Genomic DNA, 144,179 nt, shown 5'->3' with positions numbered 1-144,179 from the left:
AGAAAAAATAACAGCCTGTTCTTTATAGCTAAAAGACAAAGGGGGGGGGAATTCAGCCTTGTTAGAGAGAAAACTTTCAGATAATTGTTCTACCCCAACAAAAAACAGAAAGAACTGCGGTCTTACCCCATCCTTGCCAGAAAAGACTGTAGAGAGGACAGCCACCCCTCACAAGTCTGTGATGAGGTACACACCTTCTTCCTCTTTGCTGATATCATGCCAGAGAAAGCCAAGCAGAAAGCTTGGACTTTCAATCCTCCAGAAGAGTATCAGTAGAGACTACATAGGGAGCCTGTACTACATTAACCTCTCAGAAATGAGGTCCAGAGGTGTATCCAAAGTGATCTAGTGAAAAGCTGGGATTTTCACTACCTTCTAGTGATAATAGTAACAAGACGACCCTTCTTCCCATGTGGAGACCATGTAAGAAGCAGTAAAGGCATTCTTATCCTCCCAGCCAGGGAGGTATAAATGGAGTCACAGTGGGAAGCCATAAATCCCACCCTCCCATCCAGAAGTCCAAGGAGCAGCTCTCTCAGGTGTCAACAAAGGCTACATGGGTAATCTGGACTTCAAACCTACCTGGCACTAACACAGTGGCAATTACCTTTACCTGCCAGAGTAGTGTCAGGAAAAGCCATCTTTAAAAAAATGTTTGAAGGCCGGGTGTGGTGGTGCATGTCTGTAATCCCAGCAGCTCAGGAGGCTGAGGCAGGGGGATCATGAATTCAAAGCCATGCTCACCAAAAGTGAGGCACTAAGCAACTCAGGGAGACCTTGTCTCTAAATAAAATAGAAAATAGGGCTTGGGATGTGACTCAGTGGTCAAATGCCCCTGAGTTCAATCCCCAGTACCAACAAACAAAGAAACAAATAAATAAATGTTTGAATAAGCTCCACTGTCTCATAATTCCAACAGTGTCCATGTTTACAGCTAAAATTGCTTTTATCAACCAAGAAGCAGGAATGTCTCAAACTGAATGAAAAAAAGACAATCAACAGATGTCAATGTCAAAATGACAGGAATGTGAGAATTACTAGATAAAGATTTTAAAATAGTTATAAAAACTTCAATGACCAACTGCAAACATACTGATTCAAGAAACTGAGAAAATAGCAAATGGGGAAAAAAAACAAAGAAATTCATGCCAAGAAATATCAAAATCAAACTCTGAAAACTAAAGCAAAGGAAAGATGTTATTTATTTCAAAACTAACTCTGAAAACTAAAGACAAGAGCAATGAGAAAGAAATAACACCTTTACCAGTGGAGGATAAACAATTTGAATGCCAAGGATTTCTCATTAAAAAAAAAAAAAAACAATGGAGACCAGAAGGAAGTAGCACAACATAAAAACCATCAACCCAGAATCCTATATTCAGCTAAAGTATCATTTAAGAATGAAGGTGGAGGCAAAATATTCTCAGATGAAGGAGAACTCAGAATTTATACCAGCAGATGTACTCTAAAAGAATGGCTAAAGAAGATCTCCAAACAGAAAAGTAATAATAAAAGAAGGAAACTTGGAACATCAGGAAGGAATAAAGAAAAGTGGATAGAGCCCCAAATAGGTAAAGATAATAGTTTTATAACTATTTTAAAATCTTTGTCTGAGAATTACCTCTTTTTCCTCTTGAGTTTTCTAAATTACATTTGATGGATGAAGCAAAAATCATTGAGGTGGTTCCAAATGTATATAGAGAAAATATTTAAGATAATGATATAAATGGGGGTGTATGTGTGTAGGGGGTAAAAAGGACATCAATGAAGATAAGGGTTATATTTCACTTTTTAAAAATTATGTTTTTGTTGTATGTGGATACAATGTCTTTATTTATTTTTATGTGATGCTGAGGATTGAATCCAGTGCCTCACACATGCTAGGCAAGCACTCTACCACTGAGCTCCTGTATTCCAGCTCCCGTATTTCACTTTAAAAAGTACAATGAAGTCGAGCACAGTGGTGCATGCCTATAATCCCAGAGGCTCACGAGGCTGAGGCAAGAGGATCATAAGTTCAAAGACAGCCTCAGTACAAAGTGAGGCGTTAAGCAACCCAGTGAGACCCTGTCTCTAAATAAAATACAAAATAGGGCTGGGGATGTGGCTCAGTGATTGAGTGCCCCTGAGTTCAATTCCCAGTCCCCCCCTGCAAATAAATAAAAAATAAAAAGTAAAAGGACACCACCAGTGGACTGTGATAAGTTATGTGTGTATAATGTAGTACCTAAAGCAACCATTATAAATGCTTATAGCTATATAAGAGATATACCAAAAAATACTATAGACTGCATCATACAACAAGATAGTGAAATAAGCTAGTCACAGGATAAATATTTCATGATTCCAATTAATATGAAATTTCTAAAGCAATAAAACTTCTAGAAGCAGAAAGTAGTATAGTGATTACTAAGGGAAAGGGTACAGAAATTGGGAGGTTGCTGTTCAGGGGGTATAAAGTTTCACTTATGCAAGACAAGAAAGTCTAGAGATCTACTGTATAGTATGGTAGCTATAATCAACAATAATACTGTATACTTAAATATTGCTAAGAGGGCCAGGTGTGGTGGCACATGCCTGTAATCCCAGCTATTTAGGAAGCTGAAGCAGGAGGATCATAAGCTCAAAGCCAGTGTGCAACATAGCAAGATCCTATCTAAAAAAATGTTGCTAAGAGGGTACATATTTAGTTAAGTATTCTTATCACAAAAATGATAAACAGAGAAGTAAAAAATCAGGGTAGCAGGAAACCCTTGGAGGTATTAGTTATACTTAACAGCATAGACTGTAGCGGTAGTTTCCCAGGTGTATACTTGAAATATGTACAGCATTTTGGATGCCATTTATACCTCAAATAAAGTGGTCTACAAGTAACAGAGTACACATAAATGAAATGACTATACACATATTGTTCTAATACTTATTTTCTGGTTTTGATTTTATACTTAATTTATATAAGATATAACCATTTTGAGAAATTGGGTAGATGGTAGCTCTCTGTTCTCTAGCTACAACTTCCTTAGAATATAAATTATTTCAAAATAAAAAGTTGAAAAATATACCTTTTCTAATAGTATCAAAATATGAGCAATACAGGAATAATTTTTGTAAAAACTTGTATAAGACCAGTATATTAAAATATATAAAATATTGCTGAGATATTAGGAATAAATACATGGCAAGACATACTATATACATAGATCTGAAGACTTTGCAAGTCTTCCTTACCTTCACTCTCTAATTTCCTAGCACAACCTTTTAAATTACCTGAACCTCTCAGCTCCAGTCTGAGATTTTCAAAGCATTAATGTGGCAAATGTTCTTTATTAGCCACAAATACCCTGTGCTTGCTCAACATGACTTAAACCTAGGACTATGGAAGGGTAAAGTCTCAGGGAAGTGGAGAGATAATAGCAATAATGTTTAAACAACAGGAGCATAAAGCAAAACCCACTGAAAGTGACTGCAAGGAACTCTACAGCCTCTCACTTTCAAATCTGCCCACAACTTAACTATTTTCATTGGTTCATTAAGTATAATGGATTTTCCAATTAAAGAGTGAATTTTCAGTATAAAAATCTCCCAAGTTCTTATAGGTTTTATTTGGAAGGTGAGAGTATGGATAGTAAGGGAAACCCAGACTGTGTTAGTACACTCACCACTGGGATCTCTTGTTTATAGTCATCAATATGTGAATGGATCTACCTTTGCTTTAAAGGTATACCTTTACTATAAAAACCCTGGAGGACAGAAAAATGGCCATTTCATTGGTGCATCACCTCACAGAGCTTACAACATCACCCTGCATAAGATGGGCCACATAGTTACTTAATTTTACTCTGTTTCACTCAGGACTCCAGAATTCTGGTGCAGTAATCATTCTATTTTTCACAAGGAATAAGGATTTGGAATAATGGTGAGTTCAGAGGCACCCACCTCTAACAGGAGAAGGCTCAGGAGGGAAGGGCTCTCATTGCTGCTCTTTAGTTCCTAGGATCCTTGGCCTCTTAACCAAATGTAGGAAGAAAAAGAAAAGGTTGTAGGACTGATGAAGAAAAAATCCACAAACCCTGTGCATGAGTTGCAGGTACACAAAAGAAAGATAACTAGTAAAGATTTACTCTTTATCCAGGACCTAGCCATGATGCACTGTTGTCAGCCCCAACAGTTAGATTTAGGAACTCATAGAATGAGAGTAAAAGAAGATGTGTTAGTTAGCTTTTCATCACTGTGACCAAAAATGCCTGACAAACAACTTGGAGGAGGAAAGGTTTGTATTGGTTCATGGTTTTAGAGGTTTCAGTTCATGGTTGTCCTACTTCATTGCTCTGTGCCTGAAGTGAAGCAGAACATCATGGAAGATGTATGAAGCAGAGGAAACCTGCTTAGTTTATGGCAGCTACAAAGCAGAGCAGTGGGAAAGGGCCATGGACAAGATAAATTCCCCCCAAGAGAATGCCCCCAGTGATCTACTTCCTGTAACCATGCCCACCTTCCTACAGTTTTCACCTCCTCTCAGTAGACCATTAAAATTATTAACCTATCAAATGGATTACAGATAAGGTTAGAGCCCCAAACCCTCACCTCTGGACATTACTGCACTGGGTGCCAAACCTTTAAGTACATGGATCTTTGGGGAACATTCCAGATCCAAACTATAACAGATGACTTGAAGGACAAAAGTTGAGAACCCTTTATACACTTTTGTATCCAAACCACACAGCAGTGGGTTTTTACTCTCATCTTTGGGGGAAACAGAAGAACAACCACTTAGGTCTGGAACCTTGGTGAGAGGCTGAAAGTTAAACTTTAACTTAGTGTACTGTCCTGGGGTTAGCAGATACTAAATCATCCAATAATGGAATAAATAAAATTATCCTACTTTCTTTTGTGAATATAGCTCATCTGACAACCTCATGGGGAAGTAGAGGAACAGAGTAGGAATGTGAAAGCTCTGGGTCCTCAGTCATAATATCAACTAAGAACTTAAAATCCTGACCCATCCCATCTAACACACAGGTAGATACCTAAATGTTTTTAAAGTAGTTAATAGAAGGTACACTCAAGGAAGGAGAAGGAGAGCAGAACACAAAAACTGTGCTAAGGGGATAAAAGACTTAATAAATCAGAAGAGTTAAAAACATCCAGAACATCATGATAGTGTTAGACTAACTCTCATGGACATACAATAATCAAATCTAGAACAACCTCCCTCACTCCAGTCAGAAAAGCCTGCCCTAGGAAAGTCCATACCTTGTAAGACATGTGTTAAAGTCATAAAAAGTCCTCAAGAGTGAGACATATATAATTAATAATGAAAATGTTTTTAATACTTCAGGTTTATCATGAAATATTTTTAGGGGTACCAGGAATTGAACCCAGAGAAACTTAACCACTGTGCCACATCCTTAGCCTGGTATTTTTATTTTGTGACAGGGTCTTGCTAAGTTGCTTAGGGTCTTGCTAAATTGATAAGGCTGGCTTTGAACTTGCAATCCTCCTACCTCACCTCCTGAGCCATTGGGAATACAGGCGTGACTCACTGCATCTGGCATATCATAAAATATTTTTACAAGAAAAAGAGGCACTGAGGCTGTCCCTCATGAACTCTTATTGAGCAAACTTTGCCAATGTATTTCTTGAAGCTAGTTTTGATGATCACTTATTCTAAAACAGATAAAGAAGGAAAAATTGATACATTCATATGATCTTTATATAAAATGGATCTGCTCAACATGAGATTTCATGGACTCTACTTCTGAGGACTTTCTGGTTGTCTGCTGCACGAAGCATCTCCCACAGGGAGATCATAGACCTCTGTATACTTCTTCTTACCTCTGAGAAGTAACCTGTGCATGTTGTCAACTGGCTCTATTTCCTGACAGTGTCTATTTGGGAGGATACCACTCCCATAGAACACCTTCAGTCATATTTTATGAAACCCCAATTACATGATCTTCAGTAGAGACTAGAAGAGTAGTTTCTACTATGCAGACACTATGTGTAAGGTAGCCTAAATAGAGTTCCTGGATGGAAAATCCTCAGAGATTTATGGAAATTTCCTCTCAGTACCAAGTCCCTCTCTCTGTTAATGATCTAACCATCCCCTCATTCAGTCAGAAGATTCCCTTATGCACATATCCTTAAAAACATCAAAACTGTCAAATCCCATAAGCTCACACAACTACTGGGTTTCTATTTTAAAAATCTGGCCCTTCTTTTTTTTTTTTTTGTACCAGGAATTGAACCCAGGGGTGCTTAACCACTGAGCCACATCCCCAGCCCTTTTTAATATTTTATTTAGAGGCAAAGTCTTGCTGAGTTGCTTAGGGCTTCACTAAGTTGCTGAGGCTGGCTTTGAACTCACAGTTCTCCTGCCTCAGCCTCTCAAGCTGCTGGGATCATAGGCATGTACCACTGCACCCAGCTTGGCTCTTCTTATTTATTCCTGCCAGTATGGCCCACTTCATGTCCAAATCCTTCATACCTATCTATGGGTAGTTTTAACTATATGGATTAGGTACTAGGATATTAACCTCCTCTTGCTCTATCATCTCCCTCTCAGGTTAAGCCACATCAAACAAGCTCCTGAAATTATCTGCATAAAACCCTAGTGTATTTACCACCTAACTAACTCTGATTGCAGGGTCATGGCCTTATTGATTTTTGCAGTGTTCTGGAAACTTCAAACAGCTCTTGGGGACACAATAGGCACTGCATATGGATATAGAGAAAATGGAGGTAATAAGAAGGACTCTTTCCTGGTTGTGATTTTCCACAAGGGATGAATGCAAATAACATTCACTAGAAATGGACAATATTAAGGACATTATCCAGATGTTTTTCATCACCACACCTTACACCTAGCCCTGTGTATAGGTGCATATTCTCTTTTCCTTCCTTACCCTTCCTCTCCATTTACAAAGACTTAGCATCTTTGACCATTTACTTACATCATCATCACTTTAAAATTTCATAGTGTAGAGCTATGATTCCAGCTGGGCATGGTGGCACATGTCTATAATTCTAGCTATTTGGGAGCCTAAGATCAGAGGATCTCAAATTTGAAGCTATCCTGGGCAAATTGAATAAATAAAATTTAAAAAAATCAAAAGGGCTAGGGATAAATGCATAAGGCCCTGGGTTTAAGACCTAGTATAAAAAAGGTACTATAACTCCAAAGTTATTGGTCTGTTTTTGAAAACAAACATGTATATGCATTTATCATATATCAGACACTGTTTTAAGTACTTTTAAAAATATTAACTCTTCTAATCATCCTAACAACCCCACAGATATGTGCAATTATTTCCTCCATTTTACACATGATAAAACTAAAGTACAGGGATATTAATAAGATTGACCAAGGATATACAGCTATTAAATGATGAACTGGGAGTTTGGGTTCAGAGACTGAGTTGCCAATCCATCAGCTATTGTGTTAGTTTGTTTTCCATTCCTATAACAAAATACCTAAGTTAATAAACTCACCAATTTATTCATTTATTTATTTATTGTGTGTACAATTTGTCAGACCTTACATCTGACAATCTGAGAATACAATAGCTAATGAGATATTGTCATTGCTCTTAAGGTGCATTATAGAGATTAGAGTCACCAGGTTATTCAGGTACTTAATCTAAGTTCTATGATAAAAGTAGGCACAGAGGGTGACAGGAAGCAAATAAGAAACTCCAATGGCTTTGGAGAAAATCATCAGGGGTCTTATAGCCAGAGAAAAAGGTTAGAGAAAAGAAGCCATCTTTCTAAGAGCTTTGTCAGCCAATTTGATGTGTAGTGAATTCATTCATCCTCCACAAGGGTAATGGGAAGTCATTTCAAGAAAGACCATGATTCATGGCTATTTCTACACTTGGACAGGTCACTCTGGCTACAGAAAGATCTAGCAAGAGAAGTTACAGTAGAGTTCTTGGTTTGGGGGAACAGAAGCTTCTGCTTCTCTTCCTATGCCAGGCCTATTCAGGGATCACTAACCATCTCTTCACTGTATTTCGGGGAGCAAGTGCTGCTACTCACACAGGTCATGGCTAGATCAGTAACTCCTCATTAAGACAACTTCAACATTTTCTCTCTTTAGTACTTTCTGCCTTTCCTCCTTCTTGACTACCTGTGCTAAGCAGATCTGGGGAAGGTTCAACTTATCACTTGATTGCCACATCTCTTTTCTCTACCTTTGCCACCTTTGCAGATAGATGAATGAGTGACATGAAGACAGGGTTTGCCAAATAATCCAACCTCTTTTGCTTATTCACACTCCCACATCCTCACCCTTGGTCAGACTATTTCAATAATCTTTTATCAGATTAGAAAGAATTATCTCATCTTTTCTCTTTGTTCCACCTCTTACTTCAGTCCATCTCCAATACTGATTCAAGACTTTAAAATACACATTTGATCATCTGGCATTTCCCTTCATATAAATCTCTATTTACTCATGACATCCAATGTCTTACAGTGATGAGGTGCACAATATTCCTTCAGGAAACCTTACTCTTTCACCTGGATCATTCACAGAGAATGTGCCATGAATAACACATTAGTCTGTCAAAGAGACAGCTCTGCTCTTCTCCCAGAATACACTTCCACTCAAAGCTCTACTACCAGTCACGATTATGCAGAAGTCCTTAAAGCAGTAGTTTTCAAACTTTTATGCATATTTTAACCTGGGGAGAGCTGTAAAAAGCTCTCATATTCATGTCACACCACATATCTATTAAATCATAGTGTCTGAGGTAGAGGACAGACATTAGTATTTTCTGAAGATCTGTGGGTGAATTCCAACATACAGCAAAGTTAAGAACTACCTTAAAAGATAAACCATCATTGTATCTGTTACAATAAAAATGGGGAAAAATGGAAAATCAGGGTCTATCTAAGTAGTTACTATTAAGAAACAACTAGCTCAGAAAATCAGATTGACTGGTACTAGAAAAGCCTGAGTGGATTTCTCTGTGCACACCATCTATGGAATCAAACAGGGAGAGATGGTGGATTTCTGAATTTCATTGAGATGGGTTTACAGTAAGTCTACATGTCCTGTCCCTAGGCACAGTAAACCTGGAATTATAGTCAGGGGAAAGAGTCAGGATTACTGAAGAGTATATATACAAATAATGTGACCTCTATAGTTTTTATCTCTGTTATATCCGTGAGGTGAGTCTTTCTTTCTTTTAAATATTTTTTAGTTGTTGGATCTTTATTTTATTTATTTATATGTGGTGCTGAGAATTGAACCCAGTGCCTCACCCATATGAGGCAACCACTCTTCCACTGAGCCACAACTGCAGCCCCGTAAGCCCTTCTTTAATATTCATATGATCATTGTCCTAGTTAAGGCCTGAAACCCAGTGTTTGGGTCTATTGCAGCAACTTTATAGCAAATTTACCTGCTTTCAAATTCAGTCATACTCACCATTCACTCCTTCTGGTCTTGTTCTGTTCTTCAGGAAAAGTATCAAGTAGTTCAGGGAGGTCTGAGTTTTCCTGGAAGAAAAAAACACAATAGGCCTGGAGGTAACAACAGAGAGTGTAGTCCATTGCGGGGAAGTATAAGTGTTAAGTGTATCTAAAAAGAGGGATAAGGAAAAATGGTAAGAGACTGAAAATTGAGCAGATTAGGAAGAGCCATCCCATCCTATTAAGGAGATTGGCAGGCAAGGAGTTGACTATCTTATTTGGCTCTCAGAGAGATCACTCTAGCAGCAGTAAAATGAACTGATAGGAAGGCAAGGCTGTAGAAGAGAACATAACTGTCTTCACTTCTTACATGTGCAGAGAGTTAAAGAGAAGTGGAAGCATCTTACAGGTATTTAGAAAGCCAAATTCGAGAAATGGAATCTATAGTCTGTTGGGTTTCAGAGGAAAGACTTCCATGATGGCCTCTTGTTGACTTCTGTTTCCATGATCCCCAACAACCTCTAGATGTTACTTGTGGTCCCTACAAGGAGTCTTCAGGGTTCAAAGAGTCTGGGGGACTCCCATCACCAAGCAGTTATTTCAGCAGTCATACCTCTAACCATGTTCAAATAAATTTACATCCTACTTATAACAGATCTCCATGTAATTTCTCCAACTTGTTCAAGAAGAGAAAAATGTCCCAGTCACACCATTTCTTACCTGAAACTGTAGCCACCACAAGGGCCTGAAATATAAATATGTATAGTAATTTCACCCCCAGAGGTCTACAGATTGGATCATACATATCAGACATCTCCTTCCTGAAACTTCAACAAATATTTCTGGGTACAATTTGACCACAGAGACAGTGGATTAGGAGTTGCCTAATTTTTGGACTCAAATAATGTTCTGGAATTGGGCCCTAGTGGAGGGAGGGGTCCTTGCAAAGAAATATTACTGTAATATGCATTTATTTTTTCCCTGTTTTTCTCCCTGAGTTCTTTCTACTAATTGCTCCAGTACTCCACATTCACATAACCCCAGGTCTACACAAGCTCTATTAAAAAAAAGCTCCTCTCAAATAAATAACCACAGCTTGGCTGACCACAGTCTGATTGTATGATTCAATCAGACTAACCTTCTGTGACCTCCTGATGAACAATATCCTTGAGCTTTCTACATAAAATCCCAAATCCTCAAGTGTCCAGGCCACTAGTATCCCTCTGCCAAATACCATACCCAAAGTTCAGATTTTCCAATTCTCTCCATGCTTTTGTACACATGCCCATCACTCGGTCTTAAACACTATCTCTCATCCTATTAGCCTAGTATTTCCTCCTCACCCTTTAAATTACATTTCAAATTTAATTTTCTCCAGAATTCCTTCATTAAAAATGTAAACCCATCTAATAAGCTGACCTTGTGTGGCCCACTACACTAATCCAGTAAAATGATATGTGAATTTGGGTAGGTTACCTAACTTCTCAATGCCTCTATTTTATAACCTACGAAATAGGGATAATAACAATACTAAATGATAGGGTTTGTGATGAGTATAAAATGAGCAAATCTTTATAAAGTACTTAAAACAGTTCTTGGCACCATATATAGCATTTAGTAAATATTATTTAATATTATTAGAATTAGTAGGTCACTATATGCTGAATTTTTTTTAATTCTCTCTCCTCACAAGTTAGTATCCTTGAACTCAGAGACTCTTTCTTGCTTGTAAACAACACTATCTAAAAAAGCACTGCGGAATGAACAAATGACACAAACATACTAAATTATTAATAAATAGAGCCCTTCTTTGTAGACCACTATCTATTCCCACAATCTAGGCACTAGTGATCCTAAATTATTAGATATCTTAAAAAATAGCCTCTGCTCTTGCCTTGGCTCTAACTTTCCTCCTCATGTTGTGTATAACCTATGGGATGATCTTTCCCAGATTTCTCCAGGGTACACTGTCTAGGTTCCCCTTCTCCTCCAGTCTGCAGGCACAGTATATCCTTCTCATCCATTATTATTCAGGGCCCAGAGCATATACATGGAGAAGCCTGGAAGCCTGACATGAATGGGTGATGAGGGACGATAGCAATCCCATAAACAAATGTAGATTATACAGGTTAGAATGAAGAAATAAGCTTTGGGAGGAAATGAAAGGAAGAAAAATAACCTGTTACCTAATGTACACTCTAAAAACCTGGTCACAGAGGCTCTAGCCCCCACAAAAAGAATGGGGATGTTGTCACAGGCCAGAAAGTTTATAGACAATGGGAAACATAAAGAACTTCTCAGGGAAATAGTGAGAGAAGTCCTGAGGAAAATACAGGATAATTTAGATCATTTAAAGTCCTTTTGTATCTCCCATAAGGAAAAACATCTAGGTAGTGTTTTTAGGTCCATATTGTATAATGGTGAAACCAGGAGTAGATTCAATGTATCTTATCCTAGAAGTTCAAATTTTTCTCAACTGTTTCACTTACAGGAAAAGGTAAAAATGAGGAATTGTGAAGTTAAAAAAGTTGGCAATATGCCCTAACTCAGAGATTTTTGTACTCATGTACATATGTGAGTGGGAAGAAAATAATACAAAAGAAAGGCCCATTTTGGTGGGGGGAGTTACCAGGGATTGAACTCAGGGTCACTTAACCACTGAGCCACATCCCCAGCCCTTTTTTGTATTTTATTTAAAGACAGAATCTCACTGAGTTGCTTGGGGCCTCACTAAGTTGCTGATGCTGGCTTTGAACTCAAGATCCTCCCGCCTCAGCCTCCCAAGCCACTGGGATTGCAGGCATGTGCCATCAAACTTGGCAAAAGGCCTATTTTTAAAATTTTAAAAAATTTGTTCTTTTTAGTTATACATGACAGTGGAACATATTTTGACATACCATACATACATGGAGTATAACTTCCCATTTTTGTACTTGTACATGATGTGGAGTTATACTGGTCGTGTATTCATATAAGAACATGGAAAAGTTATGTCCAATTCATTCTACTGTCTTTACTATTCCTATCTCCCTCCATTCCCTTCATTCCCATTTGTCTTAATGAGCAAACTTCTATTCTTCCCTCCACCCCACGCCCTGGCTTATTGTGAGTTAGCATTCATATATCAGAGAGAACATTCAGCCTTTGGTTTTTTGAGATTGGCTTATTTCACTGAGCATGATAGTCTCTAGATCCACCCATTTACTGGCAAATGCCATAATTTCATTCTACTTTATGGCTAAGTAATATTCCATTGTGTATATATACCACATTTTCTTTATCCATTCATTTGTTGAAGGGAACCTAGGTGGGTTCCATAGTTTAGCTATTGTGAATTGAGCTGCTATAAATATTGATGTGGTTGTGTCATTATAGAATGCTATTATTAAAATAAGTCCTTTAGGTATATGCCAAGGAGGCAGATAACTGGGTCAAATGGTGGTTCCATTCCACATTTTCTGAGTAATCTATACTGCTTTCCAGAGTGGTTGCACCAATTTGCAGTCCCACCAGCAATGTATGAGTGTACCCGTTTCTTCATATCCTTGCCAATATTTATTGTTACTTATATTCTTGATAATTGGAAAGGCCTATTATTTTTTAAAACATTTTTTGTAGTTGTAGTTGAATACAATACCTTTATTTTATTTATTCATTTTTATGTAGTGCTGAGGATTGAACCCAGGGCCTCACACATGCTAGGCAAGTGCTCTACCAGTGAGCAACAACCCCAGGCCCCCTGGAAAGGCCTATTCTCAAAGGCATAAAGAGAACCACTAAGGCAAACTAATATGAGTTAAATTACACAGGTAAGTTTGAGGTGTAGTCTCCATGAAAATTTTTGTTGTAATTTGTATATAATTGTTACCTTGTGGCCTATTATACATATTGTCCTAGAAAAATGAATGGGAATAGTCTTCTCCCAATATTCTCAGCACACAAGTAGCTAGAGGACACTTGACTATGGGCCCAGATATAAAATAGCTATCATTTTTTTTGAGAGAGAGAGAGAGAGAGAGAGAGAGAGAGAGAATGAATTTTAATTTTTTTTTTAGTTTTTGGCGGATACAACATCTTTGTTTGTATGTGGTGCCAGGCAAGCGTGCTACCACTTGAGCCACATCCCCAGCCCTAAAATAGCTATCATTATCCTGAGAGTCTGTTTGTCAGCCTGCCCATGACTAGGCTCGCTCGCTCTCTCTCTGTCAGTAAGTATTCATAAAGGGTCTGCCCTCCATCTTTTTGCTTTAGCTCAAATATTATTGTGGCAATGCCATTTAACAAAATGAGTACATGGCTGGAAACAATGTAGAAAGTTCATGGAATAAACCTCAAATTTTTTCATGTTCAATAAAAGATTATTGTAAAATACAGTATGGCATCTCCTGCACTTGTCCTCCACCGTCCCCCTTCCTGTTAATGGCAACATCATCCTTCAGCATCAATCACCAAACCACTAGATCAACAACCCACAATCCAAAAAACAAATCATGTACATCAGAATTCTGTAATGTCTCACAAATATGTTCATATTTCCAATTATCATGAGTTGCCTAGAATGCTAAAAAGCACTCCACCTAAACAACACCTCTTATGCCCTCCAGCGCATCTTTTAAATTACATAGTTCTTGGACTGATATTTTAAAACCACAGATCTGGGGCATCTTTTGTTGTCTTCCCACAAGTCTTTGACCAGGTGATAAGCCAGAAAAAAAATCTCTTCTAAATATACATTGGCCACCAGGTCTGATTCCTACCTACTGTTTCCAGCACAAAACACAGCTCCACACCATACATCCAGAATGACTGCTATCTCTGTCTTTCAAAATCGCATGATAGAATATTGATCAAAATGTATTGTTATTTTGTGTGTGTGTAAGAACATATAATGAGGGGCTGGGGTTGTGGCTCAGTGGTAGAATGCTCACCTAGCATCTGTAAGGCATTGGGTTTGACTCTCAGCACCACATATAAATAAGTAAATAAAATAAAGGTCCATCAACAACTAATAAAAATATTTTAAAATATATGTAATGATTCCCACCATTATGTACAACTTTAGTGCACCTCTAAAAATATGAAAAAATAAATTAAAAAGTCACATGATGGATCCTCTGGTTGGAAAACTCCCACTAAACACCTACAATTGCTACGATTAACATGCCCTCTCTTTTACTATGATTTCAGAGATGATTCTTCTGAGCTTTAGTACTTTCTGTGACATTTGTATAGATTCTTACCTTTTTTCCTCCAGGCACTGGCACATAGAAGTTGTATATTTATCCAAGCAATGTGCAGGGGCTCACCTGACAGGTATCTAGCTGCCTCCAGGCCACCAACACATAACTCAAAGTGCAGTGCAGTATCTCTGACGCTAGAGACAGTGTTGCATAACAAATAATCACAAGGGCCAGAATTACTCAGGAAACATCTGAAATTAGGCTTTAACTCTAAGAGAGAATAAAAAGATTTCAAAACAATTTCTGGTGTGGAGTATTTGCCTCCCACCCCTCTGCATGTTGGGTTATTGCTTCTGTTAATGCCTTTAGAGATCAAAGATAAGAACGTGGAAAGCAGCAAAACTTGGATGACAGAGTAGGGGTTGCGCTAGATATTGCTAAGAATAAAGGAAGAAGAGAAAGCAGATCCCCTGCCTGACAGGAAGTTTCAGTCTTCCTGGAGATACAAGTTAGACACTCCTTTACAAACATAAGATTGAATGTGATACCTTTCCCTGGCTCCTGCCCCTTCCTAAACTTGGTGGTGGTCGGCAGGGAGGGGGGGAGTGCTACATTTCTAACACACATGGGAGATACATACTCCATTCCACTTTGTCTTACATTGAGGACACTGCTCCAGAAAAAAATGACAGTTCTGCACCTGAGAAGACCTTGTACATGGAAGAGTTCAGTATGAAAATTTACCTTCTTCCTCCATTCCTTATAGCATTCATGACAACAAATTAGAGGATAGTTACTATACCAGATAGCTTCACAACAGAAACTGCTTATGTCTATACATCTAATATCCAATATCTCATAATGCACTCCTCTCACGGATTCTGACATACAACCAGGACTGCTTACAAACCACAGCCTGATCAGCACCCCCAATAGTGGGGACTTTAATTATACTACCTGGGCTATATTACTACTATTCCCAGCTCCACTTCTGGTGCCCTCATGATTTGGGAGATAGAGAGAGCCCCCAAAATCTCCAACATGAAGACCCCTCAAAATCTTTCAAAACTGGGGCTGGGGTTGTGGCTCAGAGGTAGAGTGCTTGCCTAGCACAGGCAAGGCTCTGGGTTCGAGCTTCAGTACCACATGAAAATAAATAAATATAACAATGGTATTGTGTCCAACTTCAACTAAAAAATAAAATTAAAAAATCCTTCAAAACCCAGAACTGAAAATAGTTCTGCAGCTCTACCTCATTATTTAAAAGGGTCTCTGCAACAATTTTGAGTAGAGCCAGCTGTTTCCTGAACACCACAGCAGCCATGATGAGTCCAGAAATCTCATTCTTTGCATTTGTCGCAATTCAAAAGAAGATGTAGCTAGGCCTGAGGTGATCTGTTCCAGTCCTAGTCAGTCTGCACCTGGGCAGTATCTTGTTGCTGTCTCCAGGCCAACAACATGTAATTCAAGGTGCAGTATAACAATTCTGACATTAGTGGCAGTGTTGCCTAAAAAATAATCACAAGCAGACTTATTCAGGAAACATCTGAGATTGGGCTTAAAGAGAGAATGGAAAGATTTCTAATAAGTATTATAAATCTTGGCAGAGGGTTTTCCTCCCTGTATTCTGCATCCTGGGTTATTCCCTCCTAGTCATTGAAGATGCTCTCTCTTACACACACACACACACACACACACACACATACACACACACACACATGCACACTCACAGACACATTGAACACATGCATGCATGCCCACATATGTGCAGTCCACCTTTGAATATTCTACCTCTACCAGGCCACTCACAGAAAATAAAGAAGTCTCCTAACTAGCTTTCCCATTCCACTTTCTAGGTTTCTCAAAAGTCCATCTTCTTGGGACTGGGATTGTGGCTCAGTGATAGAGTGCTTGCCTCATGCCTGTGGGGCACTGGGTTTGATCCTCAGCATCACATAAAAATAAATAAATAAATTAAAATTATTATGTACATCTACAACATATATATGTATATATATATATATATATATATATATATATATATATATTTTCCATCTTCAACATTATAAAGAAGACTCATCAATCCATTAGCTCCTAACTAGAAATGTGTTGCAGGGCATTGGCAAAGTGGTATTTGGAAAAAAGAAGTAGTTAGCAGGGACTGTTACACATGTTTTAAATTAAAATTTGCAGTTTAATTAATTATTGTAACACACAGTTGTAAGATGCAATACAGAGATGTTCTGTATACCCTTTACCCAGTTTTATACCATGATAACAGCTTGCAAAAAAAACTATGGTATGATATCACAACCAGGATGTTGACACTGATACAGTGAAATGCAGAATATTTCCATCACTATAGGTATATTTCCTATTGTCCTTTTGTAGTAACACCCAATTCTCTCCTGTTTCCATTCCCTCCTTAATTCCTGGCAATAACTAATCTCTTCTCCATTTCCATAATTTTGTCACTTTAGGAATGCTATATAAATAGAATAATATACTGAGTAACTTTGAGATTTGGATCATTTCATTCAGCATAATTGTCTGGATATTCATCTAGGTGATGTATCAACCATTCATTCCTTTTTATATTGTGGTGTGGATGTACCACAGTTTAACCATACAACTTTTGAAGGTGATATGGATTGTTTTCAATTTGGGATTATAACAAATAAAGCTGGGACAAACATTCATGCCCAGGTTTTTGTGTGAACATAAGTTTTCTTTTCTCTGGGACAAATCCCCAAGATTATACTTACTGGGTCATACAGAAGTTTCATATTTAGTACTTTAAGAATTTTACAAACTGTTTGCATGTTGTATAAATCATTTTATATTCCCGTTAACAATATATGAGTGTTACAGAGTCTTCCCATCCTTGCTAGCATTTGGTGTTGTCATTTTTTTTAATTTTAGCTCTTCTGATACATGCATAGTGATATTCCATTATGGCTTCAATTTGCATTTACCAAATGACTAATGATGCTAAATCTTTTGACGTTTATTTGCCATTGTATACCCTCTTCTATAAAGTATCTCTTTGAGGTTTTTACCCATTTTTCATCAGTATTTTAAACTATTGAGTCCTGAGAGTTTGTTTATTGCAGGGTTGGGGATGGAACTTAAGGCCTTATGCATTCTAGGCATGTGCTCTGTCACTGAACCACATCCCCAGCCCATTGAAAATTTCTCATATAGTCTAGATATTATTCCTTTGTGAGACATGTATCTTTTTGTTCTTTCCATATGGTCTTTTGTTAAACACAGATTTTTATTTTTTTTCCAAATTTTTGTTTCTTTTAGTTATATTTGACAGTATATTTTGACATACATACATGGAGTTTAACTTATTCTAATTAGGATCCCATTCTTGTGGTTGTATATCAGGTGGAGTTTCACTGGTGGTGTATTCATATATGAACATAGGAAAGTTGTGTCTGATTCATTCCACTATATTTTCTATTCCTATCCATGCTCCCTTTCCTTTATTCCCCTTTGTCTAATCCACAGAACTTCTATTCCCCTCACCCTTGTTGTGGGTTAGCATCCATACTTTTGGTTTTGGGGGATTGCCTTATTTCACTTAGCATGATACTCTAGTCTCTAGATCCATCCATTTACCAGTGAATGTACAAAAATCATTCTACTTTATGGCTGAGTAATATTCCATTGTGTATATATACCACATTTTCTTTTTTTTTTTTTTTTTTTTTGAATTTTCAATATTTATTTTCTAGTTCTCGGCTGACACAACATTCTTTTTTTTTTTTTTTATTGGACGTTCATAACATTACATAGTTCTTAATACATCATATTACACGGTTGATTCACGTGGATTATGAACTCCCGCTTTTACCCCGTATACAAATTGCTGTATCACATCAGTTTCCCTTCCATTGATTGACATATTGCCTTTCTAGTTTCTGATGTATTCTGCTGTCTGTCCAATTCTCTACTATCCCCCCTCCCTTCCCCTCCCCTCCCCTCCCCTCCCCTTTTCTCTCTCTACCCCTTCTACTGTAAATCATTTCTTCCATTTGTATTATCTTGTCTTGCCCCTCCTTTCCTCTTATATGACATTTTGTATAACCCTGAGGATCGCCTTCCATTTCCATGCAATTTCCCTTCTCACTCCCTTTCCCTCCCACCTCTCATCCCTATTTAATGTAAATCTTATTCTCAAGCTCTTCGTCCCTACCCTGTCCTTGTTTACTCCCCTTATATCAAAGGAGTCATTTGGTATTTGTTTTTTAAAGATTGACTAGCTTCACTTAGCATAATCTGCTCTAATGCCATCCATTTCCCTCCAAATTCTATGATTTTGTCGTTTCTTAATGCAGAGTAATACTCCATAGTATATAAATGCCACATTTTTTTTATCCATTCATCTATTGAAGGGCATCTAGGCTGGTTCCACAGTCTTGCTATCGTGAATTGAGCTGCTATGAACATCGATGTAGCAGTGTCCCTGTAGCATGCTCTTGTTAGGGCTTTAGGGAATAGACCGAGAAGGGGAATAGCTGGGTCAAATGGTGGTTCCATTCCCAGCTTTCCAAGAAATCTCCATACTGCTTTCCAAATTGGCTGCACCAATTTGCAGTCCCACCAGCAATGAACAAGAGTGCCCTTTTCCCCGCATCCTCTCCAGCACTTATTGTTGTTTGACTTCCTAATGGCTGCCAGTCTTACTGGAGTGAGATGGTATCTTAGGGTAGTTTTGATTTGCATTTCTCTGACTGCTAGCGATGGTGAGCATTTTTTCATGTACTTATTGATTGATTGTATGTCCTCCTCTGAGAAGTGTCTGTTCAGGTCCTTTGCCCATTTATTGATTGGGTTATTTGTTATCTTATTGTCTAATTTTTTGAGTTCTTTGTATATTCTGGTTATTAGGGCTCTATCTGAAGTGTGTGGAGTAAAGATTTGTTCCCAGGATGTAGGCTCCCTGTTTATCTCTCTTATTGTTTCTTTTGCTGAGAAAAAACTTTTTAGTTTGAGTAAGTCCCATTTGTTGATTCTATTTGTTAACTCTAGCGCTATGGGTGTCCTATTGAGGAATTTGGAGCCCGATCCCACAGCATGTAGATCATAACCAACTTTTTCTTCTATCAGATGCCATGTCTCTGATTTAATATCAAGCTCCTTGATCCATTTTGAGTTAACTTTTGTGCACGGCGAGAGATAGGGATTCAGATTCATTTTGGTGCAAATGGATTTCCAGTTTTCCCAGCACCATTTGTTGAAGATGCTATCCTTCCTCCATTGCATGCTTTTAGCCCCTTTATCAAAAATAAGATAGTTGTAGTTTTGTATATACCACATTTTCTTTATGCATTCATCTGTTGAAGGGCACCTAGATTAGCTCCATATATTAGCTATTGTGAATTGAGCTGCTATAAACATTTGTGTGGCCTTATCACTATAGTATGCTGATTTAAAATTTTTTTAATTCTGATGAGGTCTAACATCCCTTGTGGACTGTGCTGTTGATGTCATTGCTTTCAACAATTTTTTATCTTTCATTTTCAGAAGTTTGACTGTGATGTGTTTTGGTGTGAACTGTTTTGTTTTATCCTGTTTAGGGTTCAACCTTTTGAACCTATATGTACCTTGATAAATTTGGAAAGTTTCCTACTCTTCTTAGAATACTTTTTCAGCCATACTTCTTGTCTCTTCTCCTGAGCCTTTGATGAAATGAATATTAGATATTTTGCCATAGTCCTGGAGGTTAATTTTTAAAATTTATTTTCTGCTTTTTCAAATTTATTAATTTCTATTGTTAAGTTTTCCAGTTCACTCATTCTTTCCTTTGTCCCTTTGGTTCTGCTGTTGAGTCCATCTTTTTAATTCTGGCTACTATATTTTTCAATTCTAAAATTTGCATTTTGTTCTTTCTTATATCTTTGATGTCATTGCTGATACTTTCTATTTTCCATGCCTGAAGAATGTTTACAATTACTTATTGAAACATTTTTATCATGTCTGCTTTAAAATCTTTGTCAGGTAATTTAAATATCTCTCATTTCAGTGTTGGGATCTATCTATTGTCTTTTTTTCCCTTTCAGTTTGAGATCTTCCTGGTTCTTGATATAATGAGTGATAATCAATCAAAACTTATACAGTTTGGATATTGTGTTATGAGGCTTTGGCTAGTATCCACACCTTCTATTTTAGCTTGTTTCCTCTGATACCACTTCTGCAGGAAAAAGGAGAATGGCAACTCTTGTTCCTTGCAGGTATGAGTAGAAATCCAGGCTCCCATTTGGACTCTGTTGACTTCTGTGGGGAGGGAATGGGAGTTATATCTCCTCACTTGGCCTCCTCTGAAGTCTTCTAGGCAGGAGGACATAATTGTGCCTTGTTACTGCCTCCAATCATAGCATCTAATAACACTGGGGGTGGCTCCTTATCACTGGGCTATAACTGAAGTTCTTATCCTCCAGTAATCCTATGACTTCACTCAGAGGGGAGAAGTAAGGGTAGAGGTGCCTTATTCTCTGCTTTTGCTTATTTTATACATTACATCTAGGGTAGTTGCTTTTGTTGTACTCAGCAGGAGGAATAGGGAAAAGTATGCCTACTTCATCTTCCCAGCAGCCGAAGTCTTTTATATATACTTTAACCCTATGAACACTCATCACGTGGGTAACTTTTCCCAAATAAAGTCCCACAAATCTCAGGCTATCAGCTCCAACTTGAAATTACATTCACTCACCTACATTTTTGTTATTCTAACTTGTGCTGAAATCTGAGCATACCTCCCAGGTTGCAAATCAGTTTACTAAACCCTATGTTCTCAATGGAAACTCCATTTTGATGATTAAAACTGTCACCTTCTTCCTTTAATAATGACCACCTAGATATACCTGCCTGAACTTTACAGCCCTAGAAGTTGGGTATTTCCCCCCTCATTGTTCCATACCTTTTCCTCTTCTTGTGAGCCTCCCCTGGTTAATGCCCCAGATTATACTCAAAATATGTCTTACCTCTTCCTGGAGAACATTACAAGCAACCAGCAGACAGATCCCAGAGATAACACCTTAGTTAACACCATCCAACAAAACCAATATTGTCTCATCTAGGCTTTTGCCTTGTTCTAGTCCACTCTCCAATCTATCTAGGTATAACCTTTAGCCAATGAATTCATCACCCTTCTGCTGTCTTAACTAGTTTATGAGGAAGTTATGCATAAGTTAGAGGTAATAAATGGAGGGATACTTGCCTAAATGGACATTCTGTATGTCCTTGAGTGAACTATAGAGCATATCTCCTAGTATATTCTGTAATCATCTTTGTGCTCAGCATATGCCTGGCTACCTATGGATCTATATCTCCATCATACCCTGTACCTGTGAGGATCACACTTTTCTTCATGCTGTCACTTCCATCTCTAAAGAGGGTCTTCAACAAGTCTACAGAGTTCAGCAAAGATATGACATACCTCCTACAACATTCACTTCATGGTAATTTGTGTTAAGTGGCATAATACCCTCTAGTGGAATACCTGAGTATAAAAATAAGATTTATTTCAAACATTGCTAAAAGCATGAAAAAAAAATAACAGGGACGGGTGATATTGAGTTTTACAGAGTGTGGGAAGGACACATTAGGGTAATTGACTTTAATAAGAAGGGTCAGATTGGGTCTCTAAGTGTATATCAATCAGGATGTGGAAGCTCAGGTTAAGAGGAAATCTTCAGAAAAACCTTTAAGGGAAGGGTGAAGAACAAATGAAAGACTTGGGGACAGAGACTTTTCTGGGATTAGGTGGTGATGGCTCACAGAAGACAGCATCCAGTAACAAGAGGTCCCTAGCACTATAAGCTGAAGCAGCAGGGTAGAGACTGCCTATATATATATATATATATATATATATATATATATATATATATATATACACACACACACACCACCACCACCACCACCACCACCACCACCACCACCACCATATCCAGCAAGGGATATGGTAGTATATCCCTTTCTCTAACCCAGGAAATGGACAAACTCTATGTTTACTTTCTCAAAAATCAGAGTCCTAATTCCAGGCATCCTTTCAACGATTCAGACTTTCTGGTCTATTGGCATCTCCTGATAACTGATCCCAGCCTTCATTCAACCCTTTATACTGCTACCCAGTGATATTTACAGAAACAGATCCATATCATTCAGGACTCAGAAGCTTTTAGTCAATATCTATTGACTATAGAATACACTCGAATCTCTGACGAACATTAGACTTTTTTCATGAGACAGAATAGCATTATTTGTACTTGCCAGTTCCCTACATGTCCCTCACTCATTCTAGCATTTGGCTTATGATTCTTTTCAGAAAGACCTGTTTCTGGAAAAACTTCTCCCCAAACTTCACATGAGTTCTCCTGTTCATGCTGAAATCCTTTTCTCAGATGAGATTTTCACGTATACCATAAAGTGGAATTTACTTTTATATAATTTCAAGGCTTAGTTTTTATTTTTCTTTGTAAACAAGGAAAACATTTAGTCTTTAGAAGAAACATTTAAATGAGTAACATTACCTGGGGAGAGGAGTTAAAAAACATAAGCTCTTGCTATTTTAATTTAAAATATATCTTGTAAAGACATCAAGTCTTGGCAAAGCTGATAGACATTTGAGTCAATGTTTTTATAAGGTGTATTTTTTACACTATAATAACAACCATTCATTAAGTGAGGAACTTTACTCATATTATTGTTTATTTTTCACCTTGTATACTTATTTGTTCCTCTTGTCTAAATGCAACTTTGTCTGTTAACATAGTTTGTCCATTTCCTGGGTTAGGGAAAGGAAAGCGGTACCCTTGCTGGGTATGGTGACAAACATCTTCCCATCCCCACCACCTTTCATTTCCTTCTTGGCTTCTACGAGTTTGATTACTTTAGATTTCACAAATAAATAAGAATGCATAGTATTTGTCTTTCTTTGCCTGACTTATTTAATTTAGCATAATGTTCTCCAGGTTCATTCACACTGTCACAGATGGCAAGATTTCCTTCTATCTTTAAGGCTAAATATCAAGTTTCATTTTTCGAAGCATGTATCTGACTCATCTTTCATTCCCAGGCCAAACATATCTGCTTACTCTGAATTATCTACGAGATAAGCCTGGAATCTGCTAGGTTGATAATTTAAGGACCATCAAGTTCTAGCTTCTTTCTACTTTTCAAAATCAGAATCTTAAATTGACCTGAACATAGAGTGGTGATTATAGAGATTAGGAAGGCAGAGAGGGAGAGTAGATTAAGGGAGGCTGGATTTGATCAGTGTGTGCTATACACAGGTATTGAAATATCATACAGAACCTCATTGGCATGCATAATTAATGCACTTAATAAAAAAATTTACAAAGGAAAACATTTCCTATCCATTGTACTACTGTGTCTCTAATATTAGACTTGTATTTCCTCAGATTGGCTCCATTAATCTGGTCTATTTGTCCTCCATAATTATGTTATTCAAGCCATAATTATGTGGCCTCACCAACATAAGGAAAACCTTTCATCACTTCTCTTTATCATTGAAAGCTATACTCTCACAGGGCTCTTGTCATTAGTATTATTATGTGACAGTTGGCTATATGTAGATGGATGTTTGAGATAACAAAGGGCAGGGCTGTGTCATTTTTTCAACTTGGCACCCTATAGATACAGTCAAATATTGCAGTGTACAAACTGGAGACTCAAGGCACATCTACCTTATTTATTTTGGAGAGAGAAAACAGGAAATCAGAGATGTTAAGGAATGTTTCATGAACATACAATTGTTTAATAGTAGCAAGAGAACCAGGATCCAGGACACTAGGCTTTCAGTGTAGCAGTCTTTCTAGTCTGTGCATGGATTCTTCATTATACCAGAGGCTGGGGATTTGAAGGAGAAGAAAACATTTCTACTAAACTGTTCCCCTGGAACCTTGGCCTCAAATGTAAGGAGACTAGGGGAATACACACTCTTTCCACTTAAGACCTTTTCTTCCACCCATTAGTACAGATTCATTGTGAATGAGCTTCCAGGTCACCAATTTCTCCCCTACTCATCTGATCTATCCCTTGTTTTTCAATGATTTTTCCTTATGGGAAGTTAAATCACTCAACACTATACCACAAATGTGATTTTTTTAATTAAGAAACTTTATGTACTACAGAACATACTAAACTTCTCTTGGATAAATATTCAAAATATTTTCAGAAAACAATATTATTACTAGTGCCTACACATATAACAGACATTCTAACATTTCTAACATCTAGTTATTGGCTCTTAATTAACCAGATTCTGAATAAATTCAGATCCAAGTTCAATTCTTATACATTTTGCACTATTAATAACAACTATATCAATTAACTTCCCTACTAACTTGGTTCCCCACTTCTCTGCTTCAAACCTTTAGAAAATAATTCCTATTCTATATACCATTTTCCTCACTCTTGAAAAGTGTTAGAAAATCTATATATTTTCTTTAACTTTGAAGAATTTCCATGTTTCTCTGACCTTTGCATATGTCAAGCCACACCGCCAAGAAAATTACCTCTCACTTCTCTTTGACTGTGCAATGGTCATTCATGCTTTAGGTTTCAGATTAGAAGTCACCTTCCAGAAGCCTATGTAGAAATAAAGTTCTGGTCAGGTGCTCTCTTATGAGTTTCCAGTAAGCCCAGTATAAACATTTTACTTTTTTCGAAACTGTGTTGTATTTTCCAATTTTCTATAGTTCTCACTGGAGTGTAAGTTCCCTGAAGGCAAGGAATCTAGCCAACATTTTGAATGTCTAATCTAGTCCTAGATGGAATTGTTAGGCTCTTACAGAATGAATGAATGAATGAATAAACAGACTAATAAATATGTGATGTCTATAGACCACAACATATCTCTACATACTCTTTAATTTCTTCCAATCATTGGCAAATTTACCCAGAGCAGAACCTTCCTATGCCTATGACCTCAGTTTTTGTCTGCATGCTGTCTATAGTATATGAGACTATCTTCCCCAACTTTTCTCACAGCACATGGTCTAGGATTTCTCTGCCAGCAGACATGGTATCTTTTTATCATTCATATTCCACATAACCTTAGAACACACAATACTCAAGGGCCTGGGAGCATGACATAAGGGTAAGTGCAGGAGAAGAGGATGATGGTCATCCAGGAATAATTGTGGGTCACTGAGGCTTGAACGCTAATGAAGAGCAAAGCAAGCCTCAGCAGAACTTCTAGATATGTATTATTCCTTGAGATTGCATCAATTTGAGCCCACCCCAATAGTGTGTTGTGGTTTCAGGCTAGAAGCTGTAGATGGTACAGAAGTTTGAAAATAGTTCTTTGAGGAATGGCGAAGACAGGAAAATGCAAAAGAATGGGCAGGTGAGGTTGAAGGACTCATGTTTTCATAATGGGGCAGATGAGAAAAGAGTTGAAAAAGATATCCAGGGAGTTTCCCCAGGTCATGCACACCTTAGTGGTTTGATCAGGAATAGAATCAGAATACCATGATGATGATGTCAGAAGGCTTGGTTCATTTCATGTTACCTACATAGGAAAATACACCCAGCTGACTATGGGTCAGTGTGGGCTATGTAAGTGAAGAAATTATAATTCAAAATTTATTGGAGAATATGGACAGTTTGCTAACAAGAGACCAGGTAGGCAGGAATATTTTGAGCTTAAAAGCTCCTCATTTTGTCTTTACTTATTTTCTTACAGTCATTCAGAGAATCAAAAGCTTATTATATATAGGCTAAAAACCTTATTGTATATAGGCTAAAAATAGAAAAGACAATCATGATACATGACTATTCCCATCACACTCCACTAGCTAAAACTTAATGTACACACCAATTAAATCATACTGGTGGTAGAAACAAGGGAATAAAGGGACTTCATGGGATCTTGAATTGCATTACAACAAATTCCTGAGTCTCTGTATGTTTGCAATTAAGGAAAAAATGCATATTGGCATCTTTTGTACAATGGTTTTGTTGATTATCATAAACAGAGATCAGCAAAAGGATCAGAAAAACATTAACTTTTGGATCCATTACTGAGTTCTCATGCTCATAGTCCCTGGATTCTAGTTCTTGGATCCTAATTAAAGGTAGTAGGAGGAAATCAAATTTGGATGAGATATCAGTGAATGATGCCAGGAATGCTGGCCTAAGTATCATGTTGGGGAAATGTACAGGGAAAAGCAGTTACATGCCTTGGAAGAACATCCAATCCAGGCTGAGGAATCAAAAAACTACTCATGTGTGACTAAACAATAGTTTGGAAGAAACCCAGCCTGACTCTGGGTCATTTGAAAATATTTGCATATAAAGCCATCTGACTTTGCAAAGTAAGGAAATTTGAGAAACATCCTGTTCCAGAGTGAAACACAAGGTATAATGACTTTTTCTTAAAATATTCCCTGTGACTTAATGCCAAAAGACTCCTTTAAGGAATCTCAAGTCCACTTGTGATTATGTGCAGTAAATACCTTCTTTTGCACATGATCTTTGGCTTTCTCAGTTTGGAGACTCTCTCTCCCCATTGTGAAGAGCAGAGGCAGTATGGCTTAACAATATGGAAACCCTGGAGGAGAAGTCCTGGAGGAGATTTCTGGAATAGTTCTCAAGGACAGGGGAGAGACTGGACCTTGGAAATAAATCTTAGAGCAAAAATGGGTGGTTTTGACTATACTTCTTCCCTTCTACTTATCTTCATCATCTTTTTTCTTCTCCCTCACACCAGTTTCTATTACTCTATGGTGTACATCCTCCCTAAAATTACTGAGGCTGGATGTCAGCCATCACATCTATTCCATGCCTACCCAATTCCGCACTTTTGATCTCTTGAAGGCCATTCCACCATGTTCACTCTTTGTTCACATCATCACTATTCTTGGGGTAAGCCCAGATCATGCCTCATCTAGACTCCTGGGAGAGCCTCCCAAATGACAGACTGTGTTGGTCAGGTTTTTTTTCTTTTTTTTTTCATTGTTGCTGCAACCAAAATATCTGACAAGAACAACTTAAAGAAGGAAAATTTTATTTTGGGCACATGGTTTCAGAGATTCAGGCCACGGTCAGCCAACTCCATTGCTCTAGGCCTGAGGTAAGGCAGAATATCATGGTGAAAGGACATGGTGAGGAAAGTTGATGAGCTCATGGCATCCAGAAACCAGACAAAGAGCTAAAGAGCAAGGAGCCACGGAGAAGACATAGTTCCCAAAGGCACGACCCCCATGACCTCATTCCTGGAGCCATGACCACCTGCTCACAGTTACCACCCAGTAGTACATTCAAATTATTAATTAATTATGGATTAATTCACTGATGAAGTTACAGCTCTCTTAATATGATCTTTTCACCTCTGAACATTATTATATTGCCTAACACATGAGATTTTCAGGGGATATTAAAAGTAGGAACTATAACACTGATGTATCAGTGGTCTCTTTTTCCTTAATTCATCAGCAAGATTTTATAATTACCAGAGTCATTTGTTTAGTAAACAAATATGAACACTATTTCATTCTACTGTTCCAAATATCATTCATGCAAGAAATATATATTTAGTGAATATATATTTAGTATCTACTATAAGCTAGGCACTCTTATGGGCTTTGGAGAAAACCATTACTTGTTCAACTTCTCCAACATAAACCTAAAAACCCCTTGATTAAAGATCCAAAGACCACCAAAGTCTGACTCTTGATTGCTTTCTACTCACATGACATATCTACAGCATGTGTTCCAGCTACAACTGACTCTTTGAAGCTCTAGCTTCCATCTTCAATAATACCTACAGAAACTCTGTCTATAGGAAAGTTTACCTAGTTTCCTAGCATTTCTCTATCCAGATACATGACTAGCCTCCACACAGTGTTCTATGATTTTTATATATGTTAACTCATTTAATTGAAACAAATTACTATTTTGTATCCATGGTACATATGATGAAACTGAAGCTCAAGAGACATTAAGTAGCATTTCCAAGATATAGCAGCTTCTAAATGGTAGAACTTGTAACTAAACCCAAGAAGCCTATCTCCAAAACTTGTTTCCTGAAAGATTCAAGATTCAAGGTCAAGCTTCTACTCTGAAATCGTCCCCTATGTTCAAATCATGCTGTTTTCACCTCCTCTTAAAAGTCCCCACAGATATCATGTCATGGATTAGAATCAACTCCTCTCTTTCCTGCTCTTTCTCACTGAATGATCTCTACATATCAGATCTCTCTCCCTCCCTCTCTTTCCTCTCTTATTGTGAACTCGTGAAGGATACCTCTATCCTTCCATAGAAACACTGGTAACTGCAAGAGATGTGTCCATGGATTTGGAAGTACTCAAATGGACTTCAGATATCCCTGAGACTACCTGGTTCTACCCCCTTAATAAAGATGAAAAAACTGAAGATCAGACATACTAAGCAATGTTCTACAGGGCATTCAGATACTTAATCATAAAATCACAACTTGTGTTATAGAAGGAGCCTTTCATAACTATAGTTCCGGAATTTTTCTACTACATGGTGGTTCTTGATTATGCCAATGAATATAACATTGTACCTACAGTCGATAATACTGTATTTTGCACTTAAAATTTTGTTAAAAGAGTATATCCCATGTTATGTTCTCATCACTATAAAATAAAAGTAACTAAGTAAAAAGAAATTGTACCACCAGTGATGATGTTAACAGACTGAGACAACTCAGATTCAGGAAAGATGGGGGAAAGGTAAGGAAATAATGAAAACAGAAAAAGGAAGTGGGGAGGGCAATCCCATTAGCTGTTCACCTATGTCCTAGAATTATGACCTCTTTAGGAAATTTCTAGGCAGGGAACAATGCCAGCAGCCTTTTGGGGAACAAGGCTATCAAATCTGTACATGAGCATGTTTAATCTGCAAGAAACATAATGATACTATTATAACTACTCAATATTTACTCTAATTGTTCCAAGCCAAAATAACAGGAGAGTGAGAGTAAAATAAAGGTCACAATAGATCTGCCCCATTACACTTTATCCACTTACATTTTCAATTTGGAGGTAATGGAGTACTGTGTCCTGAATTAAAACACTCAGCATATATTTGTTATTAGGAGTAAAAGCCTATGATTGAGAATCATGGCCATTCCCACATCTCTTGCAGTTACCAGTGTTTTTATGGAAAGATACAGAGGTATCCTTCATGAGTTCACAATAAGAGAGAAGAGAGTGGGAGGGAGGAGAAAGGGCAGTTCTGGACTAAGATATCCAGGCTTTTATATGATAGAGGTGGTGCTTTGCATCTTCTTTCTGATTTAATATCTTCACAGGGCTTCAAAAGGAAAGCAGCAATCCTGGCCTGGGAAATGGCAAAGAAGGGCAGTTTGTTTCAGTAGTTCCTGCACATGACAAGTGAATCTCAAAACTCATTAAAGTGTTATTCTTAGTCCATAGCCTTACAGATTTGGCAGAGCTAAAAGAAGTTTCTTGAGAGAGAATAATACTTTAGATTTAAATGAATTTTTTTTTACAAGGAAAAGCAAAAGGCACCAGATTCAATCTTACTAGACTCTTTTAATAAGCAGACTTTACCAGTGTATTTCTGATGAGAGCATATCTGGTCATCGATGTAAATTTTGACAAAGAAAAAAAAAGAGTAATGTGATCTTTGCAATTGGTCTATTCCATTGCTGCCCTGGTCAAGTAATGTTCTTCAGTCTGCCTATTAGAGTGTGATGCTGACATGCAGACGCTAGGGGCAATGTTGTCTAACAAATACAGGCCTTGGAAGACGAACTTTAAAAATTTCTGGAACTCTGCAATAAACAAAGTGGTCATTTAAAAAAAAATCAGGAAACAAGAAGGGTATTTTCCTCTACATTTATTTTGTACTATGTTCCTCTCTCTGTCTTCATATTTGCTCAGAAAAGAGATCCTCTAACATATAGTGTACACACACACACACACACACACACACCAGCCAAATCTTGGAGAACTTACCTCTCAACCAGCATCTTCAAAAGCTAATCCCTTTTATCTATTTACACTAAGTACTCTTTCTACCATATTTTGATAACGTCCTTTCTGGTCCTTAGATATAGATTCTTCCTCTTAGTGCTTTTAAACGTTTCCATCTAAAATAGAAATTTAATCTGTTAGCATTTCCCTGTGTAGAATCCTCTGATCATGTAGGATATTTCATCTCATACATCAAGGGTTGGCAAAAATTGTTTTGTAAAGGTTTAAATAGCAGATATCTTAGACTTTGTGGGTCCCATGATCTCTATCGCAACTACTCAGTTCTCTTGTACTAAAAAAAAAAAAAAAAAAAGCAGCCATGACTGAATAGAGTTTTATTTATAAAAACTGATAATGGGCTAGGTTTCACTTGCTGGCTGTAGTCAGCTGTGCAAGTAGGAAAATCTTGCTCCTTCCTCTTGAATTCCTGAAATCTGCCTAGGGTTAAGATAAGAATACCTCACTTCACATACCCATGAAGTGACTCAGAAGAAAGGCCTACTTAGTTTATACCAGAAACCTATCAGCCCCACTCAGTTTCTGACTCTAAAATAAACAACCATAGAGTTCTTTATTAGATAACCTAGGAGGAAGACTCACCAAAAGAGTCACCCAAGATTCCCACAATGGGACATGAGGACCACTATGAAGAGGTTGCCTACAAAGTGACTGAGGGAACTGATAACAGAACAGGAGTACTTAATATTAGGCAAAGGGTATAAAAGCAACAATAACAATAGGTAACACAAAAAGGAGAAATGATCAAAGGGAAATGGTCAAGGCAGAGAAAGCTGCTAGGAGTTGTCTCTTTCTACTTACCTGCTTTCAAGGCTCTTTGGCCTCTTATGAGGTAGCCCAGTGTAACATTCAAGAGCCTCGGCCATGGAGTCAGGCTGCTTAAGTTTTGAATATCAGCTCTGTTGAGAGCCACAGCCAAAGGGGCCCCAGCAAACTTCCAGCTGCCAGCAAACTTCCAGCTGCCGGCTGATGATTGGCTCACAGTGGCCCCAGCAACATCTAGCTGATTGGCTCCTCTGCGGTGATGTTCATTGGGCTGTTTCCCTGCCCTTCAAGCTGCCAGCTGATGATTGGCTCACAGTGGCCCCAGCAACATCTAGCTGATTGGCTCCTCTGCAGTCATGTTCATTGGGCTGTTTCCCTGCCCTTCAGACTGCCAGCTGATGATTGGCTCACAGTGGCCCCAGCAACATCTAGCTGATTGGCTCCTCTGCGGTCATGTTCATTGGGCTGTTTCCCTGCCCTTCAGACTACGGAACTGCTCATTGGGGGACTTCTTTGGCTCTGCCCACGCGACCTAGCCAATCGGCCTCAAGAGCAGGAGGATTGGGGGAGGTGGTGGTTGGTGTGTGGGGAGGCTTGTGGAAGCCGGTGGTGGCAGTTGGGCTCTGAGGGTTTTTCCTGAGGAGCTGTGTTGTTTGGCGTTTGTAGTTTTAAAAATAAAGTTTGTTTCTTTTGACAAGTGGCTCCTGAATTGTGCCCAGCCAGACTGCGGCACAGCTCAGTCTCTTAACTTTCAATGTGAACTGTAGGCGGGTCTATGTCTTAGTTTCTGCATCTCAAAATGGAATGATAACAGTACTATCTCTGGAACTTTTGATGTGATTAAATAAACAGTATACACAGGCTGGGAGCGGTGGCTCATGCCTGTGATCCCAGTGGCTTGGCAGGCACAGGCAGGAGGATCGTGAGTTCAAAGCCAGCCTCAGCAACAGCCAGATGCTAAGCATCTCAGTGAGACCCTGTCTCTAATAAAATACAAAACAGGGCTGGGGATGTGGCTCAGTGGTCAAGTGCCCCTGAGTTCAATCCCTGGTACAAAAAAAAAAAAGTATACACAAAGCACTTAAAACAGGGTCTGGCATAATGGTAAGCAGTAAGTGTCAACTATTATTACTAAGGAAATCTGGGGACAGAGCCAGCATTCACAGAATTATCAGGTGGTTACAAGTTTGGGACTTTGACATGGCTAGTTCTGCCTGAGGGCCTGCATTTCAGAACTTCCATTCTGACACAAGATAGAGTGTTGCTTATTAAATATACTCAAAGGCCTAATATTGTGGAGTTTTATGCAAATGACCTTTTAGCCAGAACACAGGAAGAAAGTGACCTTTCAAATAAGGACTTAGTAGCAAAACATTTTTCTTTTGCCAATCAAACCAGTGGCTAATTTCTGCAAAGTTGGTCATAATGTCTAACAAATCTAGGTCTTATCCAACCTTTTTTGTTTTTACTCTCCTTGACCCACTTTTAGTTATTTATTGTCTCTCATCTAGAATATCTCCTGTTTTCAGTTTCACTCCCTTATTAATTGTACTCTTTTTAGGGCGGTGTTTGTACAAATCAGACACAAATATACTTTTTACCACCCAATTTACAAGCTTTTGTTTCTTCCCCACTATTTGATAAATAAATCCCTAATTCCTCTTCTGTTTATTCAAGGTCCAGTCAAATATGTCTCCATTCCTTTATTTTAAAATGAATTAGGTTTATACTTTACTAGCAGCATGGTTAGTATTTTTTCTATTGAATTTCTTCTGTTTGTTTTTAAAATTAAAATAAAGCACGAATGATGTTTTTAGCATATCATTCTAAGAATTTCTACACAAGCATAGATTCATATACCCACTATTATAGTCATGATAAAGGACAGTTATATCACCCTTCCGCCAAAAAGAAACCTTCTTCATGATATTACATTTTAGTTACACTCTATCACTATCCTTAGCCTCTGGGAACCATTGATCTGTTCTTTGACACTTCAATTTTCTCTTGTCTAGAGTGACATATAAATGGAATGTACTCTACCCAACATTTTGAAACTGACTTTTTTTCACTTAGCATAATGCCTTTGAGAATTATCCAATTTGTTGTATCCAGAGTCAATTCCTATGTGTTGCTAAATAGTATTCTGTGGTATAAATGTATAAATGTACCACAGTTTGTTTAGCCATTCACCTATTAAAGGGCATCTGAATTCTCACTACTTTTTAGCTACTATGAATAAACTAGTATGAACATTAATATGCATTTTTTTATCTTGAATAAATGCCCAAGAATTCAATTGCTATGTCAAAAAGTCTCAGCACATTTTCTACTGCTAGAATGATAGGATTCTTTAAAATGAACAGAAATTTACTTGGCTCATGGTCCTGTATTCTGGGAAGTCCAGCATGGCACCAGCAGCTGCTGAGGGCTTTCATGTTGTGCCATAACATGGTGGAAGGGTAAGCAAGCACACACAAGACAGAAAGAAACATCAAGCCAAATTCATCTCTTTTTTTTCAGGAACTGCAATAACTAACCTATTCTTAGGAAAATGACATTAATAGATTCATGAGGACAGAGCCTCATGGCCTAATCACTTCTTAAAGGTCCCATCTTTCAACACTAAGAATAGCAATTAAATTTCAACATGAGTTTTGGAGGGTTGGTCAAATCATTGCATATGGTAATTGCATGTTTCATTTTTAAAGAAACTTCCAAACTGTCAAGAGAAAGGCAGCCAAAGGTGGTCAAAGGGCAGCCAAAAATAATAATGATAAGGTAGGCTCACTCCAAAAGGGAGAATAATTAGGATGCTGGACAAGGTCCTGACAGTGGCACAGATAAGAATGTAGCAAAACAAAAATCTTTATAACTTCTTTTCTTAAGCTGATCTATAGTCCAGGAAACAGAAGGGTGGAACTCCTTTACTGCCCTCCCCAAAAGGTGACTACCAAAGCAAGAAGTCTTGCTGTCCCCAAAGATAGGATTCTACCTTGACTTATTAGCATTGGGGACAGCCAGATTTCTCATCTGGGGCTGCAGAAAAATAAATAAATAAATAATAGAGTTTCAAAAAGGAAAACTTCCTAAACATTCTCTAAATAGGTTATCAAGCTGCTTTACTTACCTGCATTCTCCCCAAACTGGCAGAACTCCAGGGGAACATTGCTGTGAAATGTGGTCCTAGATCATGTACCTTAAGAGCCTACACTACATTTAAATAATTGTATGACAAGCATTTGAGCCATTTTCAATGATAAAGGTTGGAAAAGTGGTGTCTTCATGGGTAAAGTGTCAGAGCAGATAAGCAGTAGAGTGTAATGGTTAAGAGTGTGGATGCTGCTAGGCGAGGTGGTGCACATCTGTAATCCCAGTGGCTCAGGAAGCTGAGGCAGGAGGATCACAAGATCAAAACCAGCCTCAGCAAATTAGCAAGGCCCTAAGCAACTCAATGAGACCCTGTCTTTAAATAAAATACAAAATAGGGCTGGGGATGTGATGTGGCTCAGTGGTCGAGTGCTCCTGAGTTCAATCCCCTGTACCAAAAAAAGAAAAGGGTGTGGGTACTGACAGACAAGGGCTGATATCTTATATACAAAGAACTCTTAAGAATTGAGTGAATAAAATAAAAAGCCCAATGGAAAAATGAGGAAAAGAGATGAACAGATAACTTTCAGAAGATAAAAAAAATTATCCTCAAACATGAAAACATGTTCAAACTCATTCAAAATTTGGGAAATGCAAAGTAAAACTGCACTGAGACACCATTTCTCACCTATCAGACTGGCAAAAAGATATGACAACACATTCTGTTGGTGAGGCTGTGAGGAATTAGGCACTCTTATGCACTGATGGTGGGAAGGCAAACTGCTACAACTCTTCTGGCAGTAAATCCACAATATCTAATAAAATGACATGCATCCTTATTTTTAAATATAACAGCTTTCTTGAAATATAATCCACATACCATACAATTAACCCATTTAAAGCATACAGTTCAATGATTTCTTTAAAATTCAAAGTTGTGTAACCATCACCACAATGAATTTTAGAATATTTTATCATCCCCCAAAGAAACTCCATTCACATTAGCAGTTATTCCTCATTTCTCCTCACGATTCTCTCTGCTCCTAGCTTTATGTAATTATAATACCTACTTTCATCTATCAATAGCAAAGAGGCACAAGTGAAAATATAGGATTGAACATTCAAAGAAATCATGGAAAAGATGCTGGTTTGTGAAGACTGTGAGATTGAGGAGTCAAGTCACATTTACCTAAATTCCCAGGGAAAGGGAAGCTCTGGCATCTGAGTTAAAAATGAATGATGCCTTTATTTTAGGCTAAGTACAGCACTACCACCTCTAGGTCAATCTTAAGGATTTTACTTTCAATAGCCTGAAAGAACACTTCTAAGGCTATATTCATTAAACCAAGGCATCCATATGATTCCAGAGAAAATACCAGAAGTTCTATACTGAGAAGCCCTCCAGATAATCAAAGGAGTCTGGCAGTTCTAGAATTGTTGGATGTTACTGACAGCATCTTTGTCATCCTTTCCTAATGACCTTTCCACTAAATTAGTTGTTCAGAAATGGAAAGAGTTATATATAACAGTTATATATTTCAGGAGCTGAAACTATTTCTCCCATAATATTGGCTTACCCAGATCTAACCATTTACCTTGGGAAACTTCTCCTTTGTCTGTAATTCTCAAAAAAAAGACTGGTCATAGCTAAAGGTAACTATTAAATGTGAGAAAAGGAAATTGATGATTGAGGCTACCATCAAGACATGGATACACTGAAGGCACCCAAAACTTCAAGGAGGTCTAATAAAATCATGACCATCTAGAGCATCAGAGGTTAGAAAAATTCAGTCTATACCCAATGGGGTAGGACTTCCTTTTTAAAAACTTTTCTTTTTCCTATGATCCTAGATTTAAAACAGGCCCCAAATATCAGGAGGTATCAGAAGAATCCTACCCTAAGAAATTATCTGGCCTGGGAACATTATGATCATTGATTTCAGCGACAGTACAGCAGACAGATGGTTTAGGCAGCAGGCCTGAAACTGCTATCCTTAGAAGGTCCTGCTTATAAGGTTAGCCCTTTGTTTGCATCTGGGAACTTGGTTCTTGGAGTATTCCCAGTCAACAGTTAACTGATTAGAGTGGCACACTGTGCCTAGACTATTTGTGCAAGTGATACCGAACACCTGCCTTCCTTCTGGGAGTCTGGCATTTCAGTACGTGCTAGGCAGAGAGTGCTTATGTAATTAGTCACCAATAAAACCCCTGGGCACTGAGTCTCTAATGGGCTGCCATGGTAGAAAACATTTCACATGTGTTGCTGTGTTTTCCTTGTTGGGGGAGAGTGCACTCTATGTAACTCTTCATAAGGAAAAGAGAACGTACAAAGCCTGTACAAGGAGTTCTCCAGACTCCATCTGTGTCTTTTTCCATTATGTTCTAGCTATGTATCCTTCTGCATCATTATAATTACTCTTAACCATAAACAACATTATATACATGGTTCTGGAAGTCTCGCAGATCACCAAACCTGGGTACTCTTGAGGATCTCTGACATAGACACTTCTTCATCTAGCCCCTCACAGCTAAACCCAATGTTCAATGAATAGTCAATGTCCTGGAAGGAGTAGCCTAAACTTCAGGTGTGTGGTTCTGCCACAGTACCTTAAATAGCTACTAAAGCCTATTTGAAATTCTGAGCATGTCTAGTAAGTGAAAAATTCATCATGCACAAAGATTTATTGAGCACCTACTGTATGTCAGATACTGTGGTTTCAGTCTGAGGACAGGTGTGGAAAGCCCTAAGTATTACTCTATCCTATCCTAAGCACCAAATTCTCCATGAAATTCCATTTCATTGGATTTCTCAAAAAAGCACTTCACTGGATCTTTATCCTTCCTAAGGGCATGATATCATATTACAAGTGGCGGAACCCTTATTAAGATAATATACGTATCCCCTTTTTTCTGAACTCCAATTCACAACTACTAACTGACAATGTTTATCAAAGAAGTATCCATTTCCTTGAACCTCATTACCTGAAATTGACCAAGACCCTCATTTAAAATCCTTACTCTGGAAAGCAATATTCACAGCACTCCATATTCTGACTATATATGTGGACCAATAGGTAAACAAGAGGTATGTTTTAATCAAAGTTTTGGAAATATATCTGCACTGTAATACTTCTTCAAATAATATGTCTAGTTCTACTTTACCAGTCTAATTTGTCTTTGTTTATAACAACTCATTATAATATTTACCCAAATGCTGATTTACAATAATGGCTTTCACATTTGTAATTTCCCCATACCATAGGATAATACTGCAATCCTCACAGGTCACACAGTACCCAGGAAGCATACTAGCCAGTTAAGAAGATCTACAAGACAGAATACTGAACAGCCCCAGGGGAGATATAAAAGTGTGACATGCTATCTTTTCTTTTTCAAACACATCACCACTATCTAACCCTGCCAATATATTCTGTGGTCATTGAAGACCCCGGCAGCCTTTCAAGTTCCAATTGCTTCCCACTCAGTTTTTTTTAAGATATTTTTGGGGGCTGGGGTTGTGGCTCAGCAGTATAGTACTTGCCTAGTGCATACGAGGCCCTGGGTTCGATCCTCAGCACCACATAAAAATAAATAAATAAAACAAAGGTATTGTGTACAACTACAACTAAAAAATAGATATTAAAAAATATTTTCTAGGGGCTGGGGAATGTGGCTCAAGCGGTAGCGCGCTCGCCTGGCATGCGTGCGGCCCGGGTTCGATCCTCAGCACCACATACAAACAAAGATGTTGGGTCTGCCAAATACTAAAAAATAAATAAATAAATATATTTAAAAAAAAAAAATATATTTTCTAAAATGATGGACACAGTATCTTATTTTATTTATATTTATGTGGTGCTGAGGATCAAACCCAGTGCCTCACATGTGCTAGGCAAGCGCTCTACCACTGAGTTATAACCCCAGTGCCCCACTCAGTTTTAATATTCCTTCTACTACTCCTTGCTAGGTCATACCAATGTCAACCCATGACTCCCACCTGCCTGAGAAGCTTCATAATGGGAACCAGAATCCATGGTGAAACAAGTATCTGATTCCCCTCGGATACTAATCAGTTGTAATACTTGGTGTAATTGGATAGATATTAGCAAGAAGAGCAGTTATGGGAGCTTTTCTGCCACTACAAAACACTCAGAATATATCAGAATTTCCCTTCCAATTAAGAACAGTATGCCCCAACCCAGAAAATGGTAATGTCTGTTCTGCCATTGTTTCTTTAATGTAACTGACCCTCCTAAGTATTAAACATGGGTTGACTCATAAAACCAAGCTACAAATACTCACAAGCATTCTCATGATCACCTCAGACCTTCCTTACCATCTCTCTAAACACACTCATATTTCTCGTATTTCTTCCTCACTACTGCAACCACCTACTCCAATTGCAGCTGCCATGTTTTAAATTGATTTTTTAAAAAAAATACATGACAGCAGAATGCATTACAATTCTTATTACATGTATACAGCACAATTTTTCATATCTCTGGTTGTATATAAAGTATGTTCACACCAATTCATGTCTTCATTGATGTCCATCGTATTCCACCATCATCGCTAACCCCCCTTTCCCTCCCACCCCTCTGCCCTATCTAGAATTCATCTATTCTTTCCATGCTCCTCCTCCCTACCCAACTATGAAAGAAAACACTCAGCATTTGTTTTTTTGGGATTGGCTAACTTCACTTAGCATTATCTTCTCTACCACCATCCATTTACCTGCAAATGCCATGATTTTATTCTCTTTTATTGCTGAGTAATATTCCATTGTGTATATATGCCACATTTTTTATCCATTCATTCACTGAAGGGCATCTAGGTTGGCTCCACAATTTAGCTATTGTAAATTGTGCTGCTACAAACATTGATGTGGCTGTGTCCCTGTAGTATGCTGTTTTTAAGTCTTTTGGGTATAAACCAAGGAGAGGGATAGCTGGGTCAAATGGTGGTACCATTCCCAGATTTCCAAGCAATCTCCATACTGCTTTCCATATTGGCTGCACCAATTTGCAGTCCCACCATGCAGCTGCCATTAATTCCAACTCATTTACATTTATTCGTTCTCTCATCTTTTAATCTGCCTGCCTCTCAGTCTCAGGTTCAAATTCCTGCCTCTAAGCCTTCTTTGATTTGGTCACCTTTACTAGATTCCCCCTCCTTCTCTCTAATTTTTTTCAGCTCAGCTTGTTTTCTGGTTTAGGCATACCAAAATGTCTTAGGTGAATACTCTGCTCTCATTTGGAATGCAACATAATTAAGTGGTATTTATCCCCGGGATGCAAGAGTAGTTCTATATATATATATACAAATAAATAAATGTGACACATCATATTAACAGAATGAAGCCTAAAAAAATTAAGCACTAATTCATGATAAAAACACTCAAAAAATTAGGTATAGAGGAGATGTGTCTCAACATAATAAAGGCCATGCATGACAAGCCCACAGCTAACATACTCAACAGCTAAAGACTTTCCCTCTAAGACCAGAAATAAGACAAAGATGTCCACTCTCATCACTGCTGTTCAATGTAGTACTGTAAGTCTCAGCCAGATTATTCAGGAAGAAAAAATGTAACAGACATACAAATTGGAAAGAAAGAAGTAAAAATCTGTTTGCAGATTACATTTTATATGTAAAACCCCTAAAGAATGCACCCCCAAACAATGTTGAACAACACATGAATACAGTAAAGTTCCAGAATACAAATTCAACACAAAAAATCAGTTGCATATTCACACTCTTACAATGAACTATCTAAAAAAGAAATTAAGAAAATAATCTGATTTGCAATAGTATCAAAAAGAATAAAATACTTAAACATAACCTAACCAAGGAAGTGAAAGACTTGGGCATGGAAACTATGAAATATTGCAGAAAGAAATTAAAGAACACACAAAAGATAAGCTATCCTATGTCTATGAGTTGAAAGAAGCAATACTGTCAAAATGTCCATACTACCCTAGGAGATCTACAATCCCTATCAAAATTCCAATGACAAACCTGACATTAATATGGAAAGACAAGACTCAAATAGCCAAAGCAATTTTGAAGAAGCAATCAATCTTGAAGCTTCATACTTCCTGATTTCAAATTACATTACAAAAGCATAGTGAACAAATCAGTAGTATACAGGTATAAAATTAGACACATAGACTGATGGAACAAAATAGAGCCCAGAGATAAATTCATGCATACATAGTGAACTGATCTTCCAAAAGGTGTCAAGACTACAAAATGTGAAAAGGATAATCTATTCAATATAGTATGTTGGGAAAACTGGATGTCTACATGCAAAAGAATAAAATAGGACACAAACTATTCACAAAAATTGACTCAAATATATTGAAGATATTATATGAAAACTTGAAATTTCAGGAAAAGGCTGTTTGCAATCATTTTTGGATAGGACACCAAAAACATAGGGAATAAAAAGGAAAACAAGTGGGACTATATCACACTGAAAACCTTCTGCATCGCAAAGGAAACAATCAATACAATGAAAAAAACAATGTACAGGATGGAAGAAAATATTTGGAAACCATACATCTAATAAGGAAATGACATCCAGAATATATAACATGCCTGTAGTCACAACTACTCAGAAGGCTGAGATACGAGGTTCACTTGATCCCAGCGTTCCAAGCCCAGTATGGGCAACATAGTAAGACCTTCTGTCTTGGAAGAAAAAGAGAGAAGCAAAGAAAAAAATGATTAAATACATCAAATATGAAATTGCAAGGGAAATATTAAAATATTTTAAACCAAATGAAAATAGATCTCATCAAACTTTGTGAGATTCATTAAAGACAGTGCTTAAGTGGAAATTTATAGCACTGAATGCATGTATTAGAAAAGAAAAAAATGATCTAAAACCAATTACCTAACCTTCAACATTTGGAACCTAGGAAAAGTAGAGCATATTAAATACAAAGTAAGTAGAAGAAAAGACATAGAAAATTAGAGTAGAAATCAATGACAACAAAAAGAGGAAATAAACAGAAAAAGTCAACAAAACCAAAAGCCAGTCTAAGAAAATAAGAACACAAATTACTAATATCAGAAATGCAAAAAGGGATGTAAATACAGATCTCATGAAAATTAAAAGGACAACAAAGGAATATTATGAACAGCTCTATGCTCACAAATTTGATGACCTAGATGATACAGACCAATTTCTTGAAAGATGCCAGAACTCTCACAAGAAACAGACAATCTGAGAAGATCTATATCTATTAAATAAGTTGAATCAATAACTCAGGAGGATAGCAAGTGTGAGGCCAGCTTCAGCAATTTACTAAGACCTTGTTTCAGAAATAAAATAAAAAGTGCTAGAGATATATCTCAAAGGTTGAGCACCCCTGGGTTCAATGCTCAGTTGCCCAGTAATGAGAGAGGGGGGAGGAAGGGAGAGAGTAATTGAAAAAATTGAAAACAAACTGAATCAATAACCTTCCACATCAATATTCTACAAAACATTTAAGGAATAAATTGTGTCAATTCTCTCCAATTTCTTTCATAAAATAGAAGCAGAGAAAATTTTTCCTAGCTCATTTTATGAGGTCACCATCACCCTAACACTAAAATCAGGCAAAGATTTAAAAGCAGAAAAAGACAACTATAGGTAAATAATAAACAGATATGAAAATCCTCAATAAAATATTAGCAAATTGAACCCTATATGAAAACAATTATATACTTCAACAAGACAAAATTTATTCCAGGTATTCAATTGTGGTACAACATTTGAGTGTCAATTAAAGTATTTCGGGGCTGGGGATGTGGCTCAAGCGGTAGCGCGCTCACCTGGCATGTGCGCGGCGCTGGGTTCGATCCTCAGCACCACATACAAACAAAGATGTTATGTCCGCCAAATACTAAAAAAAAAAAAAAAAAAACATTAAAAAATTCTCTCTCTCTCAAAAAATCCATTTAAAGTAATTCAACAAATCAACAGGCTAAAGAAGAAAAATCACATGATGAAATCAGTAGATATGGAAAAATTATTTGGTACATACCCACATTTACAGCAGCCTAATTCACAACAGCCATATATAAAATGGAGTTTTACTCATCCATAAAGAAGAATGAAATTATGGCATTTTCTGATAAATGGATGAAATTGGAGAATATCATGCAAAGTGAAATAGGCCAGATTCAGAAAGTAAAGAGTTGAGTGTTTTCTCTCATATATGAAAGTTAGAGAAAAAAATGGGGGTTGTCTCATGAAAATAGAACAGAGACCACAAGCAGAGAGGAAGGGAACCAGGGGGAAGGAGGAGGGGAGGAAAAGAGGAGGTACTGGGGAATGAAATTGACAAAATTATGTTATATGCATATACAAATATGTTAAAATGAATCCTACTCTTACGTATAATTAGATGCACCAATAGAAATTAATTTAGAAAAGAAAAAGCATTTGACAATATCCAACATCCATTCAGATTTAATAATGAAAAAAAACTCAGGAAATAGGAATAGAAGGGAACCTTCTCAACATTCTAAGAATATCTAAAAGTAAAACAAAACCCCTATAGCTAACATCATGTAAGAAACTAGAATGTTTAGGCTGCGGTTGTGGCTCAGCAGTAGAGTGCTTGCCTAGCAGGTGCCAGACATTGGGTTCGATCCTCAGTACCACATACAAAAAAATAATAAAGGTATTGTGCCCAACTACAACTAAAACTATATATATATATATATATATATATATATATATATATATATATATATATATATATATGAATGAAAGAAACTAGAATCTTTCCCACTAAGATCAGGAACAAGGCAAGGACGTTCTTTTCTCACCATTCCTTTTCAACATTTATTGGAAGTCCTAAGTAATTCAATAAGATAAGTAAAGGAAAGAATGTATACTGTTTGGGAAGGAGGTAATAAAACTGTCCTTGTTCATAGATGACATGGTTGTCTATGCAGAAATTCTACAAGAATCAACAAGAAGTTAGAACTAATAAGCAATTATTACAAGACTGAAGGACATAAGGTTGATATACAAAAGTCAATTACTTTTCTATAAAACAGCAATGAAAAAATAAGTAGAATTTGAAATTTAAAACATAATACCATTTAAAATTAGTATCTCTCAAAATGAAATACTTAAGTAGAAATCTATTGGAATATATACGAGATATGTATGAGGAATACTGCAAAGCTCTGACAAAAAACTTGAAGAACTAAATAAAAGGAGAGATATTCCCTTTTCATGGATAGAAAGACTCAACGTTGTCAAGGTATCAGGCTTGCAACTTGATCTACAGAATCAATGGATCACAATAAAAACCCTAACAAGTTATTTGGTGGATATAATAAATTAGTTCTCAAGTTCATATGGAAAGGCAAAAGACTCAGAATAGCTAACACAATATCAGAGGAGAAGAACTACATTAAGAGGACTGATACTACTCAACTTCAAGTCTTACTATAAAACCTCAGTAATCAAGACAATGTGATTGTTGAGAATAGAAAAATAGATCAATAAAACATAACAGAGAGCCTATAAATTCATATGGCCAATGAATCTTTGAAAAAGGAATAAGCCTAACACAATGGAGAGGTGTCTGTTCAGGTTTTTGACCCATTTTTTAATGGGTCTTTTAAACAAATGCCACTTGAACAACTGAACAACATGAAGAAAAAATATTCTTGACACAAACCTTACACCCTTCATAAAAATTAACTCAAAATGGATCACAGACTTATATGCAAAACACAAAACTATAAAATTCCTACAAGGTAACATAGGTAAAAATCTAGATAATCTGGGTTTGGTGATGACTTAATACCACACCTAAGGTACAACTTATGAAAGAAATTTTATATTTTGTTAAAATTAAAATCTTCTGCTCTGCAAAAGATACAATCAAGATAATGAAAAAAGAAGCCACAGACTGGGAGAAAATATTTTAAGACATGTATGATAAAGGCCTGTTGTCCAAAGTTAACAAACAACTTTAAAACTCAACAGTGGGAAAATAAACATTCTGATTAAAAAACGGGTCAAACCTGAACAGACACCTCACCAAAGAATACATACAGATGGCATATAAACACATGAAAAGACATTCTACATTACATAGCATTAGGGATTTGCAAATTAAAACAACAAAGCTATATTACTACAGAATTTATAGAATGGCCAAAATTCAGAACACTGACCATGTCAAATACTGGCAAGGAAGTGGATGGAGCACAGGAACTCTCATTTATTATTGGTGGGAATACAAAATGATCTAGCCAGTTTGGCAGACACGTTGGCAATATCTTATAAAACTAAGCATACTCCTACCATATGACCCAATCATCCTACTCTTTGGTATTTATCGAAATGAACTGAAAACTTTATGTCCATACAAAAACCTTAACATCAGTGTTTATAGCATCTTTACTCATAACAAAACTTGGATGCAATCAAGATATCCCTTAGTAGGTGAGCAGATAAATAAACTGGTACATCTAGGCAATGTATTATTCAACACTGAAAAGAAAAGAGCTATCAAGCCATGAGAAGACATGAAGGAATATTAAATTCATATTATTAAACAAAAGAAGCCAATCTGGAAAGGCTATATACTATATGATTGCAATTCTGTGACATTCTGGAAAAGGCACAACTACACAGAAATAAAATAATCAGTAGTTTCCAGGGATTAGAAGAAGGAAGAGATAAAAGGTGGAGCACAGAGATTTTGAAGGCAGTGAAAATATTCTATATGATACTGTAACGGTGGATATATGTCATTATACATTTGTCCATCCAAGAGTGAATGTTATCAACTCTGGACTTTGGGTGATAATGATGTGTCAATGTAGATTCATAAATTGTAACAAATGTACCACCCTGGTGGAAGATTTTGATACAAGAGGAGGTTATGCATGCCTTTGTATAGGAGTTATATGGGAAATCTCTTAACTGTTTCAGTTTTGCTGTTAATCTAAAATTGCCCAAAAAAGGGGAAAGTCTTTAATTATTTTGAAATTTAGGCTTTGTATGCCAAATAATCTGTGTCACAACTATTTAATTCTGCTACTGCAGTGCAAAAGAGTCATAGATTATAGGTAAATGAGTGGACATGAATGTGTTCCTACACAACTTCATTCGGAAAAAGTCAGTGGGCTAGATTTGGTCCATAAGCATAGTTTGCCAAACCTTGTTGTACATGGTTTGTCTCTCTAGTTCTTAGCCTTCTGTGCTACTCTGCATATGAGCCATCCCTGTCATAAACCCTAAACCCAGACTAATTGATTGGTGCCTAGGCTAATTTCAGAAGATTCAGGCAAAACTCACCATGTCCAATAATGAAAGTTATCACCTACTCCTACAAAATCTGCTCTTCTCACCACAGCTTCTAGAGTGTTAATTAGCAAATTGCTCATTCAGGCATTGAGGTAAGAATTCTGGTAGTTAGCTATAATTTATCTCATATATCACTGCCAACTGGTCAACAATTTCTGATGATTCTTTCCCCCAAACACTGTTACATCTGTCCCCTTCTTTCTCTCCTCATCTCCTGTCATAGGCCCAGGCCCTTACAGTCTCTTGGTTAGACTATTCTAATACATTTAGGCAAGGCCAGATTATTTTCAACCACCAAATATTCTATGATGATCTATATAGCTTTGCCTTTTGCTTGGGGGGGGTCTTCTCCCCTGTAACTCCTACTCCCACCTTTTATCTCCTTGATGAACTCCTAGTCATTATTCAAAACCCAGTTCAGACTGTCCCTTTCACTCTTAATGCCTCCTGAAGGCTACTTAGCTTAATGAGAATACCCTTGACAATCCCAAAACATATGTCCTAAGAGTTGCCAAATTCATGACTAATTGGAAAATTTAAGTACCCACATCAGAACTATAGGGATGAAATAATTAATTGAGCTATTAAATACTGTAACTAAAATAAACTGCATTTCATTACATCATTACTTGAGTAACATCAACCTTTAACTTAATCTGAAAAGAAACAATAAAGATCTTATCATTTTAGGAAGTTTATTGCATATATAACCATAAATCAAGAACAGAGAGCAACTTTATAGAAACCCTTGCTCCCACACAGCTGTCATGCAGAATGTGAGTCAAACATTGATCACAGCAAAATTACAATGTCTTAATGTAACAGACCTTTGGAAATCATTAAAACAGTGAGTATCAAATCCATAAATGTCAAGAGGCTACCCATACTTCTATTTATTATTGTACTTGCATTAAAAAAACACCTATCACCCTGATGAGAACATGAGCTTCTTGGCAACAGGCCTCTTTTTATACCAAAGCTGACCTAACAGAAAGGAACCATTCCAAAAACATTTGTTGAATTAAATTACCCCCTAATTGGTCTCTCTGCTTCCAGGACATCTTCCTCTCCCAAATCCTGCCAGTTCTTTTGCAAAAACACACCTCTGATGTCACTTCATTGCCCCTAAAACCTTTCAGGCTGTTCATAATATTCATTACAGGACTATGTTCTCACACCCTGGAAGGCATGTAAGAACCTTCACATCCAGGCCTCAGCCTACATTCCCAGTTTAATTTTCCAGCCTCTCCTTTTTACATGCTAGTTCATGCCACACGATATGTTCCTGGAACACTTTTGGATTTTTCTTATTCCATGCCTTTTTAAAAGCTGTCTCCTCTGTCTGAAAGGTCCTCCTGCTTTCATCTGATTAAAAAATTCTTATTAATTAAGCTGAGTTCAAATATCACTGCCTTTGTAGCTTTCCCTGACCCCTCACAGAATCATTATCTCCCTCATTTGTTTCTCTGTACCACTGTGTTTATTCTGAAAATATACTAAATTAATTCTGCAGGAAGGGAAAGAGAGAGGAAAAAGAGGGAGTGCCCTGTCAAAGGACTTACCCCAGCATCGACTGCAGCACTACGTGTTAAGCATATTGTTCAAGCAGCAGTGGGAGGATGGGGCTGGATGACCTTTAAGTCATGAGATGCTACAGTGCGCATCTTTCACACAGTATGTGTCCTTGTATGAGTGCGTGGAGCGGGGGAGGGGGGAGTCAGGGAGAGGGCTAGGAAAAGGGGAAGGGAAAGGCAAGGATAGACAGAGGCAGAGAGAAATGAAATTGGAGAGAAGAGGGTGGACGCAGTGCAGCAGGAGCCGATGGGCGGACCCAAATTTCTTCCGCTTTACAGTTTTGCAGAGGTCTAGCTCTGCATCAACCGCTGAAGCAAAGGGGTGGGGGAGAGGGGGAGAGGCGGAAAGGGGAGGGACTGCGCTCCCTCTGAGCGTGCCCAGCCTCGACTGCCTGACTGATCACCTTCCGCTCCAACAGGACCAGTTCCTCCACGCCGTGACTCACGCCTATTGTGCCAGGCTGGGCGCACTCAGCAGTGCAGACCCACAGGTGGCATTGGCTAGGAGAGAGGGTTCCCGCCAGGCTAGGCAGTGGAGCGCCGCACAGCCCGCCTTCCCGCCTCCCAGCCGCCGCCCAAGCAGTTCCTACCCAGCGCCAGCAGGCCTGCTAGGTCGATCTTCGAGCCGAAGATGCGGCGGGGCTGGAAGATGGCTCTGTCTGGGGGGCTGCGGTGCTGCCGCCGAGTACTGTCCTGGGTGCCAGTGCTCGTTATTGTCCTCGTCGTGCTCTGGTCCTACTATGCCTACGTCTTTGAACTCTGCCTGGGTAAGTGGAGCTGGGCACCTAAGGTGGGGAAATTATGCTCCAGCATAATCGTCTGCCCTACCCTTCACACTGGTGTCCCCTGTGTTCCAAGCCCTCACTCTGCGGTTTTCCCTCGGCTCGCTGAAGAGCTCCCTGTCCCAACCTCTAGCTTCCCACAATATCTCCTGCACCCTCCCATGAGGGTCCCACCATGTCGCCATCGCTTCCCACCTAGGGTTTCTTATTTCTTTGCCCTACCCACAGTAATATCCTGGCTCTTACCACTGGGGCCCCCTTTACTCATGCAGGACAACCACTTGCGCCTTATGTTCTCCTTCTAAGGGCCTCCACCCTATCCAATTGAGGAAACAACAAATCCTGTGTCCTTAAACTGTCTGCTCACACTATGAATCCCACCCATGCATCCAACTACGAGCCCTACCATTTTCCCTCCTACTAGGATTCCATACTAGGGACTCCTAACTAAGAATCCATACGTATTTCCTGTACTTTCTCATTACCTCACCTTTTTCCCACATTGAGATCCATACTTTTCTTGAAATCTCACATTGCCTGAAGTGCTTTATATCTTTATCCACTTGCCATCCCACAGTACACTCTGTTCTGTCCCACTGAGGCCTCCCCTTCTCACATAGTAATGTAAGCCCTCCATTCTCTTTCCATGTGGACTCTCCCTGTTTTCTAGGCCCTTCTAATGGGACATGGGTTCTACACAAAAATCTCTCCCCTCAAACTGGAGCCCCTAATTTTATCACGCAACTGTTCCCTCCAGTTTCTTGCCTTCCTGCTTTGAGGAAAGTTTAACTCCTTTCCATTGGGGGTCCCATGTTATTTTCTGACACCTCCTACTACTGAATCTGCTTTTGTCATACTGAGATCTTGCCTTTTCTCCTATCTTCTCACACTACAGTGTTCTCTTTATCTTCCTCAAAGGGATCCCACAATCTCTATCATAACCCTTCAAAGGACAGGTTTAAATCATGATTCCAGAATCCTTGTTATCCTTTTTTTTTGGGGGGGGGACTCACTCCCCATCTCCTGCGGTTCTTTTCTACTGTTAACACCACATTCTGCCAACCTCTTCCTCTGGTGTTTAGAGTTAAGATTACATTTGTCCCCATCTTCTCAAACTGGGGAAGTCCCATCTTTTCCTATTGGAGTTACTAACATTTCCTAGTTCTCTCAATAGGAGCATTGTTTCTTGTTCCCTCTCATTAGAACAACACTTGTATGACTCTGTGGTATTCTCTTGTACCCTGTCCTGTCACAATAAGACTCACTTTGTCCCTTCCTTATTTGTTATATGGTTCTGTGCTTTCAGACCCCAAATTCCACAATATATCCCAGTACAAGTCCTTTCCTATGTGGATTGCCCCTAGTCCCTTGTCTTCTAGTTTTCTTATAAACTCATAATAGTTTTCAAATATTATATCTTGTCTCCTCAAAACAGAATCATTTCACAGTGAAATTTCGCCTTGCCTCTACAAGAATCCCCAACTCTTCTCAAAAGAGGTTCCACTAATATTTATCATTACTTTAACCCTAGAATCCCATTGCCAGTACCCTTATACTTGTGACCTGCAATGTTCCCTGTTCATTCAGTGTGAGGTTCTCTGTCCCATTGTATTAGAATTCCTACTTTATCCTCAGACATTCTCTCAAACCCAAGTCCTTCCAAGACTCCATTATTTTTTTCATACCAGAACTTCTCACCTTACAAATCATGGTTGGGGTACTGATTTTTCAATCCCTGGGCCCGAGTTAACTTATACACCTCTTCTCTTACTTATTTAATAAAGTAGTATTCTATCCTAGGTAGACTAAGATGTACTAAGGAGGCAAGAAATGACCCTATTTTCCAATATAGAACTTTCTTCTATATACAGCAGAGTTTGAATTCTCCTCACCTTCTTCATAGAGATAATATGGAAAATGCAAAGGTGCTTAAATATAAATTTCATTAGTTGCTTTCATGGATACATTTTTAAGCTGTTTTTCTTTTCTATCTCAATCTGGTATTGAGTTACATTAAGCAGACTATGCGATCAATAAGTGGGAAATTTTTCTATTCTCAGACCTCACCACTTTGGCTTTTTTGAATGATTGATTAAAGGTCAAAAGTTCAGCTCCACTATTATGGTATGGACATTGCTCCTAGGATCAGTGCCATATTGTAAGTACTATTAAACATATTTTGGAATTCTTTAATACTGACTCATATGAGCTTTGCCAAGAAATATTTTTTAAAAATCAGCTCTGATAATGCCTAACATTCATATAACACTAACTTTGTTCCAGAAAACGTTCTGAGTACAACAGATACATTAACTCTCTCCATATTACCTCTTTAATACTCACAAGCTTATGAAGCTGGCACTATTACTATCTCCATTTTGCAAACTTGTAAAAACTGAGGCACAGCTGAGCAAACTGAGGTAAAGGCAGGGTTAGAATCAGTGTAAATCAGGGTAAGTAAGTGTAAATCAGGGTTAGAATCAGTGTAAATAACTGATTTATAGCCTTATGAAATACATACTATTGTTATGCCCAGTTCACAGACAAGTAAACTGAGGAACAGACTAAGTAGCTTATCTAATGTCATGGAGCTAGTAAATGGCCAAGCTTGGATAGCAACTCCAGCAGTATGGCTCCACAGTCCATGTTCTTAAGCCCCATACTATTGAACATCCTTCTTCCTCTCAAGTAACACAGAGGTCAAAACTTGTGACTCACAGTCCAGATGTAACCTGTAGAGGTATTTTATTTGGCTTGCACACTGTTTTCTTAACATTTGACACCAGTTACCACTAATTAAAAATTAGGATAAGCTGGGTACTGTGGCACACATCTATAGTCCCAGCACTTAGGAGGTTGGGGCAGGAGAATTGCTTGAGCCCAGGAGTTCAAAACCAGTCTGGTCTTTACTCAAAAAAGTAAATAAATAAATTAGGAAAATAAGGCAATTCTGACTTCCAATTCCAGTTCCACCATTCCATCCTGCCATCTTCATTTTACAAATAAGCAACCTGAATTTCAAATTTTCTTAAAGTAACACTATTACTAAAGAATAAAGAATTGGAAGTCAAAGCTGTCTCCTACCAAGGCCATGCCTCTTTCAATGAAACCAAAGTACAGATTCAAATTTCAATACAACTCAAAACATAATTGTTATGGTTTGGATGTGAGGTGTTCCCCAAAAGCTCATGTGTGACACAATGCAAGAACATTCAGAGGTGAAATGATTGGGTTATGAGAGCCTTAACCCAATCCGTGAATTAATCCCCTGATTGGGATTAATCAAGTGGTAACTGAAGGCAGGTTGGGTATAACTGGAGGAGATGGGGCATTGGGAGCATGCCTTTGGGGTATTATATTTTGTATCTGGCAAGTGGAGTCTCTCTCTTTCTCTCTGCTTCCTGATAATCATGTGAGACACTTTCCTCTGCCACACTCTTCTGCCATGATGTTCTGCCTCACCTTGAGCCCCAAGGAATGGAGCCAGCTGTCTGTGGACTGAGACCTCTGAAACTGTGAGCCCCCAAATGAACTTTTCCTCCTCTAAAATTGTTTTTATCAGGTCTTTTTAGTTATGGCAGCGAAAAGGCTGACTCAAAGAGTAACATTAAAGAACTGACTTCTTTCTAGGGATAGAACCTGATGTCTTTCTCCACAATATCAAGTTACAGCTGAAACCCAAAGTGATGTTTTTGTACTATAATTCTTAGAGTTTGGATCCTGGTAGTTCCTAGCCAAGAGACCCAAGGCAAGTTACCTAATCTCTCTCAACCTCAGTTGCCTCACATATACCTTACCTATATAGTTGTTTCTACATACCACAATACTTGCTCAGTACCTACTATATGCCAAGCATTGCTGTTATTTGGTATAAATAATACGGTGCTTGAAAATCATGAATCACAGTTCACAGCATATTGTAAGAATTCATTAGATACCAACTTGTTTTTGTTAACAAGAATGTAAAGGGTTCTTCATGACTTGTGAAAATAAGAGGCTTAAACTTTTAGAGAAGGAGAAAAGTAACTGTATACATTTTGTTGGGGTAAAATTTATATAATTTATATAATATAAAATTAACCATTTTAAAGTATTCATTTCAGTGCCCATTTAGTATGTTCGTAGGGTTGTACAACCATTTCTTCTGTGTAGTTTCAAAAACATTGTCTTCACCCCAAAAGGAAACCTCATAGGCACTGAACAGTCACTCCCTGTTCCATACTCCCCCTGTCCCTGCTAACCTATTAATCTGCATTCTATATGTGTATTTACCCATTCTGGATATTTTGTATAAGTAGCATTATGCAATATGTGTCCTTTTGTGTCTGGCTTCTTTTAATTACCTTGATATTTTCACTATCCATCTACATTATAGTATGTAACAGTAATCCATTCCTTTTATGGTTGAATAATATGCTATTGTATGTAGATGCCACAATTTGTTTACCTATTCATCTGTTGATGGTGATTTCAGCTGTTTCTACTTTTGTATATTATGAATAGTGCTCACACAAACATTTGCATGCAAGTATTTGTTTAAATATCTGTCTTCAATTCTTTTGGGTATATATCAGGGAGAAGGGTGGACATTTTTAGGCTATATGGTAGTTTTATGTTTAACTTTTTGAGGAAACTCAAAAAAGTGTTCCACAGTGGCTGCACCATTTTACATTCCAACAAGCAATGTAGGAGGATTCCAATTTCTCCACATCCTTACCAACACTAGCTATTTTCCATTTTTTAAAAATTATAGCCATCTTAGTGGGCGTAAAGTGGCATCTTATTGTGGTTTGATTTGCATTTCCCTAATGTCGAAAGATGTTGAGTATCTTTTTATGTACTTGTTGGCCATTTGTGTATCTTTGGAAAAATATCTATTCAAGCCTTTGGCCATTTTTATATTGGGATTTTTATTGGATTGTCTTAGTTGTTGAGTTGTAATGTTTCTTTATATGTTCAGGATACTCAGTCTTTATCAGATAAATTATTTGCAAGTATTTTTCCCTTTCTATGAGTTGTCATTTTGATTTCTTGATGGTATCATTTAATACAAAACATTTTTTTATTTTGAAACATTGAATTAACTTATTTTTCTTCTGTTGTTCCTGCTTTTGGTGTCGTATCTAAGAATCTATTCCCAAATGCCAGGCAGTAAAGATTTACCCCTGTGATTTCTTATAAGAGTTCTTTACTTTTAGCTCTTACATTTAGGTATTTGCTCTATCCTGGAATCATTTTTGTATCTAGTAGGAGTCTAACTTCATTGTGTTTTGTTTGTGACTATATAGTTATCAGAGCACCCATTGTAGCAGAGACTATTCTTTTCTCCATTGAATGATCTTGACATAATTATCAAAAATCAATTGATACAAATGTATATATTTATTTCTGCGCTTACAATTCTGTTCCATTGATCTATTTGTCTGTCTTACCAGTACTGCACTCAGTTATTACTGTATCTTTGTGATAAATTTTTAAATCAAGAATTGGGCATTCTTCAACTTTATTTCTCTTCTTTGTTTTGGCTGTTTAGGATCACTTGTAATACCATATTAATTTTAGGTTCAGCTTTTGCACTTCTGCAAAAATGGCAGTTAAGATTTTGATAGGAATTGCACTAAATCTATATAGTACTTTGGAGAGAATTGCCACTTTATGACACACAAATTTGTGAAATGTCCCATATTTTTATAAGCAAGGCATCCACAGACTGAAGGTAAAAGAATGGGAAAAAATCATATCATTCATATGGATCTCATAAACTTGCAGGGGTTTCTATCCTCATATCAGATTAAGTGGACTTCAAACCAAACTCATAGAAAGATTTAAGAAAAGTTCTTCTCTTCAATGCTCTGTAAGACTTGATGTTAATTCTTTTTAAAATGTTTGATAGAATTGAATTCACCATGAAGCTATGTGGTTGTGGAGTTTGGTTTGTTGGGAGGTTTTTGATTACATATTCCATTTTTACTTCTTGATCTGTTCAGTTTTTATGTTGCTTACCTCCATGTTGGTAGTTTGTATATTTCTCAAAATTTATCCATTTCTCAAGGTTCTCCAATTGTTGGCATGAAATGTTTCAGAAGTACTCATTTATGATCCTTGTAGTTCAGTGGAGAAAAACAAAGAAAAATCAAATAATTAAAATTTAAGTGAAAGAGAAGCTATTTCTGATTTATTTCTTCTTTCTTCTTTATTATTTCCTTCTTTCTGCTAACTTTAAGTTTAGTTTGTTCTAATAATTCACTTGTGGTTTAATCTATAACCTGTTGACATTTTAAGAGTATATTGTTTAATTTCCCCATAATTTTTTACTGATTTCTAATTTCATTTCATTGTGATCGGAGAAAAATACTTTGTATGATTTTGTTCTTTTAAATTTATCAAGACTTGTTTTGTGGCCTAATGTATGGTTTGTAAAGTTCCATATGTACTTGAGAAAAATGTACATTCAGCTGTTTTTGGATTGAGAGTTCTCCATACGTTTGTTAGATGTAGTTGGTTTATAGTTTTGTTCAGGTCTTCTATCTTCTTATTGATCTTCTGTCTAGTTTTTCTATCCATAATTAAGAATGGGAATTAATGTCTCTAACTGTTGATGCAATACCATCTATATCTCTCTTCAATTCTGTCAGTGTTTTCTTTTTATATTTTGGGGCTTTGTTGTTGAGTATATATATGCTTATAATTGTTACATTTTCTTGACATATTAGCACCTTTATAAATATATGTCATTCATTGCTTCTTAATATAAATTTTTAGCTTAAATCTATTTTGTCTGATATTAGTATAGCAACCCTAGATCCCTTTTGGTTACTATTTGCATGGATATTTCTTTGTATATTTCCAATTTCAACCAATTTATATCTTTGGATATGAAGTGAGCCTTATGTTTTTATCAATTCTACCTATTTCTTCCTCTTGCCTAGAGAGTTTAATTCATAATCATTTAAAGTAATTAGTAAAAATTAAGGACTTACTTTCTGACATTTGACATTTGTTTTCTGTATATTTTATATCTTTTTTGTGTGTATGTGTTTCCATCCCTCTCTGCCTTTAAATTTTTAATTCACTTTATTTTTAGAGCAGTTTTAGGTTCATAACAAAACTGAGCAGAAAGCACAGAGTTCCTATCCAAAAAGTCCTGCCACACACTGCCTCCCCAACAATAAACATCCCACACCAGAGTGGTACAGATGGTACATTTGTTATAATCCAGGAACCTACACTGACATCACTATCACTCAAGTTCATAATTTACTTTAGTATTCATTCTTGATATTGTACATTCTGTGAGTTTTGACAAATGTATAACAATATGCATCTATCATTATGGTATTACATAGAATATTTTCACTTCCCTAAAAATATTCTGTACTCCACCTATTCATCCCTCCCTTACCCCAAACTCCTGAATATCATTGACTTTTTATCACCATAGCTGTATTTTTTCTACAATTTCATGTACTTGGAATCATAGTATTTAATCTTTTCAATTTTTTTTCAGTTAGTATTATGCATTTAAGATTCATCCATGTCTTTCATGTCTTGATAGCTCATTTATTTTAGCAGAGAATAATATTCCATTGCATGGATATACCATAGTTTGCTTATCTGTTCATCTGCTGAAGGATATCTTGGCTGCATCCATGTTTTGACCATTTTGAATAAAGCTGCTAAAACATCTTTGTGTGGGTTTTTGTGTAGACATAAGTTTTCAGCTCCTTTGTGTAAATACCAAGGAGTGTGATTGCTAGGCTGGATGGTAAGAATGTGTTTAGTTTTGTAAGAAACTACCAAAGTGTCTGCCAAAGTGGCTGAACCATTTTTGCATTCCCACCAGTAGAGAATGAGAGTTCTTGTTGCTCTCCATCCTTGACAGCATTTCGTGTGGTCAGTGTTTCTGGAATTCACCATTCTATAGGTATATAATAGTGTTGCATTCTTATTTTGCTGCTTTCTTTTTTCATTAATTTTTTTTTACTTTTTTCTTAGTGTTTACCATGAGTATTATTATTAATATGTTATCTTAATATTAATCAAGTTTGAATTAATTCCAATTTAGTTTTTTGCTTTATTTTAATTAAAGCATTAGAATTATACACAGTATTTGGTAGTTTAGTTTAATAGTATACAAATCTTTGCCCCATATAGCTATATTCCCCCTTTGTATTGTTATTGTCACAAATTACATATTTTTGTATCATGTGGCCCTTAACATAGAATTATCATTTTGTTTTATGCATTTGTCTTTTAAATAATATAGCAAATAAAAATAGTTAAAAAACAAAAAAATGCAGGGCTGGGGTTGTGGCTCAGCAGTAGAGCGCTCTCCTAGCATGTGCAAGGCCCTGGGTTTGATCCTCTGCACTACATAAAAATAAATAAATAAAATAAAGGTATTTTGTCCAACTACAATTGAAAAATAAATATTAAAAAAAACAAAAATGCAATACTACTGGTTTTTATAGTTATCTATGTAGTTGCCTTTACCAGTGTTCTTTTTTTTTTTTCTTTTTATAGCTTGAGTTACAGTTAGTACCCTTTTATTTTTCCTGGAAGTCTCTTTTTGGCTTTCCTTATAGGGCAGTTCTACTAATGATGAACTCCCTGTTTTTTTTTTTTTTTTAATCTGGGAATATCTCATTTCTCCACCATTTTTTGAAGCATAGTTTTGTTGGACATAGAAATATCAATTGACAGGTATTTCTCTCAGCACTTTAAATTAGGCATCTCCCTGCTTTCTGGCTTCTATAGGTTCTTAAGAGAAATCAGCCATTAGTCATACTGAGCATTTCTTCCATGTTATGAGTCACTTTTATTTTCTTGATTTCAAGATTTTCTCTTTATCTTTTACTTTTGACTTTTGACTATCAGTTTGAATATCCTTCATTTTATTTCATGTGAAGTTTAAGTTTCTTGTACTTTGTAAATGTTTGGACTCATGTCTTTTATCAAATTTGAAAAGTGTTATCATTTCTTAAAGTATTCTTTCTGCTGTTTCTCTTTCCTTTTTCTTTGGAAGTGTGTGTGTGTGTGTGTGTGTGTGTGTGTGTGTGTGTGTGTGTTTGTGTTTGTTTTACACTTAATGGTATCCTACAGGGCTTATAGGGTCTGTTCATTTTTATTCATTGTTTATCATCCTGCTACTCAGACTTTATAATTTCAATTGACCTGTTTTCATGATCACTGACTTTTTCTTCTACTTGCTCAAATCTGCAGTTGTACCTCTCCAGTGAATTTTTAATTTTACTGATTGCTCTTTTCAGCTCTAGAATTTCTATTTGGTTCCTCTAATTTCTTCATTTGCATTCTCTATTTGGTGAAACATGGTTTTCTTTAGTTCTTTTCCCTTGGTTTGATTTAAGTCTTTATATGGTAAATCATATGCCTATGCTTCCTCATGGATAGTTTTTAGACATTTTCTTTTTGGTTTTCCTGTTAATGGGACATACTATTTTATTTCTTTGCCTGCTTTGTAATTTTTTATTGAAAAGTGGACATTTTGAATGTTACAAAGTGGCAACTCTAGAAATGAGGTTCTCTTCTTTCTCTGGGGTTTGTTATGCTGTCAGTTGTGCATTGTTTGCTTGTTTAGTGACTTTTCTAACCTTTTTTTAAAAGACCATATTCTTTGCCATAAATATGTAGTTGGTTTGAGGTTTGACAGAGATTTCATGACCATCTGGAAAAAAAAATTAGAAAAGAAAAAAATACAATCTCTCAGTCTTTGCATATTCGCTCTGTATTGGAGTATTCCTTCAACTCTTAACTAGGCTATTTACAATTAATTGTGCCTTAGCCTTCACTTCTGCTGTGGAGTACCTGATGTCCCACGGTAAGTGTCTTCTCAGGCCTTTAAATTTTTTTTTTATTTTTTCTTTTTGTTCTCAGGCCTTTTTTGAACATGCATCTCATCCCGGGTATCTTCATGCCCTTCTTAGTTCTGTGGTACACATGACAATACTTAAATTCCCTTTTCCCCCTATGTATCTCCTTTGTGAATGTCTTCTTTACTGGGTTTTTTTTCGTCTGTTTATTGCCAAGTGATGTCCTTGTCCAAGGCTGCTGTGGTCATTATCTGTTCCTTTAAATGCTTCTGGCAAAAGCTGCTCAGGAAGCCATCCCAGCCCTGGGAATATTCTGAGTCAGACTAAACACAGGAAAACCTTTGCATTGGTCTTTGAGGGAGCCACCAGATGGACGAAGCTTACAACCACCAGATCCATATTGCTCCCTCTAGCATTAGAAACCTGTGCCAGGAATATGGGTTGTGATCTCATAATCTTTGCAGATCCTGGATGTGGAAGATGGTAGGCAGCCAATTTAAAAATGCCATAACATTCTCTTACTACAAAGCATTGACCCCTTCATCAAGTCTTCCCCTTGGCTGTTTTTTTTTTTTTTAAACTAGATTCCAGAGTTCTGCAAAAGTTGATTCTGACAGTTTTTGCTACCTCATTAGTTGCTATTAGGGAGGGATGGAATTCTGAAATTCCTTACTCTGCCCTTGTTGGTAAAAACAATATCCATTTTGAGATTAAAAAATAAAAAAGATCTAGGAACTAATTCTCCTCAAATGGTAGAAGACAAAAAAGGAGAAGGATCATTTTCAAGAAACCAAGTTTCTACAGAGGTAAAAGCTACGCATTCAAACTTATAGGAATCACTCTATTACCAGTAGTTTTATAAGTCATCCATATGTTAAACGATTAAATGTATCACACTTGATTGCCAAGATATCATATCAAAACTGTAAAATAACTCCAGTGGTTCTTAAACCTGTATGATAACCAGAATTATCTGCTAAATTTTTATAATGCAAATTCCTGTACCTCTACCCTGAGATTTATGTAAAAGGGGTCCTGGAATCTATATTTTTATCATGCTCCCTAAGTAATTGTTAAAATCATCCAGATTTGGGCTGGGGATGTGGCTCAAGCAGTAGTGCGCTCGCCTGGCATGCGCACGGCCCTGGGTTCGATCCTCAGCACCACGTACAAATAAAGATGTATCCACCAAAAACTAAAAAATAAATATTAAAAAAACTAACTCTCTCTCTCTCTCTCTCTCTCTCTCTCTCTCTCAAAAAAAAAAAAAAAACATCCAGATTTGAGAATAACTGCCTAAAAATAAATATATGGCTGGTAACTTTCAGAGGATCCAGACTGGTATGATTAGCTTGCCTTCAACAAGCAGAGAATAATCAGTAGAGTATTTCAGTTCCCTATTTCAAATTTATTCCTTCTCCTTACTGAGTATTTAATAAATATCTAAGGGGAAAAGTGGGAATCAAGTTATTCATTTTCACATTGAACGAATTACTTTAAAACCACCATGTGCAACATTGGTTATCCACAACATTTTTAATAATTACACCTATTTTATCCTAAATTTATTGTAAAACCTAACCTCATGGAACAATTCACCTTTCTCATGAAAATGATAATCAATAGCCAACAATAAGTAAGCCCTTATTCTGTGCCAGGCACTCAAATATTTTACACTTATTTTATAATTTAATCCTTATAACAACCTGATAAAGTAAATAATTTTATCCTCATTTTATAAATGAAAAAGTTTATGTACAGCATAATTAACTAACTTGCCTAAGGTCACACAAGTGTCAGAGCTACATTAAAAATATATACAAAGGTATACTGCACATCAATTCAATAAATTCCCTTCCTAATCATGTCATTAATTAAGAGAGAACTTTGTGTTGTAAATGAGTAGTCATTTCACTGTACTCACATATTTTCAAAATTCCAACTCCTCTTTCACAAGTCCTTTTTTTGTAAAGATGATTTTATTAGTATATTTTAGTTATACATAACAGTGGTGTTCATTTGGACATAACCATACATGAGTAGAATATAATTTGCTCCATTTTAGTGCCCAGTACTTGCTCTTTCCTTCTTCCCTTCCTCTGTTATACTTCTACTCTTATTTATTTATTGTTTTTTTTTAAATTGGTGCTTTATAGATATACATAAAGGTAGAATTCACTGTGATGTATTCGTGTGTGTGTGTATAGATAGATAGATAGCATAATTTGGTCAGTTTCATTCTGCAGTTCCTCCCTTTTCCCCTTCCTCCTTCCCACTGAATCCCTTCCCTCTTTTTCACTGATCTCCCTTCAATTTTCATATAATCCCCCACCCCTTTCCCCTTATTTTGCTCTAGTTTCCACCTATCAAAAGTCCTTCGGAACTGCATTAATTCAGTAACCATTAGCCACATGTGTTTATTAATTCTTCAAAGGTTGCCTCTGAATTGAGATATTCTAGAATTGTAAAATACACACTAGCTTTCAAAACCTTAATGCAAAAAATAATATAAAATATAGCATTAATGATTTTCATATGGATAACATGTTGAGAGTTTGTTTTGTTTTGTTTTGTTTTTGTTTTTTGTTTGTGGTACTGGGGATTGAACCCAGGGCCTTGTGCATGCAAGGCAAGGACTCTACCAACTGGGCTATATATCTCCAGCCCCCTAGGATAACATGTTGAAATGAAACTTTCATATATTGGACTAAATAAAATATATTATTATAATTAATTTTTCTTGGCACATTTTAGCACTTTAGAATCTTACTACTACAAAACCTAAACTACCTTACTTACATTATGTTTCTATTTGACAGCACTTCTACAGACCTGTTTCCATGTCATTTCTGTATTTGTTGACCATTCTCATTAAGCCACAAATTAGGCTTATTCTACACATATTCTTCTGTGAACCTATGATATGCTTCTACTTAAAGGAAGTCATGAGATATGTTTTCATTTTAACACCAGATGTCTGTGATGAAAAACCATTCCATATACTCTCCCTTTCCATAACTATTCTCCATACCTGGTTGCAAAGAATTAGTACATTGATGAGACAAAAGAGGAGAGACAGTGCAAAAAGCTATTTCATGATAACTTGAGTCATTTAACTTCCCAGTAGTGAACTGAAAGTTGAAGAAACAGAGCAGATGTAATTGCATGTATCACTATATCACTCTGTAATTATGCCTGGCAAGTTACCCATAGAATTGGCTAAATGTGTGCTTACCCACAAGATTCACAATAAAGGATTCATTTCATAAAAGTTTAGTACAAATCTTAGAACATTTCATTTTAAATGTGACTGAAGTATTTTAGTCTCTTCCTTTAATAGTACAAAAGTCAATATTGGGAAAATACAGGAAATGCAGAACTACCTAAATAAGTGCCACAATCTTTTAGAATAAGGCACAATTTTCCCTCTTCCAACAGGGAATTTCACAAGAAAACATTTTTCCCATAGACTTATTGGCTCCTTATAGAATTCTAGGAGTGAAAAGATGTTGAAAGTCAAGTCTAATGCCAAACTAATGTCTGAATTTCCTGTACAACATTTCCAAGTGTTTGTAATGGGAAGCTCCTTCTCTCCCAAGGCTGCTGGTAGTCTTTCTCCTTTTCTTTCTCCTCTTCATCCTCCTCATCATTATCATTTTTTTTCTTTTTCTTTTTCATTTTTATTGGTGCATTATGATTGTGCATAATAGTGGCATTGATTATACTATATGTGTACAAACACTTAAATTATTTGATCAATCTCATTCCCTAGTACCTTCCCTTTTCCTCCCTTTCTCCCATTTTTTCTTATATTGAGCTAAAATGTTCCAACCTTTATCCATTGATTTTATTTCTTCCCTCTGCTTTTAGCTCATATAAACCAATCGTATTAACACATCAGAGTCCTGTAATTACTTAAAGATAACTGTCCCCTACCTGGAGAATTCACTGGTTCTTATTTATTCTTCTGTAGGCACATTGTCTCATCTCAGTATCTAGTACACAATTTCTAGGTTATCTTTCCTCACCCACAGTGCTGTAGCAAATGGCCAAATAAATGGGAATTAGGAAACCCACTTCTTTTTTAAAAGTTAGTGTTCAACAGAGACAAACCCACAGAAATACAGTTACCTTGCACTAGACAAAGGTGCCAAAAACATACATTGGAGAAAAGATAGCATCTTCAACAAATGGTGCTGGGAAAACTGGAAATCCATACATAACAAAATGAAATTTTACCTGTATCTCTCACCATACACAAAACTCAAAGTAGACCCAAGACCTAGAAATGTAGGCCGACTATTCCAATGTATGAGCTCAGGAACTGACCTCCTTGACAAGACCTCTAAAGCACAAGAAGTAAAATCAATAATCAATATATGGGATGGCATCAAACTAAAAAGCTTCTTCACAAGAAAGGAAACAATCAGGAATGTGCAGAGAAAGGCTACAGAATGGGAGAAAATGTTTGCCACCAGCACCTCAGGTAGAGCATTAATTTCTATGATATATAAAGAATTAAAAAAAAAAACTTAGCACCAAAAACAAAAGCCCAATCATTAAATGAGCTAAGAAACTGAACAGACACTTCTCAGAAGAAGAAATACAAGTGGTTAACAAATATATGAAAAAATGTTTAACCTCTCTAGCAATTAGAGAAATGCAAACTAAAACTTCACTGAGATTCATCTCACTTCAGTTAGAAAGGCAATTGTCAAGAATACAAGGAACAATAGATGTTGGTGAAGGTTGGGGTTTTGCTGGTGGGACTATAAGTTGGTGTAACCACTCTGGAAAGCAGTATGGAGATTCCTCAAAAAACTAGGAATGGAACCACCATCTCACCCAGCCAACTCACTCCTCAGTGTGTGTGTGTGTGTGTGTGTGTGTGTGTGTGTGTGTGTGTGTGTATGTGTGTGTAAATAAAATCTCCAAAGGATTTAAAAGCATATTACAGTGATGCAGCCACATCAATGTTTGTAGCAGCTCAATTCATAACAGGGAAGCTATGGAGCCAACCTAGGGGCCCTTCAACAGATGAATGGATAAAGAAAATGTGGTATATATATATGCAATGGACTATTACTCAGCCATTAAGCAGAATGATTTTATGATATGTCAATAAATGGATGGATCTGGAGAGTATCATGCTAAGTGAAATAAGCCAGGCCCCAAAAGCCAAAGATCAAATGTTTTTGCTGATATGTGGAAGCTAACCCAAAATAAAGGGGGAGAGGGGAATAATAAATATTCAGTAGATTAGACAAAGGGGAATGAAGGGAAGGGAGGAGGATAGCAAAAGGAAACACAGTGGAATGAATCTGAAACAATTTTCCTATGTAATATATGAGTACAACATAATGAATCCCACCATCATGTACATTCATAAGAACGGGGTCCTAATTAGAGTAAGATATATTCCATGCTTATACAATTTTATAAAAATGAATTCTATCATATATAACTAAAAAGAACCAATAAAAATTAACATAAAAAAGTGAGTGTTCACAAAGAATTGATAAATTTTTGAGGAGATAAATATTTTTAATGTGGCTTAAACATTATGCAATATATACATGTATCAAACATTGCATGGTACCCATTTAATATGTACAATTTTCATGTTTCTTTGTAGCAGTTAAAATAAATTAATCAAGTGTTCAGCATGAGGTAGGAGGAGATATGCCAAAAAGCAACTTATCAGCTATTCTTTATTAAGATTGGTCTCCAAGCAACTCTGTTCTCTCTTACTCCATTTAAAAGAGATAAGTCCAATTCAAGGCCTAGTGGTACCAGTGCAGTTAGGTAAGATGTGTTTGAAAATTCAGGTAGTCCCAGGGTGACCCTCAGATCCATCAGATATTCTTATTTATTCTTGCATTTGTATTGTCAGAATATATACTTCGTTCATGCATTCTTTCTTTCTTTTTCTTTTTCTTTGTGTGTGTGTGTGTGTGTGGTGCTGGGGATTGAACCCAGGGCCTTGTGCATGCAAGGCAAATACTCTACCAACTGAGCTCTATCCCCAGCCCCATGCATTCCTTTTTTAAACTTTATTTATTTATTATATGTGGTGCTGAGGATTGAACCCATTGCCTCATAGGCAAGTGCTCTACCACTGAGCCACAACTCCAGCCTTCTTTCATGCATTCCTAAATCCGGATTCTTTAACTGGGGATAAAATCAAGAAATAAGGACTTGGTATTTTTATCCAAGAAAAAAGGAAAAAAAAAAACATCATCTGGTCAGATTTTTAGCACAGAGAAAATATAACAATTTTAATAAAGTCCATACAAATAATCATTAAAAGGAGAATTTTAAAAGACTCAATAAAAATAGACCTGCATGTGAAAAGAAAGTGTGACTGATGAAGGGCCTGAAGAAATGGCACCTCCAACAGTCTCATTCTCTATTTGGGTTTTTCCCCCATTTCTCTGACCCTTAACTGTTAATTATTATGTACAAAGATCATCTTAATTTAACAGCTTCTCAAGACTGAGAGCTTATAATTTCTGTTTACCTTAGCACCTAGTACAAGTACACACAGATGGCAGTGGTGAGTAAAGACAGGTAGGCCTCATTTTGTACAAATGGCATTCTAAACAAAAGTGATATATAACTCACAGTAAGCTAGCAAGGAAAGATTGGGAAAATACAAATGGGGTGTGGAAAAAGCTCTAGAGGCTAGAATCTACTCCCAATTCTACCACTAACTTGTTCTATGGCCTAGGCCAATTATTTGCTACTGCTTCAGTACATTTTCCATTCATTTGTAAAATGAGATAGATAAATCAGATAGCCACTATAAAGTTCATTCCAGTTGTGATATTCTCTGAAATCTTAGTTCAAAGATAATAATAATAAATATTCATTGAGTACTTACCTTGTGTTAGATATTCTGCTAAGTAGCATTTATGTACATGAACTCATTTAATTCTTAATAGTACCTACCTCACAAGGTTACTTGAGAATTAAGGAACTTGCTCAGGGTCACAAAATAGAACAACTGCACTTCTAACTCAGTCTGACATCAGAGCTGGCATGCAACTTCCACATGGTCTTACCTCCAAATAGATGAGAAGTTTTGTATTTCAAGACATCCTATAGAAAATAGCTATGAATCTAATACAGATAGTTCCCAGCTTAACAATGGTTCACCTTAAAATTTTTCAACTTTATGATCACATGAAAGCATACCCATGCAACCATTCTTCACTTTCAGTACAATATTAGGTAAATCATGAGATATTCAGCATTTGATTATAAAATGGGCTTTTTGTTGGATGATTTTACCTAATTGAAGGCTAATGTAGGTGTTCTCAGCCTGTTTAAGGCAGACTAAATTATATTGTTTAGTAAGTCAAGCATGTTAAAAGCATTTTCAATTTAATGATATTTTCAACCTAAATGATAGATTTATAAGGATATAACCTCATGTCAGTCAAGAGACATTTGTAATCATCTCCTAATTGATCAGCTTTTAAGTTCTTAATGCCATGTTATATAACTTGGGTGTTTCTATTCATTGGGTTTTTTTTAAAAAAACTCAAGTTATACCTGTGTTTGCTGAATGAGTGGAAATTCTTAATTACTAAAAGCTTAAGATGAAGGAAGATATCAAAGGAAGGAATTTAATCATCCTTCCCTTCTCTCATCCTAGGCTGGTGGTTTTCTGAAGTGCCATTATATAAATTGCTCAAAGATGATATTGTAAGAAAAAATGTTCTAAAATATTAATTTTGATATCTCTTCTCTTCTCTCCTCCTTCTCTCCCTCTCCCTTCCCCCACCCCTCTCCACAGTGACTGTTTTGAGCCCAGCAGAAAAAGGTAAGTGTATGTTGCAAATTGTATTAGGACTGTATTATTCTTTCTTTCTCAAAGATTTACATAAATTTGAGCGACTTTATCAGGAATGCACTTAGAGGATTTGAAAGTTTAGGACGATGTTTTTCAGGAAGCTTACCAGAAATAGGACACAGAATATTTTCAGTGGCCCCTTTGGCTATAAGACAGGGGTTAAAAGTTACCAGGATTTATGGTAGAGAAGGACAGAGGTAACCACTCTGTCTGTTATGTGATCTAGGCCTGCCTTTGGTTCATCACTGTTCCAGATACATGGGCTTTCTTTCCAATCCATTCCTTCTTTAGGGCATAAAATAAGAGACCCACAGGGAGCCACAAGGGCTAAATCCTTTACCATCACAATTCCTGTATATATTTACTGTGCTTTTCTCCACTCTTCACCACCACTTTGGCTTTACCTGCAATTTATACCTCCTTCTTAAGATGTTCAGGCATTTTCCATTAAAAAGTATAAGCTAAACATGAGTCTTAACAAACCTTTAGCTTTATATTATTTTGTCAATGATAGCCAGAGTATGTATGTAGCTACTTTATTTTGCCACTTTAATTCTAATTGCATGGGAATTAATTGTTACAACTCATTAACCTGCCGGCATTCATATTATGCTGTTTTAAAGCTTCAGTTTGCTATTACTCATTTAACAGAAGCATTTGTTATAGAGAGAACAGAGTGGTGTGATTGGGAGATAATAGACCATACTAGTAAAAAGTGTGTATTCTAGAGCTAGATATCTGAATGAAAATCCTGGCTCTGCTACTTCCTAATAAATTATTATACGTCCTTGTGCTCATTTTATTTGTGTATTATATAGAAATAATAATAATACCTAATTCTTAGAGTTGTTATGAAAACATAATGAATTAAGAACATTAAGCACTTAAAATAGAGATGAACAAAGCACATCCAGGTGACTCAATAAACATTTGCTATTATTGTTATAGCATTAAAGAGCAAGTCTTAAGTTGCTCTAGAATTTTATGCATGGTTCTTTTTTACCTTAAGGTCAGAAATCATCATAAACTTTCAAGACAAGTCAGGTGGGGGCTTAGATATGATGCTCAACAATAAGGGGAATAATGACAATAATATTGTTCTTATTAGTAGAAACTACAATTTATTGTGTGGAGTTCCCTGTTAAGTGTGAGATATATATATATATATATATATGAAATATCCTTCAATATTTATATCAACACAATGATGTAGATATTCTTATATGCATTTTATATAGAAGGAAACTGAAATTAGAGAAGTAACTCATCTCAGGCTATCTAACTAATAAGTGGTAGGATTCAAATTGTTAGACCTCAAAGCCTGTGTTCTTAAGCAAATCTGCATTTGTTTTACTTTTCACTCTGCAACTCCTAGTTTTGCTTAGTTGAGCTCCTTAATCAGAAACTTGATGTTCAATTGCTTTTTTTCCAGTGTACAAAGTAGTATATCTTCATTTTTGCATGTTATCAATGTACTTAACTACATAGGTATGAAGTATTATTTGTAAGCCCAACCTAGTTCAATATCTTCTGGGTAGCATCAATTCAGTTACCAGGATTTGGGTTCTCTAGGAGATTGTTACAAAAGTGTGTGACTTTTCTTCTGACTCTAAGATTCTGTGATTCCAAATTGCATCTCCTGACATTTCTTAAATTTATTAGCACAGTAACAAATAAGATTAGATTTTGCTTCTTAAAATTTAAATTGGAGTTCTAACTCTGTCATTTACTAGCTCTACGACCTTTTGAAAGTAACTCAACTTCTCTGAATCTCAATTTTTATAAAATGAGGCTAGTTTAATGACATTTTATGGATTTACTGTAAGCTAGTGAAATGTAGCAATAGTCTGCTTTATAAATGTTAAGTGTTAACAATCTTACTTGTTACTTTTGTTTATATGTCAGGATTTTCAAAAATAGTAGAACATATAAACCAACATTCAATTGTAACCAGAAAGTCAAAGGTTAACTTATAAAAAAAACTTCTGAACATAACACTAGGGCATATTACTAAGGAATGCTATGAAATTACATAATCAGGATGTATTAGATACCCAACTATCTGGCATAAATCAGTGAGCCTTGCCTAGAAACAGACTAGTAGTCTAATGATTATTTGAGGTCCTCACTAATCCTCTGAATCTGACTTGTTTCAAACAACACTGAACTATTAAAGTAGAATAAAATGTAGTATATGACTACCAGCAGGAACATTGTTTGGCATAGGCAAAGAAAATATAAGTCAAAGAAACGAAAGTCTCAAATTGCATAACTTTTCATTCATCTCCAAAGCTTAAGAAAGCCATAGTCAAACATACTGCAAAAGCTTTTCCATTTTTTAATAGGAAAGACAATAGAACAAATTTGACATAACTTTCTGATGTTCATATATGAATATGCCTCCAATGAAACTTCATATCATGTAAAACTACAGAACAGGATCCTAATCAGAATAAGCTATTGTCCATGTTTATATAATATGTCAAAATACACTCTACTGTCATGTATATCTAAAAAGAACAAATAAAAACAGGTTTTCCATTTTTTGTCTATTTAGGGCTCCTGAAGAGTGTTCCCCCAAAATTCATGTCTACCTGAAACTGAAACTGAGTTCATGTGTCCTTTTTTGGAAATAGGATCTTTGCAGATGCAATCAAGTTAAGAGGAGGTCATACCAGATTAGACTGAGTCTATATCTACTCATTGGTGTCCTTATGAGAAGAAATTTTGGATATACAGATACACACAGAGAAAAGACAGCCATGTGAAGATGGAGGCAGAGATTGGAGTGAGGGTGCCACAAACCAAGGAATACTAAGGACTATCAGCAGCCATCAGAAGCTAGGAAGAGGCAAAGAAAGATCCAACCCTGAAGCCTTCTGCAAGAGCATGACCCTACCTACATCTTAATTTCAGACGTCTAGTTTCCAGAACTGTGAGAATAAATTTCTCTTAAGCTACTCAGCTCGTGGTAATTTATTAATCTATTACCACAATCCTAAGAAACTAATACAGTGCCTGTTAAATTACATCTCTAATATACCGTTAAGAGCACTATAAAAGCCAGGTGTGGTGGCACATTCCAAAAGCCCAACTTCTCAGGAGGCAAGTTCGAGGCCAGCCTGGACAATTTAGTAAGTAAGACCCTGTCTCCAAATAAAAAAAATAAAAAGGGCTGGAGATGTAGCTCAGTGGTACAGCCTCCCTGGGTTCAGTCCCCAGTACCAGAAAAAAAAGCATTGTAACAAAGAAGCAGATAAGCAAAGACTTTGGTGTCAAAACTACCTGGAGTTAAGCCAACTTTACCACTTTCCATGTATATGACACTGGGGATATTTCAGTCAGCTTTTTTGCCACTTTGACCAAAATATCTGACAAGAACAATTTTAGAGGAGAAAAAGTTTTGCAGGTTTCAGTCCATAGATGGCTGACTCCCTGGGGCCTGTGGTGAGGCAGAATATTATGGTGGAAGGGCACAGGAAAGCAGTTCAGAACATGGCACCAGGAAGTAGAGACTAAACTTGACTTACCATGGACAAAATATATACCCCAAAGGCATGCCCCATCAACCCACCTCCTTCAGCCACACTTGACCTGCCTACCGTAATCCACCATGTTAATACCTACCAGGGGATTAAGGTATTGATTAGGTTAATGCTTTTTTAACCCAGTCATTTCACCTCTAAACTTTCTTGTATTGTCTCACACATGAGCTTTTGGGGGACACCTAATATCTAAACCATAACATGGGAACTTAATCTAAGTCTCACTTTCTTACTCTGTGAAATAGAGATGATACATACCTTTCCTGGTTATTTTGAACATGAATAAGATGATGTATGTTTCTTAGCATATTGCCTGGAATATGATAAGTACAAAAAAATAGTAGTGAACACTATTACTATATGATTGCTATTGGTATTGTTACTAACATTGGAGAGGACCTGAAAGGTCTTTCTTCTAAGAAACATTTTTCTCTATTATAATTCCTTATGATTCCTCTTATAAATAGATGGTCAATGGGGCTGGGGATGTGGCTCAAGCGGTAGCGCGCTCGCCTCACATGCCTGCGGCCCGGGTTCGATCCTCAGCACCACATACCAACAAGGATGTTGTGTCCGCCGAGAACTAGAAAAAAAAAATAGATGGTCAAAATCCATGCATTCATATTGTATAGGTATATCAATTGAGATCCAAAAAAAGTAAAATGTGTTTTCCTAGTCATGCTGACTCTAGTGCACACAAAAAAATAAATAAATAAAGTCCTGGTCATCTGGCCACAGCTCAGAATATTACATATTATATCAGCCTTATTTATACAGAACTCAGAAAATTTTAAAGATATCTCCACGTTCTTTCATAGAGCATACTAAAACCATGATAATGTATTTCTTTTGCTTTCATAAGTATATTGCAAAAATGATCTCATTTTAGCATGATACTATCTATATTTTGAAGATCTTAGCTGGATTTGGGATGCGGTGGAGTTTAGGAATCTAATAAGGCCAAAGGATGTGGAAAGGCTAAGAGAAAAACTTAAAAATGAAATGGACATCAGGCATGATCCATCACACAATTCATATATAATTAAGAGCAATGCATTTCCCATGGTTGCTGATCTTCAAGAAGGGCCTTTAAACAGAAGTTCAACTCAATTCTTTATAAATTCATTTGCATTTTCAAGGGTTTACATACTAAATTCTCAGGTTTCTCCCTTAAAGTTAAAATGCATAAGGGGCTGGGGCTGTATCTCAGTGGCTATGCTTCGCTAGCATTTGTGAGACACTGGGTTCAATCCTCAGCACCACATAAAAATAAATAAAATAAAGGCATTCTCAACAACTACAGAAAATTTAGGCCTCAGCTTACTTAGTAAGACTCCTTTGGCGCAAGAATTGAAATCAAGAACCAAAAAATGGGATGGACTCAAACTATAAAGCTTCTTCTCAGGGAAAGAAACAATCTGTGAGGTGAATAGAGAGCCTACATCTTGGGAGCAAATTTTTACCCCTCATAAATCAGATAGAGCACTAATCTCTAGGGTATATAAAGAACTCAAAAAGTTAAACACCAAAATGCTTATAATGATTTATCTTCTCAAAAATCAATGGACTTCCTTAATAATAAAACTATTATGGGCTGACTTGACTTCCCCCAAATTTACATGTGAATTCCTAACTCCCAGTACCTCAGAATATGACTGTATCTGGTGATAGGACCTTTAAAGAGGTCATTAAGTTAAAATAAGGTCACTGTGGTGGACCTTAATCCAATATGACTGATGCCCTTGTAAGAGAAGGAAATTTGGACACAGATATCAAAGGAAGACCATATGAAGTTATGAGGAGAAGATGGCCATCCATGTGCCAAGGTGAGAGACCACAGAAGGAAGCTAACTTGTCAGTACCTGAACTTAGACTTCTAGCCTTCAGTATTGTGAGGAAATAAATTTTTGTCATTTAAGACAGTCAGTGGATGGTGCTTTATTATGGCCTAAGCAAACCGATACAAGAGTTTAATCAGGTTTCCATTTGAAAATCCAGATCATGGAAATATTTTCTTTCTGTCCCCTTCTTGGTTATACTAACCTTAATATATTAGTGAAATATCTAACACCAAAAGGGTTAAAGAGTACAGGGAAGAACAAGTTGTGGCCACAACTTGATCTTATATATTCAGTTCCAGATTGTATAGGAAATCTTCTGTGTGGTTTTGAGCAGTAATCTCAGGGCTCTCAATAATATACTGATTTTGAAGAGGCAACCTGAATAATGCAAACTATTCATCTGACAAGGATTGCTGTCCAGAACATGTAAGTAATTCCAAAAATTCAACACCAAAAAATGCAATTAAAAATGGTTAAGAGATGTAAACAAAAGTAGACATACAAATAGCAAACAGGTACATGAAAAAAATGTTCAACATCACTAATGTTAAACCAAAACCACAATAAGATATTAATTCATTACAATAAGAATGATTATTATCAAGAACACAAAATATCAAAAAGAATTGCTGAGGATGTGGAGAAAAGGGAATCCTTATACATTGCTGGTATAAATTAATATAGCTATTACGGAAATCAGTATGGAGGATCTTCAAAAAATTAAAAATTGAGCTACCATATGATCCAGCAATCCCACTCCTCAGTAAATATCCAAAGGAAATGAAAAGCAGTATGTCAAAGGGACATCTTGTGCTCCCATGTTCATTGCAGTACTGGCCACAGTAGCTTAGACAACTGAAGTGTCTATCAAGTGATGAATGGATAAAGAAAATGTGATACATTTGCACAATGGAATATTATTCAACCATAAAAAGAGTGACATCCTGTCATTTCTGACAATATGGATGGAAATGCAGGTCATGTTAAGCAAAGTAGCCCGGGCACAGAAAACAAGTGCCACATGATATCATTCATATATGAAATCTACAAAAGTCAATCACATAGAAATTGACAATAGAATGGTAGTTAGTGAAGGCTAAGAGAAAGGTAGAGATGAGGGATGAGGTGCAGATGAGGAAGGGTTGATTAATGGGACTAAGTTGCAGGTAGATGGGAATAAGTAGTTCTTGTGTGCTTATTGCACGATAGAATAACTAGAGAGATAGTTTTCATGTGGTATATATATCAGAAAGCTAGAGGAAATGATATTGAATGTTTTCACCATAAAGAAGAGATAAATGTTTGAGGAATAGATTTACTCTGATTATACAATGTATACGTGTATTGAAACATCACATTAGTTAGTATGTACAATTTTTGTGTTTTCAATGTATTAGTTAACATAAGTTTAACTTTAAAATTATACAATTTTATATTTATTATTGTAAAATTGTTTGACAAAGAAGGATTGGGGACAAAATCCTCCTTTATAGGCTAACATGGTTCTAAAAGATCCTTTAATATTAATATTTTTAAATTGAATCAATACAGAAATATATAAGATAAAAATTCAAGTCTTCCTCGCATTACTTCCTCTCCTATTACTTTTTATAGACAACTACCATCTTTTGGTTAATTTGTATTCTTCTAGATATTTTTCTCTACATTTACATATGAACATAAATATGAACATGTATATTTGTATGGATTTGATTTTTTAAATCAGATGATACTGTGCCTATTATTCTATAACTTGATTTTTCATTTAATAATATATAATAGATGCATTTCCATATTAGCACATACAAATATATCTCATTTTTAGATTATCTTAGAGTATTGACATACTATGATTCATTCAACAATTCTCTAATAAAGAACTTAAAGATAAAACTTTATTGTTGTTCATGATTATAAAATATGAAGGGTGGGGTTGTAGCTCAGTGGTAGAGCACTTGCCTAGCATATGTGAGGCACAGGGTTCCATCCTCAGCATCACATATAATAAATAAATAAATAAATAAACAAGCAAATAAATAAAGGTATCATGTCCATCTACAACTAAACTTTTTTTAAAAAGTGATAGGACTTCATAAAATACAAATAATACAGAAATGAGTAGAGTAGAAAAATATAAGTCCTTTATAATGTTGGCAGGTTTAAAGATGGAGTAAGGTTTAGTGGTATCTATCCTATACATCTCTTGGTAAAAAAATTTTGAAAACTAAAATTATGCTTCTTTACATTTTCTTTCTTTTGTGGGGAGGGGTACCAGGGATTGAACTCAGGGGCATTTGACCACCGAGCCACATCCCTAGCCCAATTTTTTTGTTTTATTAGAGACGGTCTCACTGAGTTGCTTAGCGCCTTGCTAAATTGCTGAGTCTGGCTTTGAACTTGCGATCCTCCTGCCTCAGCCTCCGGAGCCTCTGGGATTATAGGCATTCGCCACTGCGCCCAGTGCTTCTTTACATTTTCACAAAATTCTTTTATAAATATACCATTTCAAAACTTTAACTTTGCTATGCTTCACCTCATCTCTCTCCATGGGCTGGGCTAGAACTTCCATGATCCTGTATCCTTCCCAGCATGGCCCCAGCAATCTCCAATTACATCAGCTTGCTGCTGGATGGGGGCATATATTGAGTTAAAATTACAAGATATCTATATGTTAGACTTGAGCCATAGTGAAATAAATGCTCAGTTTCAGAATCATGATTTTACTTCCCACTCTATTTGTGTATCTATTGACATTGCTTTCAATCCTACAGCCCATTATTCCTAAGATATTTGGACCTGGCCACCGAGGAAAATGAAAATATTTAGCTGGGAAGTCAGAATAAATAGTTGTCTTGCTGAATTTTAGAAAATCTAAGATGAGAAGATATCAAAGGAAAAGGCCCATGTATAGATTTCTTTTTTTTGTGGTGGTGGTTGTTGTTTTGGTCAGATATATTGAGATAAAATTTACAAGCTAGGTGCGGTGACACATGCCTGTAATCCCAGCAGCTCTAGAGACTGAGGCAGGAGGATTTCAAATTCAAATCCAGCCTCAGCAAAAGCGAGGCACTAAGCAACTCAGTGAGACTCTGTCCCTAAATAAAATACAAAATAGGGCTGGGGATGTGGCTCAGTGGTCAAGTGCCCTTGAGTTCAATCCCCAGTACCCCCTCCCAAAATTTACATACAGTAGGAGTTACCCTTCTTTTTTTTTTAGTAAACATTTTTAATGTGTTTTAACAAGGTTTTAAGCTTCATTTTTGTCTTTGGAGGTTTTTAAAAATTCTTTTTAGTTATAATCACCACCAAGATACACCTTGTCATAATTAAAAAAGCATGGAATACAACTTACTCTGATTTAAGTCCCCAGCACTTTCCCCTTCTCCCTGCTCCCTTCCACTCCACAATTCCTTTTCAATGCATTTACAGTTTACTTTATCTATCTATCTATCTATCTATCTATCTATCTATCTATCTATCTATTGGCACCCAACGCCAGAACTCACCATGCCATATCTATGCATGCACTTATGAAAATTCTGTCAGATTCATGCCACTGTTCTTCCCTTTTCCCATCCTGTTTTCTTCCTCATCAATCCCCTTCATCTACTCTACTGATTTTTCCTCAACTTTGATGAAATTTCCTCTCCACTCTCTTTTTCCTTTACTCTTTCTTCCTTGTTTTTTACCCCCCTCACCCCACCCCACCCATTATTTTGAATTATCTTCCATATATCATGAAGACATTTGACTTTTGGGGACTGACTTATTTCATTTAGCATCATAGTCTCCAGATCCACATATGTACCAGCAAATGCCATAATGTCATTCTTCTTTATGGCTGAGTAATACTCCATTGTGTATATAAACACCACATTTTTCTTTATCCATTCATATATTGAAGGGCACCCAGGTTGGTTCCATAGCTTGGCTATTGCGAATAGTGTTGCTACAGACATTGATGTGGCTGCATCACTATAGCAACCTGATTTTAAATCCTTTGGATATATACTGAGGAGTGGGATAGCTGTGTCATATGGTAGTTCCATTACTAGTTTTTTGAGAAATCTCCATACTGTATTAATTTGCAGTCTCACCAACAACCTTTTTCCCCACATCCTCACCAACATTTATTATTATTTGTATTCTTGATAATTGCCATCTGACTGGAGTGAGATAAAATCTCAATGTAGTTTTAATTTGTATTTTTTAATTGCTAGAGATGTTTACCTTTTTTATATTTGTTGACTGTTGACTGTATTTCTTCCTTTGAGAAGTATCCATATAGGCCTTTTGCCCACTTATTAATTGAGTATTTGTCTTTTTGGTATTAAGTTTTTTAAGTTCTTTGTATCATCTGGATATTATTGTCCTGAGGAACAGGTGGCAAAGATTTTCTCCCATTCTGTAGGCCCTTTCTTCACTCTGTTGATTGTTTTCTTTGCTGTAAAGAAGATTTTTAATTTATACAGTCCCACTTACTGATTTTTAAATTTTATTTCTTGCACCATAGGAGTCTTGTTAAGGAAGTCAGTTCCTGTGCTGACATGTTGAAGTGTTGGGCCTGCATTTTCTTCTAGCAGTTGCAGGGTTTCAGGTCTAATTCCTAGGTCTTTGATCCATTTTGAGACTTTTGTACAGGGTAAGAGATAGAAGTTAAATTTCATTCTTTTTAAAATTTTTTTTAGTTGTAGATGGACACAATACCTTTATTTTATTTATTTATTTTTATGTGGTGCTGACAATCAAACACAGTGCCTCACCAAACACTCCACCACTGAGCCACAACCCCAGCCCCAAATTTCATTCTTCTACATATGGATTTCTAATTTTCCTAATTGAACCCAGCATCTCACACATGCTAGGGGCACTTTAACACTAAGCTAACCGCAGCCCTTTTTTGTTTTCTTTTAATTTTTATTAAGACACCAAAGGTCTCACTAAATTGCTGAAGTTGTCCTCCAGTGGGAATCCTCCTGCCTGCCTCAGCCTCCCTAGACAGGCATGGGCCACAGTGCCTGACTTCTAGCTGACTTTCATTGTGCTTAGAAAAGAGCTGCTGTATGATTTTGTCCTTTAGAATTTGTTACAATTTGCTTTGTGTTCCCCTTCATGGTCAAGTTTGGTAAACATGTCATATTTTCTCAAGAAGAATCCACATTCTCTAGTTGTTGAATGCAGTGTTGTAAGTATGTCAATTAGGTGAGGGTTGTTAATAATTATGCTCAACTATTCTGTATTTCCACTGATTTTTTTAGTTTTAGGTGGACACAATATCTTTATTTTATTTATATGTGGTGCTGAGAATCAAACCCAGTGCCTCATATATCTAGGCAAGTGCTCTACCACTAAGCCACAACCCCAGTCCTTCACTGAAATTTTTTGCCTATTCCATCACTTACTAAGGAATGAGTCTTATAATATTCTACCATAAGTATAAGTTTATCCATTTTTTCATTTTAATTCTGATTTTCATTTACATATTTTGAGGTTATATTACTAGGTCCACACAAGTTTGTTTATGCTTCCTGAAAGATTTAACTGTTATCATTGTGTTTCATCCCTCTCTGCACCTGGCAATACACTGTATGTACCTCAAAGTTTATCTTCTTTGATATTAAAGTGGTTAAACCAACAAAGAAAGAAAGAAAGGCAGAATTGGTGCAGAGCACATCATTAAGTGGTCTTGATCAGACTGTGGTCTGGTTGACCTTGACCATCCCTTCAGTTCTGTGTCTGGGAATAGTTCCAGAGATGTGTGTGTCCCTCCCCCTCTCCCTCCCCCTCCCCCTCCCCCTCCCATATAATTCTGGAAGCCCATGATGACTATACCACTCTGGGCCTCTGAAACAGGATGTAGCAAATTTAGCCTCAGAGTTCAAGGAGGAGAGAGGTTAGATAAGTTTAGGGCTGACAAATCTTGTACTACTAGTTTTTAATGAACATTCCTTAAATGATTAACACTGTGTACATGCAGAACTGAGTAGTGTCACAAAGTTTTAAGTTTCATAAAGAGACAGGTAAAAATGAAGGCAGAGATGGCAAGATTTCTTCTGCTTTCAGTTACTCATAGCATTTGTATGGGTCTAGAGAAAGAGCCACTGCTTTTAGCAAAGGCAGACTCTCTTAGATCCCTGTTACAGTTTGTTATTACAAAGGACTGAAATATATTGGGTCTGTTAACAAATGCAAAATGATTTGTGGTTCAGTGAAATGCTTACTTCTTAAAAGCAAAAAACAAAAGTAGATAAGACCTTCAAACAAAATAGAACAAGATAAGGAAGGATCATAAGAGAATGTTAATCTACAAAAAATTGTCTAAAACATGGGAACCCACAGTCAGAAGACATACAAAGCCAAAGAATTTAAACCAATTTTTATATGTTTCTTTCCTGAGTCAAAAAAAATTTACCCCAGGAAATGGAGCTGGACTCAGAGGAAGGGAATTTTAAATCAGAGGCCTCTGAAGATCCAAAAGCTCTAATTAAAGTAAAAGGATTTTTAAATGAGGTCCAATCAGTTTCTGCCTTTTAAATGGTGAAAGGGCTCTTTTATTTAATAGGTACCAGCCAGAGAGCTGTTTATGATGAGGGGGATTGGGGAGAGAACTCTAAAGAATTTTTTTAAAATAGAAATCATTCTCATTCGAAAGATCCAGAGCTGGGGAGTGTAATTCAGCGGTAGAGTGCTTGTCCTGGCCATTAATATTAGGATATAAACAGGTGTGTTCACTGCAATCATGGATTAATCAAAAGTTGTATCAAATAAAGTCTAGGGGGTAAGTGGCATCCCACATGATCTAAAATTTTTATAGCCAACTAAGTAAGGTTGAAACAGCAAGGACAAACATGGAGGAAGAGAGGGAGAGAGAACACTAGTAAGAGTGAGTGCAGGAAGAGAGCTCAGCTAGAGTCACCCTTTTTACATGTGCAAGTCAATGAATTTTGACAAATACAATAATATAAACACCACCACAATCAATGTATAGAACATTTACATTACCCCAAATTTTTCTTTCTCCCCCATTTGCAAGTAATTCTTTCACTCTCTATCCCTCACTACCACTTAACTGGTTTTGTTTTTTGATTTTGTACCTTACATTTTACCTTTGTCTTAATATTATATAAATTGAATCATACAGTATGTAGCCTTTTGTATTTGACTTCTTTAACTTAGCAGCATACATTTTTAAGATTCATCTGTGTTGCTGCATATATGAATAGTTTGTTCCTTTTATTTTTCGCTGAGTAGTATTCTATACTACAGATGTATCACAGTTCACTTTTCCATTCACCAGTTTAGGAACATTTGGGTTGTTTCCAGTTTGGGGAATGGAGCTGATGAAAATATACATGTACAGACGTTTGTGGGAATATATGATTTTATTTCTCTTGGGTAAATACCTAGGAGTGAGATTTCTGAGTCATATGGTAAGTGTATGTTTATATATACTTTATATATTTTACAAGTAACTGCCAAAGTGTTTTCCAATGTGGTTCTACCATTGTGCTTCCCCACCAGTGATATATGAGAATCCCACTTTCTATAAATCTTTACCATTGCTTGATGTTATCATCTCATTGCTTCATTTTGTTTTGTTTTTTGGCACTGTTCTATTGGGTATGAAGTAGTATCTCCTTGTGGGTTTTAATTTGTACTTCTGTAATGACTAATGATGTTAAGCATCTCTTCATGTGATTGCCATCTGTATATCTTCTTTTGTGAAGTTGGCTGAATCTTTTGCCCATTTTTTTTATTGTTTGTCTATTAGTGAGTTGTTTTTTAAGCAAATCTGATTTCTTCCCATATTAGGATCAATGGGAGGGAATTTCCAGGGGACATGTTTCGCCATAATATAAAGAAAATGTGTTTAACAGAGTTTTCCAGCAATAGAATGTGCTTCCCAGGAATTGATAAGTTCCCCATTATTTCAAGTGTTACAATAAAAGCTGGGTAATTGATTATTAGGGATAATGTAAAGCAGATTTATGTGTATTCTAGACAACTATACCAAATAGCATCTGAGGTCATTTGAAACTCTTGACAGTTTATGATATTAAAATAAATCAAAGATGTAAGGATGTGGCTCGATAGTAGAACACTTGCTTACCATGTGCAAGACCCTGGGTTTGGACCCCATCATTGCAAAAAAAAAATGAAATGAAATAAATCAAGTCAACATCATGTTAATCAGGCAGAGGATTTATTGGTTGCATCAACAAAAGATAATACATTCTGAGGGAGCAAACCTGCGATTGGTAGAACCTCTCTCATTAACCTGGCCAATGAGAATTGATTCACAAGCTGGGTGTGCTGGCACATGCCTGTAATCCCAGGGGATCCGGGTGGGGGGACTGAGGCAGGAGGATGGCAAGTTCAAAGCCAGCCTTAGCAACTTAGCGAGGCAAATTGAGACCCTGTCTCCAAATAAAAAATAGAAAGGCCTGGGCATATGGCTCAGTGGTTAAGCACCCATGGGTTCAATCCCTGGTATCCTCCTGCCAAAAAAAAGAATTGGTTCACAAATCCCCAGCACCATGTAACCATGTAGACAATAGAGATTCTCTGTTCCTCTTTAGGATCCACAGTGAATATTCCTGACAACATGGAGGCAATGGGCTGTACTTAATCCATATTGTACATGTGGAATAATTATATCCCAACTACACATTTTAAAGCAGCCCAAGATTATTCCCCAAAGGATGTTGCTTTGTGTAGTTCTTTATCCCCAAGATGAATGAATCAATGAAAAGCTAGACATAACAGAGAAGACTAGAAACTAACTATTCTCTCTTTGAACAAAGCCATTTTGTGTCTGCCCCTGAAGTCTGTGTAATTTTTATCACTATATCTCAAAAGACAAATCACTAAGATTTGAGAGGAAATAAGGGAGAGGGAAAAAATAGCTGTTTTTAAGTCCTTAAAGTATGTCAGATACTTTCACATTTTTAAGTCAATTTAGTTCTCACAACAACCTTGTCAGGCAAGTATTTACACACACACACACACACACACACACACACACATACATATATATATATATATATATATATATATATATAAATTGCACATTTTATATAATATGCATATAATATATACTTAAATATATACTTATATATTTATAAATGCATGTTACATTTTATATGATATGCATATATATGCACATCATATAAAATGTAGTTAAGCATATATTTTGCATATTACATATATGCACACACATACCTATGCACATATACATATGATTACATATATTCATGTGATTTTTGGCAAGGCTATTAAGTGGCATATCTAGAATTCAAGCTCCTGTCATCTGATTCTAAATCCATTTTGTTTCACATAACACCTCAATGTCCAAAATAGACCAAAAGGCAGAAGCATCCTTAACATGGACAGAGCAAAAACTGAAAGGGACTATAATTCATGTTCGCAAGTATATGAAGTCTGTATTTTGTTAACTTGGCTTTGTTCACCAAATTCTTATACATAAGAACTGAAAAAGCTCTTTGAAACCTAAAAATTCTGCTTTGTGCTGGGGGTAGAGTGATTGCCTAGCATGCACCAGGCCCTAGATCCCATTCCAGCACTGAGAAAGAAAGAGAGAGAGAGAGACAGAGAGGGAGGGAGGGAGGGAGAGGGAGGCAGGGAGGGAGGGGAAAGGAAAGGAAAGGAAAGGAAAGGAAAGGCTAAGTTTAATTTCAGTGTAATAAGCTGAAGCCCTATTTCACAATAGTGGCTTGCAAACTTATGAGACTCATTATGCACCCAAGAACTGGTATAGACTGAAAACATACTAGCTTTATGAAAAGTTTATATAAATTGATGAGTGGCATATACCTAATGGATAATTAAGAGAGATTGGGTTACGTAGGTTATAACCCCAACTTTTGAAATTGATATTAATGAGGAAGACTATGCCCTTTCAAAACATAATTCTATATGTTGACACCAGAATTTGATCCCACCATCAGAGAGACTCCTAGGAGATAACTGTCTAAACCTTGGAAACAACTGGAGAAAACCTTAAATGCTAGGAGGTAATTAAACAACAGAAACAACTCATGTGCAATTCTTTATTCTCATGAAGTGTCCTTAGGTCTTTGGGCACAACCTATGGGCCTTGACCTCATTCTCTCCATTTCTTCAGATAAGGGAGAGAGAAGGTTTAGCTCTTTGTTAGAAATTATAAAACAGTGAAAGTAAGTAAGACAGTAAGCTCGAACATTAGAATCAACACCTCATTGTTAAGTGCTGAACTCAAAGGGAGATGTCACCTGCTGACAAATTTCCCCTGATCATAATCTGGGGATTTCTATCCTGAGCCAAAATAGGGAGTTTAGGAGAGATCTCTTTCAATTGCTAAAGCTACAACTGCTGTCCCTATTTGAATAATAGTGTGTGTTTTAGTCAGCTTTTTCATTGGTGGGACTAAAAGACCTGACAAGAACAATGTAAATGAAGAAAAGTTTATGTTAGCTCACATTTTCAGAGGTCTCAGTCCATAGACAGCTGACTCCATATCTGGGCTCAAGAAGAGGCAGCACGTCATGTCAGAAAGGCATGGCTGAGGAAAGCAGTTTAGGACATGGCGACAAGAAACAGAGCTCTGCTCACCGTGAACAAAATATAAACCCCAAAGGCACAAACCCAGTGACCAACTTCCTCCAGTCATACCCTACCTGCCTACAATTGCTGCTAAATTAATATGTATCAGTGGATCAGTTCTCTGATCAGGTTATACCTCTCATAATCTAATTTCACCTCTGGAAATTCTTGCATTTCTCACACATGATCTTTTGGGGGACACGTTATCTAAATCATAACAATGTGTAAATTGCAAGGTGATTCTTTCTCCCCATTTTCCTCTATCAACTTAAGAGCTTTTATTCATCAATTGCATGAAAGGTATCACATAAAATAATCTCAATTTTTTTTTTTTTACAGTATTGGGGATTGAACCTAGATCTTCATTCCTGCCAGGCAAGCATTCTACCACTGAGCTATATCCCTAGCCCAAAGTAATGTGATGCTAATAAGTAGCTATTTTCCTGTTGTTCTGTGTCTCTTTCCTGCCTTACAAGGAAAGTCACTTTGAAATGATCAAGCCAGTCTTTGTTATTTGTTTCTACTTCCTTTTTAAAAATTTATTTTTTCCACTATTGGCTATCAAGCTAAGGGCCTCATACAACCAGTGCTTTACCATTGAGCTACATCCCCAGCCCTGTGTTTTTAAACTACATAGTTTCCAACCATAGCTTTTAAAGAGAAAATGTTAGATACTTTGTCACAGCAACAACTCTTAGCATTTGTATTTCTGAAAATATATAGTAAAGTTGCTTTACTTTCCTCTTTTTCCCACTTTGATGCTCATCTTATTTCATTCAGAGTAGTCTATCTGCTGTATTCATTCTTATTCACACAAGAATGTGTGCACAGACATTGCATACACACAGACATATAAAAACACACACAGTCACTCATTTCCCAAGTAATCCCTGGGAGCAACATCTAGAAAAGGCATCCCTCTGGCCAAACATGTTGCTAATAACAAGTTTATGCTACTTCAACCATGTAATTTCAGATTCTATCATTTTTATCCAGGTATTTATGAATCATTATTTTAGGAATAAAGCTCAAGTAATCATTCTAATTTCAGAACCTATTACCACAATGAGCTATTCACATTGCAACACAGTGACTAAACGCAAACTACGTACTTAGGTAGATTTTTCTTTGGCAGTTGGTCATGTTCCCTATGGCTTATTTCTGCTCCTCTTGCAAACCTTTTCACCTTGTTGAAAGAAAGAGAAAAAAGTGTGTGTGCGTGTGCACACACACACACACACACACTTCAAGAGTTTTTGGCTTTCATGTGGTAGATAATCTTAGCTCCTGCAGCTTCTGATGCCCCACGACTATCAGATAAGCAAAGGGGTCTACTGTGCTTTTATTTACTTTTTTTAAAAGATGTTTTCCCATTTCATTCCAATGTCAATGAGTCATGACAGTTCAGGGATACAGTTCATAAACTGTTCAGTTTCTCTAGTGATCTGAAACCTCACTGGAACATCATATTAAAAGAAAGACTTAGTGTCCTTGCAGTTTATAAAAATTACAGTTTTAGGTATAAATACTAATTGTAAAGAAATATGTTGCAGGGCTGGAGTTGTGGCTCAATGGTGGAGCACTTACCAAGCATGTATGAGGCACTGGATATTTTCAAAACCACATATAAATAAATAAAATAAACATCCATCAACAACTAAAAAAAAATTAACAAAAAGAAATATGTTGCATGTTAAGGCAGAAAAGAATGGACTTGCATACATTTGGGACCATAGCTTAGGAACATTATATTTTTAAATATATATTTTATATATAAAATTATATATATTTTAATATATATTTTATATATAAAATTGAGAATCATGAGGCCTGCCCATAGTTCAAAAATAGTCATTTCACATTGGCAGAGATGAAGCAATTGGCTGCCAGGGATGTTAGAGATGGGCCTCCTCCTTTGGATGGTAGGCTGGGCAACCAAATGGCCTGTGAGGCTCTCTTTCTTATAGTGTTAACTCAGAATGAGCTTGAGGAGTTGCTAGATTCTTAGACTCCTTTTCAGATTACTGATTCAGGATCTTTAGTGTAGGGCTTGGCAATGTGCATTTTAATAACCTCTCTGGGTAAATTTGATGCAAACTGAAATTTGAGAATCTCTGTTCTAAGAAAACGAGTTCTGGACTGGGAATGAAGAAACCTGGTTTCTGGTTCTATTGCTTCTATAACTTCACATGGTAACCCTGATCAAATCATTTGTCATCTCTTAGCATCATTTACCTCTCTATAAAATGAGTGGTTTGAACTAGATAATCTCTATGGTCTCCACCAACTCTAAAATTTTTATGAAATCTATAGTATAAACTATCATATCAATCTATGGAATAGCCTTGATTTCATTAGCCACAAGATCCTTTATTTTACATGTCTGTAAAAAAGCATCCATAATTTATGTGAATCCTTGGAATACAGAAATAAGACCCAGCCATTTCCAATTCCATAAGCAAACCAGTCAATAATGTGTAGTAGGACCTGGATGAAGTTAAAGTCCCACACTTCCCATCTCAATCATTGCAGTAAAACATAGTTAATGCCAATAAAATACTGCCAAGTGTAAGAGTTTAGTTATCAGCCAAGTGATCTAAATTGGTTAACCCCATTACCCTTGATCTCTATAAACAAAGGTTGCCTAAGATAAAAAAACATGATAACACTTCACAAAGGATAGACTATGGAGCAAGAAGCATTCATTCATTGAAGATGAGAACATAAATCAAATACAACTTTTCTCATTGGCAACTTGGCAATATCTACTAGAAGGCATACCTTTTGGCCTGGCAATTTTACTTTAGGTAGTTGATCCTACACATATTTTTTGTGCATGTGCTAACCAATATACATACACATTATTTATTGAAGCATTGTTTCTATTAGAAAAAGAAGAGGAAAAAACCCAAAAGTTCCATCAGACAGTCTGGTTCAATAAGTTATAGTAAATTCATGCAATGGAATCTCTTGAAGTCTTTTAAAAGGAATTGAGAAAGCTCACTCTCTCCAAATTATATAAAGTGAAATAATCTACAACTCTAAGTGAAAAACAAGTGTGGTACAGAATAGTATATGGAATACTGTATAGAATACTACTAATATCAAATAGTATATAGACTAGTGTGTAGAATTCTACTGTTTGTATGGAAAACACACTAGTGATTTTTGTTTTTAAAAAACTTCAGAAGGAAACACAATAAATTATTATTTCCAGGTAAAGGAACTGGGCAGATGAGGTACAGGGATAAAAAGGAGACTTCATTGTATACTTCCCTAACTTCAAATTTTGAACCTTATGAATGTATTACTTTTCAAAAACAACACAAAGAAAAATTTTAAATACCATAAAAATTTCATGTTTATTGCATGAATACATTTATAAGCATATAAAAATGAGAAGATCTGGAATGATACATACCCAACACCAAAGAGATGTTATGCCTTAAGATGAGGAGAGTGGAAGTTAGATGTATGTGTGGGGTGAACATTAATTTTTTACTTTATATTCTTGAATCTTAAAATGAGATTTCATAATTACTAAAGTCAAGCACATATAAATGTACTGTGGGGCAGGAAGCATGGGCCAGAGAATAAGGCATTTTTCAATTTAGCCATAAATGTATGAGAGGTTCAGCCCTGTTACCTTTATCTTGAGTCACATCATTCCCTTGAGTCTTTCTGATGGATTGAAGTAATAATACCAAGCCATTCAAGTACTCACAGTGAAACAAAAACTGACCTTCAGTTTTATAACCACTTTGGTGGAGAATACCAAAATTCCCCATGTTAGAAGAGCTATCTAAGAGGCAAAGGTTATGAAAAAGAAGGCAGTGGAGAGCCACTTGTACAACTGTTTTAGAGGTACATCAAAAGTGTGTAATGTTTTGGGCTACTGAAAAGAGCTTGAGACCTAGAGTCAGAAGTCCTATGTCTAATACTTGGTTATTAACACTATGCCATTTTATACACTATGTGTGTGACTTTGGTTAATCAACTACCCATGATAATTAATTAACTACCCTATACTATTATTGCACAATGTTATTGAGAAAATAAAGTGAGATAATATGGAATATTATAATAATATGAGAGAATGTTATAATCTCTAAATTATATAGCTGTCACATTTCATTACTCGCAGTGTCAGAGATAATAACAATAAAAGTAGCTTTTCCTATATTGTCATAAAGGACATTTTCTGTTTTACTCACAGAATCACATGGAAACTTTTAGAGCATACAACTTCCAGGAAGTCTCTGCTTCAAAATTTGGCATTATGACTTATTTCTGTCACTGCTTGGGAAAATGTTAGAAATGAATATTTCATAATAATATTAGAGATACTTGGCAATAAGAAAACAAGATAAAAATTTGTCATGGAAGTTTGTCTTTTTGAACTCTCAAAATGGATAAAAAGTTAACATAAGTCCTGATTTTTTTTTCATTTCAGTTATCTACCTCATACTCTACCATGCCATTTTTGTGTTCTTTGCGTGGACCTACTGGAAGTCCATCTTTACACTCCCACAGCAACCTAACCAGAAGGTAAGAATATTGGTTACTTCATACATGCTAAGAACAAAGGAAAGTAGAGATGCTAATAAAGCAAGAAGAGGACAAAAGTGGAGCAATTAAATTCCATTGAAAATAAAATCAGGGTAATCATTTTTTTAATGAGGTCTTGTTATGTTGCTCAGACTGGCCTTGAACTCCTAGGCTTGAGTGATCCTCCTGCCTCTTCCTCCCAAGTCCCTTGGGTTTTGGTTGCACACCACCATGACTGGTTTAAGTTCATCTTAAAGAAGAACACTTAGTGATAAAGGTACATTAAAGGTAGGGTAGACTATTGAATGAGTTTGTAAAACCACTAGTCCTGGATATCTTAAGACTAGGAAACCACTACCTGTACTGTGATTTAATTAGAAAAAAAAAAAAAAACAAGGACCTACTTCAATTCTGAGACCTCAACAAGTTCAGTTCTATAAAGTGTATTATTTTCATACCCAGCAAGACTCTGAAGAAAAATATAATTGTTTAATCAATCATTTTCAAGCTGTGTTCTCTTAAATCCACATGTTTCATGCAGTATTTGAAATTCATGAAGGAATTTGTGGTTATATCAGGCATTTATTATATGATAAATGCTACTAAGCATTTATCTAAGCTAAGTTAGATTCTGAAGTAGGGGAAAAAAGCAATAGGAGAGATTTTACCAGTTTCCAAACACTAGGAAAAATGCAGATCCAAATTTTCTCCATTATGGATCAAAATGATACAAAAGGAAAAAATTAAACACAGAGAAAGGCAGTGAAGCAGGAATTGAGGAATATGTGGGATATAATATAGAGAGAAAATGGCAGAAATCCTTCCTAATGAATAATTACTTGAAGCATAAGTGGATTAAACTTTCCCTGTAAAAGGCTGATTGGCAGAATGAATTTTAAAAAATCATGATCTATATTTAAGCTGTCCACAAAATTTAACTTTAGAAGCAAGCCATAAAAAGTTGAAAGAACAGAAAAATATATAAGCAAATAGTAATCAAAAGAGACCAAGGGTGGCTATTCTAATATCAGACAAAAGAGACTTTAAGTCAGACTTAACAAGAGACAAAGACATTCTATATTGAAAAAAGGATCACTTTATCAAAAATATGTGAAAGTTATCAATAAGAGAACCCCAAAGTATAAAAAGCAAAAGCTAACAGATTTAATGGAAAAAATATAAAGTCATACAATAATAGAGAATTCAACACCATATTTTCAATAGTGGATAAAAGAACTAGACAGAAGATCAATAAGGAGATGAAAGATTTGAACAACACTGTAAACCAGCTACATGTAACATACCCACTTCAAAATGGCAGAATACACATTCTTCCTAAGTGCATTTTCCATTATAGACCACACATTAGGCCACAATAGAAATCTCAGTAAATTTACAAGACTGAACTCATATAAAGTATCTTCTCTGACTACAATGGAATTAAATTAGAATGAATAAGACAAGGAAAACTGTAAATTCACATATATGTGGAAATTAAACACAATGGATCATGTAAGAAATCACAGGAAAATCAGAAAATTCATCAAGATTGTTTTAGTCAGCTCTTTTTTTGCTGCTGTGACCAAAAGACCTGACAAGAATAATTTTAAGGGAGGAAACATTTATTTTGGGGATAGTTTCAGAGGTCACAGTCCATAGATGACTGACTCTATTCCTTGGGGCTTGAGGTAAGGTAGAACATCATGGCCGAAAAGTATGGTGGAGGAAAGTGGCTCAGGAGATGATCAAGAAGCAGAGAAAGTTCCTTTCACCAAGGACAAAATATATACCCCAGAGGCATGCCTCCAGGGACCCACCTCCTCCAGCCACACCCTGCCAGCCTACTGTTACCACTCAGTTAATCCTAATCAGGGGATTCATTCACTGATTGAGTTAAGGCTCTCATAACCCAATCATTTCTCCTCTAAACCTTCTTACATTGTCTCACACATGGGCTTTTAGGGTACACCTAATATCTAGACCATAACAAAGATGAATGAAAATGAAAAAAACCCATGGGATTCAATAAAATTGTAAACACATTTAAAAAGGATAAGTATCTTAAATAGTCTAATTTTATATCTTAACCAGAAAATGAAGAGCAAAAACCAATGAGATGCTACCTCATAACCATTAGAATGCCTACTATCAACAATAACATATAAAAAATACAGGGTGGGGAATGGGGAGTTAATTAATGAGTATAAAATTTTACTTTGGGTCATTAATAAAAGTTCTGGAGGTGGTGGTGATAGTGGCACAACAATGGGAATATACTTAATACCACTGAGCTGTATACCTAGAAACGGTTTCAATAGTTAAATTTTGTTATATATATTTTATTACAATAAAAATGGACCAGACCTAAATAGAAGACCGAAACCTACAAAATTCCTAGAATAAAACTTAGGGGTGGGGAACTGGAGTTGTGGCTTAGTGGTAGAACACTTCCCTAGCATGTGTGAGGCACTGGGTTCGATTCTCAGCACCACATATAAAAAAATTAAGTAAATAAAATAAAGGTCCATCAACAACTAATAAAAATATTTTAAAAACTTAGGAGGAAATCTTCATAACCTTGGATTTGGCAATGGATTCTTAGATGTGACAACAGAAGCACAAACAACAAAAATAAATAAATACATTTGATATTACCAAAACTAAAACTTTTGAACATCAAGCAACACTATCAAGAAAATGAAAAGATCACACAAAGAATGGTAGAAAATATTTGCAATTTATACATATGATGTATCAAGTTTTCATAACATATAAATAATTCTTATAACTCAACAGCAAAAGATAAACAACCTAATTTAAAACTGGAGAAGAGACTTGAACAGACATTTCTCCAAAGAATATATACAAATGTCTAATAAGCACATGAAAAATTATTTAATACCTTAGTTATTTAGAGAGATAGAAATCAAGACCATGATGAGATACTACCTCATAACCACTAGGAAGGTCAAAACTGAGTGAAAGAATAAATGAAAAATAACAAGAATTGGTGAAGATGTCAGGAAATCAGAATCCTCCTAAACTGATACTAGAGATATAAAATGATAGTGCTAGTATAGCAAATAGCTGTCCAGTTCTTCATGAAGTTAAATGTAGAGTTACCATGTGACCTAGAAATTCCACTCCTAGATATATACTCAAAATATTTGAAAACAAGTGTTCAAATAAATACTTATGCTTAACTGTTCATTGTAGCACTAGTCACCATAGCTAAATGATGGAAACAACTTAACAGTCCGTCAACAGAAAAATGGATAAATTAAGTACAGTATGCCCATGTAAAGGAATATTATTCAGTCATAAAAAGAAACTCAGTATTGATATGTAGTATAACATGGATGAAATGGATGAACCTTGAAAATATTATGCTAATTGAAAGACACAAGACACCAATGGCCACACAGTTTTGATCATATCTATATGAAATATCTAGAAAGGCAAACCCAGAGCTAAGGGTATACCTCAGTTGGTAGAGTGCTTGCCTTGCATGCACAAGTCCCTGGTTTCAATTCCCAGTACTGCCCCCCCCATAAAAAGGAAAATCCACGGAGACAGAAAGTAGATTACTGGTTGGCAAGTCTAGGGATAGATGGGAATGGGCACTGCTTAATGAGTAAGGTATTTCCTTTTGGGGTGGTGAGAATGTCCTGGAACTAGATAATGATGATGGTTGCACAACATTGTAAATGTACTAAATATCACTGAATTGTACACTGTAAATGCATCCTTTAAAATGAAATTTAAGTTATGTGAATTTAAGCTCAATAAAAATAATTTTCCCCTTCATATTATTTATGAAGCTTGTAGGCCATCCACAGTCTCATCCAGCTTCTCCAAGACTGTCATCAGTGTCAACTGAAAAAAACACTTGCAACCTGAATGGTTAGCAATTTTATAAGCCTAAACTGGGTGAGATGTTCTAGTCAGTTTTTTTCATTTTGTGGCCAAAGTACTTAACAGAAACTATTTTAGAGGAGGAAACGTTCATTTGGTGCTCATAGTTTCAGAGGTCTCAGTCTATAGATGACCAACTCCATTGCACTGGGCCCAAAGTGAGGCAGAGCATCAAGGCAGAAGGCTGTGTTAGAAGAAAGCAGCTCAGAACATGGCACCAGAAAGCAGAGAGAGACTAAACTTGACTTATCAGGGACAAAATATATACCCCAAATGCACAGCCCCAATGACCCACCTCCTCCTATCTGCCTTCAGTAATTACCCAGTTAATAATTCCTATCAGGGGATTAATTCATCAATTAGGTTAAGGCTCTCATAATTTCACCTCTAAATTTTCCTGCATTGTCTCACACATGAGCTTATGGGGGACACCTCATATCTAAATCATGACAGATAATGACAGGATTTAGTCAAGCACCACAAATGTCTAACATTTAAAACTACATCTTTTATCATTTTTAATTTGTTAAGAGAATGGAGAGTTCCACAATATTAATTTCTCTAATGCAACATACATCCCAGTCTATCATCATTTGTCCTACCCAAATGCATTCATTGGCTCATTGCATTCTGATACTCAACAAGGCTTGGTTAGTTCCTGAAATAAGGCATCCATGCCTGACATTCTAAACCAAAGCTGACCTCTTGAATGACCACAAGTTATTTCTCACATACAAATAGAAACAACCCTGTATTCACCTTTCAGGTATATGCAGTGTACCATAAGAAAGTTACATTTGTAAGAACATCTCAAAAACTAAAGTGCTGCCCCAAGGTGCTGCTTTTAATTATCAAAAGTAAAAAATAATTTTTAAAGAACTCATACCTTTGTGTTGATCAAGATAATTGTTCTACTAAGAAATAAAATAACCAGATGTTTTTATATTCATTTACAACATTTAATCACTACTTTGTAACATAGATTTATAGCCTTTTGGTACAGTTCATTGCAGAATCCTTAGCGTCCTGGGCTAAATATTAAGTGCCTATAGTATACCACATTTATTGTAACATCCCAAAATGCTCCTACACATTTCCACATATATTGAACAGGGTGCTTAATTCTCACTTTGCTTCAGAATGACATTATACCATAAAACATACCACTACATATGATTCTTAAAGTAGATTATTCCCTTTTATCCTAATTGGTTCATCTGTTCACTTACTGAAGGACATTTGAATTGTTACCATTTTTTCTATTATGAACAAAACTGAACATCCCTGTACACATCTTTCGTATACATATATGTGTTTTATATGTATGCACACGCATATACACATGTACACACACACTTATTTCTCTTGGTTATATAATTAAGAGTGGAATTGCTGAGTCATTATACACTATAGGCATATATTTAGCTTAAATAGCCTAGCACTTGCCTAGCATGCACAAGGCCCTGGGTTTGATCTCCAGCACAGCAACAAAACAGTAATACAATAAAATTAAGGGGCTGAGGCTATGACTCAGTGGTAGCGCACTTGCCTGGTGTGAGTGAGGCACTGGGTTTGATTCTCAGTACTACAAGTAAATAAATAAAATAAAGGTCTATCCACAATTAAAAAACATTTTTAAAAAGATAAAATAAAGTTGCATAAGATACTATATTAGATACCAATTAGAAGGGTTAAAAGATTGATGTTTTAATATTTTTAAATGATCTAAAAATTAGACTTTAAGTAAGACTTTCAATTTCTTATTTTTATCCAGCATATCTGCACTGATCTTTTGAATTTACAGATGAAGAAAAAGTAAGAGTGTCTGATTTTCCAAATTGAGTTTATATTCAGGAGCAGCATTGAGGCTTAAACCCAGAAATTCCCTTTTTCACCTTTGTCTACCCTTTGGCCCAGACAAAAGAAAGCTTTCAGATCTGTATTACTTTGGGAAATTGTTAGCATATTGTTTGCAAGATTAGTGAAGTATCTTTGCATAATATGACAACAAGGTCTGTATCAAAAAACTTCTCAAATACATACTTGAAATACTCAAATTTCTACTACTTTAAGACTAGAATAGGCAGATAATGTCACGGTCTCATCCAGCTTCTCCAAGACTGTTATCAGTGTCACCTGAAAAAAACATTTGCAACCTAATAAACATGGTTAACCTTCAACGGGTTCTAGGAAGCAATTTGTTACAAACCTGCTTTGCAACATCATATTATGGTATAATGGAGTGAACAATGTGCAAGTCTTGGAGTCTGATGAGCTGAGCTGAATGAGTTCAACCTTGGACAAGATACTTTATCTAAGTTTTACTGTATTTATACAACAGTACTACAAATCATAGAATTATGAAAATTGAGATAAAAGTCAGATAATATAACAGAGATAAGTATCCAGGTTATAAGCAAAATTGGTACCTGATCTTCAAGGATAGGTAACAGATATTTTCATTTACATAGTTATTGTTTTAAATCCTTTCTGCAAACATTGTAAAATAAAGTCTTGCCTATCACTTCTGCTTCCAGTTCCACTTGTCCTATACAGACAAGGAGCGCTATGAAAATGAAGAGAGACCTGAGGTCCAGAAGCAAATGCTTATTGATATGGCCAAGAAGCTACCAGTTTACACAAGAACCGGGAGTGGAGGTCAGTGTATTCAATGTCAGCAAGAGAGGAAGTTCAGCGAAGTTCTCAGAAACATTAAGTGATGTATGTTGTCAACCTAGCCCATTGTCTCTTTCATCTTCTGAAAGCCACTATGGAATTTTTTCTCAACATTTTATTATAAAAATTTTAAAACATATCAAAGTTGGGAGAATTGTAAACACCTGCAACACCAAAACTATAATCTACCACTAACATTTTACTATATTGCTTATATTGCATATGTATGGACACATCTGTCCATATATCCATTCCTTTAGCATCTTCCACCAAACCATCTTATTTTTCTGATACATTTCAAAGTAAATACCATGCATCAATACACACCCACCTAAATAATTTAACATTATTTTTTAGCAAAATTAGCATACAAAACATGTAAAAATCTTAAGTGTACAATTCAGTTTTTCTTGAAAAGTAAACACAACCATACAACTAAAACCCCTATCAACATTACCACCACCCCAGAAAGTTGTCATTGCCCCTTCCCAGTCAATCCCTGACCCACAGACAACCACTATTCTGATAGTTTTCTACTATAGATTAGTTTCTTCTGCTCTAGAATTTTATAAATTGGAATCATATAGTATGTACAATTGTGTTTGGCTTCTTTTATTCAGCATATTTTTTAGATTCATTCATATTTTGCATACTTTATTCCTTTTATTTACATTGTGTATCATAGTTTAACCATTCACTGATTGATACACATCTGGGTTGTTTCCAGTACTTAACTAGTATGGGTCAAGTATCTGTGCAAAGAGATATCTTCATTTTATTTGGGTAAATATTCTCTATGGAATTATACTCTTAGATTTTATTGGTATGACTAGAACAGTACTTGTTGAACCAGTTCTCCACCTTTAAAATTTTGAATACAAGACTTCTCTGGCCAAACCATTCTAATATTTCTAATATGGGAGATTATGTTTCAAGCCTTAGAAAAGTATACTGTAAGGCAATTATGTTCATTCCCTCATCTTTTATTTATTCAACAAATGTTTACTAAGACACCGTATGACAATTGGGGAAATTTTAATTTGGTCTGCATACTAAGGACTTAAGATAACATTAAGGACTTATTGTTAATTTTGTTAGAGTAGTAATTCAACAGTTATGATTTTTTAAAGTCTTAATGCTTACTGAAATAGTTTTGGCTGGAAGTGACACAATGTCTAGTATTTACTTAAAATGCTCAAGTAAAAAGCCAGTGGAAGAAACATATTAAACAAAAATGGCACAAGGGTTGATAATTGTTGAAGTTGGATATGGTACCTGGGGTTTATTATACTAGTGTCTCTACTTTTAGTGTATATTTGAAATCTTCCATAATACTAATTTTTAAAAAGTAACCAATGTGTATGACCACTATTCTAAACATTGGGAATACACAGCTGAACATAGAGTCACAAAGTTTCTTGTGGTGTTTAAATTCTAATGAAGAGAGAAACAGAAAATTATATAATTTTAGGCAGTAGCCAACAAAATAATATAATAGTGCAGAGGATACAAACTAGATGCATATGGGGTGAGTTGGGCTCAGAGATATAGTTTGTTTTATCTCTGTGTTTTTATTAACATAAAATAATTTTACATATTTATGAGATATAGTGTAATATTTGATACATGTATACAATGTGTAATATCAAATCAGGATAATTAGTAATTTTCTCTTTGAAGTTTGACATTTTATTGTGTTGGGAACCTTCGAACTCCTCTATTCTAGCTCTTTTTAAAAAATTTTTTTAAATTTATTTTTTAGTTGTACTTGGACACAATACTTTTTTAATTTATTTATTTATATGTTGTGCTAAGCATTGAACCCAGGGCCTTGCACATGCTAGGCGAGCGCTCTACCGCTGAGCCACAACCCCAGCCCCTCTCTTCTAGCTCTTTACAAATTAAATAATAAATTGTTTTCAGTATGGTCACCCTACTATGTTGTAGAACATTAGAACTTATTTTTCCTTTGAAATTATATTTTGGTACCTATTATCTAACTTCCCTCTATATCCTTGCCTACTACTTTTCCTGGTTTCTATTGAGCACTTTTATATCCTCTACTGTAAAATCAACTTTTTAAAAAATATTTTTTTAGTTTTAAGTGGGCACAATATCATTATTCTACATTTATGTGGTGCTGAGGATCAAACTAAGTGCCTCAAGCATGCTATGCGAGCACTCTACCACTGAGCCACAACCCCAGCCCATAAAATCAACTTTTGAAATTTGAGCATATAAGAACATGTAGTATTTGTCTTTCTGTGCCTAACATATTTCACTGGACATAATGACCTCTACTTCTATCTATGTTGCTACAAATAACAAGAGTTCAAAAATAAAATAAAAATAAAATAAAAATAAAAAAATAAAAAATAAATAAAAAAATAAAAATAAATAAATAACAAGAGTTCATTTTTTTTTGTGGCTAAATAATATCCCATTATGTATACCAACCACATTTTTGTTGTCTATCTAAAGTGACTTTTAAAACTTTGCATTTGTTGCTAGTTTTTAATGATTAGAATATTTCTACTTAAAAATCCAGGTTTCTGGCTTCTCTTGAAACTAACACAGTATGGCAATAATTTGCCTTCCAACATGGCAAAAATTAGCTGGATCTGAGTAGTGGCAGTCCTCTTTGGAAAGAACATGAATTCTCAGATTCTGCACAATCCCCAACAGGCTGCTTCATTTACTACTCAAAATTCCCTAGATCCCTAAGGCATTTGTTTGTAGTCTCTATGATAGAGTAATAGGAAAGGATTTTCTGAAGAAGTGCTTATTGAGCTGAGATATGAATGATAAAAAGGAACTAACCATGTGTATCTGTCAGAGTTCTCCAGAAAAACAGAATCAGTAAAATGTGTGGTGAGTATATTTGTGTATGTATATGTGTGAAATTGGCTTCTACAATCATGGAAGCTGAGAAGCCCTGAGGTCTGCCATCTGAAAGCAGAAGAACCAGGAGTACTGATATTCCAATCTGGGGTCAGGAAAAATGATGACCCATCTCATGCAGTCAGGCAGAGAGAAAGCAAATTCTCCCTTCCTCTATATATTTATTCTATTCTTGTCCATAAGGAATTGGATAAGCCCCACCCACATTTGGGATGACAATCTACTTTAGTCTACTGATTCAAATGTTAATCTTACCTAGAAATACTCTCACATAGATGCCCAGAAATAATATTTAACCAAATATCTGAGTACCCCATGACTCAGTTGACACATAAAATGAATCATCACCTCTTACTAACTTGGCATACATACACATCTCCTTAAGCCATACTTAATCTCTAAATAAAAACAACAAGGGCTGTGGGTGTAGCTCAGTGGAGAGTGCTCACCTACCAGGCAGGTCAGCTCTAGTCTGGTTCTCGGCACCACAAAAGAAAAAAAACCTAAGACAATAATTCTGCCCAACATGTTACAACTATCCTGTGTACAACCAAAAACAAACTAAACCCTTCCCTATAAGATGAGGTAAAAGTCCTTCAGTGGTGTTTACTTTTCTCCTTGTAACTTCAATATTATGATATAAAATTAACAATACTCAAATACTATGATGTCAAGTCAATACATTTTATGTTATATGATAAGCAAATACGGGAAGGAAGAAAGGAAAGATATTTGAGATACACACAGATAGATATTCATAACAAAATAAGGAAGGAATACTTATGACAATTATAGTCCTCATTTCTGTAACTGGTCACATGGTCATAGCTTGCATTAATAACTACTTTTTTCCACTAGCCATTTTGTACTCCCTTACCTTCAGCAAGTACCTCAGCTGATCATAGTTCTTCACCTGGTGGGATGACTCAAACCTTCATTCCTGAGGAGTCTAGTCCATAAGTAGTCCTATCTAAATTAGGTTTGTTATCATTTTCTATTCTTCTAATCACAGGACATAGGAGTACTAAGAAATGTCCTAAGGTAGCTTCTTCCTTAGCTCTATTGTGGAGTAGTAGTCTAATTTCTCCTAAGTAGTTAGGATCAATTTTCCTAGCCAATATTGCAGCTACCTTCTTGATTTAGAGACATGAGAGTCTCCAAATGAATAGGTGTCAGTCTTAACTTGCAGTTCAACAGAATCATTGTTGTCTCCTGGTGGAAGCATTCCTCCCTTTTTACCTAAGACCTCTAGACTAGCAAAGTAAAAAGTCACAGGAACAAGAAATAAATATTTTGTTAGTGGGTAACAGAGGGTAATCATGAATGGTACAGCTGGGCACAGTGGTGCACTCCTGTAATCCAAATGGCTTGGGAGGCTGAGGCAGGAGGATCACAAGTTCAAAGACAGCCTCAGCAAAAGCGAGGCACTAAGCAACTCAGTGAGACCTTGTCTCTAAACACAATACAAAATAGGGCTGGGGATGGGGCTCAGTGGTCAAGTGCCCCTGAGTTCAATCCCTGGTCCCACCCCCCAAATAATAATGAATGGTGCCATTCCCATTTCCACCCTTAATTCCTGGATACATTGATACTGTCTATCAGAAAAAAAAACAGTATCATATATTGGATGTTTATTCAGATCATATGTAGCCTTTTGAATAACTTTGTCCTAGTCCCACAAAGTATTGCCACCTCATTGGCTCTGTAACTGACCCTTCAGAAGACCATTCCACTATTCTGTCAAACCAGCTACTTCAGAATAGTGATACACATGGTAAGACCAGTACATTTGATGAGCATGGACACATTGCTTTATTTGTCTTGCTGTGAAGTGAGTTCCTTGATCAACACCATTGCTGTGTGGAATACATGATAATGGACAAGGCACTCTGTAAGTTCACAGTGTTAGTTTTGGCAGAAATATTGCATGTAGAAAAACCAAATCTTTATCTAGACTTTCTGTTCCAATAAAAACAAATGCTTCCCCATCTATGATTGAAGCATTCTAATATAATCAACCTGACACCAAGTACATGGCTGATAATCATGGGTAATGGTGTCATATTAGAGGTTCAATTTTGTTCTCTGCTGCTGGCAGATTGGACATTCAGCAGTAGCCAAAGCCAGGTTGGTTTTGATGAATAAAAGGCCATGTTTCTGAACCCATGAATAATCTCCATCTCTGCCACCATAGCCATGTTGTCCATGAGACCATTGGGCATTAATGGGGTGATTGTGGAAAGAGACTGACTGGTATCCACAGAACAAGTCATCATATGTGTTTGGTTATTAAAATCCTTCTCTGTTGTGGTGCTATGATATAAATGATTGTGAGCCCCCACCCCTTCATACATTGAAAACTTAAATGTGGATGGTAATAGGAGGTGTAGCCATGGGAAAGTGACAAGATCATGAGGGTGAAGAACTCATTAATGGGATTAATGCCCTAATAAAAAGGCCCAGAGAGCTGTCTTGCCCTTTCACCATGTGAATAAATAGCAAGTTGGTGCTATCTGTGAAACGGGCCCTCCCTCACCAGTACTAAATCTGGATTTCTTGGCCTTCAGAACTGTGAGAAATAAATTTGTTGTTCAGAAACTATTCAGGCTGTGGTATTTTGTTATAGCAGCAAGTTAAGACTGACACATGAAATCAACTTTTAGTGAGCATTCACATGAGACACAAACATCTTTATAATGTTTTTACATTCAGAGAGGTCTGTTTACATAACTCTTTTCCAGATCTCCTTGTCACCAATTTTCAAGTTTTATTCTTTCCAAGTCTCCAATCATCCATCCAAACCAGTGGCAAAGGACCAAGAATTGATATATCCTCATGTGCCTGGCCATTTCTCCTTCCAAGCAAATAAAAGTGTACTGCTTAAAGTTCTGCCCACTGGAAGGATTTTTCTTCTCTATTGTCTTTCAGGTATATCCCAGAAGGGGACTGTAGTACTTTAGCTGTCTACTTTCAAGTAGTGTCTGCATATCATAGAACCCTCTGTGTGTCAGATATGAGCTTCTCTTCCTCTGTCAGCTAATGGTAGGAAACTTCCCATGAGACCATGCAAGCTGGGAGACAGAAGGTCATATAGCAGGAATAGGGGCTACAGATATTTGGACTACTTCTTCATGTTACTTACGTATGCCTTCAGGGCCTATTCAGGCCTGGTCATATATATACCACTTTAGTTTGAATGTGGAGTATTGCTCTGCATACCCAACTTTATAGCTTGGTGAATCAGATAACACCCAGTTCATGATGAACAACTCATGTCACATGGTAACTTGGTGACCCATGGGTAAGGATTTTATCTCTACTAAGCCCCAGGAACAGGTCAATAATATTTTTCAAAAAAGAATAGCTATCTGTGGAGAATGGTAGGGTTTTGCTCCAAAATACTAAGGGTCTGCACTAAAATTTCACCTATAGGGCTCTACCAAATGCTGTAAACAGCATCCCTATCTTTCATTGATACTTCAAGCATAATTTTATCTGCTGGATCATGTGGCCCAAGCAGCAAAGCATTTACACAGTAGCCTGGACCTGTTGTAGAGCCTGCTCTTATATCTGAGACCCACTCAAAATTAGCAGTTGTTCAGGTCACTCAGTAAATGGGCTAGAGTACCAAACCTGAATGAGGTATTTGTTATCTTCAAAATCCAAAAAGAAAGGCCTACTTGGCACTGTGCCTCTTCTTTTGTTGTAGGAGGGGCCAGGTGCAACAACTTACCCTTCACCATAGAAGGGGTATGTCAACATGCCACACATCATTATACCCCCTAGAAATTTCACTGAGGTAAAATGTTCCTGAATTTTCATTGGATTTATTATCTCACCCAATGGATACAAATGTCTTACCAATAAGTCTAGAATAGTTGCTACTTCTTGCTCACTGGGTCAGATCAGCATAATGTCATCAATGTAATGGACCAATGTGATATCTTGTGGAAGATAAAGGTGATCAAGATCCCAGCAAACTGAATTATAACATATCACTGGGGAGTTGATATGCCCTCAGGGTAGGAAAGTAAAGATGCTTTGCCAGGCAGAAAGCAGACTGCCTCTAGTGGATCTAATAGACAGGGATAGAGATAAAGGAACCTGCCAAATCAATAGCAGCATACCCGGTACCCTCAAGCAATGAAGCCATATCTGACAATTAGGGTCTCCATATGATTAAGGTTACAATAACTTATCATAATTCCTCACAATACATGTCTTCTGCATAGGCCAAATAGGTAAATTGAATGATATGTAGTAAGAGTAATCACCCAACATCCTTCAAGTCCTTGATGATGGCACCAACCACTGCAATCCCTCCAGGAACACAGTATTACTTTGTCTTACCATTTTTCTAGGTAGAGGCAAGTCTACTGGCTGCTACTTGGCCTTTCCCTACCATGATAACCCTCACTATACAACTCAGAGAATCAATGTGGAGATTCTGTCAGCTACTAAACATGTCTACTCCAATTATACATTCTAGAAACTGGAGAAATATCCACAGGAGGCATTTGGGTACCACTGTCCCTGCTGTGAATCAGACCTGAGCTAAAACTTTGTTGGTCACCTGACCTCTGTAAGTTCCAACTCTGACTGGTGAACCACAATAACATTTTGGGTCTTATGGAGTTAGTGTCACTTCAAAGCCAGTGTCCAGTAGCCCCCTGGAATGATGCTTTTATTTCTTTTTTCCTAATGCACAGCTGCCTTGGTAAAAGGCCAAAGGTACCTTTGATGAAGAATAGTGGAAAGTTGAACAGTATAAAATTTTAGTAGTGTTGGTAATATTCTAGTGTCTTTCCTCACAGGAATACAATCTCTCCTTTATTCAAGGGCCTCTGAGTCTGTGAGCTGGCTCAAGCCATGACTACTTTTTTTTTAATGATTCAAAAAAGAGTTTTGTTCACTCAATCTAGAACATTTTTGCTTATATAGCTCAAGTAAGAATTTAGTAGGCTTTCTACCTATTTCACTTCTAGAAACACCATGATTCATTAGCCAAAGCCATAAATCTGCATGAGTTCAGACTATTCTAATTGCTATTTTGACTCTGATGACCATAACCATAGCTGCATCCACCTTGCTTTTTGTGGCTGAGTGCCACCACATGATCCAATTACTTCCATCGCATTAGGTTTCCCAGTTTAGTGACTACAGCGAGAACTGACATAGAGACAAGAGCAGTCAAAAAGCTCTTCAAGGGCTGGGGTTGTAGCTCAGTTGGTGGAGCGGTTTTCCTAGCATGTGTGAGGCACTGGGTTTGATCCTCAGCACCACATAAATATAAATAAATAAATGAATAAACAAAGGTATTTAAAAAAAGCTTTTAAAGCATTCTTAGATTCCCCTCATAAATTTATTTCTCACAGTATTGGTAAATGGTATGTCTTATAGACCCTCTTAGTGTGAGTGAGTAGGTATTAAATGACAAATTCCTCCTAACATTCCAATTTCCTTAAACCTTTGAATCCCTTCCTCTACATTAAACCAAGGCAGGTATGGCATTTCAAATTCATTCACTGTGTGCCACATTTTGTTCCATGTTTCAGCCAATCAACCAGCCAAACTCCTTGAGCTGCAACATTAATGCAAAATCTGCTCAGTGGGCCTGAATCAATACTTTTGTCTAGATCTAACTTTATATTCCTTCCACCATTATTTCAGATCTTCAGTATCTATTCCCACACATGTTCCCTAGATTTCTATCTGTACAAATTACAAAATTCAGGTAATTCTTTTGTAGTCTATTGTATCTCCTCATGGATCAGAACTATTCCAGGAGAGATGATGGTAGATCAGTCTATGGCATTGACAGTATCTTTAAAAATGTGCTAAAGGATCCAAACATGAAAGCCTCTCTCCTTTCATTCTTGACTTAATAATACCTCTATCTTTTGTCATATACTCTTTATCAATAGGAATGAACACAGGAATCTTTTGAATTAGTGGCCTATTGTGTTGAAACAGTTATGTGTGCTTAATATACACTGTAAGTGGAATTATTATATTAGCTTAAATTATTTAGTTTTTATACTTAATATAATTACATTATACACAGGCATACTCTATCAATGAACATGAAAAAAATAGAAGAAAAGGAAAATAGCTTTAATCCAAGAGGATGGAATGAAAGAAAGGAGAAAGGGAGGAACAAATGGGCAGGAGGGATTTTTATATCAGACCTACAGGGCGAATAGAAACCTGAATGAAGTAATCAGAAAAACTGTACAGGTAACAGTCCTGCCACTTACTTGCTATGTGGCCTTGAGCAAATCACTTGATAAGGACCAAGACTTTACTTTTTTATCTGTGAAATGGTCAATTGAAATTGTTGAAAAATTCTCTTCTATTTTCCAAATTGTCTTGTTTTGTTTGCAGTGTTGGGGATTGAACCCAGGGTCTAGCATACATTGTTATTCTAAGTTTACCATTTTGTAGTTTTATGCATTTATGAAATTTAGCCTCTTGAGACAGGAATTAAATTGTGAATCCTTATTTCCAGATAGGAGAGTTTCAATAAATAGAGACTAAATTATTTCTCCAGATCCCTCAAATAGTTGATAGTAGTTTGTTTGATAATATGAAATCTTATGGTCTGATATCTAAATATGAAGCCTTTTCCCTTATTCTCCTGAAAGGTGCTTTCAAGACTGACTTAATAAGAAAAGAAATACATAGCACAATTCTTCTATATGATTGACTTTTGCTTGGCAACTTGAGATGAGTGTGACCATCTGTGGGTAGTGTATAACAAGCCATCCGGGTAGACTAATAAGATATGAAGTCTTACAGTGAGCCCTAAGAAATGCTAACCGCCTTATTTTTCCTATAGCTGTACGATTCTGTGACCGGTGCCATCTGATCAAGCCAGACCGCTGCCATCACTGCTCTGTCTGTGCCATGTAAGTGACAGTAATATTCCCCCTGGGCTGAGCTTGGCTACTGATGGTTGCCTAGACAACAAAATGACTGATCCTAACATGCAACCATGCCTAGATAAGAGCATTTCCTTTCAGTCATAATGAGTACATGCCAAACACTCTCACAGGAATGATGATGATTCAAACTACTCTAAAGATAGAAAGAGAAATATAATCACATTTTAAAAATAATCTTTTTATTTTAGAACAGCTTTAGATTTATGGATTTATTATGAAGATAGTTCTCATATGCCCAACACCCACTTTCCTCTATTATTAAAACCTTCTATTAGTATGATACATTTGTTACAATTAGTGAACTAGTATTGCTACATTATTTTTAACTACAGGCTATCCTTTGTTTAGAGATCCTCAATTTTTCCCTAATGCCCTTTATCTGTTCTAAGATCCCATCCAGAATAACACATCATATTTTGTAGTTATGTCTCCTTAGCTCTTCTAAGCTGTGACAATTTCTCAGACTTTACTTGTTGATGATCATGACAGTTTTCAGGATTAATGGTTAGGTATTTTGTAGAATGTTCCTCAGATGAGTTTTTTTTTTTATCTTTCCTCGTGATCCTTAGACTTGGGTAATGTGATTTGGGGAGGAAGACCATAGAAGTAAAGTGCCATTCTGATTACATCATATCAAGGGTACAAATAAACATGACTTATCACAGCAATGCTAATCTTTATCATCTGCCTCAAGTAGTGTTTGTAAAATTACTCTCCACCCCCTCCCTCTACTGTACTCTTCAAAAGGAAGTTACTATGCACTGCCCAACTACAGGAATGGGAAGTTATACTCCCTCTTCTTTTTTTCAATAACTTTATTTTATTTATTTATATTTATTTTATGTGGTGCTGAGAATCGAACCCAGGTCCTAATATGTGCTAGGTAAGCACTTTACCACTGAGCCACAACTTCAGCCCCTCCTACTTTTTGAAGATGGAGTGTCTGTATAAATTATTTGGGATTCTTCAGTATGGGAAGTGTGCATTTTCTCTCCCATTTACTTATTTAGTCAATCATTTATTTATCTCAATATGGAGGCATGAATATTCATTTTTCTATTTTGTGCTATGACCCAGTACTACTGTATTTATTTAATTTGTGGCTCAAATTGTTCCAGCTTTGGGCTTCTTTGAAAAGAAAACTCAGATGACTCTATATGTCATGTTCCTATTTCTACCTCAGGAGCCTTGGTAGGCTCTTGTGTGCCATACAATACAAGATTACAAGAAGTGTATTTATTGCATTAAACTACTCTGCTTCTTTTTTAATCAACAAAAATAAGTCCTATCTTTGTAAAACCATTTTATGTTAATATATGTAATCTTCATGCCTTTCTTCTTGTATACCTTTTTAAATTTTTTTTAGTTGTAGATGTACACAATACCATTATTTTATTTGTTTTTACTTTTATGTGGTGCCAGGGATCGAATCCAGTACCTCATGCATGCTAGGCAAGAGCTCAACCACTGAGCCACAACCCCATCCCCTCTTCTTGGATGGTTTTGCCATTCATATTTCTCTTAGTTTTGATTCAAACACAGACTACAGCCATATGGGGTTTTTTTTTCCTGTGCTTTTATTAAACTGAGTATTGAACAAAACTAGAGGGGATGCCTTGAACCTTTTCTGTTGTATCAATATCCTGGAGATTCCAATCCCTTTTAAAGGTTGGACTTTTAAGTGTGTAACTTGCTGCCAGCATAATCCTATAAAGTATTTGTTATGATCATCTCATCCTAGGAATAACAGATACAATGGTTTTGCAGTTGCTGTAATGGAGATCTGGGAACAGGTATACTGGATCTATGTAAAAATACTGGTGAAACCTTGAGTTCAATATTGAGATGTTGCTTCATTTCCATAGCCTCACTTATCACATTGTATTTTCTCCCCTTTGTAGGTGTGTTTTAAAAATGGACCATCACTGCCCTTGGTATGTCCCTTTGATTCATTTCTCTCCTCTAAAAGGGTCAAAGTTGTTCAATGTGCTCACTTACCTAAGCATAGTTGTAACATGCCTTTTTCTGTCACCATAATTCACTGGACTTTGTATTTATGTGGGGGACAGGGGAGGGGTAAAATTTTAGAGCAAGAATAACCATACCACCAAAGGTATAGTAGAGAGTTCCTGGGGTCACAAAGCTAATGGTCTCCTGCCCATTAACTTTAGCAACTGAGCATAGTAATGAAATATAGCACAATATTTTTCCTCTTGTAAGATAACACAATTTATTTTTGTTTCTAGCTTGCTTGATGTTTGAAATAATGTAGATTGTTAAATTCAGCAATTCGTTAAATTTTGTACATCAGATCTAGAGAACCAGTGAAATCACCTGATTACAAAAAAGAACAAGCCACAACTCTACCAAATGTAGCTGCTAAGACTTTAATAGTTTTTTAGCAACCAAGATCCAGGTTTGCTCCGGTGTGTCAGGAACTAGTCCAGAACTATTAGATGTTTCTGTGCCTGTAAATGAAAGGAGAAACAAGTGAGATGTGAACTTGTTTTTCTAGTCTGTTCCTATTAAGGGACTTTTATCTCTGTTGGGTTTTACATGACACATAATGAGACAGTAGGAGTAACATGCTTCCATTGCTTAGTCCACTTATATGTCAGTGTGTTTTCAATCAATAGGTCCTGATTTCAAATTAGTTTTTCTCTTTTTTTAGGGTTAATAACTGCATTGGATTTTCCAACTACAAATTCTTTCTTCAGTTCTTAGCTTATTCTGTTCTCTACTGCCTGTACATTGCTACAACCGTCTTCAGCTATTTCATCAAGTATTGGAGAGTAAGTTACAAATTCTGAAGGGTCCCCCACAGACAAACATACACTTCAGTCTGTGACATTATTTGTCCTATAACATTTTACATTTTGAAATAGCTAATACTGAAGAAACCAAAGGGGGAAGCCACTAAAAACAAAGTTTTCATGTTATATACTCTGAGACCAGCGGTTGCTGTTTAAAGATTCTAGTTAAACAAGTTTCTGTTTGCATATGACAATCTTGCTAAGGCCCTCAGTTACCTAACCTCTTGAGTCCTACCAATTCTTTAAAATGTACTTCTGCAATTGAGTTTTTTTTTGAGAGAAAGAGAGAGAATTTTTAATATTTGGTTTTTTTTTTTTTAGTTTTCAGTGGACACAACATCTTTATTTTATTTTTATATGGTGCTGAGGATCGAACCCAGTGCCCTGCGCATTACCACTTGAGCCACATCCTCAGCCCCAATTGAGTTTTTAAAACCTCCTTCCTACAAGTTATATTTTTGAAAAATGTTGGAACTAATTCAAATCTCTGGTTTCTAAAAAAAAAAAAAAAACAAAGACTAACAAAGCACTCCCCTTTGAACATGAAATTAGGTCAAAGGAGACTTGCAAAATTCCTACCATATAGAGAGATACACTGACATAACCTTCTCATGTGACCAAATGAACAGGAAAGTCTTTCTTTAACTTATGATAAACCCTGGGTTGGAAATTAGGAGAACTGAGATGTAATACTGTTTTCATTACTTGCCTTACTGGCTCATTGCCAAGATCAAATGAAACAGATGTTGAAAGTGTTTTGCCTTTCAAAATATAATTCTAATAATTACAATGAAATCTCAAAAACCTTGCTTTTATCTTTCTCCTAGTTGAAGATATCAGTCATAGGTACAGACCCTGTACATATGTTTATAGGGTCTGGCAGAAGTACAGTGAAATACGTTATTTTTAAATTTCATGCCAGTGGACTCCAGAAGAACTCTCCTCCATACAACTCCAGTATAGTTACTAAGATATCCATGATGAGGGTTGTCCAAACTTATCCTGAATAGCAAAAGACAAATGTGGCAGAGCAAATATTTATTACTTTAGGAACTGCACAAGCACATTAGCTAGAGAGGTAAAGCTGTGGGAAAGAACATGAATTCTGTGGTCAGAATATAAATTATAATAAACTGGAGCAAACAAGAAAGACAAGGCAGTGAGAAGGTAAATTGCTGAGAATATTTAAATTATAAATCAGTGTTTTGATTCCTAGTAGTCTAGAAAATATAGTGTACAAAATTATAGTGATATATGCTTTCCATTCCCCTTCAACTTGCTTAATCGATTCAAATATTTAATAACATTAAGAATAGGGAATTATATGATAGATATCAAAATCTGCAATTCAAAGACTCAAACTATTAGCATAAATAACGAAGTTTTATCTCATACATTTTCCCCAAATAGGAAATGTTTCACCATGCTATACATCTTAACATCTCTTTCACCCCTTTGCACAGCACAAGATTTATTTTCTATTGCTCAGGTTTCCATGACCTATTTGGCATTCTATCCACACACTGAGCTACTACTCTAAATGTGAAGAAAATCTGCTGCATCCAATCAACAGGGAAAGTGTCAGCCTTGATCTTCACTACAGACCTTTCTTGGTACTTAACACAGTAGGCGACTGTTTAAAAACCACCCTTTACCCTCATAACAAAGTAAACAAGATTGCATTTCACATATTTTGCCTTTAGCCCTCCTAGCCAGCCAATAATCAAATACCACAATGCCAGCTAGGTGCTGCATGCTTTTTTTGTACTCTTGCAAGATGATAATTGGATATGAATTAATCACCAGAAACATGGCCGCATTCACAAGCAATACCAGGGCTGAACATACCCTTGTCCTTTTCCTATTCCCTCATTTTTTCTCCATGATATCCTAGCTTGTGCCTGACATATGTGAGGCAAGGAAACCTGTCTCTGCTTGCCCTCATAATGAAAAGGGCATTGACAGTTCAAGAAAATGATTCCTTGCAATCTTTCCAGCCAAAAAGCACCTTAGTGTGGTTTGAGGATGGTTTTCTCAGTTTAAATCAAATCTCTCTTTAAAATAAAAAGTAAACACTGCCATATATTTTAAAAGCCATTTATCAAGGAGACAAGCTGTATTTCTAAGAACAGCAACTTCTATTTATATGATACGTTGTGGTTTTTGAAGCACTTCCTTTATTTCATCTGATCCTCAGCACAATCCTGAGAAGTAGGCAAAGCAGGAATTATTAGTTTCATTCAAAGGTGATAAGAATGAGGATCATAGTAGTTAAGTGACATGCCAAAGATCAACTAGCTTGTAAATTTCAAAGTGAGAATTGAACCTAAGTCTGATCCTAAGCCCAATGATCTTATATACTATACCATGTCCTATTGCCCATTATGGTTCTGGTATGGAAAAGCTTTAGCTCCTTTGGAATAAAGGATTCAAAGACCGTCAGAATTTCTCTCTCCTCTCAATATTAACTTAAACAACAGCTACTTTGATAGGAGATTGATCCTTGCCTTATGCAAAAGTAGTAACACATACCTCCCACACTGGGCCATGAATCTCCTCACAGAGGCTATAAATTATTTTAGAAACATGATAGTAGCATCATTCTACCAATATTCCTCTGAATTGCCTCTAGTGATCATTGCTTTAAGCAATTTAGCTTGGTTGTCTTCTGAGAAGGTATTTTTGAGCATAGGGCTGTAACCTTCTTCAAACTAAAAAAAATTAAAAGCTTAATATTAAGAACTCTATCAAGGGATAATGCAGTAGATTCACAACACAGTAGGTCACAAGCTTGAGGTAAGCCTCAACAACTTAATGAGACCCTGTCTCAAAATAAAAATAAAATAAACAGTAAAAGCCTGTCTCAAAATAAAAAGGACTAGTGGTAAAGCACCCCTGGGTTCAATCCTCAGTACCAGAAAACACAAACACACACACACACACACACACACACACACTTTTAACTATTACTGGAAAGTATTTTGAAATATTTCAAATTGTTTCATCTTGCCAGAATAATGACCAGCATGGGAAAGGAGGAAATAAGCAATAGTATTCCTCCAACTGCTCACTCCAAATTAAAAATGTTTTATAAAGTTCTCTTCAGAAGACAAAATGTTATATGATATGCATGCTACAGAACTTTAGAACATTCATTCTGGTCTAGAATTACATGTTTAAAGAAAAATTGGTGCCACATGGAAAATAAGATGTCCCAGATAACTATAAAAATCTTTAGCCACCTACTTTTACATTGCCAGTAAAATCCTTCTTGATTTGTACTGTCTAAACAGCTGTTCCACAGGATCTAATATACCAACACATTCCACTTCAGCTATAAAAAACAACCATATAAAATGTGCAGCAGCTTTAAAATCAGGTCATGACTTATAGGTAGGACATTTTAAAATTCTATGTATGTGTTTTAACTTCCTACATTCATCACTATGACATTTTCAATAGCCATATGTCCAAGGAAACATGACATATAAAGAATTCTAGAATAGCCCACCTTGAAATAAAAGGATGGACCCTATGACATCAAAATCACCTCTAACCAACAATTCATATTTCTCAAACTAAATGAAATATGACCTTTATGCCAATTATGCTCCAAATATTCCCTTTTCACATTACCCTTTTCTAACTGGTACATTATATACTCTATTTTACACTGAAGTGCACTTAAGCAATGATCTATTCTAGGCTTTGTAGACTAAGAGCATATCTTTAATAAGGTATAATCATCAACAGAGAGCAATTTTGTAAAAAAATTTTACAGAATCTATTTTTAAAAATTGTACCTAGATATTTTATACATGCAGAAAACTATAACCTTTGTAGAACAGGTAGCCAAGCTTTCCCATTTTAATCTTTTTTTTGTTTATTATTTCTTTTCTAGGGGGAATTGCCCAGTGTTCGCTCTAAGTTCCATGTCCTTTTTCTCCTCTTTGTGGCCTGCATGTTTTTTGTCAGCCTTGTGATTCTCTTTGGTTACCATTGTTGGCTTGTCAGCAGAAACAAAACTACCTTAGGTAAGACTGAATATTAAGACTAGGAAAAAACATTGGGCTGGGAATGTAGCTCAGTGGTAGACCACTTGCCTAGAATGTGTGAGGCCCTGGGTTCAATCCCTAGTACTGCCAAAAAAAAAAAAAAAAATACCCCCCCCCAAACATATTAGAGTTTATCAGATTGATCTGTTTTTTTTTTCCCTGAGGAAAAGAAAAACTTCCAATGAAACATTTTAGCTATAGTGACATCTCTTTGACTCCAATCTGAGACAGATGAAAATACATTTTACCAAACTGGAGAACCATAGTGAATGAAGCTTATAGACTAAAGAGAGCATTAGTAGATAAAACCCTACACAAAACAAAAAATGGCTATTGCTCTTTAGAGTGTGTATTGGGTAATAGCTCCCCAGATTTACAACTCAAGAGGACTTAAAAAATGTGTTCACATGAGGAAATGAAGGAAAGAATCAGTACAGAAGAAAATGTTAAAAGGAGGAAATGAATGTCAGTAAAGATAGAAGTATCTAATTTATTGAGTACATCCCAACACAGAGCCTTCAGAGTGAATTCAAAGTCTTGAAAAAGAATCAAATAACTGAATATCTGTAGTTATTAAGGAACTGTGTAGGTAGCATGGGAACAGGGAGCATGGGAACAAGAAACATGTTGAACAAGTTAGTCTCTAGAAAATAAGTGTAAGGTGCTGGGTGTGGTGGCACACGCCTATAATCCCAGCAGCTCCAGAGGCTGAGGCAGGAAGATTGCGAGTTCAAAGCCAGCCTCAGCCAAAGCAAGGCACTAAGCAACTCAGGGATACACTGTCTCTAAATAAAATACAAAATGGGGCTGGGGATTTGTCTCAGTCGTTGAGAGCCCCTGAATTCAATCCCCAGTATCCTCCCAAAAAAGAAAAGAAGTGTAAGAAATAAACCTTGCTTGTTATTGAGTATTTTATTTCTGATGGATTCCAGTGTAATTTTTTTGTTGTTGTTATTTTAGTAATGGTAAAAAATGTTTAAAATTTCTACAAATCAGTACACAAGAAGTAAGGAGAAAGTGATTAAGAGTTGAATGTTTAATTAGAATAAACTTGAGGAAAGTTTGGTGCAAAAGCTATTGCAATTTGGGAATACATTTGCTAATAATACTAACAGCCAAGAAAGTATTTGCTTCATTTTCTAAATCAAATATATATGTAGCACTTAGTTGCTAGGGTGGTAGATTAGCACATTTGGCTTAGAGATCAGCTACAGAGTAGAAAAGTACTAAAAGCTTCATGATAACAGGGTCTGAAAATAAAGCACAAATGGGAAGTGGTCAGATGCAGCCAGAGTCCCACAGTGAAAGTGTTTGCTTAATGGGATAAATGTGTGTCTAAAAATAATGTGCACTAACGTGGTCCAATTCCTCATGGTCTTTGAGGTGATTATAGTTCACCCATTGGCATTTTACTGGAGTAAAACTCAGTTTCTTACATTGCAGGCTTCAGTGTGAACATCTTCATTTCTGAAATGTTTCAAAACCAAATCAATGTCATTATCATCTCTTTATGTGTCATTACTTTGGTCCCAGCTCTACAGATGGAAACCATTTGGCTGTTGTTGCCACTTAGATTCAAATAAAGTGTTGTTAAATCTGTTCCTTCACTCCTGAAATCCAGCAGTACAAATACATGCTACTCCCATGGCTGCTTAATTATTTCTACCATAATGTGTTTCCCCTGCCTTTTTCAAAATATGAGTACTATTTCTTCATATGGAATTACAAACTTACCTGGTATTAAGTGATTAAACTGATTTTTACAAAGTAATTTGACAGTAACTAAAAATGAGGGACCTATACTAACACAGCAAAAAGATATCATAGAAGCAAGTTACATTCATGGGGAACTGTAAAATCATGACTGCTGAAATTTGTACCTTTATTTCTTTCTTCCTCTTCCCCCCTCCCCCGAAACTTTCCTACCCTATTCTAGAGGCCTTCTGCACTCCAGTGTTTACAAGTGGCCCAGAGAAAAATGGGTTCAATCTTGGCTTCATCAAGAATATCCAACAGGTGTTTGGAGATAATAAGAAGTTCTGGTTAATACCTATTGGGTCCAGGTGGGTAATTATTACCACTGAAAGAGGTTGATGATGTAGTATGATTTGAAGTACCAAATTCAATTTTGATTATAGTATACAGCAGGTCTCTGTCTAACATGACACTCTGTTTCCCAAGTTTTTAATTTCTAGGTTAGCAAAGATAAATCATGAGGCAAGCATATGATAAAATAGACATCTTCCTGTCTTGTTTGTGGCAAGGTAAACTAGTACTAATCTTTTATAAATGAATTTTGTTATATGTATCAAAACTATAAAAATGTACATATTTATTGTCCCAGTGATTACATTTCTGGGCATCTAACCTAAAGAAAGAGATGAACTATGTACAAAAATGTCTCTCATAGAATTATTTACAGGTAATAAATAAAAAACAACACAAATATCTTACAATATAGGAATATATACGTATATGTATATATATTCCTATATTATAGAAAAATATATATATACCCACTAGATAGATTATTATGTAGTCAAAAGTAGTGGTTATAAGATGATGTCACACTAAGAGGACATGCATAGAATATTATCTGTGAAAAGGTGAAATCCAAAATGGTATGTATGTTGATTGAAAATATGAACAAGGGGCTGGGGTTGTGGCTCAGCAGTAGAGTGTTTGCCTCGCACATGCGAGACCCTGGTTTCAATCCTCAGCACCACATAAAAATAAATAAGTGAAATAAAGGTATTGTTTCCAACTACAACTAAAAATAAATATTTTTAAAAATTTTAAAAAAGAAAATATGAACAAACATATAGAGAGGAGAAAAGCAAAAGAGGGGAAATATGACAAAAATACTAAAAGTGGTAATGGAAATAGTCTCAGTAAATAGTTTACATTTCTTTGTTTTTCATATTTTGGATGAAATATTAACGTTATTTTTGTGAAGGAAAAATGAGAAGAAAGAAAGATTGATTTATAGATTGTGTGTAATTCTTAAATCCACAACAAGAATGCAGAAAAGGAAATTAATGAGAAATCAGTACAGCCAAAGCTTGTGTCCTCTGAGTAACTTTGTGAACCAGATTAACCATTAACAAAACTACCTCTGCAACAGAGTTTGTTTACTGGCTTTTTGCATCCCCCTTTAGATATGCTCCTCAGACAAGGATACATTTATGTTCACTTATTTGAAGAAACTTTGCTGGGATTAGGTGGTAACTAAGGCAAATTTACCCCTTCCCTTCACTCATTGCCCTGATACTTCCTCTGCACCAGTTAGTGTTTTATAGACGCATTTGTTTAAAATGTGATATATTCTACTCTCCTGACTATAAATCACAAGGCAAAACTATGTCACTGGGTAATGTTGGTTAATAACTGTTACCAGCAATTATCTATACCCTGTTCACACACATGCAGACACAAATGCACACCATTACCACATCAAAGGGAGGTCTAAAATGAGCCTTCTCTGATATAAAAACAAAAGCCTCATTTACTTATAATCAGTAACATATTATCTGTACAGTAGCATCAATAAAATCTGTCAACTTTTGGTTAATCACATTCATGAACAGGAGAAAAGGCATAGCTCATATCAAATGAATAATCCAAATCACTCAGATTTAAATTTGGAATGTATTCAGATGTAGAAACACAGGTGTTAGACCAGGTTACACTTTGAACACTTGAGTCTCTATCAGTGAATACATTCCAAATTTAAATCTGACAAACTGTAACCTGGTCTATCCAGGACCACCACAATTCCTTCCAATATATCTGATCTGTTAATGGTCAGAAATTAACCAGAAAAGTGACCCTAGCTTACCATAAACATGCACAAAGTATACCCACAGGTGGATAATTGTGCCCAAAATATGCACTCTAGAGATACCTCATTTGGGCTTTTTCTCATAGCTCCTAATAACCTTTCTTCTATGCAAGCCAAATAATGATAAGGTACTTGGGGAATTACCTATCACCAGTTCACAGCAGCTTATCTCCACTCTATTCACTCATTCTCAGTCTACTCATCTTCCATGAATGTTTAGAATCAAACAATAAGATAGTGGAATTTAAGTTGGCATCATCATCATTAAATAATTATGAAACTTGAATATTGCTGTACTGGGCATTGTGGACAACAAGTTTCTTTTTTATTGGTTGTTCAAAACCTTACAAAGCTCTTGACATATCATATTTCATACATTAGATTCAAGTGGGTTATGAACTCCCATTTTTATCCCAAATACAAATTGCAGAATCACATCGGTTACACATCCACATTTTTACATAATGCTATATTAGTAACTGTTGTATTCTGCTACCTTTCCTATCCTCTACTATCCCCCCTCCCTTCAAGTTTCTTACGAACAAAAATAGTCACTGATGTGGACATGCAAACACAATATGGAAATTTAAAGCATTATAATGATGCTATTATAAGAGCCTATTTCAGGTTTTAGAAAACAAGTGTGACTATATATTTGTATACATATATATAGTCCTATATTATAGAAAAAATATATATCCTATTTCTAAGGATTATGACCTTTACAAAAAAGTATGTGTCTACTGCAAAATCTCACTGCCTTTCTTTCCTTCAGCCCTGGTGATGGACACTCCTTCCCTATGAGGTCAATGAATGAGTCACAGAACCCACTACTAGCAAATGAAGAACGATGGGAAGACAATGAGGATGATAATCGAGGTGGGTTGTCTCAGAAGGAAGTCTTTTCTCTGCTGAGTAGGCTGAGCACTATAGATCCATGTTAATACAGCCAATGTAATGTGTCATGAGTAAATCATATCCAGAAAGATTTTATAAGCATGTCAGCCTCTTAAGTGCCCTCTGGATGGAAGATGGTAAGTATGGCCAGATTTGTTTAGTGGAATTGGGTAGCTTAGATTGGATTAGATGGCAGTTTAGGAGGTTCCTTATCAGCTTTGCAATATCATGATTTATAACTTTTCAGGTAATCAGGAAACCTAATAAAGTGCTATGCATGTATTCACATTACCAGCCCTATTTCTCTGCCTGTTGGTAGGCCTACTTCTATGACTCTAATATTTGCTTACGTTGCCAATACCAGCCATCCAGAGAGTAATTTTTAGCTATTGTTTCAAATAAAACAGTAGCTGGTACTGTTTTTGAATAGAGACTTATAATAGTTACCACAAACAGTACTTGGGATGAATGAGATTGTATGAAGACATGGAAAAGCAATGAGTTAGGGAGCAGAGGTAGAAAATAAAGCTTTCTCAATGTTCACCCAGTTAGATTTTCTTGGACCAGCTTCTCTACTTCAAAGTCCAGTTTTAGAAAAAAGTACATTTATAGAACAAAGGAAGACAAAACAGCCCCAGATCCATAAATACAAAAGAAAACAGTTAATCACCCAACCCAAAGAATTTACAGTAGAAGAAACTTCCTCATGTACCTCCTGATGACTACTGGAAAATTAACTATATTTTGACCTACCAGAGTTCAGCCTTCAGTCTTTCTGAATAGACTTGCTTACTGCAGTCCACAAGTAATACAAACTCTTATTTTGACATTTAAAAACCCAAATTCTAATAGAAATCTGAAGGAGTCTGGACCTGGTTTGATGTAACCCCACAATGGGAAAAAAAACATCTATGAATTGTATTGGTAAGCAGAAAAAATTTAAGTATAGATGTAGCACCACATCATAAACCAGCTACTTTTTGAAGCAGTTTTCAATTTAAGACTTTTTAAAAAACATTCAATCATTTAAAAATTGTGTATCATTTTATATTTGATAAAGTACTATTTACCTGCTTTTTCCAACCTTTGACCTTTGCAACCATTGTATTAGGTAGACATTATTACAAATACCATCCTCATCTTATAACTGAAGAAATTTAGATTATGATGTGTTAAATAACTTCTTCAAGATCACAGAGCAAGAAGGTGATAGAACCTGGACTAAAATGCATCCTGATTCCAAATCCTGGGATTTTTCCCCCCAGTATAATGTTATGTCTCTCATGTGAACAAATACATATGAACCACAGTGATGTGATTTGGTGCCATCTTGCTCTCTGAAGAATTCAACTGAATCTTACATAACTCATAAAATCATAAGACTATTAAGTCTTCTTTAGTGAGACTATGCCATATCACATAGATAAGTTTTTAAACTTCATTGAACTCATTTTAGCATCGAACAACTTTGTTAGAAAAGGATGCTTTTCTCTAACACAAGTTCTCAGGCTGTGCTATTTGTCCAGTTGATTCTATGTTTCTCTCAGTTTCTCCATTTTCTATGCATAACTGATCATCCACAAATAGTCCTTGTACTTTTAACAACGTAGATTCCTGGGAAAGGTGTTATAAGTAAATTTATGTGAGTTGAACTTAATTTCCTTTAGAAATGATGTCAGGGTTTTATTCCAGCCCAAAATATTCTGTTTAGTTTACTATAAATCATGTACTTTTTCATTGCATAATGAAAACAACTAAAATGCTAAAATATACTAATAGTAGCCTGTTAAGTAAAAATATAATATCATAGTTAGGAACTATATGAAGTTATCTTCTTTGAATTCCCTGCCTTATTTTAATACAGAAAAGTACTAGGTAAAGAAACAACTTTAGGGCTGGGGTTGTGGCTCAGTGGTAAAGTGCTTGCCTAGCATGCATGAGGTACTGGGTTCGATTCTCAGCACCACATACAAATAAATAACGTAAAGTAAAGTAAATGTATGTAAATCAAGTACACAGATCCATGTAGTCTCCTGAGAATATTTAACAGGCATCTTTAAAAAACTTTGTAGAGACTTGAGGTTACATTTTATCTTTTTAAGGAAGTAATCTGTTGTATTACTACTTGTGGTCATTCCTGTAGCTTACATTTAAAAATTAGAGATTACAATATAAGTCTTTCTACAAATTTGTTCAAAATTGGGATCCATTTCTTCTAAACTGGATAGGTAGCATCTGTGGTAACTATCCTTAAGTGTCATGAATGATAAAATGAATATGACTGTCAGGGATATTTTTTTTAATGGAAACTGCTGTGAGTCAAAGCCTACTTGTATGTGAAATGTTAAAGAAGCCCTTGGCCTTCTCAGAAGCAAAGTCTTTGGGGGACATTTAAGATCCAAACTGTAGCACAAAGGAATAACTCTTATAATTTTCTTCTTTATTTATTTTTGTTGCAAAAATTTAAGGTGTAGAACATGATGTTTTGAGATATATATGCATAGGTAATCACTATGGGTAAGCAGTTTAATCATCTCTTAGTTCTTTTTTTTGTGATAAGAACACCTAAAATATACTTTCTTAGAAAATTTTCTAGTATACAGTATCATGCTATTAGCTATAGTTCATATATTATACTTTGGATCTTTAGATTTATTCATCTATATAACTTCCACTTTGTATACTTTGACTTACATCTCACCATGCCTACCTATGCTGCCTCTAGTAATCACCCTTCTGTTCTGTTTCTATATATTTGACTTTTTTTGTTATTTTGTTTCCTCATATATGAGAGATCATGAAGGATTTTTCTTTCTGTGTCTGGCTTATTCCAATTAACATTAGGTCTTCCAATTTCATCCATTTCTTTTTTGCAAATGATAGTATTTTCTCTTTTTCAAAGCTGAATAATAATCCTGTGTATGTGTGAATTTTATAATTTTTAATCCATTTATGTATCCATAGACACTTGTCATTTCCATATCTTTAATATGCCATAGTGAACAAGAAAAATGCAACAATGAACATGGAATGTACATATACCCAGAAGAGGAATTGCTGGGTCATATGGAAGTTCTATTTTAAATTTCTTGAGGAACTTCTATTTTCCTCTGTTTACCCTAGTGGCTATACCAATTTACACTCCTACCAACAGAATGCAAGGGTTCCCTTTTCTGTATATTCTCACCAACTTGTTATCTTTTGACTTTTTTTGTGTTGTGCTAGAGATTGAACCTAGGGCTTTGTGCATGGTAGGAAACACCCTTTCCCTAAACTACATCCACAGCCTTATCTTTTGACTTTATGAAAATAGCCATCCTTGCATCCTAGGTAATATCTCAGGGTGGTTTTGAATTGCAATTTCCTGATGATTAGGGATTGGAGCACCTTTTCACATACCTGTTGACCATTTTTATGTTTTCTTAGGGAAAATGTCTATTTCAGTCCATTGCACATTTTTAAATCCAGTTATTCATTTGTTTGTTTGTTGTTGTTGTTTATTTTGTTTGAGAGGGATTTTTTTGGATTTTGTTTGTTTGCGATTGAGTTCTGTGAGTTGAGCATAATTTGGTTATTAATGAAATATGTATGGTTCATAAATATTTCCTCCCATTCCATAGGTTGCCTTTTCAACTTGTTGATTATTTTTTGCTGTATAGAAGTTCTTTAGTTTGATTTAGTCCCACTGTTAAGCTTTGCTTTTATTTCTTGTGCTTTTAGTTTCATATCCAAAAAATCATTTCCAAGACCAGTGTGAAGAAGTCTTTCCTCTATGTTTTCTTCTAGGACTTTTATAGTTTGGGTCCTTAGGTTTAAGTATTTTATTTCTTTTGAATTGAATTTTTGTGAATTATATAAGATAGGGATCCAATTTCATTCATTTGCATGTGGATATACAGGATTCCCTACTACACCATTTATTGAAGGGACTACCCTTTTCACATTTTATTGTTATTGTCACCCTTATCAATGACTACTTAACAGAATATGCTTGTTTGTTTCTGCACTCTGTATTCTATTCCATTGTTCTATATGTCTGCTTTTATACCATATCCAAAATTCTTTTTAATTGATTTTATTTTTTTAAATACACAACAGCAGAATGCATTACACATATAGAGCACAATTTTTTATGTCTTTGTATATAAAGAATGTTCACATCAATTCATGTCTTCATACATGTACTTTGGTTTTTTTGTATTACAATTCTTATTACACATATATACCACAATTTTTCATATCTCTGTATATAAAGTATGTTGACATAGATTTCTAATATAATTTCAAATCAGATCGTGTGATGGCTCTAACTTTGTTCTCCTCCAAACCCCTCCCAGGGCTACTTTGACTGTGGTTCCTTACAAATTTTATGATTTTTTTTCTATTTGTGAAAAATGCCCTGGGTATTTGGATATGGGTTGCATTGAGTGTGTGGATTGGTTTGGGTAATATGGATGTTTTGACAATATTGATTCTTCTAGTCCATGAAGATATCTTTCCATTTATTTGTGCCTTCTTCAGTTTCTTACATCATTGTTTTAATGTTTATAATGTTTATATGTTTTTTAATGTTTATAACATATGTATCTTTCACTTCCTTGGTTAAATTTATTCCCTTTTCCTGCTAAATGATACCAGCTTAGGGTATGGGGTGATACAGGCAAAATGAAACTATCCTTTCCACCCTTTTTGTGTGATCATTATTGAGTTGTTTCTTCCACTGTAGATACAGCTTTTTTATTGGTTCTTTTTGGTTATACATGACAGTAAATTCCATTTTGACATAATTATACAAGCATGAAATATATCTTGTTCTAATTCAGACCCTTTTTAAATGGACTCCTGAGCTGTTCCAGAGTTATTTTCATTTATGTATAGCTGCCAAAATGTTGCTCTTTGTGCAAGAAAGGGAGGCTAGCAACTCCAACTCTACCATCTTGCTAATGTCATCTGGAAGTAACTCTTTTCCCCAACATCCCTGATAGAATAATATTAGGTGTCTCTCAAGAAGTAATTATCCAGAAATACTTTATAATAAGTAGTAATACAGCCCTAATTGGTTTTGAAGATCTTACAAAGGAGGCATAAAAGGTTTATTTTCACATTGACTCAAATAAGCAACTTCAAGTGACCTATAGCACTCATGTAGGGGTTCTCCTTAACACTCTCCTATAAGGTTACTATCTCAGATGTGGATTTGCCCAGACTATAAGAAACCAAGGCACCTGAGCCCTGAATGGTAGTCATGAGACTTAAGGGTCTAGGCTTAACTCTGATGGAATCAGAACTACTCAGAGAAAAGTTGTCCCACAGTTTCCAGGGACTTCCCAGTTCCTCTTACTTTCAGGCACAAATATCAACTCATAGTAATGGACCTTTCAATGAATCTCTTGCCTAGACCCACAGATTTGAGTCTTTACAAAAACATTACCAAATACATTTATTCTGTGGTTATTTGGCAGGAAATTAACTCAGTCTTGACTTTGATATAAATACCTAAGGTTAGCATTTGCCAATTGTAATTACATAACCTCTGTCCATTAGACTTACTTTATTTCCTAGTAGAGACTGTAAAGTCTGTTCCTTCTCTCCTTCTCACCAGTGCTTCTATTATCCTAGTTTGAGAATCCAGTAAAGAGCTCCAAAACAGGATCAAGCCCCAGGGTATGTGATAATTATGCACAACATATTTTATTTATTCTGTATCAGTGTATCAACTATAAGAGGAAAAACGTTTCAAAAGAATCTAGTGGTTGGGCTGGGGATGTGGCTCAAGTGGTAGCGTGCTCACCTGGCATGCGCAGGGCACTGGGTTCGATCCTCAGCACCACATACAAATAAAATAAAGATGTTGTGTCCACCGAAAAACTGAAAAATAAATATTAAAAAATTATCTCTCTCTTCTCTCTCTCTCTCTCTCTTTAAAAAAAAAGAATCTAGTGGTAAAAGAACTGAACTTTCCTTAACTAGCCATAACTGCTTTGAGCTCCAATAATGAGACTAGATATGAACTCTTTGATTTCCTTTGATAATTTTTAATAGAGTATATCCCAAGAGGTATATTTTATAAAGTAAAAAATCTTTATAAAACAAAACCAAAAATTTGCTTTAATTTGCCAATATAGCTTTCTGATGCTAATTATAACTAGGACTTGGAGGAATTAATCTCCTCCCTGTCAAATGCTTAACACATACCCAGACAAATAATAATTTCATCATCTAGTATATGAAGTGTTTCATATGTAGCTAATTTTCTACTCCTTTATTTGGATAAAGCTTTCTTTGTTTTACAGCCATTACTATTGCTCAATGTAGAACAGGTTTTTGATTTATTTTTAATCTGATAGTTTCTGCTGCCATGACAAATCACCTGTTAGAAAGAACAGCAGAAGAAATAAAGCAGTATTTACTGAGAGCATGCTAAAGTTACAACATTGAGCCCATAACAGGTTTTAAACAGTACAGTCTCTAAACTCAAAGGTCTTACATTTATCTGGGGAGATAAGACATATACCTGAAAAGCTGTCCAATAAAACACAATACAGGATATGTTATTGACCAGATGAGCTGATTTTTAGATTGACTCAGCTGGTAAATTGATATTAAATTGGGTAGGACCTCGGATACAAGACTAAGAACTTTATTCTGTGGGTGATGAATTTCTGAAGGTTTCTGAGCAGGGGATTGATCTGAGAAAAATACTATTTTCAGAAGATGATGAAATGATACTCCTATCAAAGCACACTTTCATTATAGGGCTGAGATTGCTCTAATCCCTGGACCTTCTGAGAGGACTGGTGAGAGCCCTTCTCTTCTTCAGAACTCAAACTCTTCGAGTACATCCTGTATACAAGAGCTCTGGTTCAAAGACAAGAAGTCTTTCACATTAAGAGCTTTGTTGTTTAGAAGAAGCCTCTTTAGGTGATATTCTGTGCAATCATCTCCCAGTGAGAGAGAGCCATTGAATCTTGCTTGAAGGAAACCTTACTTTATCACTTAGTTCTTCAGGCCTAATCAGACCTATGATTATGCCTGAGGAACTTTAAATACTGCCACAGAACTTAGGGTCCTAATTTAAATTTATGTTTTCTGCCTCAAAAATATACTTCCTTAGGTACCAAATTGCTCTTATTTATTCCCATGAATAATGGAAGTAGGTACAGACAGCTATAGAAAAACCCTTAGTTTCAGTCAATTCTTTCCATCTTTCCACACAGGAATTCAGAATAAATTGATAATTAAATGGGGGGGGGAGGGTGATTTCCTATGGGCTAGGCTGGTCACAGTGTAGATAGAATTGGGGCCTTAATGATTAGATAGGATATGGATTGGTGGCAAGGAAAGAGACAGAAGATATGAGGAGATTCACTGGTTGTAATTAATAAGACCCCAAACTAAGTGAGGGGGACAGGAAGAAAATAGTTTGGCTCTAGTAAAAGGTTGTACAATAGGGTCCTAGATGGGAACCCACTGAAGTCAAAGAGCTTGTCAACTGCATTTCCTTATTCTCTGCAACCCCAGCAAAACACAGTTACACATAGAAAATGATGGTTAGCAGCCATAAAGAAGAATGCAATTGTGGCCTTTGCCAGTAAATGGATGGAACTGGAGACTATCATGCTAAGTGAAATAAGCCAATCCCCCCCCAAAAAAAACGAAGGCCAAATGTTCTCTCTGATATGTGGATGCTGACTCACAATAGGCGGGTGGGAAGGTGAAGGGGAGGTTCACCAGAATGGATGGGGTGGGAGTGGTGGGTGCGTGAGGGGAAGGTTGGTGATGGGAATGGGAAAGACAGTAGAATGAATTGGACATAACTTTCCTATCTTCATATATGAATACACGACCAGTGTAACTTCACCTCATGTACAACCACAATAATGAGAGGTTATATGTGTGTATAATATGTGAAAATACATTCTAAAAAGAACATGTATAACTAAAAAGAACAAATTAAAAATTTTGAAAAAAGAAAATGATAGTTGGGTTCATTCAGAGGGCACAGCTGTTAGTTTAATGACTATTATGTGCCAGATGATTTTCAGGCTTTGTTATATTTAATAATCATAATCATTTTGTGAGCTGTAAATATCAAACAACCCTATTCTACAGAAGAGGAAACTCACATTCAGAGAAACCCAAAGTCATACAACTAAGTAAGCAACAGATACTGGTTCCAGAGTCCAAACTCTTAACCACTGTACTACCCAGTAGCTCTCCTTTGTGCCTATTTCCTTTTTTGTTTATAGACTTTTTAAGTTCCATTCAAAATAAATTATCTCAGTGTCTGTGACTATTTCACCAAAAATAAAAGAATGGAAAAACATAGGGCTCTAACATGGCAAACACTTCCCAGCTTTGCTACTAGGTTGGACTTGAGACTGTGGAAAGTACCTTCTACTCTCTGACCTCATTTTCAATGCCATGGTGTCCAAGCTATCTTCAGCTCTAAGGTGTGATTTTTAAAAAATATTTTTTAGTTGTAGATGAACACAGTATCTTTATTTATTTATTTTTATGCAGTTCTGAGGATCGAATCCAGTGCCTCACTTGTTCCAAGCAAGTGCTCAACCACTGAGCTACAGCCCCAGCCCTAAGCTGTGATGTTTTATGGGCCCATCTAATACTCAGGATTCAGTAGTCAAGTTAAATAACCACAACCTGTTATTTTTCACCAAATAGTTTCTTTCTTTGTTTCTAATGCATATCGTTTGATTTTTTAGTTTGTTTTTAATATTTATTTTATTTTAATTTGTTATATATTACAGCAGAATGCATTACAATTCATATTGCACATACAGAGCACAATTTCTCATATCTCTGTTTGTAACACAAAGTAGAGTCACACTGTTCATGTCTTCATATATGTACTTAGGGTAATGAGGTCCATCTCATTCCATTATCTTTCATACCCCCTTCCTTTCCCTCCCTCTCCTCTGCCATATCTACAGTTCATCTAATCCTCCCATGCTCCCCGCCAACCCCATTATGAATCAGCATCCTTAAATCACAGAAAACATTTGTCATTTGTTTTGGGGGGATTGGCTAACTTCACTTATCATTATCTTTTCCAACTCCATCCATTTACCTGCAAATGCCATGATGGTGATTCCATTCCCAGTTTTCTTTTTTAAAAAAAAGAATGCTATTATATACTAAAGGATACTGTAAACTTACATTTTAATATACCTCATGTGTCCTGAAACAAAATATTTTATTCATATATTCTCTATATGCACATAGTTTCTCCCCTTATCACCTCTATCTAGCATTTGGCCACCAGTCTATCAATGACCTATTCTCACACCTGTCATTTGCCTTTGCTCAAGAGTAGTAATTCTAGGTCTCATCCCTGAAAGGATCAAACATAATATACTAGGTTAGGGTGGGGCTACTCCTTTGGGTAAGTAAGCAATCTGCAATTGACATGATCCCCATGGTCTCTAGATAAGAAGAAAGTATCCATGCCCTTGGCTCCTAGAAAACTCATTTCATGCAGTAGTATCATGGATGTTCATTTTACTGTTTTACCTGCATTGTCCAGTCCTAAACTCCGAATTAGTATGTGTTCCTGAAATAATGCAAGTCTTTAACCATTGAGGTCAGAAGGCACTTCCGAGGGGATACATCAAACATGGTACTATGGAGGGATATAAAGATAAGTGAAAAGAGGCCTCTGCCCTCAAGAAATTCACAATTGCAGGGAAAGATGAGAAAAGCCCTTAAGTCCAATGCATTTGATTGTGAGCATTTCTATAAAAGTGATGCTATTAACTACATACCTAATGTAGGCTTAGCCTTATGCTAAGCACTGTGTGATACATATGGTGTGTGATTGATGGTTAGTGATGCTTAAACTATATCAATAAAAACGGAAAGGATATGGTCAATACAAGTAAGGTTTTAAGGAAGAGGCAGGACTTCCTTAAATGTGATTAGGGTGGATAACATTAACATAGACGCTAAGAGGAAGGAAATAACACTTCAAGTAAGAGGTACAATGTGAATGGGATAAGAAGACTAAAGAGGCCACCCATTCTGAAGCACATGGTAGGCATTGTGCATTGTGAGCAGTAGTCTTCAGAGAGGTAAGATAAAACCTCATGGTGGAGGGCTCTGTAGACTTGATGAAGGAAATAGATATTAATGTTATGGTCATGAGTTAATATTGATATAATGAAAGATAAATTTGAGAAATATTACTCAGATACTGATAATAAGCAGGATGAGTTACAATTTGGATAGATAAGACCTAAAAAGAGCAGCAGAAAGCCCAGTGTGTGTCATAATAGATTCATGAGTAGTTGTAACACTAAAAATGGAGAGGAGGGATCAAAGCCAAGAGACATTTTAAATAACTGGACAAAGTCCCACCAACTAGAGAGATCTGGGAGTCGTTGGTAGTTATAGGAATTATGGCAGATAAACCCATGAAAGGTGAAGGAGAAAATCAAAGGAGAGAATAAAATTAGAGAAAGTAAAAATTGGGAATCATATAAGCAGTATTGACATGCATCTATGTGGACAAGGAAATGAACGATGAAAGAAAAATTCAGAGGTTCAAAGATAGAACATTAGCAAACACTCATTTCAGGGTAGGTATGAAAAATAATCTAAATGAGAGATCATTGCCTTATTTTACAGATTAAAAAATAACTGAGTCTGGTTTATGACTTATGTAAGGTCATGAAGTTGTCACAACACAGTGCAAGTTCTTCCAGACTCCACATTGCATCCTTTTCTCTACTCTTCCCAATCTTTGAGAATCACTGGCTAGAAGGAAATGTAAATATGCTGTCATAGTCACTTTACATAGAATCAAGGGTTTATTAGAAACCTAGAATGTTAAAGAAAAGGAGGAGATCTAGGACAAACAGGAAAAAAAACAAGGCAAGCGTCAGCATTCAAGAAGACTAAAATGATATCATCCTTGATTCAAGTACTCACCCATTGAATAATGGTGAAATCACTACTGCATAGGCAGCAAAAGCAGGTGGGATGGGGAAGTAGTATAAGTACAGATGGCAAAAAAAGAGGGTGAATTGACTTCCTAGATTGTTCATTTGTCTTCTGTTATGAAGAACCTTATTTTTTAAAAGTATCTGCATTTTCTCAATTTGGTTCTTACCAGGTGAGCCTACCAATGCAGCCTTACCTTAATCTTACCCTGGGAGTAAAACAATGAAGGAAATTGGTAATCATGTTTTTCAGCACAAATATCAATGTCTGAAAGCACATGATTTTAATTCAAATAATTGCATGGTGGAAATGTTTTGTGCCAAATAAAATTGTGACTTGCAATGGAAAAAAAGTAAAAAAAAAAAAAATCCACTTAGCAGAATCCTAAAAATCAGTTCTGGAAAGGTTCATTGCCAACCACACCTAAAAAATATTGAGACAACCAACCATTTTCAAGGAGTAAGCATCAAAAGGATTAACATCACTTCTCAGAAGCAGCAAGGCAAAGAAATTCATTATACTTCCAGAATTGTCTTTTCCTCTGTCAATTGCCTTCTTGGTAGAAACTTGGATAGGTGAGATGAGTTGCATCCTTAAGCACTTTCTGCCTCTTTTTCCCTTTGTTGTACAAATATGAGTTATTCTCTATATCCATCACTGAAGACCTGGTCACTACAGCTGTTTTCTGTTCAGATTCAATAGCAAGAATACTATGAGGCTGGGATTCCAGACAACACAGAATGTTGTGCCTACGATGGGATCATGATTCAAAGGAAAAACATTCTCAGAAGCATTTTTACTTTTCCACTATTCCTAGAAGAAAGCAGCCTTGTGTTTGGAATTTTCCCAGTTAACTCACTGGCATGAGGGTTTGTTAACCTGCCATGGCAAAGGTAACCCACCCTGACTGCTTGGCCTGAGTCTTCAGAGATCTCCCAGTTATGGAAGTACTCTGGATGACACACTAATTTCATAAAAGAAAATATACCGGGCAGAAACTGTAAGGGATGACCACTGTCAAATTTTTTTATCTCCAAGTGCCAAGTACATTATTATGCTGAATGTATGAAGAAAGTGATTATCCATGCATTAAGCTGCTGATTGAGAGTGTATTTTGCTCTTCCAAAAAGCTGGAGGTCAGAAACAAAAACATTTGTACCACAAATGATGTTACTTGTTAATCTGGGGACTCTTATTTTCTAGAAACCTCACTCCTTTTTAGAAATATACCAACACCTAAAGTACTATAATAGCTATCTCAATTATGTCCAATGGAATAACAGCAAGATAGGGTAATTTTGTGAGTAGCGAGACCCAAAACATTCCATTAAAGTCAGATGATGTTGAGCTGTCATCACAGCTATTTAAGTCAAATACCAGTCATTATTATGGATCAGATAATGCTGATAAATAAAGTAATCTTAGTTCATAGTATAGAAGGCTGATTGCTCTTGGAATGTGAATAGCTGGACTGTTTACAAATGCTCCCATGTAGAACACCAGTCCGTAAATATTTGTAGATATTTGCTGTCTCCAGAGTAGATAAGAAGAAAAAATACCATTGAATGAATAGCTACCCAAATGAGACACAGGGGCATTTGATCACTGTCTTATTCTATTTTCTGTTGCTATAAGAAAATAATTGAGGGTAAGTACTTTATAAAGAAAAGAGGTTTATTTGACTCAAAATTCTGATGGCTGGAGGGTCCAAACATCATGACAACAGCATTCTGGCAAAGCCCCACTAGCTCCATCACAACATGGTAGAGAAACAGAAAAGGAAGTGGCCACATGTAGAAGGGGCCAAACACATGGCGTGGTCTTGCTTTATAATAACCTGCTCTTATAAGAACTAACCAGGTAGTGATAACTACAGTATTGCCTTCTGAGTGTGGCACCCCCCAATGACCTAATCAGCTTCCACCAGGCACTGTCTCTTAAAGGGTTACCACCTCAACCCTGCCACACCAAGCATCAAGCTTCTAACACATGAACTTTTCAGGAAGAGACTCAAACCATATCCAAATCATAGCACTCACCTTTATTTTTCAATCTTACAGATTATCCAGAAGTCTCATCATCTCTTGCAGTGGAAACAGAAACGTAGCAGTTTTCTCATTTCTGAATCTCTCAAACAGGTCAGTATTTCTAGGGAAGCACATTTAGGGCCACCAGACTGCTAAGAAGTAGCCTTTGGAACATAACTACAAAAGGAATAATTCTCATTCTGGTGAACAGAATGTTAAATTCTTCAATCTCATTGTGCACATAAGCAGATGTTCTACACATAATTTCTCTGTGCAGTGTACTGAAAAAGACTCCTTTATTCCCTACAAACTCACACTTATGTCACTTGTGCTAAAAGACCCCAGGGGATACTGAAACAGCCAAACATTCCATTCAGGTTATCTACTTTCATACTGTGAATTATAAACCTTGTCACGGTGCATTCCAGGCCTCTGAAATGATATGTGTTACAAATAGGTTCCTTTTGCCTGACTCTATTATGTCAGTTAATAACCTACTCTTACCCACTAACAGGCAAAAAGCATCCTCCCTACACTCCACCCCTCCTAAAATCTACTAATCTGTAATCAGTGGCAGGCAGCTTTACACACAGGATTCTCTTTAGCCTAGTGAAAAGCTAAACAGACTTCTCTTTGCAGCACTCACAGGTAAATAAACCAAGTGGAATTTAATATTAAAAGGAGATTTTTAGTTATAGAAAAACCATGAAGCTCAAAACTCAATCTAAAAGAATTTCCAATTCTTTTCTCAAGAAAAAGTTATCAATTATTCAGAAGGCTGTCAATCTGCCTGTGGGTTCTGAGGTCTCAATTCTGTCCCTTACAGAAGGTCAGCTATATACAAGTAAAGATACTGTATAAGACTTTGTATATGCCAGTCATTTTGCTGTGTACTTTGTATGTGTTATCTCATTTAATCCTCATGTTAACTCTGTGAGGCAGATATTACTATTCCCATTTTACTTATGAGAAAAATGAGGTGCAGAGAGGTGTTAAACTACTTATCTGAGATTACATGCTAGTAAGTAGCTCACCTAGGATTCCAACCCAAGGCTGACTTCAAATTGTGCTCTTTTCATGATGGCATTACATTTAAACATCTGACTTGGGCTACTTACTCTCCATCTTCACACATAATCAAAGGTTAAAGGGGCTGGGGTTGTAACTGAGTAATAGACCACTTGCCTTGCATGTGTGAGGAACTGGGTTCGATCCTCAGCACCACATAAAAATAAATAAAGGTATTATGTCCATATACAACTAAAAAAAATTAAAAGTTAAAGCCAGGCATGATGGTGCACACCTGTAATCCCAGTGACATGGGAGGCTGAGGCAAGAGGATTGCAAGTTCAAGGCCAGCCTCAGCAATTTTTCAAGGCCCTAAGCAACTTATGGAGACCCTACCTCTAAATAAATAAATAGGGCTAGGGATATGCTCAGTGGTAAAGCACCTCTGGGTTCAATCCCTGGTAGCAAATAATAATAATAATATTAAAAAGAAGGAAGAATTCCATCTACTTTCTTATCCACAGCCTAGATGAAATGTTTAATATTTAGCTAAGATAATTCATATGCTAGTAGTATCTAGATTTCAGTTATCTATGGTGCTCATCTCTCTTATTTTCTGATTTTTGTATGTTATCAAGGTATTCTAAAATACCCTATATAAGGGTTAGAGAGTTGTCTTTTTTAATATTTTATTTTTTTTAGTTGTAGATGTACACAAATACCTTTATTTATTTATTTATTTTTATGTGGTGCTGAGGATCGAACCCAGGGCATCGCAGTGCTAGGAAAGCGCTCTACCGCTGAGCCACAACCCCAGCCCGAGAGAGAGTTGTCTTTCTTGTAGGAGTTCTTAAAGCTTTCAATATGCTACTAAATTTTGTGACTCACCAATAGGAGGTTGTAATATTCACTTGAACTAATTTGACTGTTGGATCCTTCCCTTTGTGCAAATCACGGACATTTTTCTTTATTGCAGTATTTGTCAGGACTTTTAACATGCTACAGAACATTGTGAGTCCCCCAAAGTGGAACAAATTATTTCCCAAACTCATATTACTATATAACACTTACGTTTTTCAGAACACCTTCAGTGAATATTGAACTATGAAATATATTTTTATATGTTCCATACCTTTTCCATGGCAATTTGTCCAATTAACTGAACCAATTAGTTTATAGAAAAAAAACACAAAGTTATGTTCTGATAATAATAAAATAGTGTTTGGGCACACAGGAGGGAAGAATTGGAGCATTTTAAAATTTATCAAGAAATGGAGAATTTTTTTTTAAATGTTGGACTGGAAGTGTATAGCTCAGTTAGTAGAGTGCTTGCCTCGCATGTGCAAGGCCATAGGTTCAATCCCCAGCACCACAAATAATAATTATTATAATAATAAAAATAAAAACAAAATATATAAATAATTATTACAGTGATATTTATAAAAACTCCAAACTAAAACAACTTTAATGTCTATGAACAGAACAGATGAATAGTTATATATGTTCAAATTATTAAATGTCTATATATTTTCCTTTATTTTATTTTGAAACATATTTTAGTTAAAGAATGAAGGATAGAATGATGATTTACAGGGGGCTGGGGATGTGGCTCAAGCGGTAGCGCGCTTGCCTGGTATGCGTGCGACCCGGGTTCGATCCTCAGCACCACATACCAACAAAGATGTTGTGTCCGCCGAGAACTAAAAAATAAATATTAAAAAAAAAGAATGATGATTTACATATGTGCTTGCCATTTAGAGTTAACAAACGCTGACTTTATTTTCATTTTGTCTCAAATTTTTGTGTATAAAAAGAAATTATTGCCATATTTTTACACAAAAAATGCAGTGATTCTAGATGATTTTTTTTCAAAATGAAAAGGCAAACTCATAAAAACATTTGCAGAATATACAGTGCACAAAATTAAACATCCATAAATTAGAAAGCTCTTGTAAATCAGTAAGCAATGTTAGAAAATGGACAAAAGATATGAAAAATCAGTAACATATGAATTAAAATGAAGATGCGTGAAAATTGTTCAACTTCACCATAAAAGAATACAAATTAAAATAACCTAAAATAGCAATTTTGGTCTATTAAATCAGCCAGTACTTACAAATTGTGGTACCTAGTATTGGCAAAGACATGTTGAAATAGATGTTATTTTACACTGCTGATGTAAGTTTAAATACATAGATCATTTTTTTAGAGTAATTTGGTGACATGTATAAAAGCCTTAAATTGTTCATACAATTTTATCTAGTAACTAATTCCATTTTAGGAATGTATTTTATGCTTTTATTTGTGCATTCTAGTTATACATAATAGTTGAGTTCATTTTGGCATAATCATACATGTGTGAAATTTAATTTGCTCCATTTAAATCCCTGGTGCCTCCTTTTTCCAACACCTCCTCCCTCCCCCAATTCCCCTTCCTCTGCTAATGGTCTTCCTTCTATTTATTTATCTATTTGTTTTAATTGGTGCTTTATAGATATACATAAAAGTGGAATTCATTGTGCTATATTTATACATTCACAGAGCATAATTTTGTCTAATTCATTTTAGGAATGTATTTTAATGAAATAATCTGGGCTCTGCACAACTATTTATCATCAATTTATTATAATGGTAGAAATTTTGAAGCAAAACTAAATATCTAGCAATAGAGGAATGGTGAAATATATTGGTACATCATTCTGAAGAAAAATTGTGTGACTATTAAAAAAATTTGAAGAATAATTAATAAGACTATGAAAAAGCTGTGTGAATGCAGCTTAATTTCATTTTTACATGGTGTTAGAAATTGAACCCAGGATCTTGCACATGCTACCACGAACTCCACCCCAACCCCAAATTCAAAAGTATAATTTTAGCCAGGCCTAGGTGGTACATTCCTGTCATCCCAGCAACTTGGGAGACCAAAGCAAGAGAATCACAAGTTTGAGGTCAGCCTTAGCAACTTGTAAGACCCTGTCTCAAAATAAGAAGTCAAAAAGGACTGGGAATGTAGCTCAGTGGTAGAACATGCCGAAGTTCAATCCACAGTACCAAATAAATAAATAAATAAATAGTGATATTTTTGTCAGTTTTATTGAGATATAATTCTCATACTATATAATTTGAACATTTATAATTCAGTGCCTTTTAGTATATTCACCATAACAAAAATCAATTTTAGAACATTTCTTACCCCAAAAAGAATCCCCATACAAATAAGCAGCCACTCCCCATTCTCACCATTCCCACCCCTAAGCGGTTGCTAGTCTACTTTCTATCACTATGGATTTGCCTATTTTGTACATTTCATATAAATAGTATCATACAATAAGTGGTGTTGGGGAGAAAACATTCATAAGTCAAATATCTGATGAGACTTGAATGCAGAACATATGAATAACACATACAATTCAATAATTAAAGGAAAATAACCCAATTTTTAAACTGGACAAAGAACCTAAACAGATATTTTGCCAAAGAAGATATACAAATGAACAAACAACCATTAAACACATGAAAAAATGTTCAACATCATTTGCCATTAGGGAAACAAAAATTAAAACCACAATGAGATATCAATTAACATCCACTTGGTGTAGTTACAATGAAAAAGATAGATGAAAACAATTTTGGTGAAGATGTGAAGAAGTCAAAACCCTGAAACATTGCTGCTGGGATAGTAAAATGGTGCAGTCATTCTTGAAAACATTTTGGCAGTTCCTTGAGATGTTAAACATATAATTACCAAATGACCCAATAATTCTATTCCTAGGGCTGGGGATATAGCTCAGTTGGTAGAGTGCTTGCCTCACATGCACAAGGCCCTGGGTTCAATCCCCAGCACCACACACACAAAAAACCTCCTAGATATATCCACTGAAATTTATATATAAATATTCATAAGATTATTCATTATGTTCAAAAAGTAGAAACAACCCAAGTGTCCATCTACTGATAAGTAGATAAATAAAATATGATATACCCATACAATGAAATATATTTGGCAACAAAAAAATACAGGTTCCAACAGGAATGTGCCTTGAAAACTTTATAAAATTACATTTTAATTTAAAACTTTTAAATATAAAATGCATCTATATATAGAAAACCACTGAAAGGAAATATGCCAAAAATGTAAGTAAAGACAAAATTTTGATATGAGTTACCTACATCTTCATCAAGCCTAGGCATTTCAAATTCTCTTGCTAATATTCTTATGCCACTAAATTCATTGCCCTAGTCAACAAAAACCCAAATTCCAGATTCAATCCATCTGTCTCTCTTCTCCAATCCTACACCCAGGCTGCTGAAAACTACCACAAAAAATGCATTATAAATATTGATTGCTACTGATTGCAAATATCATGACTGAGATTACAGATGTGTGGCCTCTAGCCTCAACTGACCTGATAAGTCTTCATTATTTACCTACTTAGGTAATTCTTAACTACTTATTATTTAACTACTATATAACCACAGATGGTACTTCTGTTCTCCATTAGCCATAGCTTCATCTATTCTTTCATATTATTCTTGTCCTGTATTATAATGAAAGTCCTAACATATGCAATAATGCTAGATAAAGAAATAAAAGATATTCCAGTTGGAAAGAAAGAAGTTATATATCTTTGTTTGCAGATGACATGATTGTATATGTAGATAATTCAAAGAATCTACAAAACTACTATAACTAATAAGTGAGCTTAGCAAATTTACAGCACACAAGACCAACACTCAAATATCTATTATGTTTTTATATATTAGCAATTTACAGCTGTGAATCTAAGATTAAAAACACAGTACTCCAAAAAAGTTAAATAACTAGACATAAATATAACAAATCTTATATAGGATCTGCATGCTAAAATCTACAAAACACTAATGAAAGAAACCAAAGAAGACCCAAATAAATGGCAAGACATACCATGTTCATGAGCGAGAAGACTCAAATAGTTTTCAGTTGTTAGTTGGGCACAAAGGTGTACACCTGTAGTCCCAACTACTTGGAAGGTTGAGGCCGGAGAATGGCTTGAACTTATGAGTTTGACAGTAGCCCAGAAAATATTGTGAAACTCCATCTCAAAAAAAAAGAGAGATTAATTCTCTCCAAATTGACATGAAGATCTAATTAGATCCCAATTAAAATTCTAGCAAGGTTTTTTATAAGTATGGACAAACCTATTCTAAAATGTATATGGAAAAGCAAAAGAACTAGAATAGTCAAAACAATTCTAAAGAAGAAAAACAAGGGCTAGGGTTGTGGCTCATTGCCTAGCACATGTGAGGCACTGGGTTTGATCCCCAGAACCACATAAAAATAAATTTAAAAATAAACAAAATAAAGGTATTAAAAATGACACTGTGTTAAAAAAAAAAGAAAAACAACTGTAGAGCCAACCTAGATGCCCTTCAGTAGATATTTGAATAAAAACATGTGGCATATATATACACACTGGAATTTTACTCAGCAATAAAAAGAAAATAAAATCATGACATTTGCAGGTAAATGGATGCAGTTGGAGAAGATAATGCAAAGTGAAGTTAGCCAATCCCAAAAAAACAAATGTCAAATGTTTTCTCTGATATAAGGAGGCTGACTCATACTGGGGTAGGGAGGAGGAGCATGGGAGGAATAGACATATTCTAGATGGGGCAGAGGGATGGGAGGGAAAGGGAGGGGCAGGGGATTAGCAAGGATGGTGGTACATGTATGAAGACACAAATTGGTATCAATTCGTCAATTGTATACTTTATATCCAACCAGAGATATAAAAAATTTCCTGTATATGTGTAATAAGAATTGTAATGCATTCCACTGTCATTTATTTTTTTTAAAAAATCAATTAAAAAAAGAAAAACAAAACCAGAGAACTCAAAACTATTCAATTTAGACATACTATAAAGCTACAGGACTCAAAACAGTGTGACATTGGCAAAAGTTTAGGCCCATAAACTAATGGAACAGAATAAAATACAGAAATAGACCCACATAAAGAAGGTCAATTGGTTTTTACACAAATGTGTAATGTCAGTTCAATTGAGAATATACAATCATTTCAAAAGATGGTATTGGAAAAACTGGACATCCTCACACAAAATACACCTCAACATATACAGAAATTAATGCAAAATGGATCATGAACCTAAATAGAAGTGTAAAACTAAACTCTCAGAAGAAAATAGGAGAAAATCTTCTTCACTTTGAGTTAGGCAAAAAGGATTTAGGTGTGAGAATAAAAGAAAAAAATTACAAATTGGACTTCAATAAAATTAAAAACATTTGTTGTATGAAAAACACTAGTAAGGAAATAAAAAGATAAGTCATTAACTGGAAGAAAATATTTGCAAAAGACATATATGATAAAAACACTATATCCATAATATGTTAAGTGCTCTAAAACTCATTACATATAAGTAAGAAAATCCAACATAATAAAAATGCACAAAGTGTTTAAATGCACATTTCATCAGAGAAGATATACAAATGGCAAATAAGCACAAGAAAAGATGCTCAACATCATTGGCTATTAGGAAATGCAAATTAAAACCATAAGAAAATTCTATTACACCCATACCAGAATGAGAAAAAAATTTTAAATATTGCAATAATACCAATGCTAATAGGGATGCAGAAAAATTCAATCTCATGCATTACTATTGGGAATGCAAAATTGTGAAGTTATTCTGAAAATCAATTTGGCAGTTTCTTGTAAAATTAAACACTATATGACTCAGTAATCCTATTACTAAATATTTCCCCTAAAGAAGTGAAACCGTATATTTACAGAAAAGTTTGCATATGAATATTGATAGCAGCTATACTCACAAAAGTCTAAACCTGGAAAACAAGTCTTTTTGAGTGGGTAAACAAACTATACTACTCAGCAATAAAAAGGAATGAACTATTAATGCTTGCAACAACATAGATGAATCTCAAATGCATTATGCTAAGTGAAAAAATCTCAGTCTCAAAAGGCTACAATACTGCATGATTCCATTCATATGACATTTTGGAAAAGGCAAAAATACAGGGAGAGAAAACACGTCAGTGGTTGCCAGGGTTAGGAGTGAGGGGAGGCTCTGCATTCTGTGATGACAGTTACAAGATTCTATGCATGTGTAAAAGTTCACAGAATTGTAGACCAAACAAAAGTTAATTTTACTGCATTTAAAATTTAAAATTAAAAAAATTAAATCAGGATGGGTGGTATAGCTCAGTGCTAGAGCATTTGCCTGACATGAAAGAGGCCCTAGGTTTGATCCCAGCACTGCAAAAAAGAAAAAAAGAAAAAACCTTCTCTCCCATTACACTCAAACTTCTTATACCCTCCTTCCTCCCCTCTACCATTAGAAATCTCCTAAAACAATGTCGTCCCAAACTTTGTAGGCTTTCTCCTGACCATCACATAAATCTACTTATTCCTTTTGTCATTTCTTGGCTAAAGACTGTGTATATACTGATTACTGAATATGTATCTCCAGCCCAGAACTCTCTCCTGAGCTCCAGACCTGAATAACCTTACTCCCTCCAAAAACAAAAAATCAGTTTCCCATTTTTGTTCTCTCTGCTTCACCTCATCCCTTCTCTGATTAATCACCAAGGTGCATTGATTACAATTTCTAAATATTTCTGGAAGCTGTGCACTTTCCTCTATTTTAATTATCATGACCGCTAGATCATATGTCACCTGTATTATTTCAATAGCCTCTTCACTGGTCTGTCTCCAGTCTTGTCCCCTTCTAGTCCATTCTTTGTATTATAACTACAATGGTGAAAAGCTCAATCTTTTTAGTAGCTTTCCTTACTGGTCTTTGAATAGTCTGAACTCTTTAACATGGTTTACAACTCCTTTCATGATCCAGCCCATACTCCTCTCTCCAGGCTTATCTCTCATTATTCTCAACCCTGAAGTTTCCTCTCCACCAGTCCTATCCTCAAACTATATGCTTAAACCATACTGTACTTTGTTCAGTCTCTCAAACATGCCCCTACTATTTTGCATGACTGCGATTCTTTCTTGACAACTCCCACATTTTCCACCCCAGCTCTACTTCAGCTGGATAAATAATATTTATCCTCTGGTTTCACATTCCACATCACTTATTTAGGATATCACTGAGTAACTCCCACAACTAAACTATATATCCCTTCTGGATGCTATCATAATACTGTTACAAGAGACTTTTGTTTGGTGTTGTAATAGTCTATTTGCCTATCTGCTGTCCACAATGAATTGTACACTCCTTGAAGGCAATGATTATGTCTTGTTGACATTTTAGTATCAGCTAAATGCCTGGCATGGGGTAAGTATTCAGTAAATATTTACTGGATTAATGGATGAGGAGAGAAGATGGGCAACAGTCTATAAGATTAAAGGTCACTATTTTTCTCTTTCTATATTTTCCAAGTATTCTATGATGAAATGTATTGCTTTTATAACCAGAAAATAATAATATGCTTGAATTAATTCTAAAAGTATATTAAGCATACTTGAAAAAGAAAAAAAAAACTATGAAAAAAATCACGTATAACCCTACCACCTAAAGATAACTTGTTAACATTTTTTTGTATCCTTTCCAGTATTTTCTATGGAGATATTTATATACTAGGGATTGAATCTGGGGTTGCTTAACTACTGATTTACATTCCCAGTCCTTTTATTTTTTTAATTTTGAGGCAAAGTTGCTTGGAGCCTCACTAAGTTGCTGAGGCTAGCCTCAAACTTGTGATCCTCTTGCTTTAGACTTCCAAGTTGATGGGGGTGCACTTCCACCCCTGGCTCTATGGATATATTTTAAACATTGAGACCATATTGTGTTCTGTTTTGAATTCTGTTGTTTTCAGTTACACCAAAAGTAATTTTTCAGTTATATCAAGCAACAATTGTTATTTAACCATTTCTCTGCTGTCCAACATTGAGGTTTTATTTAATTTTTATTTATTTGATTTTATTTAATTTTCCAGTATTATGATAAGGCAGAACAGAAATCTGTTCCCCTCATTTATAACCATTTCTGTAGGATAGGATCCTAGAAGCAAATGTATGTTATGAACTTTTTAAGACTCAGTGTATATGGTTGAATTGTTTTCCAGAAAGCTTATACTAATAATAGCTCCTTGAGGATATCCTGTATTCTATTCCTTTAGTCTGATTTTATTATGTTAATTTTACAGATGAGAAAACTAAGGTCCATTTACACAATTTATCTAGAGTCACCGACTTAACAAGTGACAAAGCTAGAATTCTAATTTGGAATTGCTCAATTTCAAAGCTCATGTTATTTCCTTGTAGATTTCAAAAATAAGGATTTTGAATTAACAAATTATTACATATTTTCTAAAGAAAATATGAAAAAATCCATGTAGACAGTAGAGAATATAAAAATATGTTACCTATGAGTCAACCACTTACAAAAATTTAGTGAATTTTCTCAGACTTTTATTCCACATCCAATTTGGGGGTTAAAATAACTCTAATTCATGTATTTAATTTTGCATTTCATCCTTTTCAATTTACATTTTCTAGTACATTCCATATTCTTCATAAACATAATTTTAACAGTTACATATTATTGTTAAATGGGTGTTTCCATGTGAATTTTTACTGTTGTTCAGCTCACCTATGAATTTCTTATTTTTATTCCCAGGACTCACCATCTCTCATGAGGCTTACAGAGTTCAATGTTGGGAACCATTCTCAAAATAAGCCACCATGTTGGATTTAAAGCTTCACAGTTTGAAAGCATTCCATCAAATACTTGCTGTGCAGATGTTTCAGGACTTTACAAATTATTTAATTTACTGACTGCTCTGCAGTTGGTAACAATAACTTCAAGCCAGTTTTTCTTCCTTTCCTATCCTCTCCCAATTGACGAAAGCCTAAATGTAAGATATATATCTTTACATTCATCTTGTCAGGTAAAAGGGAATTCAGATGCCTTCTTTGGAATCTTTAATTCCCCCAGAAAAACTATTAGTTATATCTACAAGGGTCTTTTTGGTATTGGGGGCAATCAGCATACATTGGCTGCTTGGTGCATGTGCCTTTATAAACATGTATATGTGCAGCATATCTATACAAAATTCTGCTGTAAAGTTGTAAAAATCAAGGTTAAAAAAGCCTGAGGATTTATTAATCATGCCTTTTCCCTAAATAGCAATTTCAATATTTGCTGAGCTTTGAATCATCCATATATCAAATGTCTCAAATTTGAGAGGGAGATTCAATACACTATGATCAAGGTCCTCAAATTGAGAATCAAACAATAATGTAAAACCTGTTCTCTGTCACAGAGGTTCCTGGAAGCACCACAGCTAATAGAAAAGATCAGATCAGATCAGATTAGATCAGATCAGATTTCCACTTTATGAAACATAACAATTAGTGTTTTTAAAGAGTTTTAATGTCAGGCTATGGTAAAATTCTCCAATTACTTTTATTCATTTCTCTGCTCTCTAGTTTTATTTTAGCTTTTATAAAGTACTGTTATGATGAAAGAAAAATTATAAGCAGCCTAAGTTATGGGCCATCGGTTTTGTAAAGGGTTTTAGGGTGATTTTCGGGTTTAATTACAATACTGTTCAAAGGGTGAAGTTTCACAGCTGACATTAGCCTGAGGATTAACTAAAGATCTGTATTTTCACAGCAGGGGTTAATGTACAGATAGTGATAACTGAACAGTAATATGCCAATCCCCTTTTTTTAAAGCCTCAGTGGTAGCTCAGCCATTAAGATAGTTTATATCCATTTCCCCATTTATTTATAATCAGCCTTTCTTTCAGTCCTAGTGCCTGAATCAATGAGTATGGACACTAATGCTGCTTCTTTATAATAATAATACCTAAGAGTATTGATGTTTTTCATTTTTCAACCAGCACTCTAGTGCCCAGCTGCTGACAATAAAAGCCCCAACTCTTATGGAGATCAGTGGGAGTTAGAGGCATCTTACAGATATCAAGGAATTGAGCTCCTTGTGGGATGGTTAAGTTCACTAAATTATCCTCCCTGAAATCTTTTTGAGTTAAAAAATAGAGTTGCCTATTACAAATAAATCAGTGTTGAGGCACTAATGCAACTGAGACAGTGAGCAATTCAGCTACATAAAGCAATGACAAAACCTGTTAATTTGGACCCCCTCTGTAATTTTGACCAAAGTGAGATTTTTAGCATAAAATAAATGGACTGTGGTCAGCGTTTCATTTGAGAATACTAGGCATTATTAAATCTGTTTGGGCCAGGGGCCAGGGTCTGTTTCTTAAACTCAGAAGCTATGAAGCAGCCCAGAAGACTATGCACGCTAGATTTCATGATGAGATCTTACATGTTCAGATGGGAAGGTTTTTCCCTTTCCACTCTTCTAGAACACTTTTATTGCTTAGGTTTCTCTTGAAAGCTTATTGGGCCATCCACATGGTTTTATGATGTACAAGTTTGCCTTCTATTCCTATACAAATGTAATATTAAATGGAGTACAGTGGGCCTCAAAGCAATCTTCCCCTTTCCTGACTGTCATCTTCTGCCAAGAGTTTAGGCAGAGCAGCTACTTTCTATGATTTAGAGTCAGGAAAGGCAACAAGAACTTCTTTGATGCATAGATTGTATTATCACTCAGCTCTCACAGAAATCAGGTCACAAAAGACAGTAAACTACAGGGAACCTCTGGAAGGGTAAAGCTCAGGGGAGCTATAATGCAAAACTGACTATTTAATGTCTTCAGAAGGCCAAATGATTCAGGGTTTTACCTGAAGGCTTGAGAAAAAAAGAAACCTTATTCCTATGTTAGTACCTTGATCCCACTAGTTCATAGACTCTGATATTATCCCTTTTTGTAAATCATAAGGGTATTGATTACTGTACATAGTCAAATATCTGGTTGATTATTGATCAAGAAGACAGTTTTTTGTTTAATAATTAGCACATGCTGACCTTGCTTCTTTGCTTTCTTTCCTTGGAGTCCTGCCCGATATCCTCTGTGGGATCTCATTTTCCAATTTCTGGTACTCTTCTCCCCCATTTGCAAAATGAAGATACACATTGTTAAGATCCTACAGCCAAAAGGTGCTATGTTAACTTCCTAGTGCTCTTATATGTCTTTAATTTCAGGACTGGAATGAAAAGTTTAACCATGACAGTATTTCTAAGCAAACCAAGATGCTCCATTCTTTCTTCTAATACTTTCATTGCTGATTTTTTATTGCATAGCTTAGAGTACTTTGTTAATGTTCTTCCATTTGTTCAACAATGTTTTTGGAAAGAGAATGTAAATTATTGTTCCACAATAGGGAAAAATAAATGTAAAATAGATGAAATGCTTCCCAAAAGCACATGGATGTGCTCACAGTCATCATGTCCAATACACAGAGTGATTTGGCTTCGTAGCACTGAAATCACCATGGAACAGCTTAGAGCAATTAGGACAGAAGTACATTCCAGAAGACTTGCACTTTGTCCGAAATCTTAAGTAAGCAATTTATACAACTCCTATTTTCTAATGCACTATGTGCCTCTTTCCCCCATTGGCCCCATGTGACATGGCATCAGCCAGTGTCATAATCTCCTATGGCATCTATAAGGCCCAGTTTCAGGGCTGCTTTGCCAGAGAAAATAATGTGCTCCCCCATGTTTATGTCAAATTACATGAAGTGTAGACATTGAGGTTAATGGAGATTTAAGCACAATGCTAGCAGGTATGTTTTAAGAATATTGATTATACATTAATTTAATGTATACCTGAAATTTAACAAAGTCCCAATTCATAAGAATATGACAGTATCAAAGCGTTTCTCTTTCATCTCCAATCACACATATCTACATAAACACGTATACACACACACACACACACACACTCTCCTTCCAAAGCAGGCTGCCTGGTCATCAGGAGCAAATACCTTAAAGGAGTGATTCTACTTCTGAAAACATGTCTAATAATCACAGAAAGTGAAGAACATTTCATGTATACATTCTAAAACCTCACTTTCACAGTGGCTGAGACTCAGTTGGTGTAAAAGATAAGTTCTATGCAGAGGCACAGAGAATATCTAACAAGATTGTCAGACCCTTTCACAAGTCCCATGTTCTCAGAAAATTCATGAGCTCCATCCAATCAGTAGGAAATGGTTGATGAGGTATGGTACATCCACATTTAACCATAGCTGCAATGTGCCATATTAAACTGTAGTCTTTTGCATGTGACTATTATGTAATATAATAATGAATGGGTGGCTCCTAATAGCATGCAGCCCATGACTTGTTTACTTCCCCAAAAGGGCTAGAGCTGTGTCCTGCACAGTGTTCAAAATCATTAAATGTGTTCTTTGGAGCAGCCTGGTACACAGCCATCAGCAGAATGAGTTAAAACATACAATGGATTCAATATATCAGGAAATAGATTCTTAGTAGGGAGTGGCATTAAAGGGAAAAAAACAATAAGATAAGATGCATTCAAGGAATAATTGCTTTCACCCTGCTGGCTAAATCAGCAAAGGAACACAGCAGGAAAGCTGGGACTGGGTCTTGGTAATATGTGAAATGTATTGGAGAACCAGAAAAAGAAAGGCACTGGGGACCTCAGCAGTTAAGCTCAAGTTGCCAATTTGCTACAAATCCTTTTTTCCACCAATCTGTTCAAAGTGATTGTATATAGTATTCTTAAAACGATGTGTCTTGCTGCAGAAATACTGACAAATGCTGTCTAGCTTTATCTTCCTATGTCCTTATTAAAAGTATATGCATAAAATTTTTGTTTCTTTTCTATGTTATGGTTTTGTTAAACAACGTTGGCAAAGCCTGAAGTTTTAGATTGCTCCAATGGAAGCGTATACGTCTCATGTCATGGTGTATAGTGAAGATTATTCACTCCCAGGCTGATTGGCATGTGTGGTATATAGACTCTTCTGTAACATCTCATCTTCTGAACACCCAGTCCCATGTGTTCAGTATTTCTCTCTTAGTTCCCACATGAATGTGAGTTGGAAAATTAACAGCAATGGCTTTTACATAGAAAGCTGACCAGTCTAATGACATTTAATCATGTTCAGTCTCTGCACAGTCTCACACATTTTTGTCTTTCACTCTGTCATTGTTGAGAACTAAAAAGAAAAAGAAGGAGTTGTTGTTAGGTGTCTAAGGGTGATGTGAACTCTGGTTTGCTTTTTTCGGGGGGCTACAAGGGATTGAACTTAGGGGCACTTGACCACTGAGCCACAACCCAAGCCCTATTTTGTATTTTATTTAGAGACAGGATCTCACTGCATTGCTTATCACCTCACTTTTGCTGAGGCTGGCTTTTGCTGAGGCTGGCTTTGAACTCGCGATCCTCCTGTCTCAGCCTCCCAAGCTGCTGGGATTACAGGTATGCACTACTGTGCCTGGCTCTGGTTTGCTTTTTTAAAAAATAAATACATATTATACATATTTTCAATTGTTGATAGAACTTCATTTAATTAATTTGTTTATTTTTATGTGGTGCTGAGAATTGAACCCAGTGCCTCACACATGCCAGGCATGTGAGCTACCACTGAGCCACAGCCCTAGCTCCTGGTTTGCTTTTATAACACCAAAAATTATGTTTACTATTTATCTAGATGCATGTCACCTGAAAAAACATATAATGATCCTGAGAAAAGAACACTCTGGCCCACTTGCCTCTAAATCATACATTACTCTCAGAGAAATATTTGAAAATACCCTCAGTAAGTAATCCCCAAATAAGGTTTCCTGCAATAGATGTATTATTTGCACAAAAGTCCTTTACAGACAAAATGGAGAAATTCCCCAATTAGCCAGCCAAGAAGGCAGAAGTCATTAGAAATGCAGAATATTGAAAACCAAAGTTTAGAAAAGTCATCTGTGACTATCTGACTAAATAATAATGGAGAACTTAAATCACTTAGAGAGGCCAAACCCATAGAGGTCAGGCTTAACACAAAACCTAAAAGAAATCTTTTATTCCAGTTAAGCTTATTAAAAAAAAGTGCTTACTTTGTCTTAGGTAGAAACCTCAAATATCTCTGTTGAACATTCTTTTTAATATATTCTACTGTATCAGCTACAAACAGCTTTAATTTGCATCACAAACACAATGTAAAAAAGACATTCCTATCATACTAGAAACAAAGAACAACTAATTTCTAGATTTTAAAAAAGGCATAAAAGAAAAAAACCTTTGTACAATAATCTTATTTGAGTTAAAGTTACCAAGGAAATTCAAGGCATAGACATTTAAAAAGAAACTTTATAGATATTAAAAAGATATATGTATAAAGCTTTATACAGGAACATGTAAACATATTGACAAGCATTTTCTTCATGTTATAAGAAACAGAATTTTTCAAATCTAATTTTCTCACCATATGCGGTGACATTGAAAAACTAGTCAGTTTCTTTTCGAATATTAAAATATTCTCACACAGTAGCACATTTCAGTGTTTAGACTACCAACTCTAGAGGGGTGGAAATTTTATGATAAAAAAAGTACATTTGGAGGCTGGGTATATAGCTCAGTTGTAGAGCATTTGCCTGGCATGTGCAAAGTCCTGGGCTAAATCCCCAATACCACCATCCCCCCAAAAAAAGTATATTTGAAAAATCTTTTTCCTCATAAGCCTTAAATGAAGTACTCAAATCAATTTTACAAATGAGCACAATCTCAAACCCTTATCCTGACAATGCTCTAATATGTCTTGCCCTTGCATGTCTAGACTTTCAATGAAAACAAAACAGTTCACTGTACAGGGAAAACAAAAGTTTTACTATTGGAACAA

At 36.0% G+C, this 144,179-nt stretch overlaps 1 protein-coding gene across 1 annotated transcript; it reads left to right on the top strand.

Moving 5' to 3' along the window:
• Nucleotides 1-47,739: 47,739 nt before the first annotated feature.
• On the top strand, nucleotides 47,740-138,419 carry Zdhhc15 (zDHHC palmitoyltransferase 15). Its single transcript, XM_026405591.1, has 12 exons — nucleotides 47,740-48,141; nucleotides 65,788-65,814; nucleotides 86,286-86,380; nucleotides 92,833-92,953; nucleotides 102,711-102,780; nucleotides 104,718-104,750; nucleotides 105,488-105,608; nucleotides 109,531-109,663; nucleotides 111,621-111,747; nucleotides 114,301-114,404; nucleotides 127,442-127,519; nucleotides 138,065-138,419. Exons 1-11 carry the CDS (start codon nucleotides 48,006-48,008, stop codon nucleotides 127,486-127,488), a joined length of 1,014 nt encoding a protein of 337 aa, XP_026261376.1. The 5' UTR covers nucleotides 47,740-48,005; the 3' UTR covers nucleotides 127,489-127,519; nucleotides 138,065-138,419.
• Nucleotides 138,420-144,179: the final 5,760 nt, after the last annotated feature.

Source organism: Urocitellus parryii, chromosome X, assembly GCF_045843805.1.
Source record: "Urocitellus parryii isolate mUroPar1 chromosome X, mUroPar1.hap1, whole genome shotgun sequence".
Lineage (NCBI taxonomy): Eukaryota > Metazoa > Chordata > Mammalia > Rodentia > Sciuridae > Urocitellus > Urocitellus parryii.
Note: the sequence above shows the minus strand (reverse complement) of the source record. Positions and strands in the feature narration are given on the sequence as shown.

What these genes read in the sequence shown, in the direction of transcription:
- Zdhhc15 (XM_026405591.1), top strand. Translation starts at nt 48,006, where the DNA reads ATGCGGCGGGGCTGGAAGATGGCTCTGTCTGGGGGGCTGCGGTGCTGC. An exon ending in ATTTCATCAAGTATTGGAGA is followed by an intron (nt 105,609 to 109,530) that starts GTAAGTTACAAA and finishes TTTCTTTTCTAG; the next exon opens with GGGGAATTGCCCAGTGTTCG. An exon ending in CAGAAACAAAACTACCTTAG is followed by an intron (nt 109,664 to 111,620) that starts GTAAGACTGAAT and finishes ACCCTATTCTAG; the next exon opens with AGGCCTTCTGCACTCCAGTG.